This window comes from Manihot esculenta, chromosome 1 (assembly GCF_001659605.2).
Source record: "Manihot esculenta cultivar AM560-2 chromosome 1, M.esculenta_v8, whole genome shotgun sequence".
In the NCBI taxonomy this organism is placed as follows: Eukaryota; Viridiplantae; Streptophyta; class Magnoliopsida; order Malpighiales; family Euphorbiaceae; genus Manihot; species Manihot esculenta.
The window spans coordinates 31576873-31721051 of record NC_035161.2 but is presented as its reverse complement, the minus strand read 5'-3'; the positions used below and the strand labels follow the sequence as shown (position 1 = coordinate 31721051).

At 32.3% G+C, this 144179-nt stretch overlaps 14 protein-coding genes and 1 pseudogene across 21 annotated transcripts; 5 read left to right on the top strand and 10 right to left on the bottom strand.

The window, feature by feature from the left end:
• Window positions 1-3135: 3135 nt before the first annotated feature.
• On the top strand, window positions 3136-3993 carry LOC110617779. Of its 2 annotated transcripts, none has more exons than XM_021760775.2 (3): window positions 3136-3397; window positions 3470-3627; window positions 3811-3993. In XM_021760775.2, exons 1-3 carry the CDS (start codon window positions 3324-3326, stop codon window positions 3891-3893), a joined length of 315 nt encoding a protein of 104 aa, XP_021616467.1. In that variant the 5' UTR covers window positions 3136-3323; the 3' UTR covers window positions 3894-3993. The 2 variants fall into 2 exon arrangements, with proteins under 2 accessions (XP_021616467.1, XP_021616476.1); XM_021760784.2 differs by having other exon boundaries at window positions 3733-3993.
• A 570-nt stretch (window positions 3994-4563) lies between these two features.
• On the bottom strand, window positions 4564-7304 carry LOC110613409 (PHD finger protein MALE MEIOCYTE DEATH 1). The gene is made up of 3 exons (XM_021754512.2): window positions 6894-7304; window positions 6464-6707; window positions 4564-6371 (listed from the first exon to the last, which is right to left on the bottom strand). The coding sequence occupies exons 1-3, from the start codon at window positions 7186-7188 to the stop codon at window positions 4838-4840; spliced, it is 2073 nt and encodes a 690-aa protein (XP_021610204.1). The 5' UTR covers window positions 7189-7304; the 3' UTR covers window positions 4564-4837.
• Window positions 7305-9820: 2516 nt separating this feature from the next.
• LOC110619342 (potassium channel SKOR) lies at window positions 9821-25543 on the bottom strand. Of its 3 annotated transcripts, XM_021762733.2 has the most exons (13): window positions 25045-25543; window positions 22219-22443; window positions 21120-21183; window positions 20319-20658; window positions 14620-14915; window positions 14292-14372; window positions 13425-13523; window positions 12687-12908; window positions 12315-12503; window positions 11560-11635; window positions 11189-11483; window positions 10688-10806; window positions 9821-10275 (listed from the first exon to the last, which is right to left on the bottom strand). In XM_021762733.2, the coding sequence occupies exons 1-13, from the start codon at window positions 25281-25283 to the stop codon at window positions 10034-10036; spliced, it is 2487 nt and encodes an 828-aa protein (XP_021618425.1). In that variant the 5' UTR covers window positions 25284-25543; the 3' UTR covers window positions 9821-10033. The 3 variants fall into 3 exon arrangements, with proteins under 3 accessions (XP_021618425.1, XP_043813568.1, XP_043813573.1); XM_043957633.1 differs by lacking the exon at window positions 12687-12908; XM_043957638.1 differs by lacking the exon at window positions 10688-10806 and having other exon boundaries at window positions 10145-10275.
• Window positions 25544-26591: 1048 nt separating this feature from the next.
• Window positions 26592-34945, top strand: LOC110599948 (annotated as a pseudogene).
• A 3573-nt stretch (window positions 34946-38518) lies between these two features.
• On the bottom strand, window positions 38519-40315 carry LOC110620127 (UDP-glycosyltransferase 73C11). Its single transcript, XM_021763724.2, has one exon. The coding sequence runs from the start codon at window positions 40247-40249 to the stop codon at window positions 38768-38770; it is 1482 nt and encodes a 493-aa protein (XP_021619416.1). The 5' UTR covers window positions 40250-40315; the 3' UTR covers window positions 38519-38767.
• Window positions 40316-41469: 1154 nt separating this feature from the next.
• On the bottom strand, window positions 41470-43452 carry LOC110617200 (UDP-glycosyltransferase 73C3). Its single transcript, XM_021759841.2, has one exon. The coding sequence runs from the start codon at window positions 43372-43374 to the stop codon at window positions 41878-41880; it is 1497 nt and encodes a 498-aa protein (XP_021615533.1). The 5' UTR covers window positions 43375-43452; the 3' UTR covers window positions 41470-41877.
• A 17153-nt stretch (window positions 43453-60605) lies between these two features.
• Window positions 60606-62427, top strand: LOC110613309 (bidirectional sugar transporter SWEET17). Of its 2 annotated transcripts, none has more exons than XM_021754368.2 (6): window positions 60606-60764; window positions 60839-60875; window positions 60974-61184; window positions 61301-61462; window positions 61780-61899; window positions 62018-62427. In XM_021754368.2, the coding sequence occupies exons 1-6, from the start codon at window positions 60707-60709 to the stop codon at window positions 62180-62182; spliced, it is 753 nt and encodes a 250-aa protein (XP_021610060.1). In that variant the 5' UTR covers window positions 60606-60706; the 3' UTR covers window positions 62183-62427. The 2 variants fall into 2 exon arrangements, with proteins under 2 accessions (XP_021610060.1, XP_043813550.1); XM_043957615.1 differs by having other exon boundaries at window positions 60667-60764; window positions 60963-61184.
• A 3-nt stretch (window positions 62428-62430) lies between these two features.
• On the bottom strand, window positions 62431-65662 carry LOC110609892 (probable LRR receptor-like serine/threonine-protein kinase At3g47570). Its single transcript, XM_021749728.2, has 2 exons — window positions 62850-65662; window positions 62431-62774 (listed from the first exon to the last, which is right to left on the bottom strand). Exons 1-2 carry the CDS (start codon window positions 65659-65661, stop codon window positions 62431-62433), a joined length of 3156 nt encoding a protein of 1051 aa, XP_021605420.2. The 5' UTR covers window position 65662.
• A 1729-nt stretch (window positions 65663-67391) lies between these two features.
• On the bottom strand, window positions 67392-79748 carry LOC110622116 (disease resistance protein RUN1). Its single transcript, XM_021766521.2, has 5 exons — window positions 79550-79748; window positions 74263-75408; window positions 73884-74159; window positions 68289-69125; window positions 67392-68182 (listed from the first exon to the last, which is right to left on the bottom strand). Exons 2-5 carry the CDS (start codon window positions 75340-75342, stop codon window positions 67538-67540), a joined length of 2838 nt encoding a protein of 945 aa, XP_021622213.1. The 5' UTR covers window positions 75343-75408; window positions 79550-79748; the 3' UTR covers window positions 67392-67537.
• A 1392-nt stretch (window positions 79749-81140) lies between these two features.
• Window positions 81141-83862, bottom strand: LOC110619292 (centromere protein V). The gene is made up of 2 exons (XM_021762645.2): window positions 83658-83862; window positions 81141-81765 (listed from the first exon to the last, which is right to left on the bottom strand). The coding sequence occupies exon 2, from the start codon at window positions 81696-81698 to the stop codon at window positions 81279-81281; it is 420 nt and encodes a 139-aa protein (XP_021618337.1). The 5' UTR covers window positions 81699-81765; window positions 83658-83862; the 3' UTR covers window positions 81141-81278.
• A 3894-nt stretch (window positions 83863-87756) lies between these two features.
• LOC110599930 (aspartic proteinase PCS1) lies at window positions 87757-89334 on the top strand. Its single transcript, XM_021736560.2, has one exon. The coding sequence runs from the start codon at window positions 87788-87790 to the stop codon at window positions 89102-89104; it is 1317 nt and encodes a 438-aa protein (XP_021592252.1). The 5' UTR covers window positions 87757-87787; the 3' UTR covers window positions 89105-89334.
• Window positions 89335-93530: 4196 nt separating this feature from the next.
• On the bottom strand, window positions 93531-97059 carry LOC110620083 (putative pentatricopeptide repeat-containing protein At1g09680). The gene has a single exon (XM_021763664.2). It carries the CDS (start codon window positions 97007-97009, stop codon window positions 95213-95215), a length of 1797 nt encoding a protein of 598 aa, XP_021619356.1. The 5' UTR covers window positions 97010-97059; the 3' UTR covers window positions 93531-95212.
• Window positions 97060-98527: 1468 nt separating this feature from the next.
• On the top strand, window positions 98528-103745 carry LOC110599917 (eukaryotic translation initiation factor 3 subunit H). Of its 2 annotated transcripts, none has more exons than XM_021736548.2 (12): window positions 98528-98703; window positions 98799-98878; window positions 98959-99075; window positions 99154-99257; window positions 99452-99518; window positions 100286-100419; window positions 100503-100551; window positions 100700-100771; window positions 100858-100959; window positions 101062-101129; window positions 102729-102881; window positions 103445-103745. In XM_021736548.2, the coding sequence occupies exons 1-12, from the start codon at window positions 98685-98687 to the stop codon at window positions 103500-103502; spliced, it is 1023 nt and encodes a 340-aa protein (XP_021592240.1). In that variant the 5' UTR covers window positions 98528-98684; the 3' UTR covers window positions 103503-103745. The 2 variants fall into 2 exon arrangements, with proteins under 2 accessions (XP_021592240.1, XP_021592231.1); XM_021736539.2 differs by having other exon boundaries at window positions 98543-98703; window positions 98796-98878.
• A 1019-nt stretch (window positions 103746-104764) lies between these two features.
• On the bottom strand, window positions 104765-123427 carry LOC110599898 (protein KINESIN LIGHT CHAIN-RELATED 3). 3 transcript variants are annotated; one of them, XM_021736512.2, is made up of 18 exons: window positions 123185-123425; window positions 122893-122985; window positions 122119-122306; window positions 121910-122014; window positions 121018-121118; window positions 119706-119784; window positions 118219-118230; window positions 118012-118077; window positions 116321-116389; window positions 116167-116223; window positions 114606-114683; window positions 113312-113409; window positions 113188-113233; window positions 112898-113025; window positions 111345-111453; window positions 109145-109207; window positions 107733-107804; window positions 104765-105275 (listed from the first exon to the last, which is right to left on the bottom strand). In XM_021736512.2, exons 1-18 carry the CDS (start codon window positions 123297-123299, stop codon window positions 105075-105077), a joined length of 1680 nt encoding a protein of 559 aa, XP_021592204.1. In that variant the 5' UTR covers window positions 123300-123425; the 3' UTR covers window positions 104765-105074. The 3 variants fall into 3 exon arrangements, with proteins under 3 accessions (XP_021592204.1, XP_021592210.1, XP_021592219.1); XM_021736518.2 differs by having other exon boundaries at window positions 122893-122995; window positions 123185-123371; XM_021736527.2 differs by lacking the exon at window positions 111345-111453 and having other exon boundaries at window positions 104879-105275; window positions 123185-123427.
• A 486-nt stretch (window positions 123428-123913) lies between these two features.
• LOC110599891 (glutamine synthetase nodule isozyme) lies at window positions 123914-127339 on the bottom strand. The gene is made up of 12 exons (XM_021736498.2): window positions 127173-127339; window positions 126517-126556; window positions 126310-126413; window positions 126168-126216; window positions 125965-126071; window positions 125792-125879; window positions 125125-125253; window positions 124974-125048; window positions 124831-124884; window positions 124705-124742; window positions 124448-124607; window positions 123914-124343 (listed from the first exon to the last, which is right to left on the bottom strand). Exons 1-12 carry the CDS (start codon window positions 127244-127246, stop codon window positions 124191-124193), a joined length of 1071 nt encoding a protein of 356 aa, XP_021592190.1. The 5' UTR covers window positions 127247-127339; the 3' UTR covers window positions 123914-124190.
• Window positions 127340-144179: the final 16840 nt, after the last annotated feature.

The window sequence follows — 144179 nt, the reverse complement described above, 5'->3', positions numbered from 1 at the left end:
TTCTTTTTCCGCATCAGATCTGTGCTTTTGTTGCTGTTCGAAGGTTTGTCTAGAGATTTAGGCAAATCTTTAGTCAAGTCTGTTACTGCACATAATTAACTTATTTTCTCATTGATTTTGAATCTTTTTTTTATCATTTGTTTTTATGTAAAAGCATGACAAAAAGCGTAAAATTAACAGAAAATTACTTATATAGGTGATAAAAAAGGAGAATATATGCTAAATTTATACACTATTAAGGGTTAATATTGAGTTACAATCAGGTAGATAGCCAGAGTAGCTCCATTGTTGCACATTTCAAATACCAGTTTTTTAAGGAGGTATAGAAAAAAAAAAAAGAAAACTCCAAACTTTTTCCATTAATAATTGTGCCCTAAATTTTTTTAATTAAAGTTACTATAAACTATTTAGTTGTAGTATTCTTTTAAATTTAATACTTTTGCTACATAAGTATCCCAATCAGCAAAAAGTAATTTATTCTACCTCCAAATTAAACATTCTAATCCAAATTTATTGATTTTATTCTTCTTCATTTTATGTTCAAAATCATGCATATTTTTTAGGTTTTGTGTTTGATGAATGATTTACCTATTAAAGAAAAGCCCATGAAATCAATATTATGAACATGAGCTCTACTTTTTTTTAAAAAAAATATATTAAAAAATCCATATAATTTTATTTATTTTTATTTTAAATTTTATATCAAAATACCATCTTTTATATCCACGCTCCAATTTTATCAAATTACAAGTAAAATATAATTATTAATTAATATTTTTTTTTAAAAAAAGTATATTACGATTTTACTTGTTTTCATTTCAGAGCTTAAGTTAAAATAGTATTTCGTTATTTGTTTACGATCTCAACATTTTTTAACAACATTTGAAAATTATCGTTGTTTGCTAATGATACTATACTACGAGAGACTATCTTGATAAAAATTGAATTATAAACTTTGAAATAAAAAATTGATAAGAATATATATATATATATATATATATATATATATATATATATATATATATATATATATATATATATATATATATATATATATATATATATATATATATATATATATATATAAGATATAAGTGTTTATTGTGAGGAGTTAAAAGTGTTTAATTTAGAGGTAATAGTGAATTAGGGTTGAAGTAGTCAATCACCCACGTATTAAGTAGAGAAATTACATTGTGAATTTTAATTTTAAAAAAATAAATAAAAATATTAATCTAATAACTTTGACAATGTCTCATCTCCTTTGCTTTTTCAGAATGATAAAATTAAGGAAAGAAAACATTAATTAAAAGTTTATAGAGTTCACCATAAAATATACCATTTATGAAAAGGGAAAAAAATAGAGAAAGAAACTTATTTGAAGTCTGCATCACCATTTACTATACATATCTGTTGAAAACTTTCATAAAAACAAATATTTGAAAAAAAAAAAATCAACTGATATAATATTGAGGTTTGTAAATATCGTTCTTGATATGGCATCCATGAATTACAACAATAATATCCAAAATCACAATCAAAAGTAATTTTATAATATAAAATAGTTAAAAGGGTAAAGGAATGAGGGAGATAGAAGATAAAGAAAACAAATTGTTAAGTTACCTGAAAATAGAAAGAAAATTAATATATATTCACGTGAATGAATCAAACCTAGTTTTACTTATAGGAATTCTACCATAATTTTAGAATTTTAATAGCATCTAGAAAGTAGAAAGAAAAGAAGAATCTTTGTAATTTAACAAAATGAAACTATAACTATTAGAGCCATACTAGACTAGGCATGCAATTTATAGAGTAGCAATATAAAAGAAAGAAGACATTATATTAAAGGCACGAATAGAAAATTTTATGGCAATATAGATGGCTACCGGTGAATCTCAATCGATTTGAAATAGAGATAATGTACTTTTGTAGACACTATTTCCCTTGAATTAACTTATAAAATGAATTAGATTTAATTTAAATTCAACATGATATTAAAATCATCTACTGATATTAAATTTGACCTAAATTTAATAGGTACAGCGAGGACTTTATTATTATATAGTATATACTAGATGTGTGAGGAGTTTTTTGGGATAACCTTACCTCAATAAATGCAAAAGCTATCTCCTGAATTTTCTAAGGGTTAAATTTTTAATTGGTTTTTTTATTATTCTTTGAAAGTAAAACAAAAGGATGAGAAAGATACAACAGAGAGTATCTTTATAAATGTAAAAGTTACTTTATAAATGATCTAAAAGTTAAATTCTTCTATTTATTAGATATTCATCTTTTAATTATCCTTTGAAAATGAAACAAAGAAATTGAAACAAAAGAGGGGGTGATTAAAATAGAAGGAGATGAACGATGGAGAAAGGTAGAGAAGCTATGAGATTAGATGCCACTTGACAAAGGAATAGGATAAACACTTAGACAATATTTTGTTACCTTATTTCTAAGTTCAGCTTTATAGTATTTATATAGATATAGATATGCAGTTTAAGAAGTTTTTGTTGGATAATTCTCCTTTTGAACTAATTTATGAGTTGAGTTAATATCAAAACTTTCTTTTAAATATTTCACGTTCTAGTTTATTTATGAATGTAGGAAAATATATTAAATTTTATATTCTTTTGAATAAGAGTAGCCCATTTTTTTATAAAATATTAAACAATTCTTTTCGAGTTATATTTAATATAAAATTTAATTTTATATAATAAAAATATTAAATTTATTGAAAAAAATTAGTTACATGAAGTAGTAGATTTACACTTTATTAAGAAAGGTAGCTCCTTTAAAAAAAAATAATAATTCAAGGTAGTTACAAATTCTTAATCATTGGGCTCAGTTATGCACGCATATTCAATTATTATTAATTGGTCCTTTCATGTAGATTATCCTGCATGAAATACGAGATGTACCGTATCATTTTTCATACTATAGACTACTACAAGAACATGGGCCTTTTGAGAATCCTACTACATTGGATCACTGTAATTTTGTATTGGTTCAATATCTGGTGCTGGGCTTTGTGTTATGCAGACAACTGGTTTGTTAATGGGCTTGTAGCCATTGATCTACTAAGCTCTCCTTTTGAGTTTTATTGTGCAAGCTCTGTAAATAAATAAACAAACTTCAAAAACATGCTGGATGTCACAAATCCTTGAATCAAGTGCAAAGACAAACCAAGGCATTTGTTAACATTTTTTCTTTTCTTTTTTTGGTTTTTGCTTATATATTTGCTGAGTTTCAGCCATACAAGTGCAACAAGCGCTTGGTTATCTCTCTGAATCCACTTCCACACTGCGGTCCACTTTCAAACAATGGAGTTTGTGATGTCTGCAAGAGAAGATTGGCTGAGCCTGATACCTATAGCTACTGCTCTATTTCTTGCAAGGTAATTATCACCAGCTACTGCTCCTTCACACTTTCAGATGGTTCTACTTTTCAAAAATCAATTTCATTTCAGGTTACAGCATTTGGAAGGAAGTCAAGCGAGTCTGATCCTCCCTTTCTCTCCATCCAAAGTCCAACCAACACAAGAAGGAACAGAGATTCAAAAACTGAGCTACGAAAGCGCAAAAGGAAGGGAATACCTTGCAGGGCTCCCTTCTTCTGAAGACTTGGGTGAGCTTTATTTGCAAAATATATTTCCTTCTTCCTTGTTTCCAATTCTGATATATATTTTCATAGACCATGTTTCTCATAAGAAATTCCATGTTGTGACTAAAGAAAAGACTTCTAGAGCCCCATTCGACAAGTAGTTAATGTTCTAGGAGTTCTGACGTGTTATGACTCTGGTGTTTGAAGTCTGGTCATGGGAGCAATATAAGGAGCCAATACTGGAGGTGAAAGTTCTGATATGCATGCAGGACATTGATGTTGAATCTTAATGCTTGGACTTGGTTGAAAATGACTGGTTATAACTATGCACTTCTGTAGTTTGAACTAAGAATATGGAACTTTGTAATGTGGATTGTGACTCTTGACTGCCCAATGTTTAAATGCCTATAGCCTATGAAATGAGCAACTTCGTTATTCATGAGAGATGGCCTGAGAATGAACTAACATTGGATCTCCTGCACATTTTTTCCCTGGGTTTATCATAAAATTGAAAATCAGGTCCAGTTCTTGATAGTACAATAAAACACCAGATACCCTAGACAGGTATCAGGGTCTTCACTGCAACTTCAGCCAGTATATGTTGCCAAACTTCAGAAAAGTCTCAAGTTCTTTGTAATGGTAAGTGCAGATGAGGATAGGATTTACTTCAGTAACTCAGGAATAGATGTGATTCTGCTTCACTTGAATAGTTCTGGCACAGAAACCAAACAATGGTTAATCAATTTATATCCAATCCTTACTCCTCTGCTATGCATAACAATTTTCATTGTTACCTTTACTTATAGAATCTGCAGAATTACATTACCATAAAATTTGAGTCCCTTGCATTCTGAATATTGCTCTGCATTTGCAAAATCACACACCATCCACTTAAGACAGACAGAGAGAAGGCATAAAGATACAATAAAGAAAATACAAAATTCGTATTGCGTCCTCCACCAGTATGAAGTCTGTTTCAAATCTCATTTTACATCATTTACTTACAAGAATTGTGTACGAAGTCTCAATTTTACATCATCCACAAAAGAATCGTGTATGTACTATATCACATTTGCAGATGTCAAATAATATTTGACATATACATGAAAAATCACCCAATCCATTGGTTGAGGTTAGTTGACATCAGAGTTTGCAGTTGCAGTAATCACCTTAATCCAGTTAATCTTATATCTTCCTGCACTCAATTATCACCAACAACATTCCAACACTATCCTCACTCTAGGAATTGTGCTACGTATTCAGTAGCTGGAATCATCAACAAATCATCAGAATTCTCAAGTTCCTCTTGAGATTCACCTCTTGAGTGACCCAGAGAATCACAGCATCCTGCACAGATGAAAAGTGGAGGCACAGTCCCAGAGTCCTCAATGCCATTGCAGCGAGTGTGCTGCCACACTTCACAGATATCGCACGCAACCATTCTCTCTCCATCGTCATCTTGAGCCCCACATTCACATCTTACCTTCCAATTGTCAGGCCCACCTTCATACCTCAATTCAGTGTTTAAATCCATGCCATCCCCCCTCATAAAAAGATCTGCCCCTGATTCAACAGCTCCAAACAGCAACTCCCAGTCATCAAGTTCTTCCATGCGTTCTATCTCAGTCACCACAAATTTCTCCAGAATACAGTAACTATCTCTAAGAGCACTTGTAGCTGCTTGCTTGAGTTCAGCCACTGTGGCGTGCAATGGGAGGACGACAATCTCCCCAGGAGGTAATTCTCTGTTAAAATTAGCTTCAAGATCAATCATATTTGGCATCACTTGGCATATGAACCTCAATAGCTGGTCCTCTTCATCATCAAATGGCCACTCCTTCACAAAGTGCTTGCTGTCCAATACTGTCTGACTTGCCAATTCAATCACTTCTGATTCAGGGTAATTCAACAGAACTTTTGTGTACAAATAAGCCATATCACCATACAAATCAGCTCCTGGAATTAGTGGCAGCACTGGAAGGGGCTCAGGAACTACGTCTGCTTCTGGTTCAGTAACTCTGACAGGCCTAACTCCACCATTGAGCTCATCAATTGAGTACTCCAAAATCTTTGTTGTAGGATTCACGGCACGGCGGACAACATGAGTTCCAACAATCACATTGTTCATTGATTTCAATACATAATCAAGCAAACCAGTATCACCAATGTGCATCCGAGCAGCATCTCTCACATCTTGCCGACTCATCCCTCCCTTACTCAACTTATCAGCCTTTTTTTCCTTCAAAGTATTCACAATTACCTCTGCTGCATATTCTAGCCTTCTTGTAGGCCATCTACTATCCAAAGTACCAACCAAAGAACTGAATTTTCTATATCTTATACATTTTTCCTTCATCAGAGGCTTCTTCTGCGACGCCACCCGGGTCAAATACTTGGAAATGGAAGGTGAAGCAGTGGGAGCCATGCTTCGTTTCCTCTGTGCGCAAGGACAGGATTTGACAGTCAGCATAAACCTGAGAAGATCTTTGAATGTCATCAACAGGGTTTCACTCAAATCTCTATAGTAATGAATTATCTGTTTCATCTCTTTGCATTGGTCTGAGTTCTTGAAATCCTGAATGATTTTATCAAGTTCCAAGGAGCTGAGAATTTCAATTGCTCTGTTATAATTGTGCTTTGTAACTCCAAAGCTTCCACGGCAGAACTTATACCCCCATCTGCCATACCATGGATGCCCATATGCAACTCCATACAGTAGGCGAAGATCCATGGACCTCTTCTTTGAAACGTCCTCGACACTGACTTTCCTAGAAAATAAGGAAAAGGAATAAATTAGTGATTCCTTCACGCCGAGTGCAAATCCAGCTTAAAATCAATAAATTCTAAGTATTTACGTTACCGAGCTCGTAAATTTGCACAGAGACGATCCCAGAGATCCATGATTTCTCTACCACAGAGGAATTTGGAACCCCCTTCTATGCCATTGATGCAGAGCAAATGGCCAAAGCCATTGCAATGAATCATGCCATGCAGTATATGAGTATGGAGATCAAGAGCACCCTCTTCCAATCGCTTGCTCCACTCTCCAGCAATAGGTATTATCACATGATACTTCCGTTTAGACACGAGATTATTACCCCAACCTGAATCAAAACACAATCAATTCCCACATTACAAACTACATCAAAACCCCATATACTAAAATAACAAAATGCCATTCTTGGAATTAACAAAATTGATCACAGAATTAACAATTCCAAATCCAAAAACGAAAACACAGATAAAAACAACAAAATCTAACCGGAATATGACATAAAGAAGAGGCTAACCGGTGCATCTGCAGTGATCACAGAAAGGATTTGGGGAAAAATGGACGTTTTCTTCAATGGTATAAAGAGGGACAACAAAGTTATTACTCTCAATGACAAGGAGAGTGCACCAAATGGGCATACCCTCCACATTGTAATCCTCAGGCTCTGCACATTCTTGAAGAAAGAGCCGAATGTTATCGCGGAAGGGACCTGTGGGGTTCATTGGGCAACCAGGGTCTCCAAAACTGTGGAAACTGTAGACCTTTGGTCTTCTCTTCCTCTTCCTACACGTTTCCAGAACTGGGAGTGACATTGTTGAACCCAGTCTAGCTTTCTTTCCCTCGCTATAACAGCTGAAGTATGAAATAACTGAAAGCCATTTGCGAGAAAGCAAATCAAGTGTTTGTTACAGAGCCACTTTCCCTCTCGATTTCAAAAAGTACGCTTGTGGACGATGGTGCCCCTGTGAGGGATAGATATTTACAAGTTTACCTGATTTTCGAGCTTATTAAGGTTGAGCTCGCGCTAGTCTATTTGAGTTATTGTTGGGTTTGTTAGAGATCGGACGGCTACTATGAGAGAGAAATTAGTTAAAGATTGATCTAAACCGTAGGACTGCTCTTGCCGTTAGAAGATTAGTTAGAGACGCGGCAACTTGCAGCCGATAATCTTCTGCTGACGTCAATAAGTTTCTTTGGACCTAAGTTGATGGGTTGGGTCTATAGTGTTGCAGCGTATGGCCCAATACTATAAAACATATATACATAATATTTATAATTTTTAAATAGGAATTAGGGTATGAAGATTCAAAATTACAAATTTAAAATTTTTGATGTAAATATTGCAATTTTTTGAATATTTTAATATTATGTTCGCTTTTAAAATAAAAAAAAATTATTTGAACACTTTAAATATTTAAATTTATCATTGTCATTATAGCACTTAACCCTTTTCCCTAATCTGAAAGTTTTAGTTCAAAACTCTGTAGGACTAATCAAATCCATTGTATTTTATCTTTTCAAAACACAAGTTTGAATAAAAAAATAACTCTATTCAAACTTGTGTCCATTAGAGATTTAAAACAATCAATAGGGATTTTATATTAAGCTGTCCTCTTATAGATGTTCTAAACTACTATACAGAAGCTGTAAAATTGAGTTAATAGTAAAAAAATTCTGTTTTTTTTTTCATTAAAACTTGTTCTTTTAAAATTCTACTATTATTTATATCATTAAAAATTTAATAATAATTTAAAAATTTAGAGTAGAAATGCAATAAAATTAAAAGTATAAAATTTTTGTGATAATTATCTATTTTATTAATAATTTTTATTAGGAGATAAAAAAATAAAATCTGAATTTATAATTTTAAATTATTTACGTACTATCTTAACCATTTAACTAAGTCAGACTAAACAATTAAATACTTAATTTATATATTATTATTTTTTAAATTTATTCTAAATATTAATGTAATTTTAAAAATGCTGAATTAGGATTATACTGGCTAGTTAAAAGAATAATTTTAAAATATTATTTTATTATTTTTAAATTGAATTATATTAAATATTATTTTAAATTATTTTTTAATATTTTATAATTAATGTATTTAATAAAATTATTTTTTTAATGAATGCTAAATAGTAAACATATTAGATAAATTTAAAAAAAATGATTGATAATAATTTTAATCAGATAAATTATTATTATAAAATAATTGATAAAAATAAAAAAAATAAAAAAATATAAATAGTAATTTTTAAATATATTTAATAATAAAAAATAATAATTTAATAGTTTTATAAGTTTTTGACCTACTATAAATAATAGTAGGTACATTTAGTTAAATATTAAAAAATAGAATTAAATTGATAAAAAATAAAAATAAAGTATAACGATTAATTCTAACTTTAAACGAATATAATTACAACAAAATTAAAAGTAGATAACTTTTTTGGCATTAACTCAATAAAATTTAATATTTACTGCTGGAAGATTAAAATAAATAACTTTATTTTTTATTTTTTTCATTAGTGTCTTTTTTTTTCTTTGAAAAAGATAATATAGTTAATTTCTCTCGTGAATAATCATAATTATCAAGTGAGTCCAATATACATTAAATAATTCCACCATTATTAAAGCAATTCACATTTATAATAGGTTCAAGAGTCCATTTCAAAAAAAAAAAAAAAAAAGTTCAAGAGCAACAAATGGGAAATGACCACGTCTTGATTCTTAGAAATTTCCCATCACCTACACGAGGCAAAAGGAGATGCTAATAATTTGTTCAATGGGGTCATTATCAGTTTGTCAGTTTCAGTTCTCGTGCGCTTGACCTTTTGGAAACTCGTTGCTTCATTCTTGGACTTGATAACCACGCAACGCATTATTCTACCATTATCTTTGATCACATTTTCAAGCGATTTTCTTTCATCTGCCATAATCCAAATCAATCTAATTACATGATGAATATGAGACAGGCCATGGTGATGTGTTCCTCTCTTCCCATACTGGGTTGTGTGATGGGAACTCTACTTCATTTGTTCTTTTCTTACGAGTCAACGTCAAGTTCTGCAACTATAATGGTGGAGGATGATGAGGAAAATGATGGAGCAGCAGCTAATAACAGAGGAGCCCAGAAGCATTTCCAACAAATCCAGTGTATCCGTGGAGCTTGATTACGAATTTCTGCTACTAATCATGCATGGTGCTGCTATGTTATTATATAGTTTCTTGTTTCTTGTAGATATTTCAAAGTCTGTAGATGGGTTTTGATCATATTAACTACTGACTAATCCTTACAATAAATTTAGATCAAATTCCTGCTATTTCATAGCTGATAAGGTAGGATAGTTGAAATAAAGTTTTAGTAGGAATCTGTGATATTCACGTAAAATTATCATCACTTATTGAGTTTGGAAGAGAGAGAGAGAGAGAGTGATGGATGAGAGCATACATGATGGTTACTTAGGATTGATCCAAACTAATAATACAAAACTTGCTTCGGACTTCGGAGCATGGCTTTGAAAACTGCTGCATTTACAATGCCTCAGTATTAAACAATGACATAGCTTTGTATATGCAGAGAAGCTGATTTATATGGAATTTGGATACAAAAAACCAAGCCAAAATACCATACAACAACATGAAAATCCTTAATCATCGAGTTTCGCTGACTAAATACAACTTCCCACCATCATCAATCATGTTTGTATCAAGAATTTTACCTGCATCTTCTGTTAGTATACAAGAATCATATGGAAGCTGAAGCTGCTCTGCTGCTGTCTTTATTAGTTCTTCCATGGTCTCTGGAACCCATAACACTATCCCAGGTCTTTTATGTTCTTTGGGACCCCATGGATGGAAAGGGAATATAGTGCACTTCCTTCTGTGTATTTTATCTGTAGTTGGCAGTAGAAATTGTGTTATTGCAAGGTGTCTATGAACCATTAGAAACAAGGTTGTAGAATAATCTTATCCATCTTAGCATGAAAAGTTCTATTCCAGTAACATTTTATAAGAAAAAAAATTGTATTCAGCAAATCACTTATTCCTATTCATGCTTCTAGTCTAGTAACATAGGGATGATAATATAACCACCACTGAACACCCTTCTTCCCCTAAATGAAACAATTTGCATATAGAAAAGCACAATGATTTTTAACTCGATTTCAATTTCTTTATATCTTTCAGCCAAATATATCCCCCAAGCAAACCAAGTAATTTGAGAACTCTTTTAACTTTCTGGTTATAGTATCAGGAAAATTTCAGTTTCCGCCAGTGAGATGAATCCAGTAAGAATCATGGCAATACCTGTAATTTCAGAGTTACAAGAGAATTCTGATAGTTGAGCAGATTTTGCATCTTCCAATAGTTTGATCAAATTCTTGTTTCCAGACATCCGGCCTTCATCAAGAGGAGTTTTCCCCCATCTGAAGAGTTGATACAGCAATGAAACAGTTTGGTTATCAGAATAGTCTAACCATTAATTGGGAAGAGATTTTGATAATTCAAGTGAAATTGTTTAACGATGGTTCTGCTCAAACATCATTTTAGTATATCAATTGTTTTTGCATTAAACTGCAAAGTAAAGACCCAGCTTAAGTCAAATTTGTTTATTCAGCTACTAAAAAAGACCCACTAATAATATTTGAGCCCAATTTCTTGGCTTCATTCACATCCTAAAATAATAAAAACTGGCCTCATTCATTTCTAGTTAGGGTTCATATTTATTGATCTGAAAGAAGAACCAAGTAAATGGGCAAAAATAATACTGCTTTTTCCATATAACAATTAAAATTACTGAAAATCTACCTGTCTTTTGAGAAAACACTGGCTCCAGCTTCTAACAGCAACTTTGCCATAATATAGATTCCTTCTGAGGCTGCTACATGAAGTGGGGTTCGGTGATCATAATCCTTGGAGTTTGGATCAATTCCATTGGATAAAATCCTTTTGAGAAGATCAGAATCCCCCTTTGAAACAATCAAACAAAGGAAACTACCAGCATCATCCACGCTTAAGTCAGCCCCTTCTTTAACAAGTAAAGAAGCAACCTGATCATGTCCATACTTGACGGCTTCTAGTAAGGGCGTATTTCCAAATTTATCTACCCCAACACAGTTTATCATTACAACATGGTCAATACGTTACTGAAACAAAACTGCCAAGGAGAAGAGCATTACCTTTGATGTTAATATCAACTCTTTCTTGAATAAGGAAAAGTGTGATGTCTTCGTAACCTCTTGATGCTGCAAGATGCTGATCAAAACGAATGCTAATTTTAGATAGATTTAAGCAATTATTTCTCTTCCTTTACCTTTTGGAGAATATGAATTTCCTCATCAATGGAGGAACCAGGATGGATGCAAAAGAAGATAAGGCAAATAAAAAATAAGTTATAAGTAAAAGACAGTATTGCAGGGTTTTCTAATGCTAACTTGATCAATGACATCAAGACCAGGTTCAGCCTGTATGTTCTGGGCTTGAAACGGTGGTTATACGGTCACAGCACTATAATTGAAGTCCAGTCCTTAAAAATATATGTTTACTTGGAAAATAGTCCGTTGGGTTGTTAGGCTGCTTATTTTCCAAAATTTTATAGATTTCCACTAATTTAAAACATTACTGTCAAGGAGTCATAAACATGTCCAATAATCCCTGCCAGACATGGTATTATTTTAGGGTAAAGGAAGAGCACTATGGTTCCATCCAATCAAAGAGCGTGAAGACGATATCTGCTGTTTAACTCTTCATCATATCAAGAGCAACGATACATATTAACAGAAGCATGTTAAATGAGTTTCCTAGTTAATTAGATATATTTTCAAAGACAAAGTGACATCACAGGGAAAAGGAAAATGCACAAGCTACGAGATGGACATAGATTAATATGGACGTATAGATGTATAAATGTGTATAATTCACCAGTACATCATACCAAGGGTGATCTCCCATCATAATCTGTTCTGTTGGGATCAGCTCCTGCTCGGACAAAACTCTTTAGCTCATAAAGATCTCCATGATAAGCTGCGCTATTCACCCTCAAAGCAAGTTCAGCTTCTTGCTTTCCAATGTGAAATGCAATGTCTGATTCTAGTTGCTTGTCTCGAAGGCTGCTTTCTTTTCCCTGTCAGATATTTCTAGTTTAGCATATAATTTGTCAAGTATACATCTAAACTTTTTTTTCTTTTTGAAAAAATTGTAGATTGGCCCATGTACAATATTCTGACATGATGGTTGAAGAGAAAAAAAGAATAAAAAGGGAAAATAATTTTCACCAAATAATTGTACATAATTACAGGTTAGATACCTCTAAAATGTTGTTCAAGATTTTACGTCCATCATAAAAGTATATCTCAAGTATATTTGAGAAAGATTGTTTGTCAAGCCGTAGAAGCCGGCTTAATTCACAAACACGAATGGTATACGGCTGAGGAATGTTGCAGAGAATCGATATTTCTCCAAATGAGCTGTTAGGTTGTAGAAGCGAGACAGTCTCTTCTGATCCATCTCCCCCACTTCCAACTACCTCCTGCACCCAGAAGGGGGAAATGGCTACATAAATCCCTATACTGAAGAAACTAATATCTATTCTCGACAGGAACTGCTCAGAAATGAAACAATTTCGTATAACCAGAAACCGTGGAGTTTAACTTGTCACAAATTGTTTCAAGGGATATCTGATGACAAACGCACTATAAGATGTAAAATTGCACAAGTATAAAATTCTCCTCACCAGCATACATTGGAAATACATTCTACCAAAGCACCATCTTGAAAAATGGCAATTAACTGCTGAAAATTTTAATAATTACATCCATAGGAAAATGTGTGCATATGTGTGATAATTCAATGCCAAGCAGAATTCTTGCGAAGATATCATTATTTTAGCTTTTTAACATAATATTATCCACAAGGAGTAACGGGATACAGAAGCAGTGTACCACAAATTTCTGGAGAATATAGACATTCCATCAATTTTATTAGATACATTCCATCAATTTTATTAGATAATGGGGCAACATGAGAATAGCAAATGGAATCGTACCAGCACGCCATGGCAGACGAAATAAAGTTGATCTACAACGTTTCCGTGCTCCATGATGACTTCTCCTGGGAGAAAAAACTCCTCATGGAGCCTAATGACCTGCACCAATAAAAAGAAAATGAATATATGTGTAAAGGGGATTAGGATGCCCCAATGGATACCCAGCCATGCAAGAAAGCATAGAACACAGAACAAACTATCCAGAAAAAGCTAGAAGTTGTACAATTTGATGACAGAGTGGGATTGATTAACAATGGTTTGCATATGAACGAGGTAGGCCTAGGAACGCACCAGTACATAAAAAGTGACTTGTCACAACTTACAAGTAGAAAGCAGTAATAGAGAAAGAGGAAGATTCATAAAGACGTGAATTGACACAAGAGGATAACAGGTGACTTTGGACTTATCAGAGGCTGTCTCATTTGACAGACAAGAATGGTCAATTTTCGCTTAACCCAGGCAACATAACTTTGATTGGGACCTACTTTATGAACCAAGAACCATTCACTATGACTACTCCATCTCTATTTCATGTGATATTCAAAAAAGATATTGTATCACTTCAATTGTCATTTAAAAAAATAATTAAATAAGTTTATTTTTTTTCAAGGCTATCCTTATTTATATTATTAAGTACAAAAAACCCCAATAGTCATTACAAATTTACAATTTGGGTTTATTGTGATGGCATTACCCTAGCTTGTAATGGCATTATGCATTGCCAATGAAACCCACAGTGGATTTAAACCAGATGAAGTAATAGAGCTTCACTTTTTCCATAATTCCTACACATTGGATCTTTAATTTGATGTTACTTATCTATAATCTGTCAAACGTGATGGCACAATGAATGAGCAAGTGACTTACAATCTGATTGATAAATTCTCCAGAGCATCCTTTGAACAGTGGAACATTTTCGATATATGGCATGTATAAAGTTTGGGAAATCTGCAAAAGAGGCAATACATAATGATAAGCCTAAATTTCCTATATGATAAGTCTCACCCACATGTATACAATCAATTAATCCAAAAATATCATATATGTTAAAATCATGATAAGTACTACTTATAGACACGTATTGGTGACTTACTATTAGCTCTGTGTTTATACACATTAGAGCAGATTTTGAATTCTTATACATCATAATTAGAGCAATTTGAAAAACAGAATCACCTTTATGTGGTGTATTTACCTTTGCACGAATAGAGATAGGAATATCCTGAAGAACAGAAGCTTCAGTGTAGCTACTCTCATACTGTAAGCGAAAATGGCCTTTGATCTGGTTACGGATGTCCTTTCCAAGTCTATTTTTGTTCATATAATTGATAAGATCTTTCATTTTATCCCTGAACTTTTCTGTCTTTGATCCTTTTACAATTAGCGCTGTCATATTGCCAATCAGATAAGCACCCAGAACCATATCAAAGGACACGTATACCATTACAAATATCATTTCCCTCAGGTTGACAGCATGTATATCTCCATATCCTGTGGCAGAAAGATAGCACTCATTAGCATTCAAAAGACTCCAACAAATAAAATGTGCAATCAGAAAGATTCTTCGAATGAAAGTAAAACTGCTACAAATTTTTCTTTTTTGAGACAAAAATGTGGTCAATGTTAACTAGTTTAAATGAAGCTTACAAAATCACTATCATTTTCAGAAAAGAAAGCTTCATTGTTATTTGCGTCAACAAAGCCCCTGCTCGATCTATATAAATCTACGGATTCACAAACTAGCCACCAGAGAAACGATTTCAATTTCATTGGTTCTACCTACAAATTCAATGCACCTTCAAGTATCTTCTATATTCAGGCATAGAAGAACTTCTAATGTAAACTAGACTCTCACATTTCAACAGATAACAAATATAGCAGCACAACTCCAACTGGCCTAATAACTTCCTACCTTTTTCCACTGACCCAAAATGATAAACCATTTGATGATTCTGAGCTAAGTTATTATATATCATGTTTGAATCTTTGCTCAATTTATAAATTCCCACTCCTTAGATTTTTAGCAGGTGTGACAACTGTTATAAGTTATAGAAAGTAAATATGATAATATAGGAAGTAGATATTGATAGATAGGTCAGTTGCTTAATCTTAGAGATTGTATAATCATAGGTTTGATTTTCCTTCATGTTTAGATACCGTCTCTCTTGTATAAATAGGTTGTAATCTCTATTGTGAAATATAACAAATATTATATTTCTACATGGTATCAAAGGCATTCTCGTAGAGATTTAATTTTTTCTTTTGTCAAGTTTTAAAATTTTTTAGAGACTTAGGGCTCTGTTCATTTGGATTACCCATAAAGGGTAACATTTGGATCTCACTATCGCCAGAGTTGCCACATTATTTCCTTGTTAGATCTGAGGTTTGTTTGCCGTTCAGGTATTGGGTGGAGGTGTTTTAGGTACTATTCATATTCGGGTACTGTTCATCGGCACTGTTCACGTGGTACTATTCATCGGTACTGTTCACGCCGGGTACTGTTTTCTGATTCTGTGTTTCTTTTGTTGCTATCGTTTTGGGTTGGTTGTCCTCATGGCTAAAGTTAAAACCACCACCGTAACTGATGTGATTCCTATGATGACTAAAATCACGGAACACAAATTGAATGGATCTTCCAATCAGGGAATTTTGATATCTGCTGATGAGTATGCACAATTCATCCAATACTAGGCATCTCTAAAATCCTCTAATTCCTCCTCTATCACTGCAATTGCCGAGTCAGGTAACTCTACTGCATGTCTTGTATCTTCATCCTCCAAATGGGTTATTGATTCTGGTGCTACTGATCATATGTTAGGTAATTCTACCCTTTTGTCTAATCTTGAGTCTCATACATCGCCTTCTTATGTTACTCTTGCTGATGGCACTAAATCTTCTATCATGAGTTCTGGTCATGTCAACTTAACCCCTTATCTTTTTGTATTCTCTGTGTTATATCTCCCTAAGTTCGCATTTAATTTGCTTTCCGTGAGTAAACTCACTCGTGCATTGAATTGTTGTGTCTCATTCTTTCCTGATCATTGTGTTTTTCAGGATCTTTCGACGAAGCAGATTATTGGTAGAGGGAGTGAGTCAGAGGGTCTTTACGTCTTGGATCAGCAACTAGGGGTGAGCAGTATTCGGTTCAAACCGAAAAAACCGACCGAACCGAACCGATTTAAAATTTTAGTTCGGTTTTTTATACATTTCGGTTCGGTTCGGTTTTTAATTTTAGAAATTTTGATTATTTCTGTTCGGTTCGATTTTGATCAGAAAAAAACAGAAAAAACCGAACCGAACCGATTAGTGATAATAATATGTTTTTTCAATAATATAGAGAAATTAAATCATATTAAGATTAAAATATTTTAATTAAATTTTAAAATATTAAAAATAAAGTGTAAAAAATAAAAAAATTATTAAAAATCGAAACCGAACCGAACCGAATCAGACCGGTTCGGTTCGATTTGGTTTCTGACCAAAATCGGTTCGGTTTTCATAAACACTAAAATTTCGGTTTTCGATTTATTCGGTTCGGTTCGGTTTTGAACCGAACCGACCGAATGCTCGCCCCTATCAGCAACTACCTCGATCTCCTCAATCTCTGGTATGCTCCACGCGTTTAATACCTTTTGATGTTCATTGTCGTTTGGGGCATCATTCTCTCTCGGCTTTGAAGAAGTTATATCTACAGTTTCATTCTTTGTCTATTCTAGATTGTGAGTTTTGTCAATTTGCCAAACATCATCGTTTACCTACACTGTCTCGAGTCAATAAACGGGGTTCGTCCCCCTTTGAGTTAGTCCATTCAGAAAGTATTTTGTTACTTTTGTTGATGATTTCTCTCGTACTACTTGGTTATTTTTAATGAAGAGTCGTTCAGAATTATTTTCTATTTTTTGTGCATTTTATGCTGAAATCTAAACCCAATTCAATACTTCCATCCGTATATTGCAAAGTGATAATGCTAAAGAGTATCTCTCTGGGGAATTTCAATTTTATTTGCTACAAAAATGGATTCTTCATCAGTCCTTTTGTATTGCCACTCCTTCACAAAATGGAGTTGATAAAAGAAAAAATCGACATCTTCTTGAAGTAGCCAGAGCTCTCTTATTCCAAATGAAGGTACCTAAATGTTTTGGGCTAATGCTGTATCCACTGCTTGTTTTTTGATCAATCGCATGCCTTCCTCCATCCTTCATGGTGATATCCCTTATAACATTTTGTTTCCCACTAAATCTTTGTTTCCTATTGAGCCACGTATATTTGGTTGTACTTGTTTTGTTCGTAATGTTCGTCCACAGGTTACTAAATTAGATCCCAAATCACTCAAATGTGTCTTCCTTGGCTACTCTCGACGTCAGAAAGGGTATCGTTGTTTTTCTCCTGATCTGAATCGGTATCTTGTGTCTGCGGATGTAACATTCTTTGAGTCTGCTCTGTTTTTTCCGCCATCATCTGTTTATAACACCCAGGAGGAGGAAGATGACCTCTTGTTAGACATTGTTTGCTCTCTGTCTCCTCAGACTACTCCTACACCTTTCGCTCATGTGCCAGGTTGCCCTCCCATCTTTCATGTGTATTCCAGACGCTTAGAGGACTCTGACTCTATTCCGCTACCCGCTTCTTCGTCGACCGATCCTGCTCCCACTGATCCTTCACTGTCTGATTTGGATTTGCCCATTGCTTTTCGCAAAGGTAAACGTACTTGCACTTATCCTATTTCATCTTGTGTCTCTTATGATCAATTATCCTCCTCTTCTTGTTGTTTTGTCACTGCTTTAGATTCTATTTCAATTCCCAAAATTGTTATTGAGGCTTTGTCCCATCCTAGTTGGCGTGCTACAATGGAAGAGGAAATGATGGCCCTTGACACTAACGGTACTTGGGAGTTGATGTCCTTGCCCCCAGGAAAGCGGGCTATTGGGTGCAAATGGGTGTTTGCAGTGAAAGTAAACCTTGATGGATCTATTGCTCACCTCAAGGCCCGTTTAGTGGCCAAAGGTTATGTACAAATTTATGGAGTTGACTATTCTGATACATTCTCCCCAGTTGCCAAGCTCGCATCTGTTCGATTGCTTATTTCCTTGGCGGCTACTCATGATTGGCCTTTGCATCAACTGTATATTAAAAATGCTTTTCTTTATGGTGATTTTCAGGAGGAGGTTTATATTGAGCAACCACCTGGTTTTGTGCTCAGGGGGAGTCATATAAGGTTTGTAGACTTCGAAAATCCCTTTATGGCTTGAAACAGAGTCCTCGGGCATGGTTTGGCGGGTTTAGTGAGGTGGTCCAACAGTTTGGAATGAAGACAAGTAAGTGTGATCACTCAGTGTTTTATAGAAATTCTGATAGTGGAGTAATTCTGCTTGTAGTATATGTGGATGATATCGTTATTACAGGAAGTGACATTGTTGGCATCACATCTCTAAAAGAATTTCTTAAAACACAGTTTTATACAAATGATTTGGGTTACTTGAAATATTTCTTGGGAATCGAAGTTATACGGTGTAAGAAAGGCATCTTCTTATCTCAAAGAAAATATGTTCTTGATTTGTTGGCAGAAACAGAAAAATTGGGTGCTAAGCCTTGTAGTGTCCCAATGACCCCTAACCTTCAACTTACCACAGAAGACAGTGAGCCATTTGCAGATCCTGGAAGGTATAGAAGATTAGTTGGCAAGCTGAATTATTTAACGGTGACTCGTCCTAATATTGCATATTCAGTGAGTGTGGTAAGTCAGTTTATGTCTTCTCCTACTGTTGCCCAGTGGGATGCTCTGGGACAGATTCTTTGTTACCTTAAAGGTGCCCCAGGGCGAGGCCTATTCTATGGTAACCATGGGCACTCAAATATTGAATGTTTTTTTGATGCTGATTGGGTAGGCTCGAAAGTTGATAGGAGGTCAACTATTGGGTATTGTGCTTTTGTGGGAGGTAACTTGGTCTTATGGAAAAGTAAGAAGCAAAATGTGGTCTCCCGTTCTAGTGCTGAATCTGAATATCGAGCCATGACACAAGCCGTTTGTGAAATCTTGTGGGTACGTCAACTGTTGGAAGAAGTTGGGTTCACAATTTCGGTGCCTGCTAAGTTGTGGTATGATAATCAAGTAGCTATCCACATTGTCTCCAATCCAGTATTTCACGAGAGGACTAAACACATCGAGATTGATTGTCATTTTGTTCGTGAAAAGGTCCAACAAAAGATAATATCAACAGGGCATATCCGAACTGGAGAACAATTAGGAGATATTTTCACTAAAACTCTAAATGAGACTCGAGTTGATTATATATGTAACAAGTTGGGCATGATTAACATTTATGATCCAACTTGAGGGGGAGTGTTATAAGTTATAGAAAGTAAATATGATAATATAGGAAGTAAATATTGATAGGTGGGTCAGTTGCTTAATCTTAGGGATTGTATAATCATAGACTTGATTTTTCTTCCTGTTTAGATACCGTCACTCATGTATAAATAGGTTGTAATCTCTATTGTGAAATATAACAAATATTATATTTCTACAACAACAAAGAAGTCTGATGCCTTGACCAGTACTAGAATAGAAATTTTCTTCCAGAAGTAACTGCTGCAGTTCAAATTCAGCCCTTGCTAGACAGTAAAGAAATTCACGCAAACAAGTAAAGTTCTAATTGCAAACTATGTTTATGATATCCTTCTGTTCCTGTAGATCTAGCATGAATTTCTCTGTATCACAATCCTGTTAATTAGTTTTCCAATTAGGCTAGTAAATAATACAATTTTGGACACTTCTAACCATTTTGCAATTTTTTGAAGTCCAACTATGCTCTTGTGAGATTAATAAGGGAAACACATATCAGAAAGAATACTTTTACAGGTTAAGTACCATATAGCAACCAAAAGGTGGCTTACCTACAGTGGCCATAGTAACAACAGCAAAATATAAGGATGTGACATATCGCTTCCAGATATCAATCTCCCTGAAGTGTGAATAACTATAGTCACCCATCTTTAAGCTTCCAATCCATGTATAACCCTCTTCAGAGGATGGCAGAGTGGTAGCCAAATAGTAAAAAGTGCAGGCTGCCGTGTGTGTACAGTAAAGTTCTACAGCAGTAAGTTTTATAATTCTTGTAAAAAGGTAGTTGATTCGTATATCTTTCTCCATCTTTTGAAAAAAATCAGTTACTTTGCGCACCCGACTTAGCCTAATCCATAAAAGGTACCTCACTTCTTCTTTACGTCCGCAAGCCTGTATCGAAACATTTAAAAATTCAGATATTCAAGATGCAAGGATGAGCCTTGGTGCAGTTCTAAAATAATCCATTGTGATCTAGAGCATTGAAACGGTCAAATGTGGGAAGCATGTCCTCTATAACACCTCAAATATTGATGATATATTACGAAAAAAAGACTGAAATTTAAGTTCATTTGCCTTTGATCCTTCCCGAAGGGATTATCAGCAAAAAGGATAATTAATAAGAATATTTGGAACCATATGAACAAATCCTAAACCACAAAACAAAGCACAATTGTGATGTCCGGTCAAGTGACTGATTTAGGTAATAATAAAAAATATTTAGAGATGCTTACTAGAAATAAATAAATTTAGGAAACAAATACCCATGGGCAATGGTAATGAAGCCTCCCTAAACTTTGGAGAGAAAAAATGTAATAATAGTTGTCAAAATTACCAGAAAAATAAATGAATACCTTGTAGATAATGTCCCAAGGCAGGCAACCAAGTAAATCAATGAAAAAGTGTGATTTCAAGTACCTTCAACAAGAGAAGAATATCAGTGGATAGTTGACCTCGTATACAACAATTGTAGACGTAGTCCTAAAGACATCAATTGTGCAATCCATTGACAACTCGAATTTATGCTCTGTTTACGCTTAACTTTCATGAACTTCAGAAAAACACTCCACTAGAAAACAAGAATGGATGGAAACAATAAAAGGATTAAAAAAAAAAACTCTTTCTATCTTTTACTTTTATCAGCCACTTTTCAAAAGTAATTTTATCCAAAATTATTTATTGTTTTAATAAATTAAAGAGTATTATTTTTTTTTTCAATTCTACCCTTATCTCTAGTCTCTACTGAGCACAACACTTTTTGTAATTTCTTAAAACTTATTTTTTCATTTCTTAGCGATAGAATAATAAAGAGAGAATCATTAAGATTTGAATAATTATGTGAGGTAAAGTAATTTAGAAAAATTAAATAATATTTTATTGAAAGTTTAGTGATTTAATTGCTCTTTAATTACCGTGTAAAAACCTTAAACATATAGAATTGTATAGAATGAATATTAGTTGGACGCTTAGACTAGTTTATGCTGCCATACTCAACTCACCACATATAAGGCATGTGGAATCCATATTAATGAATCAGTCCTAAGTTCGTAACTAATAATTTTGGAACGCGTGTACATTTGTATATACACGCATATATATATATATATATATAGATGTTTGGATTACTCCATGTAAAGATGTGTAAAACCGACTATATACATGATCAATTATTAGATGACGTGGAACCCATTTGATTGTAAGAGAGAGGAAGCATGCACTAATGTCCTTGAATAGTTTCTCTGGCCATATAAAAATGTGTACCAATTTAAATGCATTAGACGCAGAGTCCCTTTCTCTCACGCTCGTGGTTCATGACATACAATTAAAAATATACACTGAGTTATGCATGAAACTAAATCAATCATATAAGGTTATAAATTTAACATAAGGACAAAAGAAAATTTTGTAATGCATAAAAGGACAATGGAGCCGTGGAGGAAAAACAAATTTTACCGAAGAGCAATAGGAGTGCGCTTATAGACCATACAATACGTCTGGCTGTCTCTGTAAGCAATGAAGAACTGTAGAATTATATCAAAAAGAAACGCAATCTGTCCAACGATATCCAGTATGGAGAGGTTCTCAGGTAATCCCCTGAAGAAACCAAACTCCAGTGGTGTAAAGAAGGATGAGTAGATAGCCCATATCAATATGAACTTCGTCCATGCCCTATACCATCTGCATCATTTGTGAAGGAGTAACTAGCACCAGCTAATAACAAGGAGGAACTCAAAATTCAAACCAATCTAATAGTAACAAGGCATAACTCGAATCTATGCTTTAGAAACTTGAAAGACGAGATTGTTTCCAACAGGTAATAAACACCCTCACTGTCAATTCAGTAACATATAAAAGCTCGTCATTAGGCTGAGACATATTTTACAAAATGAAGGAAGATTATTTTATTTACTACCAAAGAATTTGGACACGTAAGAAGAGTTGAGGTCTCTCTCAAGCAATTTTTACCATAACTCTTGATTGGTACGTATGCAATTATTTCCTTGATGGCTTAATCCTTAACTCCTCCAAAACAACTGTAATGAATGAGAAGGGATCACATCTATTTCATGACCTAAAACCTCATATATCGTCATACAATTTAAGATTTATAGTTAAGATCGTCTATTTTCATACATGTTTTATTAGGTGTGCCACTTATAAGCAATTAAGGTCAATCCAACTTCAATTAGAAACTGCAAGTAGGAGTTCTTGTCATCCTTCAAACCCTTCCTAAAATAAAAAATAGGAAAAAAAATGTTGACCCTTCCTAAAATAAAAAATAGGAAAAAAAATGTATGCATAAAAGGAAAGAGATTAATGTTGTGTAGCACATCCTGCATCGGTGATATATGAGTTAAGAGTGTTACATATAAATAATTAGCTCAAATTATCAAATAACTTAGATTAGTCAAGGTGAATCAATTTTAATTATGCTATTACATTGAGGCACACAATTCCCGACATGTTGATTCGAGCCAATACAATTTTGGTGGTGGATCTAGAAATAAGGAAAAGAAAGGTGGGCACCGAACTGAGGTGGAATAGCAATCAAATGAAACATGAGCATATGGCTGTGCCTAGTTGCCTAACACCCTCCGAACATTTTCAATGCAAATAATAAGTTAATAACTTCGCAGAAAAAAGGAAAAAAACTCAATCTCCATAAACCACAACTAAATAAATTTAATCATATTTATCTGAAAATATCAAAAATTTTAAAAGGGTGGAAGTTTTAAAATTATGCATATAACTACTAAACTATTAACTTAAATTTTATAATATTTATTCAGCTCTCGCTGTTTCTTTGCCTTGAATTTGTCTAGTTGCATTATAATTATAAAATAACATAAGTGATTGTGTATATATAAGCTCAATATGCATAAATTTCTCTAAATTAGTTGAAAAAAAAGGTCTATTTATACATTCAGTCTTTCGCTTCGAACTATTTTCTTTTTGTTATTTTATAATGAGAATTTAGTTTTTCATTAATGGTCAAGCATGTTATATTTATTTATTAAAAAATAAAAGTATTTTTCTAAAAATAAAATATAATTAATTAAAAATTAAATTATATATTAGACACTTGTAAGATGAGTTTTATCCTATATTTAGATGCTATCTAATTCCAATTAGAAAAATAAGCATGAGAAGCCGAGATAACAATTAGTAAAAAAACAATCCATACTTCAATTAAAAAAATAACGACGAGAAGCAAAAAAAAATCCACACTTTTAAAGTGAAATCAATTTTATTTCCATTTAAATTGAATTGAAGTTCACTATTTCAATCTGATTCCATTTAAGGGGAAATCTGATCTGATTTCCTTTTATCTTTTGTTTTCCATTTTTATTATGTCTGACATTATTGAGTTATTTTTCCTTCTATAAGTAGCTGAATTTGTTAGGTAATTATCTTCTCCCGATTTGTGAGCAGTGCTTTCATATTTTCTAATATAACGTATCCATTAATTTCAAGTTATTATTCATCTATTATGCCAAGTAAATGAGTTTCCGATAATTGTATAGAAAATTTCATTACCATTTAAAAATAGTGTAAAATGAAGCTTAAATAATATTTTAAGAAATTTATCTATTTTGTAATATTATGCATTATTTTCTTAATATTGAATATATATATATAACAGAGCTATTTACATGTTTATGATGCTCTTTTATAAGGATTAAAAAATTAATAAACTGATCTGGACACTATATATTCTTTGGGAAAATTGATTATTTAATTTATATAATATAGAAAAATTAATTAGTTGTTCTTATATTTTAAAAAATAACTAAATAGTTTCTATTATTTTAAAAATTCAACTAAAATAATGGTTTCATTAAGTTTTATTACTATTAAGGTTAATCTCAGAGTAAAGACTGATGGTAATAATATTAAAATTTAATAGAATGAATTTTTTAGTTGAATTTTTAAAATTGCATGAACTGTTTATTATATTTTTGAAATAGAATTAACTAATTAATTTTGCCATTACAAAAGTACTAAATAGTAATTTTCTTTGGCGAGCTCATGCACACACGAGAGTACGGTCAAACAACTGGACAATTGTTAACCGTTAGATTTTTAGAAAGTCCTAGTAGTGACTTTAATACTCAAACCAGTAAAACTTCGCCACTTGTAATCATAAGGCGGGAAACACGGATTCGGTGAACCTCATCAAAATATAAGATTCGTCCACCAAAAATAATTTCTAAAAAAACTAAATATAATAGTTTAATCTCTTCTAATTATAAAAATTTAAAATAGAAGATTAATTACCTGCTTTCAGGATGGATAAAAAGACCTCTGGAGACGTAACGAATACCATTGATAACCGAATCACGACTGAACTTCCGGCGAGCCCCTGCCTCAAGCCCTAACTCATTTTCTATATGATTGAATCCGCTTCCTCGATACGAGTCTATTGCATCACTCACATCCTCAATCTCATACTCGCTCTCCTTCTGTTCATCCTCCTTCTTCCTGTTCCTGATATCCCTCTCTCTATCGCCCCCCATATTATTTCATTAGCTCCAATGCGCAATGCCGGTTACTTATATTATATATAGATAATACATTAAAGTGTTGCAGTAACGAGAGGGTTCCAGGGAATCCGAACCGATCACATCAAAACTGAGAAGAGAAAGAAGGATGCGATGGTAACCATAAGATATGCACTTTACGGGAAAGAGAGAGGAGAGCACATGTTTTGGCATGACTCATTTTTTCCTCACGAGAAAAAATGGGAAAAGAGAGATTTGGGTGCCAGAGATGTTGATGATGATTGATATGGTTATTTGCTTATTGCCTTTGGGCGTCTCGATTTATTAGTTTGCGAGCCACTCTAATGATTTTTTCAAAAAGCAAGTAAATAAATAAATTATGAACTGAACAGGAAAACCTTTTCTATTTGAAATCTAATGATTTCTTTTTCGAAAAAAAAAAGAAAAGGAAAACCTTTTCTATGGCTGTATATGCCTCGATTTAATATCTAATAAGTAAATAAATTTTGAAGCTCTCATAACTATGTAAAGGAATCTGAATGGTTGATCATGTAAATATTTTTTAAAATTAATAATTCCAATATCATTATATGTATATTGATAACTTTATTAAAAAATCTTTCTAAAAATAAAAAATAAACGGTATGAGAACTTAAATTTAAATTTGAGTTCTTTAAATAAGTACTTTACATTCATACAAAGTATTAAATCACAAACATATATATATTTTAATAAAACGGTTAATAATTATTCTAATATTATTGGAGAAAAAGTCGCAACTACTATAAATTCAACTTTAATATAAATTAAATTAAATAATTAATAAATTAAATATTTATGTTTAAATTTAAATATTTTGTATTTAAAATTAATTTTATACTTATAATTTTAATATAAATGTTGATGAAATACTTTAGATATATAAAATTATGATTATATTAAATATATCCAATAAAAATAATACTTCATACCACAAAAATAAAGTTATTGTTATTTTCACATTAATTAATAAAATATTATTAATATAGTTAAAATAATATTTTTTATATTATTTTTTAAAACAACATTTTATCTCATATTACTCTATTACTAAATTATTTTTATAACTAAAAGTTTTACTTTTATAATAAATATGTAATGAGATGAATTAGAAAATAAATAAATAAATTATCATTTCAAAAATGAAAGGAACATATAGTTTGGAGTTGATTAAAAAGTAAAGCAAGTCTATTTCTATGACATGGATGTAGTAAGTATAATGTAATGTGATGAGAAAACAGCGCATTAGGCTTCAAGTAAAACCGGACGGGTCAAGGCCGACCCGTAACAGCCCCATCATTGTGGGAGTAATGCGGACACACGCCTGCATTTCATTTCTCGTCTCTTCTCCGCTCTCGGAGCTCAAAGGCTCAAGCTCAAGCTCTTCTCTGTAGACCCTCTCAAGTCTCAACAGAGATCTCTTCAATCTTCTATCTGCAATATACTCCCTCATGGGGCTAGGGTTATTAGCTTCCAGGGTCCTCAGACCCCGCACTACCCCTAGAAACTTCATTCGCTCCATCGTCACCAAGCCCGAGCTTCAATCCCCTGAAGCGTCCGCCGCCGCTGCCGCTCCTGAACCCACTGCTGATCTTCCTCCTCGAACCCCAGTTGCTGGTGCCCGGGTTTACTTCCCGAATCCTGAGGACGCGATCGAGGTCTTTGTCGATGGCTACCCTGTCAAAATCCCCAAGGGGATGACTGTTTTGCAAGCCTGTGAAATAGCCGGTGTCGACATTCCTCGTTTTTGCTACCATGGCCGACTCTCTATAGCTGGCAATTGTCGTATGTGCCTGGTTGAGGTCGAGAAGTCCCCCAAGCCTGTGGCGTCTTGCGCAATGCCTGCTCTTCCTGGTTAGGGTTCTGTCTTTATGCTTCAATGTCGGCTTTACTGTTAGTTTCTTACTGTATGACGAATTTGGCTGTTATCATAATTCTCCAGATTTATATTTGATGGTTTGATACAATGGCTGATACCGTTATTTGTCTTGATGATTTTGAGTAAGTTTTGTATTATTTTAGGTTTTGTTTGTTGTGCTATTTTTTCTATCAGATTTATCTTCATGCATTTTCGCAGTGATTTAATATCATTCTCTTAATGTCTTATATTTTCGTATATTTTGGAGATACACAAGGGCTCTGATCATGCCAATTCCCGTTGTAATATGTGCTGCATCGGGATTTTGGTTTCCTATGAATTATTTGATGTATTGAATAATTTCTCTTCGGTGTAAACTTTTCTTACTCATAATCAACAGTTTTCTGTTCCTGGTTTGATTTCATTCTTGAAATTGTGAATTTGTCATTATTTAGTTGTTGCAGAGGTTTCTTTTCATGTATTTGTTTTTCTCACTTTGCATTTGTTCTATTTTCTAGCTGATTATATTTTGTTATCATTATAGAAGCTGTTGAATCCCACATCCCACGTTATAAAGGCCATAGGGTTTACATGTCTCAGAGCTTCCAGCTTCCATCGATGTTGGGCCTACTGTAGATGTGTTACGCTATAATGTCACGCTTAGGCACTCCTCCTCTCAAGCGAGCTAGCTTCTAGAGTTAGTTAGGCCTGATCCAAATTTAATATGGATCAGAGCCTCCTATTGATGTTGGGTTGCACATAAATATATCATGTTCCAATGTTGTCCTGGTGTAAAGGAGTCACACATCGTTTTGGGATGGAAGGCCTTAGGCACTCCTCTCCTATTTAGCTTTTGGGGTGAGTTAGTCTCTATTCAAATTTAACATGGTATCAGAGTCTCCCACCCATGTTGGGCCTCCCATGAACACGTCACGCTCTCTAATGTAGTCTTGGACGCGAGGAGAGTGTGTTGAATCCACGTCGATTTTAGATAGACGTAATGTGCCCCTTATAAAGGCTTTAGCTACTCCTCCCTTTGAGTTAGCTTTTGGAGTGAGTTAGACTTAATCCACTAACTTTTCGGGTGAGTTAGACTTAGCCCAAATTTAACAGAAGCGTTTGGATTATTCATGCTTTTTACTTCCAATACTTCAGTGATTTGTTTGAATTCTAGGCTTTGCCTGTTTCTTAGTCATTTGGTTTTGTTTGATTATCACATTTATGTTTTTGGTTTAGGGTTTCCGGATGATTACTATAGCACTATATATATATATATATATATATTTCTGTTTGATTGTTACCGTAACAAAAAGTTGATGGCTCATAATTGTTAATTTCTATCAGGTTGAATTCTATAATATACTATATAGCTAATCAAGTATTTTTGTTTATATTTTATTTTTTAATTAGGCTCAATTTATTAAAGGGTTGATATTTTAGGAATGAAGATTAAGACTGATACACCTGTGGCAAAGAAGGCACGAGAAGGAGTGATGGAGTTTTTGCTCATGAATCACCCTTTGGATTGTCCCATTTGTGATCAAGGTGGAGAGTGTGATCTTCAAGATCAGTCTATGGCATTTGGATCTGATCGTGGCCGATTCACGGAAATGAAACGATCTGTGGTTGATAAGAATCTTGGTCCTTTGGTGAAGACAGTAATGACTCGTTGTATTCAGTGTACAAGGTCTGAATGTAATATATTTCTTATACTTTCTATAGTATCATGAGCTTTTTTTTTTTGGTGAAATTATTGCAGACTTGTGTTTTTTTCCTTTCTTCAAGTTACTACTAAATCTATGTGCTATTGCAACCCCTAAATCTTTTTATGCACCTTTAGAATTGTTTTATTATGCCACCCTTTAGCATGTCCCCTGAAGGCCTGAAAATGGAAGAACTCAATTAAGCAAAAATAAGCCGGATTGGAGGGCCCTTAAAACTGGTGCCTCTTCACAATTATGAGAAGCTGATGGATGTTTCATCCCTGTTTTTATGTACATACTTTACTTATTGACCAATATGCATAATTTATGTGGAGGATTTATTCCTTTCCTTTTGCTTGCATGGGTATGTCTAGTGGATTATTTCTGCTTTTTCTGATGTTCTTTGAATGTGGAAATTTAGAAGAAAACAACCATTATTTGCTCCTTTATTGATAAGGTAACTTGTGGAAATATTTCAATTATTGGCTTTCTTTCCAAGTAGGAGTATTTTGGAGGTTCTTTTTTGTGTGTGTGTGTGTTGTGTTTGAGTTTGCTTTTCCTTTCTGATAAAGCCTTGTTTTGGATTCACAACATAGAATTATTGAAGACTTTTCCTTTTAATTACCTTTTATTCCTTATGTGGTGGTGATTTAGCTTTATGTTGCCGAGTTCATCATCAGTTATATTATTTTTATGTTTTCATCTCTAAATTTATGTAGTTTGCTTATTAAAGAATCTGCAGAAAGCTAGTTCAATTTTCAGATGTTCTTGACTTCCTGCGAATTTAATTTTTTAAACAATATTTTGAACTTTAATTTTCCCCCTTTCTTTTTCGTTCTTTTGCTTCTCTTGCTGTATTTGTTGTTATAAGTCTTGAATAAAATGATACCTGACTTCTCTTAGTGTAGGTTTGATTTGTTGGAAATTATTTATTTTCTGTATTGGGAATTTGATCAGTTTTGTTTCAGACTTGTATCTTCTGACAAACAAATTTACTCGTATTTCTTATTTGTTAATTCATTGGGCATTAGATTTTGAGGCTGATTGCTTTTGCTTGGGTCTCATTGTGTGGTTAAACTGGGTGACACGCTATATTATATTGTACATCAACCAACCTTTGATTGGTATGATGCAATTGCCTGCACCTTTATATTGTAAGCTTGGCAGAGTTTGGCATTGTCTTTGATTTCTTTTGCTCAATTATAATGCTAACAACTTATTTGCATTTCTTGAGAGAATGAAAGTTTGGGTGGTACTTATTCTATGGATTTTTCTATGTGAAAACTCAAGGTTGATAACTGGATATATCTAAAGAAACATGTCAATAGCATTCTTTAGTACAGAGTAATACAAAATATGGACTTTGGATTTGAGTGGTGAGCACACTGAAGAAGCTTCTAAGACAACGTGATTGTTTTTTTTTCTGTCCAACAGGTGCGTCAGGTTTGCAACAGAAATTGCTGGGGTCCAGGATCTTGGAATGTTAGGTCGTGGCAGTGGAGAAGAAATTGGGACTTATGTTGAAAAGCTTTTGTGAAGTGAACTTTCTGGAAATGTGATAGATATCTGTCCTGTTGGAGCCCTTACCTCAAAACCTTTTGCATTTAAAGCCCGTAACTGGGAGTTGAAAGGGACAGAGAGCATCGATGTTACCGATGCAGTTGGATCCAACATTCGGATTGATAGTAGAGGTCCAGAGGTCATGCGCATCCTTCCACGATTAAATGAGGTACATCTGAGTGAGCTTGCACTTCATATCATTTTCGTTATTTCTTAGATAGTATCAGTCAGTAGTTACATTTACCTAATTTGCTTCCCCCTTCCTTTACAAACACGATCTAGGGTGCAAGTCTTATAAAGTATTGTGCCGCATTCCAAAACGTTTTTGTATGCATCCTTGTTTGCTGAAATAGCATTCTACATCTTGATTCAATTAGTATACCCCCCACCCCACTGACCACAATCTGGAACACGCTTTGCATCCTGGTTCGCACTCCCCCCCCCCCCCTCCCCGCCGCCTATTCAATGGTCTAGTAAATATTTTTAGGAGCCTTTTTTGTAGTATTAATATTGTAAATTTATACATCTTGAAAAAGGAATAAAATTTAATTATTGTTAGGTGAAAAATTTTTGTTGGCTAATTAATTAGCTCTATATTCAATAATGTAATAAATATTTTTAGGAGCCTGTTTTTAGAGTATTATATTATAAAATATATTCTCATTAAAAAATATTGTAAAATATGTACATTACAAATATAAATAAGGGAGATTTACTATTTAGTTTCTGGGTATTGCCATTATTAACAAGTCAGTCCCTGCATTTTTAGAAATCTATTAAAACGTCCTTATCTTTTCTCTTCGTCAATGAAATAGTCCTTCCGTCCTCTTTTCTATTAAAAATATATGAAGAATGAGAGAAAAATTTTAAAACCTAATTTTGACCTCAAATAAAATCCCTTATTTAGTTCTTAGGTATTGCGATTATTAACAAGTCAGTCTCTGCATTTTCAGAAATTTATTAAAATATCTTTATCTTTTCTCAGATTTATTAAAACATCCTTATAATTTCTCTCCGTCAGCAAAATAGTCCCTCTTCCTTCTCTTTTTTAGGAGGAAGAGAAGAGATAATTTGGTTTTTTACTATATTTTTAATGGCAGCAACAGACGGAATGTCTATTTTGTTGATAGAGAGAAAATATAAAGACGTTTTAATATATTTTTAAAAATGTAGGGACTGACTTATTAATAATGGTAATATTCAGGCACTAAATAGTAAATCTCTATATAAATAAATAAAAATGACTTATTATATAGGTGTAAGGTTTAGGCAATAAAATATACACTGGTTTTTAATGTCATATTTTTGGATAATTTCTCTTCGTCAACAAAATAGTCCATCTTCCTCCTCCTCCTTTTTAGAAGAAGAGGAGATAATTTGGTCTTTTACTATATTTTTAATGGCAAAAATAGACGGAAGGTCTATTTGGTTGACAGAGAGAAAATATAATGACATTTTAATAGATTTTTGAAAATGTAGGGACTGACTTATTAATAATGGCAATATTCAGAGACTAAATAGTAAATCTTATATAAATAAATAAAAATGACTTATCATATAGGTGTAAGGTTTAGGCAATAAAATATACACTGGTTTTTAATGTCATATTTTTGGATAAAAGATTAAATTTTAGTCTTCTATCAAATTCTTGTGTCTTGTCACTCTTGACCAACAAAAGGCCATTGACAAAATTTTATTGGAAATAAGTCCAATTAAACCCTATACTTTTGTTCAAGGACAAATAAGCCCAAATCAATTTTTTTGGCTGAATAAATCCCTAAACTTTATCTTTAGGGCCAAATAAGTCATGATCTAATATAATATTATTTTTTACTAATAAGTTATTCTTTTTTGTATTTTGAAATATCAAAAATCTAGTATTTTAATTAACATAAAAAATTTTAAAAATATATAGTAGTAGTAGTAGTGAATTTTTAAAATTACAAAAATGAAATTTTATTATTCAAAAATAATATTTTATTAAGTCAGGACTGAATTGGGCTTATTTGGTCCTTGAACAAAAGTACAGGGGCTTAATTAGACTTATTTCTAAATTTTATTGTGTTGTTTAATAAAACTATTATGCATTAGTATACTTAATTTGGATGTATCTTATTTTTGGAGTTGGCAAGATATGCTCAGTTAAATTAATATGACATGGTGGTATCCATTTATCTACTATTGGTTTTGCTCTTCAAAGAGAAGAGAGATGCCGTGGAAATTGTTGTTTTTATGAATTTCAGTTAAACCACTGAATGTGTTGCTTTTGAGGCAGTGAAGTTTTTTGGATGTGGATCTTTTGGTTCCAATAATTAAGTGCATATCCATTAGAAGTACTATTCAATATTTGTTATATTCTGCCTATCTATTAAATATGAAAGAATTTAGTTTTCCTGTTCTGTCAGGATTATAATGGATTAATAAGATGATAAATCAAAATAAATGTATGATGTCATTTTTTTTCCATTAAGCATCTCTACTACTAGTTCATCTGTTCCTCCTTGATTGACCTATTTCAGGACATCAATGAAGAATGGATATCAGATAAGACTAGGTTCTTTTATGATGGTTTGAAGAGGCAGAGGCTAAATGATCCTATGATTCGTGGAGCTGATGGCCGCTTCAAGGCTGTAAGTTGGCGTGATGCCTTAGCTGTTGTTGCAGAGGTTATGCATCAAGTTAAACCAGAGGAAATTGTTGGAGTTGTTGGTAAGCTGTGTGATGCTGAATCCATGATGGTACTGAAAGATTTCTTAAACAAAATGGGTTCAAATAATGTGTGGTGTGAAGGAAATGGTCCAAGCCCTAATGCTGATTTACGATCTGGGTATATCATGAATACTGGCATTAGTGGGCTTGAGAAGGTGGATGTTTTCCTTTTGGTTGGTACTCAGGTAATACATTATAATATTTACTATTTATTTTTAACCAAAAATTGGGTTATAGTTGCCTTCTCTTTTCATATTTTTAGCTCTCAATTAGGAATGGTTTTGCTGTTTGTATGAGGCATGTTTTTGGTGTCTTCTGCTTGAGAAGAAAAAGTGCAATAGAGGAATGGTGGTTGAGTAGTTATTCATTATTTTCTTACAACGCATGGATACATTTGAAGCCGATTACTGATTGCATGATCTGATTATTTCTGATGAATTACCAGCCAAGGGTAGAAGCTGCAATGGTAAATGCCAGAATCCGCAAGACAGTTCGTGCAATCAATGCTAAGGTTGGTTATATTGGCCCTCCCACTGATTTTAACTATGATTCCAAGCATCTTGGCACGGGCCCTGAAACTCTTGTTGAAATAGCTGAGGGCCGCCATCCCTTTTTCTCAACAATCTTAAATGCCAAAAACCCAGCAATCATTGTTGGTGCTGGAATCTTTGAGAGACCAGACAAGGATGCAATTTTTTCTATTGTCGAGGCCATTGCTAAGAAGGGGAACGTTGTGAGATCTGATTGGAATGGGTTGAATGTATTGCTTCTCAATGCTGCCCAAGCTGCTGCCCTTGACCTTGGACTTGTACCAGAATCTAGCAATAGTATAGAGTCTGCCAAGTTTGTGTATTTGATGGGTGCTGATGATGTGAACTTGGACAAACTGTCAAAGGATGCCTTCGTGGTTTATCAGGGGCACCATGGGGATCATGGAGTATATCATGCTAATGTCATTTTACCAGCAGCAGCATTCACAGAAAAGGAAGGAACTTATGAAAACACAGAAGGGTGTGCGCAACAGACTTTGCCTGCAGTTCCAACAGTTGGTGATGCTAGGGATGACTGGAAGATAATACGCGCTCTCTCCGAGGTTGCAGGGGTACGTCTGCCCTATGATACAATTGGGGCCGTCCGATCCCGGATCAGAAATGTGGCACCAAATCTCTTGAGCACGGATGAGAGAGAACCAGCTACATTTGGTCCCTCGTTGAAGCCAGAGTGCACTCAGAGTATAAGTTCGAGTCCATTCAAGGCTGCCATAGATAATTTTTACATGACTGATTCCATTACTAGGGCGTCAAAGATAATGGCACAATGCAGTGCGCTGCTGTTAAAGAAATGAGTGCTGGATTTTGATCTTTTTAATATACTTGCGAGATTGTGTTTTCCTTAAATCTTCATTGAACCATGCAAGGCCCTTTTGGCCGTGTGCCAAACTTCAGGAAGTACAATCCAATAAGGTTATTTTAGGTTCTGTTGTTTTTACTCTAACATTCCTACAACTGTGTGAGCGTAATCCATTTACAATGTGCAAAACTTGGGACCGGCTCATTCGTTCCGATATTTTGCTGAGGTTTAAGAAAATGCTGGATTATGGAGCAGAATCTTCTTCAGTTGAACAAGTTCCGCAATAAGAAGGTTGAAGTTCGTGTAGCTGTGGAGAAATATTTACCCAGGGAGAAGAAATGAAATAAAACAATGTTCCGTGGTTTATCTGTTCTGTAATTATGAATTATTAGGGCACGGGCACTTGTGAAATTTTTCATGTGATGAAAGGAGCACCCTTTTTATTTTTTTTATGTATATATACGTTTCGTGATTAATTTACTTTCAAATGAAGGAGCATATACCATTTCAAAAAAAAAATAAAAAAATTAAGGAGCATATCTATATCTATATTTATATATATATATATATATATAAAGTTGGAGTTTAAAATAAATTATGGAGATATTTACAAGTGACATAATTAAATTTATTTTATATATCTATATTAATGGTACATCTATGTATATTTATATCAAGTGGCTCATTGAATATATTTTACTTTTATTTTTATATTTAATAATATTATTAATTAATATATATATAATAAAAATAATTTATTATCTTTATTATTATGTTTTGTATATAACTTTTAAATTTTCTTTTATAATTAGTATGTGAGTTTTTAATTTTATATAACTTTTTAAGATAATATATTAATTTATAATTAAAAAAATTTTAAATTTAAAATTAACTATATTTTTAAAATAATTAATACATATTTAATTTTCTAATTATAAAGTAAGAAATAATATATTTAAACTTGAAATACGTGTTTTTAATTATATTTTTATTTAGTAAATAATATATTTAAATTTATAATATATTTTTTAATTATATTTTTATTATTAGTAAATAATATATATATAATTTAACTCTAAAATAGATTGATAAGAGATTAACAAATAAAATAATTAATTCTACACATTTGTGATATGTGGCGCAAATATAATTACTCTTTTAATTTTATTTTTATATGAAATAATAATTAATGTATATAATAAATATAATTTATTACTTTTTTTAATAACTATTAATGTATATTTTTTAATTTTATGCTATTTTTAATATAATAAATATAATTTTTATTATATTTATTATAATAAATACAATTTATTATTTTTTAATTACTATAAGTTATGATTTTTTATTTTTGATTACTTTTTAATATAATTCTCACTATTATATACCTTTTATATTTTATTATTTTTTAATATATTATATTATTAATATTATAATAAAAAATTTATTATATTTTTATTATTAAAAAAATGTATATTTTTTATTTTAATAATAAATAAAATATGAAAAATATATTTATAAAAATTAATTTAGCACCGTATAAAAAGATTTTTGAACAATTAAAAAAAATCACTTCCACCATATAGCAATAACTTTATAACAAAAATTTTATACTATCTCACAGTATTATTATTTATTTATTTGATAATTTTATTAAATTATAATTAATTATATATATTCAATATAACGTGAATAATTATATAGAATAAATATATATAATTAATTAAAATTATTATAAAAAATATTAATTGTAATAAAAATATAAAATAATTAAAAAATTAATATAATTAATTTATAAAATATTATCAAATTAAAATTTTATTAATTCAAATCACTATAGAAAATTAATAAATAATTAAAATATAATAAAAATAAAATTATGATTCTAATACATTAAATCAATTGTTATAAATATTAAACAATCAAATTATTATATTTAAATTACTGTAATTTATTATATTAATAATTATAATAATTATAATCTCTACACTCTCTAAAAAATTAACTTTCATTATTCATTTTATATAAAACTCATTAGTACAATATCTATTACATATATTTCTTTATACATCTGAATTGTATTTTAAAATTTTTTTATTATTATTATTTTTTTAACACTTAATGTGAGGTATATGGTCACACAATCCTCTTCCACCAACTCAACCTTCTTGATCAAATTGAAGTTAGAAGATGAGTATTTAGATCAATCAACTAAATTAAAGTTTGACGATCAATTATTTATATATTTTAAAAAAAATTATCTTATTTTTTAAAAATATATTTATATTATAATTATTGTAAAATAATTCATATAATTACAGAGTAATATTCGTCTAATATAATTAATATAATATATATTTTTAAAAATATATTTATATTATAATTATTATAAAATAATTCATATGAGTAGAAAGCAATATTTGCCTAACATAATTAATATAATAAATTTTACTATTTAAAAAATTAATATACGTGACGAGTATTATAATATAGCATATGATTCTCTTCATCACCCTACTACTATCATCATTCCCATCTAACACAGTTGAAATTTAATAAATTATATTTCATTAAAAATATAATTTTTAATAAAATTTATTATTATATATTGGTAATATATGATAATAATAAAATTTTAAATTTTTTGTTACAATTCAATTTGATAGTGGATGAATTTATGCCAGATTACTATTTTGACTTTAGAGAAAATATAATATAAAATTTTAAAATTTTATAAAAAAATATTATTTTATAAAACAATATCATACAATAGTATATATAATTTTTTAATTTTTTTTATAATTATTATTAGTATACCACCTTTTTATTTCTTATAATTTTTTTAATATATTACATTAATCATAATAAAATAAAAAATTTAACATATATATTTTATTTTTACTTTTAATAATAAATAAACTATAAAAAAATTATAGCTAACATTATTAATTGATTAATACTGCATATTTTTTAATATTAAGCGTTTTTCATCATTTATGTGAATAATAATAAATATATGAGAAATTATATAAATTTATAATTTTTTATAAATTTTATTTTTATTTTTATATGAAATAATAATTAATATGTATTTTAAATATAATTTATTATTTTTATCATCACTATTAATATAACTTTTTGATTTTCTACATTTTAATATAATAAGTATAATTTATTATATTGATTGTTACTAATATTTTGATTTCTTACTATTTTTTAATATATTGTATTATTAATATTGTAATATAATTTTATTGTATTTTATTATTAAAAAATTATTATATTTTTTATTTTAATAATAAATAAAATATTAAAAATATATTTATAAAAATTAAATACCTACCATATAAAAACATGTTTAGATAATAAAATAAATCATTATCAATATATATATATATATATATATATAAATTCGTAAGGAAATATTATGTAAAATTTTTTTTATCATAATACAATAGTATTAGTTTATTATTAGTTTATTGTTTTGATAATTTTTTAAATTTTATTTAATATAATTTAATTGACAAATGTTATGTATTTTTGTTTTTATAAAAATATAATTTTTTGAATAGAATATATTATTATATATTAATAATATATAATAGTAAGTATTAAAATTTTTAAAATTTTCTTTATGCAATTAAATTTGCTATGTATTAGTACTTATTAATATTTGAAATTTTTTACTCTAAAATTAAAAATTATATATATTAATTAAAATTTTAATTATTCTCTAAAATTAAAATTTATGTATATTAATTGAATTTCTAATTATCCTCTACAATTATTTTTTTTTTATTTTATAGAAATAATTTTTTTTATATTACTTTGAATTTCAAAAGATAAAGATATTATAATTTATTTCTCATCGTTGAATAATTTTAAATTTAAAATCTGAATATAAAATTAAAAATATTTTGCTACTCTTAATAAGCAGAATACATTAAAATATATATATATATATATATTATTTTATACAATAACTTTATATTATTTTATATAATAATAATATAATATATTTTAATACCTGCTCATAATTTGCGGACAAATTACTAATTTTAGCTTAATCGAAACACTATAGAAACATAGAGCGACGTACACTACCATGCCTTTGCAACAAAAGCTTGGGTATTTAATGAGCGTTTCAATTTTGACACAGGTGCAGAAAATATTTTCAGCATCCAAAAGGGATCTTTTTTTTTTTTTCAACAAACAAAAAGTTCTGATTGTCCAAAAAAAAAAAAGAATAATATATGCGGAACCGCAAATAGCATGGTTATTTAAACCTGTCCTAAGTTCGTTTGCTCAAGGTTTACATGCTGCGTGACATCTTGGATTAGAAGTCTGATGTTGAGAGAAGAAGAACCTCCTTTCTCAGTCGCTTTCTTGGCCATCAGTGCGAGCTCCTTAACTCTTCTTCTTCTTTCCTCGCTTTCCTCTCCTTCTTTCATCAAATCATCCACCGCCCTCTTAACATCTTCCCTTTTCACCAATACACCATTCTGCCCTTCCTCCACTCCCCTCTCAGGAACCTCTACCCCAACTCTCACACCTATCTTCAGTACCTGCACTGCTAACTTCTCATTAGAAAATTGGTCTGCAAAGAGTGGCCATGTGATTAGTGGAACGCCATTACTTATTGCTTCTAGTGTTGAATTCCAACCACAATGTGTTAGGAAACCTCCCACTGCAGGGTGTGACAGTATCATCACTTGCGGTGCCCAACCGCATATCACAAGACCTCTTCCTTTGGTTCTCTCTTCAAATCCCGTCTCTGAAATCCACTTCTCTATTTCTTTTGATCTTTCTCCTCCCCTTACAACCCAAATAAATGGTCGGTTGGATGCCTCCAAGCCCAAGCCCAGCTCTATCAGTTGTGAAGTTGGTATATTTGGAAGGCTTCCAAGACAGGCATAAACTACAGATCCTGTTTGCCAGGAGTCGAGCCACCTTAAACATTCATGTCCTTTGATACATGTCTCATTACCTCGTTCAGCTTTGTCCAAGGTGTCTTTGTTGCACTGCGAAACAGGACCAACACACCAAATTCTATTATATTGCCCTGCTTTCTTGTATTGTTGGAAGAATGGCGCCTCCAACTCTTCGAAAGTGTTTATAATTATACCATAGCTGTCCTTTTCAGCTGCAATCATTCGATTGACGAATTCATCCGATTTCACAAGAGAGGCCATCTGTGCTTTGGTGAATTTAATACTATCAGGCAAGCCTGGAACAGCGAAATATTCTGATTCCGAGGTTATGTTCTCTAGAACCTTGGAAACACGCGTGTTGTGGCAGCACAACATGCAAAAGCAGCTAAAACCAATGAAAGAAATCCTTGGAACTTTCCATTTGCTAGCAACTCTAACAGTCCATGGAAAACACATATCGGAGATTATACAGCTTGGCTGAGGGATTAGCTCTTCAAGCAATTTATCTGCTTGCTTTTCAAGCTCGATAATCGCTGTGAACATTTGTTTGCCCATTTCCAGTGAAGGCAGCATGTCAAAATTCTCACACCCTTCTGGCAAGCCTGCAATTTCGGACGGAAACTGGAGCTCAAAAACCTGGATTTTGAGTCCAGATTTTACAGCACGAGCAAGAACTGTTTTAAATCTAGCAGCATTGAGAGGTGTGGTGACTATACTGATCATCACGCCATGCTGTGCTAATAGTCTTGCGATGTCTATCATGGGAATCATATGGCCTTGGGCCATAAGAGGAAACAACACAAAGTGAAGCTGTTGGGTTTGGGAAGGCATGGCAATGGAAGAATGATAAAAAGAAGAGAGAAAAAAGAAGAGCCAGCTGGGAGAGATGGGTTATTTTGTTTCCTCATCTTCTATTTATATTGTATTAATAGGATACATATTGATTAATTATTTATTATTCCGCCTTTCTATAATTTTTATTTATTTATTTTTTATTATTGTCTCTAAATTATTATTTTATTTTATTTTATTTTTAAGAATTTTTTTAAAAATATTTTTTAATATTTAATAAAATTTAATATATTTAAAATAATATAATTAAAAAATTAAATTTTTTAGTATATATATATAAGTAAAGTGAATAAAAATTAAAATTATATAATAATTATATAATGGAGAAAGTGAATAAAAATTATATAATAGAGCTCCATCTATTCTATGAAATCATGTGAAATGGGTAATGATCATTATGATACAAACGTAATCGTATTTAAAATTGCTGGATAACTAGGCCTTGCTGATGTTTTAGGAGCCCAAGACGAGCCAATTTTTGTTTGGCGTGGTTCACAACTTTAGTGATAGAATATTATGTGGATGCACAGAGAGGTCTACGTGGTCACAGGCAGAAACAGATTATGTGGATGGAATTTGCAGACAATTTCATTCCAGAAATGTTATGGTGAGTCTTATCAAAGTGTTTTATGATTGAAATCTCCATGACCTTCAATCATTCAGTAGAAGAGATTTTAAATCTGTATATGTCCATTCTGCAGAAGCAGCCAAAATGAAATAGCTCAGCAGTGATGCAATCATTCTTGCTCTATCCGTGAGCTCAAAATCTAGAACAACTCTGTTCGAATGCTTATCCTCTTTTCAGCCAGCCTAACTTCAGTTCAAGTTACGTGGAAGCAGAGTATGCATTATTTAAAGATAAAAGTATTTTCTAAATATTAAGAATCTAAGTAATGATCTTGCACTTTCTATATATATCTAAATATTGATCATTATTTAATAAAAGTATAATTTATAAAATTTTATTAATTATATTTATTATATAATATAATTTTAAAACTATTGAGAGTACAACTTTATATAAAAATGAATTAATATAACAAAATACACTATCTCAATTTAAATTTTAAGTTTGAATATGATTGTAACAAAATTTAAAATTTTGAATAATTTTATTACCATTTAAAGTTTTGCATTAAATTGGAATAAATTGGAAAAAAACGAAAGTGTTTAGATTTTTCAAACAGTGCATGCACAAGTTAAGTCTTGGAGGACATAACAGTTTTAATAATTTGACAGAATAAGAATGATCATGTATCAGAACAGTTTTAATAGTTTGACAGAACAAGAATGATCATGTATGAGATTTCACAGGTACACAAACAGGATAGCAGGCTTACTACGGTTCCGGCGACCTTAAATCGATCTGAATCCTAGTGCCGGTAGCAGTTCGGTTTCGGGCTGTTACGGTAACCGATTGTATACAAATGTTTTCACGTGCACACATTGTCACCACTCAAACACAATCCACTCACACACTCGAGTGTTCCCTTCATTCTCACTAGCAGTTGGTACAGTAGTTTCTGCATACGCCGGTGATGAGAATTGCACGGATGAAGAAACTTGTTGAAGCTTCTTGAAGAGAGCACCACATTTTTCTAGGGACTTTAGGAATTTTCTGGATATTTAATTGGAGGAGGCGATGCTTCTTCATTTACGTGCTGCATGATATCTTGGATTAGAAGTTTGATGTTGAGACAAGAAGAACCTCCTTCCTCAGTTGCTTTCTTTGCCATCTCTGCAAGCTCTTTAACTCTTCTTCTTCTCTCTTCCCTTTCCTCTCCTTCTTTCATCAAATCATTCAACGCCTTCTCAACATCTTCCTTTTTCACCAATACACCATTCTGCCCTTCCTCCACTCCCCTCTCAGGAACCTCCACTCCAACTCTGACGCCTATCTTCAGTACCTGCACTGCTAACTTCTCATTACAAAATTGGTCTGCAAAGAGTGGCCATGTGATTACAGGCACGCCACTACTTATTGCTTCTAGTGTTGAATTCCAACCACAATGTGTTAAGAAACCTCCGATTGCAGGGTGTGACAGTATCATCACCTGTGGTGCCCAACCGCACATCACAAGACCTCTTCCTTTGGTTCTCTCTTCAAATCCCGTCTCTGAAATCCACTTCTCTATTTCTTTTGATCTTTCTCCTCCCCTTACAACCCAAATAAATGGTCTGTTGGATGCCTCTAAGCCCAAGCCCAGCTCTGTAAATTGTGAAGTTGGTATATTGGGAAGACTTCCAAGACAGGCATAAACTACAGATCCTGGTTGCCAGGAGTCGAGCCACCTTAAACATTCATGTCCTTTGATACATGTCTCATTACCTCGTTCAGCTTTGTCCAAGGTGTCTTTGTTGCACTGCGAAACGGGACCAACACACCAAATTCTATTATATTGCCCTGCTTTCTTGTATTGTTGGAGGAATGGTGCCTCCAACTCTTCAAAAGTGTTTATAATTAAACCATAGCTGTCCTTTTCAGCTGCAAGAATTCGATTGGCGAGTTCATCCAAATTCACAAGGAAGGGTATCTGTGCTTTAGTAAATTTGATATTATCAGGCAAGCCTGGAACAGTGAAATATTCTGATTCTGAGGTTATGTTCTCTAGAACCTTGGAAACACGCATGTTGTGCCCGCACAACATACAAAAGCAGCTATAACCAATGAAAGAGATCCTTGGAACTTTCCATTTGCTAGCAATTCTAGTAGTCCATGTAACACACATATCGGAGATTATACAGCTTGGCTGAGGGATCAGCTCTTCATGCAATTTATCTGCTTGCTTTTCAAGCTCGATAATAGCTGTGAACATATGTTTGCCCATTTCCAGTGAAGGCAGCATGTCAAAATTCTCACACCCTTCCGGTAAGCCTGCAATTTCGAACGGAAACTGGAGCTCAAAAACCTGGATTTTGAGTCCAGATTTTACAGCACGAGCAAGAACTGTTTTAAATCTAGCAGCATTGAGAGGTGTGGTGACTATACTGATCATCACGCCATGCTGTGCTAATAGTCTTGCGATGTCTATCATGGGAATCATATGGCCTTGGGCCATAAGAGGAAACAACACAAAGTGAAGCTGTTGGGTTTGGGAAGGCATGGCAATGGAAGAATGATAAAGAGAAGAGAGAAAAAAGAAGAGCCAGCTGGGAGAGATGGGTTAGTTTTTTTCCTCATCTTCTATTTATATTGTATTAATAGGATACATGTTGATTAATTATTTATTATTTCGCCTTTCTATAATTTTTATTTATTTATTTTTTATTATTGTCTCAAAATAATTTTATTTTATTTTTAAGAAATTTTTAAAATATTTTTTTAATATTTAATAAAATTTAATATAATTAAAAAATTAGATTTTTTATTATATATATAAAAGTGAAGTGAATAAAAATTAAAATTATATAATGGAGAAAGTGAATAAAAATTATATAATAGTGCTCCATCTATTCTACGAAATCATGTGAAATGGGTAATGAGATGCTGTTATTTTGCCGTTTCGAAAATATATAAGACATGATTTAATCGCTATCATTGAGATGCTAATAAAGCTTTTCACAGCTACAATTACTATTTTCTCCGATTCCGCTTGCATGGATAAAGTTTAGCTTTTGCTTTGATTTATTGATTTTTGTTCTTCTTTGAAAATTCTGGAGACTCTAGTTTTAATTTCCCATCTGAGATTCTTGTATCTAGAGTGATAATAAAATCCTTAATAAATATCATTAGTCATTTAAACTCTTAAATAAATAATATTAATATTATATTTTAATAATTTATTTTATAAATAATTTATATTAATTTATATTTTTATAAATAAATAAAATAATTTTATAAAATTCATAAAATAAATAAAGTGTTATTCAAAAGTTTTAGACAAATTAAAATTAAGATTTATAACAAACAGTAAATTAAAAAATGCTTTATATCAATGAAAATTATAAACGATTTATATTTTTTTATTTTATTATTAATTAAAAACCAAACTTATAGCATTTAACATGTCTTTAAAAAAATATAATTATTATGATATGATATATGTAATAAAAATTAAAAAATAATAAAATATATTAAAATTTTAAATATAATTATTTTATATAGATATGAAATTTAAATAATGTTGTAAATTAATTAAGAAAATATCTTATAATTTTTATTAATTTTGAATTATTTTTAGTAATTATTATATTTTCATAGTTTTATAGTTAAGTTTTATTAAGAAAATATTAATTATTTTCTTATAAAATTAATTTTTATTAAATTTATTTATTCAATAAGAATTTCAGTGGATATTGAACTATTTTTTAAAGATTTAAATGTTTAATTTTTTTTTAATTTATTAATTGAGAATTGATGGTATTAATATTTATAAAATTAAGTGACTATTTTTAAAAAATTTATGAATTTAAATAATTATTATATATTAATTTAAAGGGTCAAATAAATTATTTTATTTGATCGAATCTTAATTACCCTTTTAGTAAAAATTTTATGAGTTGAAAGAGGTGACTTGCCAAAAAAGACAAATTGTACTTGTGATAGCAAAGCTTGGATGAGTGGTTACTAGCATAATCTGGGAATCCAGCCTACTGTGGGACGCTGTGGAAAGAAACTAAAGATATTTTCCAATTTGAAAGTGATTAAAATAAAATATTAAATATATAATTTAATTCAAATAACTTATTTTTTAAAAAATAATTTAACATTAAGGAAATTAATTTATTTTTTCTCTATTAAAAAAATGCCTTCAACTTTAAATAAAAATCTAAATAAACATATATAAATTTAACACTTCCTTTAAATTTAAATTTTTCTAATTAAATTACTTTCAATCAAATAAAATCTAAATATTTTATAAGATTAATAATTTTTTTCATTTTAAATATCGTGAAAATAAGTGGGCCCTCCATTATTCTTTTTTCCTCTTGAAATTCCAACTATTCTTCATACTTTAATTTTAGTCCCTTATCATTTCATGTTACGAAAATTATAGAGTATATTTATCATTTTTTATAATATTACATATATTTAAGACAAAATATTGTGAAGAAGTATTTCTGCATTTTATTTTGTATTTTTTTTATTTTTTTCCTTATTGTCCTTAATTGATTTGCATGTAATATTATAGGGACTTTTTTGATATTGTGCTCAGCCCTCTAAGAAGAACTTCTGACTGTTGTACAGGATATATGTTTTCATTTTTTACTTGAAACAATAAAATCTATTTTTTCTCCCTCTTTCTCTCGATGCTTCCTTACATGATATCAAAGCCACAGCTAGGGTTTCAGTAATAGTTGCGCTTTTTGAATCTCTTATTCTCTTCAGATCTGTGGTGCATACTAGTCGATACTTGAGAAAATGCAAGAAGACGGTGAAGAGAGCAAAGAGAAAAGAGATTTGATGTCCGATAAATCGAAAATGATGGTGCAGACCCTTGGAGATCCGCTCACTTTACAATCATTAAATCATCCAGGTATGGTTTTTGTTTTTGCTTCTCTGATAGGGACCAACTTCAGAACTTGGCATAAGGCTATCAAAATAGCTTTAGGAGCCAATGAGAAGTTAGAGTTTATTGACTGTGCGGTTGTGTAAAAAATAACCTTTTTGGTTATCCACAATTTTATAATTGTAAATAGTGGTAAAATGATCGAATTCACAGGAAATTGATACTCATTTATTTTTCTTATCAAGACCAAGTAAATAAACTAAAAATAAAGTAAAATGGGGTTTTGAGGTTGTTGAGCTAAACTAGAATTAAAAGCAATAAAGTAAAGTAAATAATAAAGTAAAGAGAATTCAATAATGAGAAAAGTATAGTTGAAGAATTGGATCCACTTCAGTTGTTGAGATTGATCATTGACACTTAGATTCTTTTATTTGACTCAATAAATTAGTTATGGAGGTGGAAGACGCTTCTCACCTCCATATCCCTCTTTAAGCACAGATTAATTAGGAAACGTTTTCTAATTAATCACTAATCAACAAATTGTCAAGGAACATCCTTGGAGCTTTTAGCATCATACAACTGTCAATTGCATTAAGAAATAGAGAGACATAATTCTAGCTACCCAAACGTATAGTGATTTTGCTAGATTATGCAATCTCCTTGGTTTTTACACCAAGAGTTACTTGTATTTGAATAATTCAAGCAATTACGGACTTAAACTACTTAAACTAATAAATTATTACTTTGCTATCAAGAATCAATGGGCCTTATTGATCTAAACTACAAAGCAACAGTAGAATTAAGCATGAAATTGCATAAATATTGATAAATAAAAGATAAACAACATGTGTTCAGATCTTACAATCTATAAACAAACTGAAGTTTCACCTAATCTTCAACTAGAAAAAGGGGTTTCAGCCACTCATGACTGAAACTAACATAAAAATAAAAGAAAGAAAACCAGAAAGAAGGAGAGGAAGGAGCCGATCGGCCGGCTGGTGTGGCGCGCGGCTGCAGGTGCAGTCTCCCCAAAAATTGAAGCTCATTTGTTGCTGGTTCGATCCTCTTTTTATAGCTGAATAGGTTGCCCTAAGTTTCTTGATTTGGATGGGGTTCTTTTCCTATTTAGAGTTGGATTTTCTTGAAGGCAATTGAATCTTATTAAGATTTGGCTTCCTAAATAGGTGGGATAGAGTGCTGATGTAACGACCCGAAAATCGGACCGCTACCGGCGCTAGGATCCAGGTCGGCTTAAGACCGCCGGGACCCGTAGCAAGCCTAACTTACATCCTGTATACCTGCTTAATCCCATACATGATCAACAATTACATAAAAATTTAAAACTTTCTCATTTGTTCATTCATTCATTCATTCCTTCACCAAGCTTAACCTGTGCATGCACAAATCATAACATAAAACCTCTCACTGGAGTCCTAATCAAATACTCCAATAGGGTATCATAACATACATTCAGCTTGGTTTACAATAATCATCATTAAACATTTAAGATCATGTACTAGAAAGGGATTAACAACATACTATGGTCAAGCACAACTCTAAACTTCCATAAGCTTCAATACATTACATTTCTATACAATACTTTTACATTACATCATAATCATGTCCACATCTATCCAATACATAAAACATGACTCTACTCCTGCTGACCTCCTGGTCTACCCTATACCTACAAACCTGGGGGTTAAGGGAGAGGGGTGATCTATAAAGCCCAGTGAGTAGAATAAACATTCAATTTAAATTTCATGCTTTCATGAAATGCAACACATCACAAACAAATCACATCAAGGATGGACTTGTCACCAATAGTCCTCTACATAGTCCAATCATGCCAGGGGCGTAGAATGGGCCTCGCTGGTCTTTCTCTTAACATAACATAACATAGCATAACATTCCATAGTGCCAGGGGCGTAGAATGGGCCTCACTGGTCTTCCATACCGTATCATCATCATACCATAACATACGAGGACTAAAGGATCATTCAATATCCATCCACATCATCATCAAGTTATGCAATGCAACATATTCATGAATTCTAATGCAAACAACCTAGTAGATCTCATGGTATACGTGATGCATGTATCATGCTCAAAATCTATTTATTTGCTTTGAAACGTAAAGAGTTATTCCACTCACCTTTGCCTGAAGCTCTAATGACTCTAAAGCAGCTATCTCACTGTTGAGGTCCTCGGTTTCTCGGGTCCGAACCTACACAGGTGGACTCAAATGAGGGACCAAACATCCATGAACATGACTCTAAAATACTCCCTGAAAACCCCCTAAAACACCTTAAAACAATCACATAAATCATGCAAAGGAAGGCTGAACAGGGCACTTTCGGCGGCAGATTCGGCAGCCGAAAGTCCCTCCAGAGTTGAAAGTCATGCACCTTCGGTGGCACTTTCGGCGGCCAAAGGTTCCCTTCAGAGACGAAACTCATGCATATTCGGCGGCACCTTTGGCGGCCAAACTCCCTTCCAGAGCCGAAAGTCCACTTTCGGGGGCAGGGTTCGGCAGCCAAAAGTTGGCCTCCACAGGTAGGTTCGGCGGCCGAAAGTTCCTTCGGCTGCCGAACCTGAGTTCTTCCAAAGGGCAGAACTCAGCCTCTTTCATGCACAAATGCCTCCCAATCTAATCCATCATGCATTTACCTAGTCTACAACAAGCAAACTCAAGCCAACAAGCACATAGGGGTCTCAAACTAACTTAAACCCCAACCAAAACACATCAAACAACCCACATTGCTCATAAGCATAACATAAACCCATAAACTCAACAATGACCTAAACATGCACTTCTACCCCATAGATCTTCATAAAACTTGTTTAAAACATACAAGGAAGGTTGGATCTAAGCTTATCTCTTGAAGATCGAGAGGAAAGACGATTCTAGCTTGGAGATGGGGAGAAATCAACTCTTTGGTCTCCAAACTTCCAAACTTGCTCTTTTGCTCAAATAACTTCAAACCAAGTAAAAACTCATAAGAAAATCATGAAGATTCGAAGGAAGAAGCTCAAAATCGATGAGGGACAGCGGAGAACTCACCTTGGCCGAAAACGGGGAGAAAAGCTCACCCGTTCGGACATGGGGACCCCTTTATAGGTGGCTGGCTAGGCCACTTTCGGGGGCCTAACGTGCCTCCGCATGCATGCCATGTTCGGCGGCCGAACATAAGGTTCGACGGCCGAATCTGGACTTCCCTCACTCATGCCTTCGGGGGCCTAAAGCACTCCCGAAATGAATGCATGTTCGGCAGCCGAACTTAAGGTTCGGCGGCCGAACCTGGGTCTTCCTCCAAGGTTATTTTCATGCAAAACTCACTTCCTTTCTTGCTTAAAACCATAAAATACATTAAAACATCTTATGAAAACATGGTTTTACCCTTCTAGAGATTTCCAACATCCGAGATTCCACCGGACGGTAGGAATTCCGATACCGGAGTCTAGCCGGGTATTACATTTGAGTTGTCTTCACATGTTTGGGGAGGGAAAGACTTCTTCAAAAGTTTGAAATTTGAATTTCCTGCGTCTCTACTTCAATTTTGTTTGGGCAAACGGTCTTGGGCAAACTAGACTTGATCTCATTTGTTCTCCTTTGGGCAGTTTTAAGGTCATTTTTGCCAAATTACCCTTTTACACTATTTTCTGAAAAATAATATCAAAACCACAAAATTAGATAGAAAATGTGTAAATTAACATTAATAACAACATGAAAAATGGGTCTAAATTTGGCTTGATCAGGTTTATAAAAGGCACTATAACTATGCCAGATAGGAACTTCAAACAGTTTGAGCTGTGGAGAAAATGTAATTTTATAGTCACATTTTGGATACTGAACTCGATATCCAAAGACATTGTAGATGGCTTCATCCACATAGTTTCGGCTCATGACCTCTGGCTCAAAATCACTGAAAGGTTCGGGGAATGTAATGGCCCAACGATATATCAATTACATAGGAAAATTGTGCAAGAAAACATCTTTATATCAGTCTATTTCACAAGACTCAAAAGGCTATAGAATGAGTTGGGGTCTATGGAGACCTTGCCTCCCTATACCTATAGTACTTCAAAGGCCATATATGAGATTAATAGTAGAAACAAATTTATGCAATTTCTCATGGGTCTTAATGATGCTTACAGTCCTGTAAGGGATCAAATTCTTGGAATGGACCCTTTGCCTTCTGTGACTAAGGCATATTTCATGGTACTCAAATTTGAGTCACAAAAGGAACTATTAGGAAACATAAGCAACAATATGGATTCTCTAGTCTTAATAAAACACAGGGACAATTTGAAGGGAAACAAAGGAAGGTTGAGTCCAGGAAAGGATATTGCTCTTATTGTGACATGAATTGTAACGACCTGAAATTCGGACCGCTACCGGCGCTAGGATCCAGATCAGCTTAAGGCCGCCGGGACCCGTAGCAAGCCTGACATATAACTTGAAAGCCTGTTTAATCACATACATGATCAACAACATACATAAAAATTTAAACTTTTCTTTTCTTTTACCAAGCTCAACCTGTGCATGCCCATAAACATATACATAAACATAAACATAAACCTCACACTGGAGCTCTAGTCAAATGCTCCAATGGGGGATCTCATCATACACAAGCTTGGTGGAATATAAACATCATAAAACATAGATCATGTTTACAAAAGGGATTACTATACAATCTCGGTCAAGCACAATTTCTAAACCTCAATCTCAAAATCAACATTTACATGACAAAACTATTCATAACTTTACATCATTTTACAATTTATCATGTCCACATTCTAACTATTACATACACATGACTTCAATCATCTTGACTTCTCTGCCTAGCCCGTACCTGCAAACCTGGAGAATTAGGGAGAGGGGTGAGCTACTAGAGCCCAGTGAGCAAAACAGTAATACATTTAAATCACATATTAAAATTTCATACTTTGATGGAATGCAACACAGCACAAACATTTCACATCAAGGATGGACATGACCACCAAAAATTCCTCCAGGGTCGGTATGCCTGGCCCGGCCAGGTCTTACAACATCTGTATGCCTGGCCCGGCCAGGTCTTACAACATCTGGATGCCTGGCCCGACCAGGTCTTACATCATCTGTATGCCCGGCCCGGCCAGGTCTTACAACAGCTCTAGGACTATTGGGGTCGCCTTGGTCCATCCACATCATCATAGTCATCAAATTATGCAATGCGTCATATTCGTGAAACTAGTGCAAGCAACCTACTACATATCATCATGATGCATGAACATGCTTTAGGCATTTGATTTCATAAAATAAAGATTAAGTTTAGTTCTACTCACCTCTTGGCTAGTTCTGACAACGACTGAAGCAGCTGACTCACTGCTGGGGTCCTCGGTTCCTCGGGTCCGAACCTACACAGGTGGACTCAAATGAGGGACCGAACAACTAGAACATGACTCTAAAAACATACCCCAAAAACTCCCTAAAACACCTCAAAACAATCATGCAAAACATGTAAAGGAAGGCTGAACAGGGCACTTTCAGCGGCCGAAAGTCCCCCCAGAGCCGAAAGTCAGGCAGGTTCGGCGGCACCTTCGGCGGCCGAAACTCCCAGACAGAGACGAAACTCATGCATGTTCGGCGGCACTTTCGGCGGCCGAAACTGCCCTCCAGAGACGAAAGTCCTCTTTCGGGGGCAGGCTTCGGCAGCCGAAGGCTGCCTCCACAAGCGGGTTCAGCGGCCGAAAGTTCCTTCGGCGGCCGAACCTGAGTTTCTCCAAAGTGGCAGAAACTCAGCTCCAACATGCACAAACGCCTCCCAAACCTTTCAAATATGCATAAACCTATTCTACAACACTCCCAATCATACACAATCAAGCATACAAGTTCATAGGGGTCTCAAACTAGCCTAAACCCCAACTACAACACATCAAACATACCCACATTGCTCAAGAACACACATTAAACCCATAAACTCAAAACAACCTAAACATGCATTTCTACTTCATGAAACAACTTAAAACTTGTTTAAAACATATAGTGAGCTCAAGATCGGCCCTTACCTCTTGAAGATCGAGAGGAAAACTGTAACGACCCGGAAATCCGACCCGTTACCGGCGCTAGGATCCAGATCGGCTTAAGGCTGCCGGGACCCGTAGCAAGCCTACATACCTCCTGAAAACCTATGGAATCCCATACATAACAACATATACATGATCTGTAAAAAAATTTTCTTTTCTCTTATCCAAGCAAAACCTGTGCATGCACAAAATCACATATGAACCCCACACTGAAGTCCTCATCAAATACTCCAATGGGGTATCATCATCATACATATCAGCTTGGATAATCATGGTCATTAACATCACTACTCATTAAACATTCTGTACATAATGGGGATTCACACACCTCTAGGTCAAGCACTACTATAATCCTCAATACATCATCAAATCATTCATTACATTACATGGTCATAAGTACTCATTACATCATGTTCATGTCCACTACTATCTATTACAACATACATGACTTAACTTCACTCTAGCCGACTTCCTGATCTATCCTGTACCTGCAACTCTGGGGATAAAGGGAGTGGGGTAAGCTACTAGAGCCCAGTGAGCAGAATAATAAAACATCAATTTAAATCATGCTTTCATGTATGCGCCATAACACAAACATTTCACAACAAGGATGAACTTGTCACCATTTAGCCCCTATCTTTCTTACTTATACATACCGGGGGCGTAGAGCCGTAGCAGGCACACCCGGACTTCCATAATCTGTCATAATGCCAGGGGCGTAGAGCCGTAGCAGGCACACCTGGACTCACATAGGCTATCATGACATCCAAGGGCTAATGGATCATTCAACATTCATCCACATCAATGCAACATATTCGTGAATTCTAATGCAAACAACCTAATATATCTCATGGCATTCATGATGCGTGAATCATGCTAAAACATTTCATTAATTTGTTTTAAATCTTAAAGTTTATTCCAAAAACGACCCTAGCTTGGAGATGGGAGAGATTGAGTTTCTTGAACCTCAAAGCTCCAAAACTTGCTTTATACTCGAAAATCTTCAAAACAAAGTAAAAACTTGTGAAAATCGTGAAAGATTTGAAGGAAGAAACTCAAGATCGGTGAGGGACGGCGGAGAGCTCACCTTGGCCCAAAATGGGGAGAAAAGTTCGCCCGTTTTCGGCTAAGGGACCCCTTTATAGGTGGCTGGCCAGGCCACATTCGGGAGCCGAACGTGCCTTCGCATGCATGCCATGTTCGGTGGCCGAACATAAGGTTCGGCGGCCGAACCTGAACTTCTCTCACTTATGCTTTCGGGGGCCTAAAGCACTCCCGAAGTGCATGCATGTTCGGCGGCCGAACTTGAGGTTCGGCGGCCAAACCTGGGTCTTCCTCCAAGATTATTTTTCATGCAAAAACTCATTTCTTACTTGATTAAAACCATAAAATACATTAAAACATTTTATAAAAACACGATTTTACCCTTCTAGAGGTCTCCGACACCCGAAATTCCACCGGACGGTAGGAATTCCGATACCGGAGTCTAGCCGGGTATTACATGAATGGTCATGTCAGAGAGGGTTGCTTCAAACTAATAGGCTATCCTAAGTGGTATAAGCCCAAGAACAAGATTGGAGGACAGTCTTCTAGACAAGATAGAAACACAAGGAATATAGATAAGGTAGTGGCAGCTGTAGAAGGACCTTATTATGAAGGGGACAATCCTTTCGAGATATCTGATGCCACAATGAAGATTGTTGGACTGAGTGCAATGCTCAATTCAAGTCAATAAGAGGTTACAAAGCTGAGCAAGGGAAAGACAATTCTTACAACTAACACGAAAGCTTCAGATTACTGTGGTGGGACTACTTTTGATTCAAGTCTCATGGATTTTACAGGTACTTCTAATCTAAAATTTGTTTGTTGTGTATCAATTTGCAATAATACTGATTGGATATTAGAAACTAGAGCCACAGACCATATGTCTTCTAATAAATCTATGTTAAATCACTGCAAGTACTTGATAAAACTGTTTATACTTAATAAAACTGTTTATGTTAATCTCCCTGGTGGCACTGCCCGTAAGATAACCCATAGAGGATCAATTACTATATCTGATTGCATACAAGTTGACAATGTTCTATTTATACCAAATTTTCATTACAATATTATCTCAGTGAGTAAATTGATCTATACCTCACCTTTAAGTCTGAACTTTTGCTCTAATTGTTGTATAATACAGGACCCTCTGATTAAGAGAGTGGTTGTTGTAGGAAAAGAGGAAGCAGGTCTATACAAACTGAATTAGTTAAGCTTTTTATCTTCTGAAATTGAAAATTGCTTAATCCAAGCTGTTTATTTGTTGCCTGATCTACATTCATCTGTAAATGCCATGCTTTCTAAGACTTGCAATAAGAAAGAATGCCTTTTGTGCATGTTGTTGATGTGATTGATCTCCATGATAGGCTTAGACATGCATCCTTTAGCAAACTTAAGCATATTAAAGGCATGTAATTCACTGGGAATAATAACTTTGAATGCCATATTTATCCTCAAGTCAAACAAACAAGATTACCTTTTCCCCTCGGCCACACCATTGCTAAAAGACCCTTTGATCTTGTTCATATTAACATTTGGGGGCCTTATAGAGAATAATCTATTACTGGAGCTAACTGCATTAGGGCACCTGGACTTTCATGATAGTCCTCAAAGGGAAAATTGTAGAGATTATAACTATGTTCCTTAAAATGATCAAAAATCAATTTGGTGTTAAAATTAAAACCATCAGAACTGACAAGTGAATTTCTTAGCCATGATTGTTCTAATTTATTTAAAGAAAGGGGCATTGTTCATCAGAAAACATGCACCTATACTCCACAATAGAATGGTATTGTGGAAAGGAAATATACATACATTTTAGACACAGCAAAAGCTCTTAAAATACAATCACATCTATCCAAAAGATTTTGGTCAGAATACATCCTTACTGCCACCTACTTGATCAATAGGCTACCTATAGAGAAATTGGGTTAGTTGAGTCCTTATGAAAAACTTTTCAACAAGCCTCCTAATTAATCTCACTTAAAAAAGTTTGGTTGTCTTTGTTTAAGTTAGGTACCAATAAAGACAAGTTTGATAGCAAGTCTATCAAATCTGTCTTTCTTGGATATGCTAATGATCATAAACCTTACAAGCTTTATAATCTTGCTGATCACACTATCTTTATCAGTAGAGATGTGGAATTTCATAAAAATATCTTTCCTTTTCAAAATATTCAAGATGAACATGAAGTTGTCTTACATCTTCCTGCTTCAAACACAAATTACTCTTTTGTGTCACCTTTTGATAGCCAACTCACTCCTATTCAGCCTCATAAAACTCTCAGGAGATCTGCTAGAGTCATTAAACAACCCAGTTGGCTTGCTAATTTTGTCAATACCACTGTAACAACTAACATCCATCACTCACCAATTATCTGTCTTTCTCCTGCACACTCCTGTTTTGTCTCTAATGTCTCTAAAATACCAGAACCTTCCACTTATGCCCAAACATCTAAAAATGCAAATTGGATTGCTACATTGCACCTTGAATTAATGGCTTTAGAGCAAACAATACTTGGATGCTCACAAAGCTATCCAAAGGGGAAAAAAAAGCAATTGGCTGTAAATAGGTGTATAAAGTGAAGTGCAAACCTAATGGTGAAATTGAAAGGTTTAAAGCCTGTTTGGTTGCTTATAAGGATAGGTTTGCATCTGTAGCAAAATTATCTACTGCTAGAATCTTAATTGCCTTAGCCACTAACAAACAGTAGCCTATATTTGAACTTAATATCAACAATGCCTTCTTACATGGACATTTGGATGAGGAAGTTTATATGGTACCTCCTCAGAGATATGACAAGGCCTTGCCAGGGCAAGTATGTCTCTTGAAGAGGTCCCTATATGGGTTTAAACAAGCTTCTAGACAATGGAACATTGAATTTTCAGGATATTTCAAGACACTAGATTTTGCCCAATCATCTTATGACCATTGCCTCTTCATAAAATATATCAGTGACCATTTTCTGGCTTTACTGATTTATGTGGATGACATCATAATCACTGGCACTCCAGTAGATGCTATCTCTTATGTTAAGAAAGCTTTGCATTCACAATTCACCATCAAGTATTTAGGCCTCCTTAAGTACTTTTTGGGGCTTGAGGTAGCCAGATCACCTACTGCTACTGTGCTTAGTTAGAGCAAGTTCATTTCTAACATCTTGAAAGATGTTGGCATACTGGATTGTAAACCTTCAGTTGTTCCTTTACCAAAAGGATTACATTTGTCACCAGACACTCGAAATCTTCTTCCAAAGCCTCTGGTATAAAGGAGTCTCATTGGAAGGCTTCTCTATATTAATTTGACCAAATCGGACATTAGCTATGCTACACAACATCTTAGTCACTTCATGACTATCCCTAAAAAGTCTCATTTGGAAGCAACTTTCCATGTTCCAAGGTATCTCAAGGGTACCATACATCAAGGTTTATACTTTCCTGTTTCTGATAAATTTGATCTTTCTGCCTACTGTGACTCTCACTAGAACTCTTGTTCATTTATCACTAGAACTCTTATTCATTTATCAGAAAGTCTTTAACATGCTTTTGCATATTTTTGGGTAATTCTCTTATTTTTTAAAAGACCAAAAGATAAATCTTAATCAATGAAAATCTTTATATGCAAACAAAGAAAAAAAAAAAAAAACAAATCTTTTATTTTTCACATCTCTCTTTTACTTTGGCTTCAATTTAGAATTTGTTACTTTAGTGCATTAAGATAAATGAGTAAAAAATTATGTTTTGGCGTGTGTGTATATAGAAAAAAAGTTTATAACATTATGTTAGAGAGAATACAATCTTGATATTTATAATACAAAGACATATTTTATAATAAAAATATGTACTTTATGATAAAATAATTCATATGTCGTATTTATTAGATAAAAAAAATAAGGTTAACCACAAATATAATCTAATTCTTAATTGTCTTCTCTTGAATTTGAATTGAACAACATGAAATCGATTTTAAATTATATATCACTCCATGTTTTGAATCTTAAATTGTTTTGAACTAAATATCAAATCCCAATAAAATTGTTCTTTTTAATCAATAAGCCTTCAACGTTTATACAATATAAAGAACAATTCTATTGGTATTTAAATTGAAAACTGTAAATTTTTCTAGTATTATGTTAAAGCGATTAAGGTTAATATAAAATCCAAGGCATGCACTAAAAGGATATACTTCTAAAAAAATGATTTTTTAAAAAAAAATTGGGAAAGTTATGCTTTGACAATGTCCATTAAATATTTTTTTATGAAAGGATGGAAGCTTACATCTATAATACAGTTAAATTTAAAAATGGAATCCTCAACAACTCATATAATTAAACTCAGAAATTTGAACTAAATCTATTTGTCCGTTTCGTCTGTTTGTTATTCCTTTTTACCTAAATGTCAAACCAGCCACTCCTGTAATAGGCCAGAACCTCAACCACATTTCACATTCATTTCAGTCAATAATAAGCGATCGTAATGACAACAGAAAATGTGTAAGGTTGGGATTAAAATTGATTTGAATAATTTTAATTTATTTTTAATAATAATTAATTTAAATTATTTAATAATTTTAATATTTACAAATTTAATCTCATAATAAGTGTATTTAAATAAATTTAAAAGGTCTCAGTTCTACTCTCTTAATTTTCAACCTCTATTTAAAAAAATATTAATTATTATATAAAATTTTTATTTTTTATATAATAACGATATGAAACGCTATAAAATATCTAAAATTTCTATAAATATAAAATTTTTTATTTTAAAATCTCTATAAGAGTGGTGAGTTAATTCAGTTTAAAATATAAAATGTATAATCTTATTAATTTTTTTTATATAAATTTTATTATAATTAATGTGTTCTGAATTCACATAAATGGAATGGTATGTACTTTGGGAGCATGTGGAGGCCCCTTTTCTGATTACTTCCCAATCAGACAATTATTGCATCGAAGATTCATGCATCATTAATTAACTTTTTTAATTAATTTTTAAAGAGCTAATGGGTCTGATCTTCTCATGCCTGGCTGCTGCCTGACTCAGATTTCACTAAGCTTTTCACCAATATTCACTATTTTATTTACGATGAGGCCATTTTATAATATAGTTGATGGGATTTAATAAAATTTATTTTATTAATAAAATCACTTTTTATTAAATTTATCGTTAATTAATTATTAATTAAAAAAATAATTTAAATTATAAAAATTAAAACTATAAAAATTAACTTTTTAAATTTTTTGAGTCATCCGTATGCAAATTAGAGTGTACGATTAGAGGTCCTACACGCAAAAAAACCTCTTTATACATTTTATTAAACAGGGGTACATCAGTAATTATATATTTTTTATAGGACAGGAAGTGTATTTATCCTAATGGAATTTGGTCGTCTATGAAAGGCGGCAGGAGTAGCTGACATGTAATGCATATCCAGGTGGGTTAAATATAAAATTACTAGAGAACTGGGTTGGAGGTAAACCGATAGAGATTAGAAAAGTGAATCAACAATAATTTTCTTTGTCTCTTTCCCTTGTTTTAGGCTAAGGTGAATCGTCTCTGTAGTTAACAAGTTAGACTTGACGTCTTAATTGATATAGACGTGTGTCGTTCTTAGCATTGATTGAATAATTCTATCTTTGGCCACTCATCATCTCTTTTCACAGTGTCACAAGTCCCAAGTCCCACTCATCATCGTCGCTCACTCTAATTGAAAACTTTTTTATTAATACCACTAATTTAATGGTTTTCAAAATAAATTTTAATTGGTTTAAAGTTTGAAGAAGTGAGTTTTTTCTTTTATTTTAGGAGGAAGTTCTTTTTTTCTTAAGTTTATTATGTTTTTTGGAAGGCTCCTTTTTATTCTTTTAGGTTATAGTCACCCCTATACACCATTTTTTATACTATTTTAATATTTTACATAAAAATATTGTAATATTATCAAAAAAAAATATTTTATTTATATTCTTCTCCCTATTTAATATTATATTATTTATTTTACTTTAATTTTATTTATATATTTTATTCAAAAAATTTATATAATTTTATATATTCACTCTAAATATTTATATATTTTATATTTTCATTCAATATTTAAATATTTAATTATTTTATAAATAAACAAATAAAACATATTAATTATAAAAATATATTAATTAAATAATAATTATAAAAAATATTACTTAAACATTAATTATAAACATAAATTATTTATAATTGTGAATATATTAATTTAAATTAAATTTCAATAATTATAAAAATATAAAATAAATTAAAAATATAATAAATTATAAAAGTAAAAAAAATTAAACTTAATTGAAAATATATATAAATTTTGAATTATATTATAATTTAAAAAATAGAAAAAAATATAAATTTTAAATAATATTATAAATTTAAAAAAATAAAAAAGAAAAAATAGCGCTGATACAGTGTCACGCCAGTGGAGTGACACTGTAGCAGAGCGCCAAAATCCCATTGGATTTTGGCGTAGCGTTGGAGGGCCATCTCCAACGCTAAAATGAAAATTGGCGCAGTATTGAAAATGGCCTTAGAAGGTGGTCTCCTTTTTTGACCGTGAATTATTCTCTCCACAGTTGGATGAAGTGTATATGTAATGTGGTTTGATAGTTTTTCGACAGTTGAGTTATTGATGACTATTTTTTTTTTCTTCTTTATATATTTTATTATTTGGTCTTTTCAGATTTTTAGAAGTTATCATCCATGAAATTATATCACTATAATGTTTAGTTAAGGCGACACGACAATTGTTGTGGTGTAATTCAGTGGTTTTTTTAGCTATTCGATGCCTTTCTTGACTATGAGTTTGAAGGTTGTTTCGAACTAAAGGAATATATTCTTCGTTTTTTATGGCAACTTCTTCCCACCAGAGGCTTGATCTGATTATACATGTGAAGATTATTATTTATTTTTTTTTGGAATTTTTTGATAATTCTAGTTTTGGTGTCTGTTTGTCAAGTTTCAATTTATAGTTTGAAAGCTAGTCTTGCAGTTATGGGTTGGAGATCACCTATGGTCGCATTGGACGACAGAAAATATCAAAGAAAAATGATTCTATTTATTAGACTAATTGAATTTTATCAGATCAAGTCTCTGATTTTTTAATTTTAAGGTTTTTTCTTTATTTTGTTGGAATTTGCTTTGTTTTAAGTTGTTCTTAAAATATAAATTTAAATTTTCATTGGTGGTTTTCAATTATTTTTTGGACCTTAGTGTTTTTAACTCAAATATTTTATCTATAGGTTTTGGGCTTTTTTTCATTCTTCAATGAAATCATATTTTTGATTAAAAAAAAAAAGTTTAAGAGAATATCATATTACATGATTTTTTTTTATCTTTTTTTCAAAAAACCTTACAGATATCCAATGTTATTAGTCTTGTGGATAAAAATTAAAAAGTTCGTTTTCTTATGGATTAATAGTATTTAATTTTATAGGAAAAAAGTTAAAGTTTATTTACCTTGAATATATTAACCTAGTCAAATTCCTCATCATGCTCGGATAATTATAAAAGTTATATTAGTAAATTATTTTTACTTCATATTCTAATGAGAAAATAATTTTATCTTATGTTTTAATTATGTATATTATTAATACAGATATATGAAGTGAAATTAGAAATAAATGTTATAGACACATTCATTAATTTGATAATATACATTCATATATAAAACCAAGTAAATTAATCCCCAAGGACCAAAATTGACTAAAAAATATCGTTCACATAACCGACATTAAAAAATTTAAAAAAAAATAAAAAAACACTCGCATTATCTCTGCTCTTCCATCCAAGTATAAAGTAAGCCTCTCTCCCAACTCCACTTTTTCTTTGCCGATTATTGGAAGCCATCATTTTTCTCCATGGCTAGCTCAACATCTTCCTCCATGGATGGCATAATTATCTTTCTTGGGCTATTAGGTAAACTCTCCCATCTCTTTCTCTGAAAAAAGCTTTCAACTTTTTCTCACTCTTTTATGTATGTTTGTTCTCAGGCAACATCACCACAGGGCTTGTCTACCTTGCTCCCATGTAAGTCTCTCTTACTCCCTGCGGTAGTCTCCCATTAATTTGATTCTCTGTGTTTAAATCAAGGAACTGACAGAAGACGGTTTCAAGTTTGGTCTCAGAAAGACCTTCTGGAGAATTGTTATGAATAGATCAACTGAGGAATTTGAAAGCGATCCTTACGTTTGGAAGTTAATTAATGCATACTTCTGGGTCTACTATGGAGTCCTCAAGCCTCATAGCGTACTCGTCGCCACGGTTAACGGCTTTGGTGCTGTTTTGGAGCTCATATTTGTCACCTTGTTCCTGATTTTTGCACCTCCAAGGATGAGGGTGAATTTCCTTTTTGTTCTTTTTATTTTTTTTCTTGAAAAGGAGCAGTTAAGTAGGTATAATTAGTTAAGTTAATTACATTATTAATTATGTGCATGGGTTCATGTTTGTATCAGGTTAAGACAGCTATACTGTTTGGGTTTCTCGATGTGGTGTTTCCAGCAGGAACTGTCCTGATTACCCAGTTGTTTTTAAAAAGGAAAGCACAGATAGATGTTGCTGGATTCTTTTGTGTTTGCTTTAGCATGGCTGCTTATGGTTCACCCCTTTCAGCTATGGTAATTTATTCTCTTTCTCAAAACTTAGACCATTTAGTTTAGTCTAGCTGAGGCCCAACTGTTAAATGACTAATGTCCTGTTTGGTAACAGTAACTGCTATAGCAATTGTTAGCTGTTTTAGCAGTGAAGTAATCTATTTTCTCAACACTGAACACTGTGCTCTGAACATAACCTAATTTAGTAAAGTTAGTTTAAATTCTCTCTCACCCAACAAGAGGTTGTCGTTCCCATCCATCCTCTAAAAAGCCCTTATTATTATACGATATAAATGGGACGACCCACCATAATCAATAGTGGCCAATTCTTGAATGTACAGAAAACAGTGGTGACAACGAAGAGTGTCGAGTACATGCCGTTCCTTCTCTCATTTTTCCTTTTCATAAATGGAGGAGTTTGGACTCTGTATGCTGTGATTACTAGAGACTGGTTTATTGGAGTAAGTTCTCTTCAATATCATCTCTCCATATTAGTTTACTAGTGAAAATGATCAAGATTGCTAGTATATATATGTGACTCTGCTGTTGACAATTTGAAGTTTTAATGGATATCTGCAGCTACCAAATGGTACAGGATTTGTTCTTGGGACAGCCCAGTTGATCCTGTATGCAATATATTATAAGAGACCTCAACAATTAAAGAAATCATCAGATAATTTGGAGGATGGTTGGGAACGACAACCTCTTATTCCAGAAGCCGATCAGGCTACACCGAAAGCTTGAAATCAGACGGTTGATTTGCTAGTAGAAGCTCAATGCTAGATGTCTGTCTCCAGAAATCAGGGATGCCAATGCCCCGGAGGTCATATGCATGCTCACAGCTTACCCATTTAACTAGTTCCTGATTTCATAATGCTATTTTAGTGGGGAATAAAAGTTTCTATTGAACTGTGCTCAAAAGTTCACACTAAATAGAAATCAAGGGAACATTATATTGATGTTAATCAAATTAAAACTTTTTTTTGGCATATTCAAACTCCTTGAAGTTTGATTCTGATAGTGCTGAGCCGAGCAACAACATCCCTGACATTCATACGCTCATGAGGCAGTTCAGCAGAACAAGAAATTCCAATATCAAATATTGAAATTAAGCACTCATTAGAAATACTATTGTTATTCTTTTTGTCATCAAGAAGATTAGGATCCACGATTTGCATCGAGTCTTCATGTAAAGCTCTCTTAACAAAGTCGATAAGATTCAAACCTTCTCCAAAAATGTCATCTGTGGGCTTCTTTCCAGTAAATATCTCTAGCAAAAGTATACCATAACTGTATGTATCACCATATGTAGACACTTCACTTCCCACACCATATTCTGCAATATAAAAATTACAATATAAATTTAGTGATGATAATTTGAAAATCGAAATTAAGATACAGGCATATTTACCTGGAGGAATGTAGCCAATAGTCCCTCTTACTCCGATTGAATTTGTTTGATTCATAGGAGATTGAAAGTTGCTTTCAGAAATGAGCTTTGCTAATCCAAAATCACCAACATGTGCTGTCATTTTATCATCAAGAAGAACATTACTCGGTTTGAGATCACAGTGAACTATCGGTATTTGGCAAAAGTGATGAAGGTATTCCAATGCGCAAGCAACATCAATGGCTATACTTAGTCTCTGGAGAAGATTTAGACATTTTGGCTGTTCATCCAACATCGGAGAAGGATGTAACCATTCCTCCAAGCTCCCATTAACCATATACTCATAAACCAAAGCCTTAAAGTCATTGCCCTGAAAATCAATGCTTGAACACACTGTCAATATTTTGACAAGGTTTCGATGTCTAACGTTTCTCAAGGCTTCACACTCAGCTATGAAACTCCTAGAAGCTCCCTGACGCATAAGATTGAGCACCTTAATAGCAACTACCGTTCCTTGTCCATCGAGAATCCCTTTGTATACAGAACCAAAGCTACCGGTGCCAATCAAATTTGCTGAGGAGAATTCATTAGTAGCTCTTAGGATACTGTGATAAGACACCTCCAATAGCATGTTCCCTGATTCTTCTGATGTACATTTTCCTTTTCTCTTTCTTAACCACCAAAAAGATAAACATGTGAGCACAGTCGTTATCCCTAGAAGCAGAGAAATTATGGAGATTACCATCTTCGTTCTCAGATTTATTCTCTTCTTCGGCTTGTCAAAACTGCATTTGGGCAACTGCAATTCAGCAATGCCGCCACAAAGCCCGCGATTTCCCATAACTAAAGTTGCAGTTGCGTTCTTGAAAATTCCTTCAGTGGGTACCATACCCTCGAAGTTGTTATAGGACAAATTCAGAACTTGCAGCATCTGGACCCTGCCCAAGAACTCCGGAATCTGTCCTGAGAAATTGTTGCGAGATAGATCTAACCCTTGAAGTCCCTTCAATGAACTCAAAGATGAAGGAATATTCCCTTGAAAAAAATTGCTTTCCATGTACAGATTTTCCAAGCGTATACAATTTCCAAGGCTATTAGGAATCTCACCAGACAGCATGTTATTGGAAACATCCAAATAACCCAAATTCCTCAAGTTTTGTACTTGTTGGGGAAGAAAACCGCTTAGACGATTATATGACAAATCAAGAACAATCGATAAGGTGGAAAGATCCATGATTTCTGCGGGTATGGCTCCACTGAAATTGTTGAGAGAAAGATCCAATTCTAGCAAATTTTGGCATTTTGCTAGACTGGAAGGAATGCTGCCATGAAGATTATTTCCTCTCAAACGAAGTGAGAGTAACCTGGTCAGATTTCCAATTGAGGAAGGAATGGAGCCTGAAAAACGGTTGCCAAAAAGATACAACATGTTAAGGTTTTGAAGCCTTGCAATGCTGGAAGGAATGCTGCCTGAGAGTTTGTTGTCGGATGCTTGAAAACTGTTCAAGTTGATGAGATTCTCTATCCCAATTGGAAGGCTTCCAACTATTTGATTTTGATCAAAAGACAAGTGCCAGAGCTTTCTTGAGAAGTTGCTGATTTGTTCAGGCAACTGCCCTCCAAAGTTGTTGACACCTATTTGTATGGCTTCTAGAGTGGTAGTATTGACCAAAGATGAGAGAAAGGTCAAATCATCATCTTTCCCACTCCCAAGATTGTTGGTAAACACAGTTATCCAACGAAGCCTTTGAATCTTTTCTAGGGAAGGCACTCTCCCAGAAAACTGATTTTCATCTAGCTGAAGCACTTCCAAGTTTGAGGCGTTGGATATTGAATTGGGAATGGTTCCAGTGAACTGGTTTCTGGAGATGGAGAAGAAGTACAGATTTGGAAGAGAAATGCCCAAGTCGGGTGGAAGAGTGCCTTGGATCTGGTAATTAGATCCTATATCTAAAACTCTAACTAAAGAAAGATTGAAAATTGAATTTGGGATCAAACCTGAAAATCTATTCTGAGAGAGTGCAAATATTGTGAGGTTCCTCAGTTGACCTAGTGTGGATGGAATATTCCCTGACAGATTATTTTGATAGAGAATGAGTGCATCAAGGGAAGACATATTTCCGAAAGATGGAGGGATAGTTCCTGTAAAATGGTTGTTTGATAGAGAAAGTCTTTGGAGCTTGAGCAAGGAGCTGATCTCCACAGGAAGCACTCCTCCCAGATTGTTGTTGCTGCATTGAATGAGAATAAGGTTGGAGCAAGAAGAAATATTTGGAGGGAATTCACCACCAAGTGAATTATTGGCTAGGTCTAATCTTTCCAGCCTGCGCAAGGAAGCAATCTGTGGAGGGATCTCGCCGATGAAATTGTTGTCGTAGAGACGCAAGTCTCTTAAGAAGCTCAAGTTGCCAATATGTGGCGATATAGAGCCAGAAAGCTTCAAGGAAATTAGCTCCAGTGCCGTTACTCTTTGGTGCCTTCTACCACACGTAACACCATGCCACTGGCAGAAATGGGTGGTATCATTCCAGGAGTTAAAAACTCCTGATGGGTCGTCTTCTATTTTGGCCTTGAATTCAAGCAACGCTACTCGGTCGATCTCACTCGCAGTAACTGTTGTAGAGGTGATCAAGATCATGCACATGAGAAGAGCAACAATGTGGAAGCAAAAGGATGACAAGATTGCCAATGGATTCAAGTGATGAGTACACATCTTAGCTAGTTTGATGGTTGAGCTGATATGAAGGAGAAACAAATTTATAGATTGATGATGCTGGAACAGAGACACACGTACATTGATGATATAACAATATATTATATAAAGAAAGACCATGGATGATGAGTCAATGGCTGGTCTGAAAGCATCTTCTATTCTCCTTTCATATTATTGAAAATGATTTGCTTGTTTGTATTGACTCTTATAAGCATCTATGTTATAATTATATTATACAATATGGTCACATGGCTTAGTATTAAAAATAGAAAAAATAACTATTTAATTTTTTAAATTTAGTAAAACTCATTAATTTAAAAAACTCATTAAAATGTTCATAAGATATTAAAAACTCTACTAATCAGTCCTTTATTAACTTTAGATATTAAATATTTTACTATTTAATCCCTATAATTTGAACAAAATTTATTAGTTGATCTTTTACATTTATAAAAATTAAACTAATTAGTTCCACCAATTCATAGCAGTTTAGACTTTTATCAGCACTTAATGGCTAAAATTAATGTAATAACTAAATGGTAAATTTTATAATAATTCACAAACTTTTTAATATATTTCCAAAACTAATAAATTAAGTAGTAAAATTCTTTATACTACAGGGACTAAATAATAATTTTCCTTTAAAAATAAGAGTTGACCCACCTTTCCCTTTCATATACGCTATAATACAAAAATTAATCACGTAATGCATGTACATCAAATGTGAAATGTTGATTAATTAAGTCAAAATAATTAAAAAAAAAAAAACTAATATTGCTCAACAGATCATTATTATCAGGGTAGTTGCTGCATGCTGCTGAGAAATTTATGGAAACATTTTACTTGGAAATTAAACATTACAGGAAGTTGTCCGCCTATTCACATTGTTTAAAGTTGGATTATTTTTTAAAATAAATTTAATTGAGAGATAGAATTTTATGTTTATATATGTTAATTTTCTAAATTTAGAAGGGAAACAATAATTCCTAATTTTGTAGAATTTAATTATGTTGTAATATACAGTGTAAATTGTTTTGGATTGTTTTCTTTTGCAACCAAACTTCTATTTTTCAAATGAAATATAATTGATTTTTTATCATTAAAATTAAATAATTATTTAAAACTATTTACTTTAATAATTAATTAAAATAAATTATATTTTATTAAATAAATGAATAATACATATTAAGAACTTTTTAAAATAAAATAAGTTTCCTAACTGTATGAAAATATGAACTCGTTTTAAAATTTTTACTTCAGAAGATTGTTCTCAATCATTGATCGGAAACATTTTTTATAAATGTTTTTCTTTATTTTTTAATTAAAAAATAAAAAGTGATTTTTAAAATAAAAAACTATTTTCCACAATTTAGCAAACTATACATTTCTCTTGTAGCTTCATTTTGAGAGAAAAGAGAAAATGCATGGAATTTTTAAAACTGCTTATAAAAATCTTTCATATGAAATTTTGAATTCAAATTTATCAAAAAAAAAAAAGCACCTTTATCAAGTATAATAAAATCTTTTTTATAAAGTAATAAATCCTTTTAATTTTATCAACTGTAATTTATTATATTTTTAGTTAAATTAAAAATTAAAACCGTTGAAAAATGTTAATTATTAATATATGATTGCTAATGTAGTAGAAAATATAATAATAGAAAAGACAAATAAATTTTAATTTTTCTCAAATATAGTGGAATTTTAAAGAATTATTTCAGCCACTTGATTAATTTTGACCAATCAAAATTGATATTTAATTACTTAATATAATAAAATATATAATATTTATCTTTTAAAATCAATAAAATTAAAAAGATTTGCAATAATTAATAAATGAAAAGGTTCGAACTTTAATAACAGCAGTAATTATATTGCAATACAATGCATTGTTAAGACGCTAATCGTATTCCTAGACATCCACTTTTGGGAACAAACATGTGTACTATGACGAGCTTTTTATAAAAATCGAGGACTGAAAAGAAATTTGTCAAATTCAATTGAATTCCTTCAATCTTTTAGGCTGTGGTTCCTCCTCAAAGCTGCATTTTCCCGCAGATTCTGGCCCATCATTTTCGCAATAATCATCGTAGCCTCTCTTAACCAAGGCTCCATCTGATTTATCTAAATTCTCATAATCGCAGCTCTGAAATTGATTAATTGTCTGGTTGAACTCTAACACGTCTTGTTCATATATCAGACGGACCCCAAACTTCTTGACACGAAAGCCAACACCATGGGCTGTGAACTTAACTTCGAGAACATGGCGAGATGTGGTCTGCGATATTTCCTGCCAGTCTATACCCAAGAACTCGTAACGTGACAAATAGAAAAGCCAAAGCTGATCTGAACCAACTTGTTCCATTGCTGTCAGGAAACCTTCGTCAAAGACATGGTGCCAGGTACGTCGGTTGATTTTAAGAAGACACGAGAGGTCGAGATCAAAGTAGGAGTTCCGGTCTGCCCGATCATTGATTTTAAACACAGCACAAAGAGCAAATCCCATCCACTTTCTATCAGCCCAAATCATCTGTGGCAGATCAATTGCTGAAGAGTCTCCCAACCTTTGATGGTTAAACCACTTAGGAATGTTGCTTCCGGGAATAACTATGTCAAACCCAGTTTTTGGGTCAGACATCCCCTGCCGACCACAGGAAAATTAACCTTTGTGATGATTTTATAGACAAAGAAAATTACATAAAATTGGAAGAACTACTTTTGTATGATTAATATGCAACGATACAGACCTGCAGGTATCGTCTTAGCATCATAAACGTAATGTTGTTGCAGCCTTGATTCCTTGCCAACTTGAAGCAATTTGAAAAGTTGAATCGTCGAGATCGCGAACTAGATGCATCTAGATTTTCAGGTAATTTTACTAATGAAGAACAACCATATGCACTTATAAATTGTACATTTGCGGGAAATGCCTGCAAGGACTGAAGATTTGTGCAGTTGTTCAAATATAATCGTTCAAGCTTGGAGAGGTGATTGATGCTTGCAGGGAGACTAATGAAGCTGTTGCCACCCAGAGAAATTTCTCTCAACGAGGATAAGCAACTGAGATTGCTGGGAAGTGTTCCATCCTGTATATTACAATTACTCAGATCTAATACCATGAGAGAGCAGAAACCTGATGAATTTGAATCTTTTTCAGGCAGCAAGGATAACAGGGAACTCGTTTGTCCTTTACATCCATTGAGAGAAAAAACCTTAAGGTTCCTGAAGTGAAACATGGGACAAGATGCTTGTTTTATTGCAGTTCCACTTACATCAAGCTCCTCCAAACATTCGACGAGCCCCAATTCCTCCACCATGTAGTCAAGTTGTGAACAACCAGATATGTTAACAACCTTAAGTGCCTTTAAACCATACATACCTTCTGGAAGACTCACAAGCCTTTTGCAGTCTTTCAGGTTCAATACAACGAGTCTTTCAAGAACTCCAATGGACTGGTCAATCTCAAGCAATTTTGTACAACCTTCAAGAATCAGCTTCTCAAGTCTTGGGGTCCCTCTAAAATCTGGTGTCTTGACAAGATTTTTGGAGTGACTAAGTTTCATGATTTTGAGCATGTTAAATTGCTGTTAACAAAGATGAAGAGAAACAATTAGCCCATATATGATCTACTCTAATTTCCTTTTTTATTCAAAAAGAAAAAAAGTGAAGTAAGCATTAAACATCAATATCTATATCCATATAAATACTATAAAGCTGCACCTTGAAATAAGTTAAACATAATTGAGTGATTATTGAAGATGGCAGTGACATTTTTGCTGCTGCAAGTATCAGAAAATTATGTCCTTTTTTTGTTTATTATCTTTGCTTTACTTGAAATCTTAGCATGGTATAGTGAAGCATGGCCTAAGTGTTGTTTAGGTGAAAATATACTAGCTAAATATGGGAAAGTTACTGCTGTTACAGTATTTTAACATGTGACTAGCAGCTTTTTGCTTTTGTTTAAATATCTGTAATGTTACAACAATGAATTAGATTTTTTCTCTTCACTTCTTTGTCCTAAAACCAACAAATGGTATCAGAGCTCTCTTGTTCTTAAAGAGACAGTGGAATTGAGAGAAAAGAAGTGAGAAAACCCCACCAAAAAACTTGTTTCAAACAGAAAATGGCTTCAAGCAATGCTGGAGCACTTTCACCACCAGTCTTCAATGGTGACAACTATCAACTTTGGGCTGTGAGAATGAAAGCCTTGTTGAAAGGCTTAGATTTATGGGAAGCAGTAGAAACAGGAGCTGATCCTCCTCCATTGAGGACCAATCCCACAGTCACACAAATGAAGCACCATGCTGAAGAAGTGGCAAAGAAATTCAAAGCACTCTCTTATATACACTCAGCTGTGTCTGAGTCAATATTCACACACATTATGGCATGTGAAACAGGAAAAGAAGCTTAAGACAGACTTAAAGAGGAGTTTCAAGGCAGTGAAAAAACAAGACAAATGCAGGTCTTGAACCTAAGAAGAGAGTTTGAAGCTTTGAAGATGAAAGAAACAGAGAATGTGAAGGAATTCTCTAACAAAGTTTTGAGGGTTGTGAACCAGATCAGGGTCTTTGGTGAAGATCTTCCAGACAAGAGAGTTGTAGAGAAGGTTCTTGTAAGTCTTCCTGAGAGGTTTGAAGCCAAAATTTCATCTCTTGAAGACTCAAAGGATCTTACACAAATTTCACTAGCAGAGCTTGTTAATGCACTACAAGCAACAGAACAAAGAAGGAATTTGAGGCAGGAAGACAATACTGAGGCAGCTCTTGTCATGAAAAGCAAAGAGAAAGTTTAGTTCAACTCAAAAGGAAAAAAGTTTAATAAAAAAGAAGGTGACAGCAGCAAGAATGCAGAAAGGAAAGGGAAGTTTCCTCCATGTCCAAATTGCAAACAAACTAATCGTTTGGAGAAATTTTGCTGGTACAAACCTGGTGTTCAATGCAGGTCTTGTAAAAAATTTGGACACATTGAAAAAGTTTGCAAGTCAAAGCCAAGCCAAAAAGAATATCAAGCTCAAACTGTAGAAATTCAAGAGCAAGATGAGGCAAAACTCTTTGTTGCAACTTGTTGTGCAGCTGGAACCAGCAGTGATTCCTAGCTCATTGATAGTGGCTGCACTCATCATATGACATCTGAGATTGCGACATTCCAGAAGCTTGACAAGTCCTATAATGCTAGAGTAAAGATAGGAAGTGGAGAATTTCTAGAAGTCAAGGGCAAAGGTGAAATATCAGTTGAAACTCCAACAGGTACAAAACTAATTTCTGAAGTCTTGTATGTACCTGATATAGACCAGAATTTACTGAGTATTGGTCAGATGCTTGAGAAACAATATTCCTTATTGTTCAAAAATAAGACATGCACAACATGGATCCTGCTGGAAATGAATTGATGCGAGTTAAAATGAAAGATAGAAGCTTTTCCTTAAAGTGGAATGAGTTAAATGCACATGCATTCTCTAGTTCTGTTGATGAGTCTGCACTTTGGCATAGAAGATTTGGACACTTCAACTTTCATGCACTTAAACACATGTATGACAAGTGTTTAGTTCAAAACATGCCTGTTGTGCTTTCCACAAATAAAGTGTGTGATGTGTGTTAATTTGGAAAGCAAACTAGAATTCCTTTTCCTATTAATCAATCATGGAGGGCAGTAGAGAAGTTGCAGCTTATTCACAGTGATGTTTGTGGTCCCATGAGTTCTCCTTCACTCAATGGGAGCAAGTACTTTGTCCTTTTCATTGATGATTTTTCCAGGTTCTGTTGGGTGTATTTCTTGCAACAAAAATCAAAAGTGCTACGGATGTTTCAAAAGTTTAAAGCTGCAGCTGAGAATCAATGCAACTCAAAAATCAAAATACTCAGAACTGATAATGGAACTGAGTATGCTAACGACAATTTTAGTAAGGTTTGTGAAGAGGCAGGAATTCAACATCAATTTACAACTAGTTACACTCCACAGCAGAATGGAGTAAGTGAGAGAAAAAACAGGACTGTTATGGAGATGGCTAGATGCTTAATGTTTGAAAAAAAATTACCAAAAAAATTCTGGGAACGAAGGCTTTAAAAGAACAAACTCCTTTTAAAGCCTGGTTTGGAGTTAAACCTTGCATTGAACATTTAAAAGTCTTTGGGAGCATATGCTATGCTCATATTCCTGCTGTGAAAAGAGATAAGTTGGATCACAAGTCTCAGGTTGGGATTTTTCTGGGCTATGGCAGCAATGTAAAAGGATATAGGGTGTTCAACATGGAGATAAAGAGTGTAATAGTTTGCAGAGATCTGAAAGTAGATGAAGAAGCTTACTGGGATTGGAAAAAGACACAAGTGGAACTTATGAACAATAATCAAATTCAGAGAGTTGATTCTCTCAATCAAGAACCAGCTCATGAACAAGAAGATGCAGATTATGGAAGTGACACAGATTCAGATTTTGCAGTCAGAGGTACCAGGTCTCTAGAAGAAATTTACGAGAGGTCTAATATAGCCTTGTTGGAGCCAACAAGTCTAGAAGAGGCAATGCAATCTCCAAATTGGATGAATGCAATGCAAGAAGAGCTGAAAATGATCAATAAAAATAAAACGTGGAACTTGGTTGACAGACCAAGAAACAAGAAGGTAATTGGTGTAAAGTGGGTTTATAGAACCAAACTCAACTCAGATGGTTCTATAAATAAGCACAAAGCAAGATTAGTTGTGAAAGGCTATTCACAACAGTTTGGAGTGGATTACACAGATACCTTTGCTTCAGTAGCAAGGTATGATACAATAAGACTTTTCATTGCCTTGGCTGCTCAAAAATGTTGGAAGATTTATCAGATTGATGTGAAATCTGCATTTCTAAATGGTCATTTACAAGAGGAGATTTTTGTAGAGCAACCACCTGGTTTCATTAAGAAGGGACAAGAAGATAAAGTTTTCTTCCTCAAGAAAGCTTTATATGGGTTGAAATAGGCCCCTAGAGCCTGGTACAGCAGAATGGATGATCATTTGTTGAAATTGGGTTTTACAAGAAGTCCTAGTGAAGCTACATTGTATGTTAAAGCTGAGAATGAAGATTTGCTAATTGTTTCCTTATATATGGATGACCTTTTGATCACAGGAAGTAGCAATGAGTTGATACAATAATTCAAGAATGAAATGCAGTCTGTATTTGAGATGACTGATCTTGGAGAAATGACCTTCTTCCTAGGATTGGAGGTTCATCAAACAAGTCATGGAACCTTCATTTGTCAAGAAAAATATGCAAATGAAGTACTTAAGAAGTTTGGGATGGAAAATTGCAGTAGTATCAACACTCCTTTGGCCCAAAATGAGAAATTGAGCAAGGAAGATGATTCAGAAAAAATAGATTCTGGAATTTACAGAAGTGTAATTGGATGTCTATTGTATTTAGCAGCTTCCAGACCTGATATTATGTTTGTAATCAGCCTATTATCTAGGTTCATGCATAATCCTAGCCAAAAGCACTTCAAGGCTGCAAAAAGGGTCCTCAGGTATGTGAAGGGAACCAGTAATTTGGGCATTTGGTTCAAGGCTAGTCAAGAAGTGAAGCTTATTGGGTATACAGACAGTGATTGGGGAGGCTCAGTTGATGACATGAAGAGCACCTTAGGATTCCTGTTCTCTATTGGTTCAGGAGCTGTTAGCTAGAGTTCAAGAAAGTAGGAAGTGGTAGCTCAGTTTACAGCAGAAGCAGAATACATTTCTGCTGTTGCTGCTGTGAATCAGGCCATTGGCTTAGAAAGATTATGAAAGATTTGAAGCAGGAACAAAGGGAAGCTACTGTGATCTTCTGTGATAATCAGTCAGCTATAGCAATGGCAAAAAACTCAGTTTTTCATGGTAGAACCAAACATATCAAGATCAAATTTCATTTTATTAGAGAAGCAGAGAAAGAAGAATAAGTGAAGCTCATTCATTGTGATTCTGAAGTTCAAGTTGCTGATCTCTTAATCAAAGGATTGCCTAAAATCAAATTTGAAACATTAAGGAGGAGCCTTGGTGTTTCCAGCAAAAATGTCAAGGAAGAGTGAAGATGGTAGTAACATTTTTGCTACTGCAAGTATCAGAAAATTATGTCATTTTTTGTTTATTATCTTTGCTTTACTTGTAATCTTAGCATGACATGGTGAAGCATAGCCTAAGTGTTGTTTAGGTGAAAGTATACTAGCTAAGTATAGGAAAATTACTGCTGCTACAGTATTTTAACATGTGACTAGCAGTTTTTTGCTTTTGTTTAAATATCTGTAATGTTACAGCAATGAATTAGATTTTTTCTCTTCACTTCTTTGTCCTAAAACCAATAATTATACTAGCAGCCTGAATGGAAAAAGTCTAGTATACCATAACGCCGTCCCAGAGTTGTTCAACCCGGCTGAAGCACATGTTAAGCTTGACAAGTTCTTTCGACTGGAAATTTGAGGGCAAACTTTTGAAAGGATATCCATGCCATTTCAGAAACCGTAACTCACTGGAAAGATATTCCAGGCTATGTGAAAACTCCACATTACGAAATATCAGCAATCTGAGTTTTTTCATCTTCAGGAAAGCTTTAGCATTAAGTTCTGCCCCTTCTGCTTCTGGCAACTCCAGGACTATGCCTTCAACATCTTCTGTTCCCTAAAAATTAGGCAAACCCCTGATTAACATATCATTACCAAGACAACCTAAAGTTAAAACGGAAAGGAAGAATTTAAGATACTTTCTCATTTAGCTTTCTTACCGTATTATTTGACATGACATGGAAGATATCCTTATAAAGCCATAGCCTACTACGTTGTCCTGGCTCCTTTGGGGATTCTTGTCGAACCAGTTTCCGACCCATTTCTTGTAGCAAATCATGCATCCATAATTTTTCTCCCATGATAGTTATGAGAGATTTATCAATGAGAACTCTTATTCCAATCTCAGGGTAGAAACCACAGCTGTCCAGTATTTCTTTAATCCAATCTTGTTTCTTTCCTTTGAAGAAACATGCTATATCCAAGAATATTTGTTTTTCTATTTCCTCTAGTCCATCAAAACTTATTTGAAGTATATCCAAGATTTCTTTTCTGGGATTTTCTCTGATTCTATCTAATGCAGTTCTCCATTCATTTGAAGTCTTCCCAAACAAAAAGGAACCCAAAACTTCAATAGCTAATGGAAGGCCATTAGCATAATCTACAAAACTAGCTGACAAATTCAGATAGTTTTCTGGGGGCTTGCTATCTTTAAAAGCCTTTAAACTAAAAAGTTGAAGAGCTTCAGTTTGATTTAATTCCTTAGCCTTGTATAATTGATCCACACCATGACTGACAAGCAAATGTTCATCTCTGGTAGTTATGATGATTCTACTTCCTGAACCGAACCAATTGCTTTCCCCTGCTAATTCCAGCAACTGATTTAATTGATTCACATCATCAATCACAATCAAGACCCTTCTGAAGCGTAGCCTACTTTTTATCATGTTCATTCCTCTATACATATTCCATATTTTCACTTTCTCTCCAAGGATTTCTGAGAGAAGCTGTTCTTGCAAAGACAGTATGCCGCGTTTCGAGTAAATTTCCCTGACATTGGCAAGAAAAGCCTTGCCCTCAAATTGGCAAGACATCAAATTGTAATAAGTTTTAGCCATAGTTGTCTTTCCTATTCCTCCCATCCCATATATTCCTATAAAAAGAACATCATCAGATCCTATACCCACATATGAGCTTAACTCTTGTAGACGTAAATCCATTCCCACCAAATCATTTTGAGGAGTCGAAGGACATGAAGTGATTTCTTTACCACTCTCAGAATCAACCCTAATTAGCTGCATTTTGCCTTGCTAATTTTCTTGCTGTACACGCAAGAACATCTCTAATTTTGTTGCAGCTGACATATTCTGCACAACAAGTTTGTTTGATTGAATTTATTTGGTGGAAATTTAAATAAAAAAAAAAAAGATAAAAAATATAACAATACCTAAATATGAGTTTGTTAAATTTTGTAAAACTTTTTTTTGCCTAAAAAAAAGTAAGATATTGTAATGTAAGTGAGGGAGAAATATATTTTCTGTAAAAGAGTTCTGAAAAGATAAAAGAAAAAAAAAATCTTATGTATTTTTTTTTTATTAAACTTTGATATTTCTTTTATTATTTTTTTTCTCTTTTATCATAATATTTTAAATCTTTTATTACGTATTAGGTTAAAAGTGAAGTTTCAGCATTTTAATTTTTAATTTTGTCGATGGACATTTAATACAAAATTGAGATACTCTGTTTTAATGTATATATTTTATTTTTAATTTTACTAATAAATAAACTATAAAAAATTATAATTAATGTTATTAATAATTGATGCTATATGTATTACATCTCTTCTTATGTAAATAATAAAAAATATATAGGAGATTATAATTACACAATTATGTCATATAATATAAATTTATAAATTTTTATATATTTTTAATTTTTTTATATAAAATAATAAATAATATATATGTTAAATATAATTTATTATTTTTATCATCACTATTAATATATGACTTTTTTATTTCCCATTTTTTAATATAATAAATATAATTTGTTATATTAATTAGGGAGATTTATAATTTAGTCTATAAGTATTGCCATTATTAACAAGTCAGTCTCTATATTTTTAGAAACCTATTAAAACGTCTTTATGTTTTCTTTCCGTCAACGAAATAGTCATTACGTCCTCTTTTCCGTTAAAATTAGATAAAAGAGGAGAGAAAAAATTTTTAAAATCTAATTTTACTCTCAAATAAAATCCTTTATTTAGTCCCTGGATATTGTTATCATTAACAAGTTAGTCCTTATATTTTTAAAAATCTATTAAAATATTTTTATTTTTTTTCATATATATTAAAACGTTCTTATCGTTTCTTTCTGTTAGTAAAATAGTCTCTATCTTTTCTCACATCTATTAAAACATCCTTATTGTTTCTTTTTATCAACGAAATAGTCCATATCTTAAATAGTCCCTATCTTTTTATCAACGAAATAGTCCATATCTTAAATAGTCCCTATCTTTTCTCACATCTATTAAAACATCCTTATCGTTTCTTTTTGTCAACGAAATAGTCTCTATCTTTTCTTTCCTCCTCCTCCTCCTCCTCCTCCTCAGAAGAGGAAAATAATAGGGGTAATTTAGTCTTTTATTATATTTTTAACGGTAAAAATAGACGAAAGAACTATTTTATTGACAGAAAGAAAACATAAGGACGTTTTAATAGATTTCTAAAAATACAGGGACTGACTTGTTAATAATGGCAATATTCAGGGACTAAATTGTAAATTTCCCTATTAATTATTATTAATCTTTTAATTTTTTATCATTTTTAATATAATATATTATTGATATTATAATAAAAATTTTATTGTATTTTATTATTAAAAAAATTATTATATTTTTTATTTTAATAATAAATATGATTTTAAAAATATATTTATAAAAATTTGATACCTACTATATAAAAATAAATTACTGTAAAATATATATATATATATAAAGTTCATAACAAAATATTATATAAAAATTTTTTATTATCTATAACATCGTTAGTTTATTGATTTAATAATTTTTTAAAATCATTGCTATCTATTTTTTTTCTTTAATATGAATGATTATATAAAATAAATATATATAATTAATTAAAATTATTATAAAAAATTAATTTTGATAAAATATAAAATAATTAAAAAATTAATGCAACTAATTGTGTAAAATATTATTAAAATAAAATTTTATTCGATTTAAATAATTTATAAAAAATAAATAAACATAAATAATTAAAATATAATAAAAAATAAAATAGTGTGTAATACTCTAAATTAAAAATTAAAAATTATAAATATTTAAATTATTAAGTTCAAATTATTATTTTTTATTAGTAATGTAATTCATATATTTATTCTATATAAAACCACTAACAAAATTTCTTCACACGATTCTATATTCTTTATTTTAAATTAGCTTGTATTTTAAAGTTTTTTTTATTGTTTTTTTATATGTAATATGAAATGCATGATTACATAAACTTTGCCAAATAATTTAACTCTTTTGAATAAATAAAAATTAGATAAAAGTTATCGAAATGTTGAGTTTGTTTATTCAAATATTAATTTTTTTTTTATTTAAGTGATTCTTTTCATTTACCGCCACAATCACCGCCTCAATTCATCACTATTAAAATTTAAAATTTAGTAAATTTTATTTTTTAAAAAATATAGTTCTTTAAATAAAATTTATTATTAAATATTAATAATATATAATAGTAGATATTAAAATTTTTAATTTTCTTTAATATAATTTAATTGATGTGTAATTATAATTTAAATTTATAATTTTAAAATCGAAAATTATGTATATTAATTAGATTTCTAATTTTATCAACGATTATTTTTTTTATTTTATGGTAATAAGTTATATATTTAATTACTAATTTTTTTATATTATTTTGAATTATAAGGGATAAAATAAAATATTATGATATATTTTTCATTGAAAATTTATATATAAAAAAATTATTGTATTTTTTATTTTAAAATAAATAAAATATTAAAAATATATTTATAAAAATTGAATAACTATCCTATAAAAATATGTTTAAATAATAAAATAAATCACTGTAAAAATATATAAATATATATAAATTTGTAATAAAATATTATGTAAAAAAATTTTATTATCTCACAATAATATTGGTTTATTGATTTAATAATTTTGTAAAAATTAGATCTAATATAATCTAATTAATAAATGTTATATATTTTTGTTTGTGAATAATTGTATAGAATAAATATATATAATTGATTAAAATTATTATAAAAAAATATTAATTATGATAAAGTATAAAATATTTATAGAAATAATTACAGAAAATATTATCAAATTAAAATTTTATTCTATTTAAATAATTTATAAAAAAATAATTAGATATAAATAATTAAAATATAATAAAAAATAAAATAGTGTTTTAATATAATTAAACCTTATAAAATTTGAACAAATAAATTATTATAATTTATTACATTAATAATTATGATAATTTTAATATTTTCACTCAGTCACAAATATTAACATTCATATGCCCATTGTATATAAAATTAATGGACACAAAACCAACAAGCACAACTTAACTTTCATGCAATTCTTCACACAATTTTATCATTTTTATTTTCAAATGGCTTGTATTTTAATTTTTTTTATTGTTCTTTTAATATCTAGCAAAATTACACAATTTTTACTCAATCCTTTTAGATAGATAAAAATTAAACGATAATTATTTAAATATTAAAATTATTTTATTAAAATGATTCACCTCCTACACCGTCGCTATCATCGCGGCTATTAATATCCTCTACTATTAAAACTTAATAAATTTTATTTTTTAAAAAAAATATAATTCTTTGAATAAAATATAATATTAAATATTAATAATATACGATAATAAATACTAAAATTTTTAATTTATTTGATACAATGAAATTTACTTATATAAATCATACTTTAATACTTGATATATTTAAATTTTTACTCTATAATAAGAAATCATGCTTATTAGTTAGATTTTTAATTATTTTCTGCAATCATTTTTTTTATAATAATAAGTTATATATTTAATTAAAAGTTTTTTATATTATTTTGAATCACAATAGATAAAATAATATATTATTATTTATTCTCCATCCATCAATAATTTTAAGCTCTGAAATCTGTATTTAAAAGATAAATTGTTTTACTACTCTTAATGAGCGGGTGAATTTATAAAAAAAATATATTATTTTATAAAATAATTTTATATTATTCAATATAACAGTCATATAAAATATTTTGTTATAATTAGCAGTAATGAACAAAAAACCAAGAGCAATTATTATCAAGTGAACTTGCAAGAATTGAATCCAATTAGTAATGGAATAGAGAGATGCAGTGAAGTTACAAAAGAGAGCTAAAAAACGAACAGACAATGAAATGAAGAGAAGTAAAAGAAAGTGCAGAAGTTCCAAACTCAGAATTACTTGTGATGTGTATGTATGCAAGTAGCAGCAGCAGAAACAATAGCTCAAGCTGGAAGGGATACTCGTGACGGGATTTCAATTCACAGAAACAGAGACCAAGCTTGGTTAGATCATCTTAGATTCTTCCTTTGAAGTTTTGAAGAAAAAGAGAAGTTCACAGCATTACTACTGATTTTCCAGGCCAGGAATAAAGTAATCTAATAAAAACCTTTTATCGTGGTGCTTCGATTCTTTAATTCTTTTTTTCTGATGGCAGGCTTTAATAAAGTTTTTTAAATGGGAGTTGGGAATTGGGAATTGGGGAGTAGAATATGATACCTTTCAAATTTAGTCAGATTTTTCAAATTTAGTCAGATACATTTACCACCAAATTAAGTATATAATTTTTTTTTTAAATTATGATATGTAATTATTTTTTTTTTAAATTATGATCCTTGTTAATTATCCTTTATTTATAGATGTTCTAGTTAAATATATGAAATTATTAGTTATTATTTTTTGAAATAAAAATCTATATGAATATAATAAGTGATATAATTTCGTTTTAAAAATTAATTTAAATATTTAGTTATTACAACAAAACTGATTGGGTTGATTTATCATTTAAAAATTTAAAAGTCCAATTATAATCATGAAAAAAAAGGCAAGGTTTAGAACTTTTACCTCCAACAAGTCTAAAAAAATATGTATTTTGTTAAATAAATTGTAAATTAAGTGAACGAGTAATGTTAATGTCACAATGGTCCATTTGTTTTGTTGAAAATAACGAAAATTGTTCATTTTTCTACTACACACAATCAAACTCAAAATTCAATTATATTATGTCCAAAACTATAAAAAAGGAAAAAAAAAATAAAAATAAAAATTACATGGCAGCAATTCTGAAGTACCTTTGAAAATGAAGCAAAACCTGTTTGCTGGTATACCAATATTTCCGAAATTTTTCGAACATAATAGCTGTCTGCAACATGGTTTGAGTGTTCCTGGATGCACACATCTGAATGCAACCAAAAACCCATCTGAATTTGATCATGGAAAAAACAAGTTCTATTTTTTAGGGTGACGGGACACTGCAAGAAACTCGATTTTGAGAATCTAGTATTGAAATTGGTGCTGCTGGCCATTGCAACTAATCGGCAGCGGACATAAAAAAAAGTTTACTTTATTAAAAATGGAATACTATAGGGAAATCGATCCTGCGAATTCGGAATCGAGACAGATGCCGCAAACCATGTCAAGCAAGGACAAGAATATTTAGTACTTGACAATATATAGTCACTTAGGAAGCCAGACAAGGCCACTGAAGAAAGTAACCAATAAAAAAATTCCCTATCGAAAATAACATATTGGCGACCAGAAAATTAGTATACATATATATGTTATGTTTGTGATCTTAAAAGGAATATTTTTATTACCCAATACTAAATCTTATTGTGTAATATTGGTATTGTAAATTTGTACTGGATATATTTCATAAATATTTGAGATTTAATTTATTGAATATCTATAATAAATTAATAATTTATTAAACACCTAAACTTTTTAAAATTTACCCATTGTAAATACATTTTGCACATTAGCACCAAGAGTATTACTACCAAATAAATAGTACAGAGCTGTGATTATAAATTTCGCCCATGTATTGTCTTGTTATTCTATGCTCACAATAACAACCTGCGAGTTTCACGCAAGCATATAATATCTACCAGTGACTAAAACATGCACTTAATCAAACAGCCACATCTATCTTTGAACATGAAGCAATATCAGTTTCGTTGTATGAGCCCTCCCAATTTTGGCCATCATAATGCTTGATTTCAACATGGGTGAGCGTTCCTGGATCCACACATCTGTATGTAACTGCAACTCCATCTGGATTTGAACGAGGAGTGTAGAATGAAGTGATGCCACAGACCTTGCAGAATGTATGCTTAGCTGAATGTGTACCAAAAGTATATGTTGTGAGGTATTGTTTGGAATCTCCAAGAAGCTCAAACCTTTTAGAAGGGACAATGAAGTGGACGTTTCCCCTCATGGAGCAATCAGAACAGTTGCACTTCCAAACTACAACACTGCTTGGTGCTTGAGCTCGCCATCTCACTCTTCCACAATGACATCCACCGTTATGCACTACCCTGACTGGATCCATCCCAAAAAGAAAAACTCCCAACTCTTCAGAGATGTAAATGAAAATTATATGCTCTCCCGTGTTTATCCTGGTGAAAGAATCAAGAAAAAAAAAATGTTAATACTCTCATAAGCTCCATTGGCTTTTACATGCCAAGCTTTATCGTGGTTTTAGATTTTATTTCAAGCAACAAAATGACTGCTCCAATGATTCAGATTAAAGTAGAAGTAATGGTAATTTTAACTTGGTGGAACAGGAAGGAAATACTTGTTGAACAATATCAGGAAAAGTTAATGGAGTGCCTCGTGCCTTCATTACAAGAGATCCAAACAATTACCCTAAATCAACATCCAAAGAACAACCTCTAGGGAATAACTAAAGAAACTATATACATGTGAATTAGCAGAAAATGTTTTACATATCTTTACAATTTCAGTGGTAAGAGTGCAAACAAAACCAGTTGTCCTAAGAAGTGATGCAAAATTTCAGATGTGCCTAAATATGCCAAACTGTTCTTCAGATAAAAAGGGTAGTAGTAAATCCCATCAACAGCCTTCTGTAGACAGATCTCATAGGACTCGGCTTCAAAGACGAGCTATCCTTTGATATAGTACTCCTATATACTGCAACAGGAAACTATAGCAAAAAAGCAGATACTGTACCAAACTCCTAGATCACTAAAAGCTCCTCAATATCTTAAATTACATCTCCATTGTTCCTATTTTTTGAGGCAATAATGATGATAGTAAAGAAAATGATGCTGCCAAGTTCATTGTCAGAGTGAATAGTTCAGCAAATAATATCCTAGTTTATCATCATCCACTTTCTTTTTTCTCTTCTAAATGGGGAGCAACATGAAGAGATTGATTAAAGCTCATCAGTTTTCTAATACCCAAACATCCAACCTCCCAAAAGGAGCAAAATTTGTTCCATTTGGATAAACCATATTAAGATGTTTCATATGTTCCACACCCGGAAGTACCATGGAGTCTTCCCTATTCTTTAACTAAAGCTGCAACACACTTGGTCAACATGAACAACTAATGTGCAAAACTCAATTTCATAGTTGTGTATTGATTACTTAATTAGTCAACACTCAACAGTCCACTTATTAGTTATTATGCACCTTGGTCTTTCTAAAATCACTTGTTTCTTCAAACAAAACTTCCCTAATCCCAGACACAATCTTCATGCTAAATTAGAAAATATGACACTCAATGGATCCAAGAAAAAATGGGACATGATCAGATGGGCAAAGCATGTGATCCCAAAATATGCAAATAGGAGAAACAGGAAAAATGAACTCTTTCACACACACATACACTCAGAATCAGGCAGAAGAATTTGAGATTGGACCATAAACTATGTCAAAATCAAAACCATGGTTAAATGGGTTAGATGTCATTTATGATGATTATGACACAGATATCTGAAAGCAATTTGGCTTGAAGCTAATTTGAGTTGTTCTACAAGTTCTTGTTTATGCACCAAGTACAAAAAAAAAAACACTTTAACAGCTTGTATTGACTTCAATCAGGCTAAATCATAAAAAAGAGTCTTAACTCTATTGTGGCTTGCTCAAATGGAGGTTGAGCATAGCCTGGTCTCAGTTAAAGGATATTAATCAAGAGCTGCCAAATGCAAATGATAAAAGTCAACAATATACTGAATTCTGTGCTTCACGAAGTGTAGGACATGTGAGTTACTCTAGCATTAAGCTATTAGAACCAGCCAATTTACATAATCTATCCTGTTTCTTGGTTTGGCTTAGCACCCTTAGCAAAAACTGCAAACATGATAAATTGTAAAAGAGGATGGAAAAACATAATCAAGAAAATTTAGATCAAGCAAGAGAATGAAGATAACAAGTCCAAACACATTTGAGAATACTCATGAATTTTAAGCAAGATTCTAGATAGAAGATTATACATGGAAAATGAGATCAAGATCAACCGAAAGAAGAAGAATATGGAAACATACCTGACGACTTCTCTCGCGTATGAAAAGGTGAGCTCCGCTCGCTAATTTGGACTGAGCTCTAAGCACCGAGTCACCGTTTGAGTTTGAAGTAGAAGGATCGAAAAAAGGACGAAAGAAAAACCATTATTATATTGCGTTGAGTTTTTTTTTTTTTTTTTTTCAAGAAATTACTATTTTATTAGTTTAACAAAAAATGAAAATGAAGACGCTCTTGTTTGTTGTTTCCAATCGGATCGCGCAAACGGTAGAGAGATGAGCCCTTATGCGAGGAGCCTGATATTTACGTGAGGATGAGCCCATCTTTTTTTGGGCTGAAACTGAACAACCAACATAAAACCTTGCATGAAACTCAATGGCCCAACAACTTTCCTATGAAAACATCACACAGAGGAAGACAATTTATGCGTTCTTGGAGTCCATCTTCAAACATTAAAAAGCCTTTCAGTCTTAGTTGCAAGACGATTTCACGTATCAATATATTATTGTGTTGCATATACGGATTCGTAAACCTTCACCTATAATGTAACAGTTTGATTATTTTTTCACAGTAAATAAAAAATACTATTAAAATTATAATTTTATTAAATATAAAATAATTTTTTTATTAAACTGATATCAAACTATTATTTTAATATTATTAAAGTAACAATTTCATAATTATTACAGTAATATTATTATTTAAACTCTAAAATCTAGCAGTAACCTGATTGTTATCCTATTTTTTCTTTATATATATATATATATATATAAATTAATAACCATTTCTTTTCTCTAATTATGGCAGAAAATTTGCGCCTAAAAGAAAAGCTATTGATCATGTTAAAGGGGTCAAATGTATACATAAGCTCATATATATGATCACAAGAAAAGTTAGCAGCAGCATTTAATTTCTTTTCCCCCCTTCTCATGATGAATATGAGAGTGATACTAAAACCAAATTATTATTTTTTTTTTCAATAATCAATACTTTTTTTTTGTTTACATTAAATAAAAAGTTTCAAAAAAAAAAAGCACCGAACAATCGGGTATTACTTTATCTATATAATCTCTCCCTAAAATTAAAAATCACACATCAATCACTATTATATTTTAATGTTGAAACAACGGTACTCGTAAAATTATTATTTTAATACTATTAAAACAATAATTTAATAGCGATTTAAAACTATAATAAAGAAAATTCACTTTTTATACTATATATAATAATATACCTTAAGCAAAAGTTAATTTTATATTTAATAAAATTATCATTTTAATCACGTTTTTTATTTGTTGCGAATAAATAATTAAATTATTATCTTATACTTAACAGTAAAGTAAAGATAAATGTAGTGGATTTCAAACCGTTGCTATTAAATTATAATTACAGTTAAAATATATAAAAAAATAATTTATAATCACTATTTTAAATTTATTTTTATAATAGTGGGTAAATAAATTTATCAATAATAATAAAATTTTAGAATAAATATGACCTTGTAACGAGTAAATTAACATAATCACTCATTTTCACACTTTTATCATCAATGATAAAAATTTTTTAAAAAAAAAGCATTTTTTTTTTCATTTTCGTAAGTATTTCAGCCGTTGTTATCTTAATTGTGAGCGATTAGCGGTGTGCATATGTTTTGCATGTGCACGTATTGGCCTAGAACGGAAATTGTGTGTTCTCTTCTTAATAATGACAAACCATGATGTCTCACACAGTGTCCCATCATAAAAGAGGAACACAAGTAAGATATATTATGCATGTAAGCAAGGCTAGATCTCTAGGCTACGATATTTTATATAATGAAAGAAAGCAACAACTGAAAGTGTTTGATATCTTTAGTACATGATATAAAGTTTGTCCGAGTATTTAATATCTATAAAACAGCCACTGAGAGTTAGTTGATCAGACATCTCGTGATCTTTTTCATCACTAATCCTTTGAATCAAATATAATCCGTGAGCAATTCACAATTTCACTCATCACTTTCTTATCACATATCGTGTCAGCTTTTTCTACTTTGTCTTTGATCAATCCTGAGTTCTTCATTTTTTTTTTCTTTTTCTCTTTTACTATAGGTTTCACCTTTTCATGCAGGTGAATGATTATAGTCCTAATTTTGGACATATCACTTACGTCATTCTATCGTGAAATCTTGAAATATGTCTAATGAAATTTAACCTTAATTTTTTTTTTCCTTTAGTGGCAAGAATGAAGATGCTGCTAAATTAATTTGATTATTAAGGAGGAAACACTCTAAATAAGAATTTTGTTCCAAGGAAAAAGTGTTCAAACTTCGAACTTTAGAACTTTCTATTTGGAAATCCCTTAAACCATACCAATTCAAACTGTTTATAACTTTTTTTAAAAAAGAAAATAGGTAGCGGCTTTAAAGAGCTTTACGAGCACCAAACCGTTAGGAATCAGAACGAGCTGAAGACATGGCCACACCAAGTCCAGAACCAAGCCGGATTGGACCAGTAGACAGGCTAATCCATACAATTTCTGTCGTACAATTTTGCTATTATATAGCTTTATGTTCATTACCGATAGAGGAACAGGTCGTGGTTTGTTTGTTTCTTTCTTGGTGGGACAACAGACGAGACATTTATCTAACAAAAGAAGCAAACTCATTGGTGGTCATTTTTAGGATCCAACAGAAAGAACATTATCTGTTCTTCATGCACTTGCAATGGCTTGGAATATCGTAGGATAAGCATAGCCTGATATATTATGAATTTTAGATTAATTTCATACGAGAATGACAAAGCCAATGCATGTACTCTAACTCTCAATTTAACTTCTAGAAAGTTAATTATTTACAATTTAAAGACTTTTTTATGCAATGGAAATGGAAGAAGTAAAAAATTTGGAACTGCAATGTTTTTTCTGAAGTGGAAGTATTATGGAGGCCAGCTGGTTTGAGTGTTGAGTACGAAGCAACAAGGGACACCAACCTCTGTACTCAATAGTGATATTCGGAGAGTCTTTATTACTACTCCAGAAGACATCAATCCACTCGTTAATGCCTGCCCCATTTGCACGCATCAACTATTTAATGTTTTTCTTTTCTTTTTAATCCGCACGATAAATATTAATTTCTTTTTCAATTTTTTATTTAATTGTATTTAACTCAAACATACGACTTGCATGTGTGGTGTCTGACTCCAACATAATCGAGTGATTGGATTTTTTAAATAATATTTGTATTAAATATTGACACTTTCTTAAATATTTTATTTAACGTTAGAAAAAAAATATTAATTTCGGTGTTTTATGAAATCTAACACATGAAAAGGCCAAATTTTTTATATGGAAATGATAAAAAAAAATATTATGGGAGCGATTAATTAATATAAAGAATATAATCTTTATGATATCGTGTCATGCATCTTGCACGTAAATTTTAAATGCAGAAGTTTTTTTTTATTGTGATATTTAATTTCATAATTTCATTAACTAATTTTTTAAATTTTACAGCTTTTAGTTTCCTGTTTTATTATAAAATAGTCATAATATTGCGCTTTTAATCTGTTTAAACAATTTGTTTTAAAATTATAAAGAGGGTATTGATATTTATATAAATGATTAAATTGCTTATATATAAAATAAATCATTTAATATTATATTCTAACTATTTATATTTTATTTGTGATCAATAATTTTAAAAATCAATTTAATTTAATTTTTGATTTCTTATTTAAAATAAAATTAAAAATAATTAAATTTAATGTGAAAAAATTATTTAAAAAAATCATATAATTTTATAATTTTTTTGAATTATTTTCTTATAAATATATTGAATTTGATCCAACCTATTCCAGTCATGTAATGAGGTAAGAAGAAAAGGAGGGTATTATTTTTTCATGGCAAAAGCGAAAATGAATGATTGAAAATTCGCCCATACATATTGCAATAACACTAGCAGAAACGATTTTACATCAGAATCTAACTCCTGCAATTAAACTACCCTCCTTCTCCATCCCCATCATAATAATATCTAACCATTCAATTAAGAAAACGCGTCTACCTTTTTTCTTTTTTTCTTTTTTTTTTTTTCCTCTTTTGGCGTTTATCATCTCAAAATGTCGTATAAATACAACTCTCACCTTCGCACTGCCCATCACTCACCAGCAACGCCATGGCTCTCTTCCTCCTTTTCCTTCTCTTCTTTTCTTTTTTTTCCCTCTCTGCTCAAGATGCCCAACACAACTCCACCTCTCTTTCCTTCTCTTTCCCTCTCACTTCTCTCCCTCCTTCTCCAAACACCTCCCCTTCGTTTTACTCTTCTTTTGTCTCGCAAATCAAGCAGAACCCACCAATCAAAACCTCACCCTATAACTACAGATCCACCTTCAAGTACTCCATGGCCTTGATCGTCTCTCTTCCAATTGGGACTCCTCCTCAGACCCAGCAAATGGTTTTGGACACTGGTAGCCAGCTCTCCTGGATTCAGTGCCATAACAAGACTCCTAAGAAGCCTCCTCCTACGGCGGCGTTTGATCCTTCTCTCTCCTCCTCCTTCTCCGTTTTACCATGCACTCACCCTCTTTGCAAGCCGAGAATTCCCGATTTTACCCTCCCTACTTCTTGCGACCAGAACCGTTTATGCCACTATTCTTACTTCTACGCTGATGGTACCTTTGCTGAGGGCAGTCTCGTCAGAGAAAAATTCACATTTTCTAGTTCCCAAAGCACCCCTCCTCTCATCCTGGGTTGCTCTCAGGACTCCAGCGATGACAAGGGTATTTTGGGAATGAATCTTGGACGGCGCTCATTTGCTTCCCAAGCCAAAATATCAAAATTCTCATATTGCGTGCCAACACGCCAAACTCGGACCGGGTTGCCATCAACAGGGTCATTTTACTTGGGAGAAAATCCAAATTCAGGCGGGTTTCAATACATTAGCCTTTTGACTTTTACTCCAAGTCAAACAAGCTCACCAAATTTGGACCCTCTAGCATACACCGTTCCAATGCAAGGAATAAGGATCGGCAACAAGAGATTAAACATCTCAGCATCAGTTTTCCGGCCTGATTCTAGTGGATCGGGTCAAACAATGATCGATTCAGGCTCCGAGTTCACATACTTAGTGGACGAGGCTTATCATAAAGTAAGAGAAGAGATACTGAGACTGGCGGGATCAAAGTTAAAGAAGAATTACGTGTATGGAGGAGTATCAGACATGTGCTTCGACGGGAATCCAATGGAGATCGGACGGCTAATAGGAAGTATGGTGTTGGAATTCGAGAAGGGAGTAGAAATTGTGATCGATAAAGAGAAGGTGCTAGCTGATGTGGGAGGAGGAGTCCACTGCGTAGGGATTGGCCGGTCAGAGATGTTAGGTACAGCGAGTAACATAATAGGGAACTTTCATCAGCAGAATCTATGGGTGGAGTTTGATCTGGCTAATCGGAGAGTGGGGTTGGGTAAGGCCGACTGCAGCAGATCGGTGTAAGGAGGAGTGGACGAGTGGTGGAGCCTAATTAAATCGGATATTTAATGTAGGAAGAAAATATCAGTGATGTGTGTGTGGTATTAGTAGTAGAGATGTAATATAAAACTAACTGAGAGATAAGAGAGCAGCATGGTTGGCACTTGGCAATAGAGTGTAACTAAGTTTACGGGAAGGCAGTTGGTGTTATGTAATGAAAATAACACTAGCCTAATTAAATTTATTTTTTTATATATTAGAATATATAATTGTGGATGCCATTTTATGGTTTAAATTATGTTTAATTTTCTTATTTAAATTCTTTAAAAAATAGAATTTGGATATATTGTTTTAGTAGTTGCAACTTAGATTATGATTTCATGATACATTTCCTCAATTTTTAAATATTATGATCAAAATATTAAATGTTACCTAAATTCACAGAGGTGTTATTGGCATCATGCAAATTAGGGTTTGGTTTTTAAATATATAAGTTGATGAAAAAGTAGGTTAGTTATAAAGGAAGGAAGAGAGAGGGAAGACAAGGGTAGTGAGGTGGTGGGAACCAGAGTAATGGAGAAGTTTGAGATGTCGCGTCTGCATGGGAAGTAGAAGACAGCTTGTTTCTAACTCTTTCGCCGACTAAATCCTAAGATTCATGTTCTCCACATTCACGATCCCATGTCTCATCATTTTATTTTTCCCTTTGTTTACTGCACGTGTCCATGCCGCTTATAATTATAATATTTTTCTTCTAAGTATAGTTTATGCGGTCTTAATTTCACTTGTTTTTTTTTTTTTTTTAATCTTGATCTTGATTTCGTTCCTCTTTTCCGTAGAGGTGAGCATTCGGTCGGTTCGGTTGATTTTTTCGGTTTGAACCGAATACTGCTCATCCTTACCCTTCTGGTTGCCCACTGCTACGTGCGTTTTAGTTTGCTTCATCCACCTAAATTAGCTTATAATAATATCTAAGTTAAGAAAACAAAAATACATACACTGTTTATTTCAAAAAATATACAAATAATTTAATATAAATAAAGGAAATTTGAGAATTCTTTTAACATCAAATTTAAAATTTAATGCATAGTTAATCTTAAATTATTTGAAAAAAATAATATATCTAAAATTTTATCTTAATTTATACATCCTTGAAATTTTATTCTTAATTTATTGTATGTTTAAATTTAGATATAATATAGAAAATAATTATATTATTAGAGATAAAATATGAAAACTAATATTATATATATATATATATATGAAAAATTTACTATTTAATTAATATGTATTAACATTATTAATAAATCAGTTTTCATATTTTAAAAATTTATTAAAATATTTTTATTTTTTTTCATAATTAATAAAATAATCTTTTCGAACTCTATTCCATTAAATAGATTAGAGATAAAACAGAAAAATTTTAAAATTTATTTTTACTTCAAATAAAATTTTTTTATTTAATCCCTGAATATTATCATTATTAACAAGTTAGTATTTATATTTTCATAAGTCTATTAAAATATTTTTATCTTTTCTTAAATTTATTAAAATATAATTATTATTTTTTTCTGCTGATAAAATAGCTCATCCTCCTTTTCCTTAAAAAAACAAAGAAAAAAATAATGATGATAAAAAAGAAAAAGATGGTAAAAAAAAATAATAATAAAAAAGTAGAAGAAAATGATAACGAAAAATAAGAAGAATCGCTTCCTTCTTCTGTTTTTTTAAAAAGAAGAAAAAAAATTGAAAATTAATGAAGAAAAAGAGAAAGAGAAATAATTGAAGAAGGGTTAAAATTGAAAATTAATGAAGCAAAAGAGAAAGAGAAATAATTGAAGAAGGGTTGGAAAAGAGAGTAATTTGATATTTTATTATATTTTTAAAAGTAAAATTAAACGGAATGAGTATTTTGTTAAAAAAAAGATAAAAATATTTTAATAAATTTTTAAAAATAAAAAATTAATTTATTAATAATAGTAATATTCAGATATTAAATAATAAATTTTTTTATATATATACATAGATAAAGACCCTGTTTATTATTATTATTATTATTATTATTATTATTATTATTTACCATGTTAAATATTATTTAAAGCTTATAACAACGGAACAGGCATCGAATTCAACACTTTGAAATTGAGCGAAATGTTTTTGAGTGGATTAAGTACTTTAAACATACTTCGAATAAAAGGAAGGAAGAGATGTAGAAAGTGAAAGAAGAGGAACAACTGGCAAAAGAGAGAAATATATTACATGTGAAATCAAATCAGTTAGAGCAACCTAACCACACAAAGAAACGAGTAGCAGCCATTAATTTTAGTTTTTTTATCATTAGAAAATCTCAAACTTTCTGCAGAAGATGACCAATAACCAAATCCACAATCCAGTTCTGGGAGGGAACGAGGAATTTGAGTGCCAAAGCTAAACCAAACCAAACCGTTTTGTTTGAAATACCAATTAGAATACGACAAAACTATCTCTTTTGTTTGCTTGCTGGCTGTCCATTGTAGACTGCCATTGCTAGCTATCTTGCATTTATATTACACTCATTGGTCCCCTACAGTTTTTCCTTTTCTTCTATGCGAGTGTGGAACGCAGCTAAGCCCATTCCACCCTCTCTTTAGATTTTGTACCCATTCCTTTTTGGTCCTTGATTAGTTGTCTGAAAATGATGTCTAAATTTATGACTTGGGATTTTTAATTGCCTTTGCCTGTATTTTACATTTTAAATTTAAATGGCTTTCTAAATGAGTGCAACATTTCATCTATTAAGATTTATTAAGTACAAATACAATATTATATTGAAAAGAATGCTACGCAAAATCATTTTATATACTTAAGTTATAATTATAAATAAATATTAATAGTTTGAAAACTCAAGCATCTATCTATCACTAATACTGTAATATAAAATAATAATTTATTTATTTTTTTATAACGGATAAAAAATATGGTTAAAATTATAATTTTATTAAATTTAAAATAAATTATTTATTAAAATATATTATTATATATAATAAAACTCGAATTTTTTATAATAATTTTAAAATATTGCAAAACTAAGCTTTTAATAATGTTAAAGTGTCAATTTCACAATAACTACTACTAAGATATTGTTATCTAACCCTTAAAATGCAGTACTGCCAGAGTCAATGATTTCCAATTTTCCATAAGATTGAGGCATCAATTTGTACATAAGCCAACTGGAATACTTGGTAATACCTAAACAAAGAAACTCTAGGAGGACTTTTATTCTATCTAAGATAACAGCTATGGTCCAATCCTACACACTCTTTTTGAAAGTGAAAGAAAAAAGAAACTCGTTTTCAAAATGAAGCTTGATTGGTTGACTTGCTGGGCCCCTTATTTCTAACATATTTTTTTTAAAAAAAAATCCCCCCAAAAAGCTAAAAATTAGTAAATATACACTTGAACCCTAATTACAAAATTGATTGGATAAGCAAATTAAATCTAAGAAAATCTGAACATAACGTAGGAATAGAATGATGAGTTTGGCAAAATAATAATAATAATAACAAATAATTATGCGTATCTTATATGATGAGTGCCAATACATTTTGCTATAAAGAATGCATGCATGTATGTGGATTTAGGCTGTGTTATTTAATGACATCAATGTATTCTTCTATGCATAATTGTTCATAGATTTGAGAATCACATAACAATGATGCAGACTAAAGTAAAATAGAGATTCACAATTCCCTATGGTCCAGCTTTGCTGGCTTGCTCAAGGAATAAGGCTGAAGCCAAGGCAAACAAAGAAGATAGATTCCAGATAGATCAAAGAACAGATTAATGAGATATAATTCTTCTTATTTTTTATTCTCACCTCGAATCTTCACACGTACCAATAGATGCATGTACCACAGCAAAACCCAGAATTAGGTCCATACTGCTAAATGAACAACTACACTACATCCCTGGTCTCCTATTTATGCAAAGCTAACTCTCCCCCATTATTTGTCCTTCAATTCCTAGCACAAGTATTAATGGATTTTGGAATCATACACTGCAAAAGCAAAGCAGGCATATATATATGTTCACTTTGTATGATGTACAGAATTGGATGACTCTACATATAAACAGTAGAGATGCTACTCCATCATACTAGATTCGTATAAGTTGTACTCATCAAACTGCAAAAGAGATGAGGGAGGACTACCCCCATTTAGCAGCTCTTGAAAATTTAATAGATATGCACATGTAACTGATAAAAAAAAAACCTATTTATTTTATCTTGTTGGACCCCTCATTATTTGATATAACTAATTTGAAATATTATAATCATTTTGTTGTCGTCATATAACCTTGAGAAAAGATAAATTTTAATAAATTAAGAATTGTTTTTTTCACAATATAAAATATAAGTATTCTATATTTATTTGTATCTAATATTAGGGGAGAAGGCATTGCTATTTGTGAGATTAAAATCCAACTTCATTCCTAAATCTCATTTTTTTTCCCTTCTAACCAAACCTCATGGGTATACTACAAACAAATCATTTCTAAAAAAAAAAATAAAAGAAAAAGATTCATCTTTTTTCCCCTTAAAGGGATCCTTAAGCTTTTAATCTCGACTTGAACATTTTATAAATTAGATAGGTGTTACAAGTTTTGTTTGTCTCAATAGTTATTGAACCCCCTTTTTGTTACTGTTTAAGGCACATTTACTCTTGTGTATACCTTTAGATTTCTTTTCTACAACTACGACATTTTTCCAAATAAAAAAACCTTCATAATTATTCTTCATTTTTAAGGAAAATTACTATCAGATTCTTGAATTTTTTAAAAATTCACTAGCTTGTCCCTATATCAAAATTACTTAAATACAACATCCTTATGTTTCATAAAATCCAACTCTTTAATCTTTCTGCCAAAGAAGCCAACTTATTTTTATACTGTTTAGTCTTTGTAATTTTAACAATATATATCATTTAGTCTCTGTAATTTTAAATATTCAAACCATTTAATCTCTCTAACTAAGATTAAAAAATTGACTAACAGTTTTTTTGACAGAATGACTCAAGATTTGATATTATAAAATATAGAAAAGCTTCAATTAAGTGATTTTGAAATAGAGATCAACTAGTAAATTTTTCAAAAACTAAGGGACATTGTAATAATTTTCCCTCACTTTTATTGCATGGATTACAACACTGAATATAAGTACATATTTTATCAATTATCTTACATTTGAAGATACAGTAAAATTATTAGTTGGTAAAACCTAAATATTATGTTTTTATCATATGAATTAGTTTTGGAATACTTGAGAAATTTTCTGGTTGCTCTTTGTCAGTATTGCATAGTTTATCAGTGGACCAAAGAGAAGAGGAAATCAAAGTTGAAGCATTAGGTTTTACCCTTTTTTTCTAACGGATGGCATTTAGGGAAAAAACCAAATATGCATAAATTGAATGAAGTCAAAGCAAAGGAGGATAGGGAGAAGAATCAAAACGGAGTCATTAGAAAATAGTAAACCTTCATTAAAAGCAATACTAATATAATGTGTATAAAAGAAAACAATTTTTTTGGTTACTCAGAAAATATACAGAAAAACATTTATTTCATTTATCCAGATAGTTAATTTTGCAGGCTTCTCTGCAGATCTTTTCTCCTTTTTTTTTCCTTTTTCCCAATCCCTTAAATGCAAGATAACAAAGTCATTTACCAACATATCTATTCATAGACTAACAATCTTATCTAGATTTTTGTGAAGTTCAAATGCAATAAGTTATGCATGTCTAAATGTTCAGTAATCTCCTATGTTACAATCTTTGCTGTAGATGGAACACCGAATGTGCTAGATGACAGTTTCAGCAACCTGAGATATGGTAACAAATGACTACTTAAATTGGAATTTTCAGCATACAGAATCCACTAACCTGAAAGTCTGCCTGAATCCTTGGGAGGGATGCAACTGAAGTCAATACAGCAGTTTGCCAAAAGGAAGAATTTCCTTTGCTCCCAAATCCCAATCAACTTCAAGGTCAATGGTCAGTAATGAGAAGGTAAAAAAAGAGTCAACTCATTTTTCAGAATGTGTTCTCCACATTGCCTGTGTAACCAAATCTAAAAGCTCAGTACTCGTGAGATATGCAGTAATCATCTCTTCTGACGTTCTTTGGAAGCTCTACTCAACTCATTAAGTAGTGATTTATAAGAGGCGTAGTCTGCCACAAGACCCTTTTCACTCTGTATTTTATGAAAGTCTTCTAGGTTACGATTCTTGCAATGACCTTCTAATAAAATGTCATAAGTTATGTGGTCTGGAACTACTCCCAAATTGAGCATAGCATCTAAAAGCATATTAGCATTTTTCATTTGACCTTGCTTGCAATAGCCATTCATAAGCACATTATAAGTTATAACTCCCGGTACATGGCCATCACTCTGCATCTCTTTGAGCAACTTGAACCCTGTCTTCACATCACCCTTCTTACAGAATCCATCCATTATCATAGTATACGTTGCATCATCTGGTCTTAAACCTGACTTTAGCATTTCCCTTAATGTTCTTTCTGCATCAATTACCTTTCCTTCTTTGCATAATCCTGAAATAAGAGCCGTAAAGGCTACATTGTCAAGCTCAATTCCTTCTTCAAACATTTTCTTCCTAATCTCTAAAGCTGATTCTAAATCTCCCTCCTTACAATAACCATCTATTAGCGTGGTGTAGGTGACCTTGTCAGGCGTTATCCCTCTCTTATTTATCTCATCCACAAGCTTTTTTACTTCCCTGAAATCTCCAATCTTGCAGAGGCCATTAAGGAGTGTATTGTACAAAACTAAATCAGGTTTCAGCCCTTTTTTTAACATTTGCTGATATGTTTCCATTGCCAAGTCAATCCTACCACTCTTGCATTGTCCATTAATTAATGTGGTAAAAGTAACATTGTTAGGCACCAATCCTCTCTCACACATTTCATCAAACAGACGATTGGCGTCATCCAATCTCTGATTATTACACAAACCATTAATCAAAACACTATAAGTAAAAACATCAGGAAATATCCTACTCTCCTCCATAACAATCTTCAACCTAAAACCTTCCTCTAAATTCCCTGATTTACAGTATCCATTGATCAGAGTATTAAAACTAACAACTGTAGGCCGCAGACCCCTCTTTCCAATTTCATCAAAAATAAAACTGGCATCCTTAATTTTATCCTCTTTACATAATCTACTAATTAAAAGATTAAAACTATATACATTAGGTGGATATCCAGAATCCAAAATCTCCAAATAGAACCCCCAAGCCATCATAGGCAAGCTCGTTTTAATAACTCTATCAAGCAAAAACTTGCAACCATCAAATGGGATTTGAAAATTATGCTTCCTAACCAGTCTAAAACACTGAATAGCATCTGGTATAAATCCCAAATCTGTATATGCATTCATTAAAGCATCAAACACAGAATTTGACAAGTGGGCACCTTTAGTTTCGAGAATTGAACCAAAAACTGAAGGAGCTGAGCCCTTCCCTTTGCGAGAGACAATGAAATGAAGCAGAGATTGGGCTTGCGTGTGCATTTGGTGGGCAGCAAGGAAATGAACCATGGTGCAATATGACTGAATTGTGTGGCGAAAGGTGGGGCATGAAGAGAGGAAGTTGAAGAAAGAAAAAAGAAGCTGCGGAGAGAGAGAATGGGGATTGTGTTTGATGAGGCAGATAACATGATGCGCTTTGAAAGAAGGGAGGAATTTCTTGAGCGAGATGTGTAGGGGCTTTGTATCGCAGTTTTTTATTGCGTTGGACACAGATGAGAGAATCGGATCTTCATGGAAAGGCGCTGGTGGTGGCGGTGGCGGAGAGTACCAGGTGGAGAAGAGGAGGAAGGTTTTATAAGAACAAGAAAGTAAGCTCTGGGTTTTGTGGAGTTTGTGGGCAGTCACAGCCATTTGTTTTCTTCTTCTTGGGATGTTTTTGTTAAATAGCTTCGCAGTTTGACGCCATAGAACTAATTATTGGGTTGGCCAAATCGAAAAAACGCAAATAAATGGCTGTGTAGGGTAGCTTCGTTGCAAATCTTATTTAATAAAATATTACGTTATTATAATTATTAATATGTCGATTGGTTGTCGAGAACATAATTTATCGTTAGATATACTTTATATTAAAATTTTAAAATTAAATAAAAAATAATATTTTAAAATTAAATTTAATTCTATATTTTTATAATAAATGAAGTTTTTTTTAATTATATAAAGAGTGTTGCATTAAAAAGTTTAATTTGACTTAATATAAAATATAATTTAAAAAAAATTAATGATAGTTCAAAATCTGAAAAAGTTCAAACTATTCAATAAAATTCAATCGAAACACAGCATCAATAGCTCAAAATTAATGATAGTCCAAAATCAAGTCTACAAAATGAAAAAGTCCAAATTATCTGATAAAATTCAATCCAAACGCAGCACCAATCGCATGAATTATAAAAAAAAAAAATAACACACTAAAAAAGGTTATAAGAAGATAAAGCGTCACCAATAGCTTAACAAGGTAGAGAAGATTATACCCACAAGATCTATTATATAACTAAAAGAATTCAACTTGATTAACTAGCAAAAAAGAGAAAATAACACCTAAAATTACACAAAAATAAGTAAATAGAAAGGCAAAACTAATGCAAAGAAGATAAAAGAATCGAATTCACCTTTACCTCAAATCGAAAGGGTCATCACTGTTATTTATTAGATAGAAAAATTGATCATGACTATCGCAATCTCATCTAATTATAAAATAGTTTTAATGGAGCAAATAATGCTCCAACATTGAATAATAATCGACCTCATCTTCAAACTCTCGACCACCATTTGTTATCACATAATCCACCATGAAAACAAAACCACCATCACAACAAAAGAAAAGCAGAAAATTACAAAAAGAAAATTGACAAAAAATAAAATTTCAGGCCATCAAAAGCACTACAAATATCATAATAATTGCTTCAATCATTTTATATAATAGTTATTTATGCTTTTTTATAATCAAAAGTTGATAGAAAAATTTAAATAATTATTATTGTATCACTAATAGATTTTAATAGGAATATCTCAATTCAAATAAAAAAGCACCAAATTAATAGAAAAAACCTCAAAATAAAGCTTTTAGAATTAAGAGTCACTATTTCTTTAAAAATTCCCAAATTTTAATAAAATCCACAGAAATTTTGCATATAGTAACTAATGAAAAGTTTTTTCTAATATAGCTAATTTCAAATATAACTTAATTTAGCAGGCATTATTACAGTATTACAAAAATATAATTAGTTGGGCCTGAAAACGATTGTTTTGGGTATTATTTTGGGCTACCATGGAGCCCAAAGAAAGGGGAACGAATTATTTACCTCATGACCCGATTAATCAACCCAACCTGAATATATACATATGCACTCTGCTGCAACGGGTTCAGGGTCGGTTGACTCGGTTCGTTATATATAGGAGAATGATCCGGTCGTTTGTCTTGCAAATAGACCTGACTCGATAACTGGTTTGCTTTGGTTTAGAGGCAGAGAGATTTGCCCTAACCTAAGTTCTCGTCATCGAAACTGCATCCTTGGGAAACCTACGAGTCATGGCTAACAACAGCAACAGTGCGTAGAGATATACGTTTTATGTATTATAATGGTTGGAATTTTTTCTGTTTATAAGGTGATTATGAGTAACAATTTGTGATTTTTTGCAGCAGCAACGGCAAGATCATTCCTTCAAGTAGCATCGACAGAGGAGGTGGCTCCTCCACTTCGAGTTGTTCAGATCGAGGGACTGGTAATTCTTTGTCTGGCTTTTGTTATTGCTCTCAAAACCCTAAAAGATTATGTGGTAACTTGCTTTTAAATGATGAACAGGTTATTTTGAAGATAATCAAACACTGCAAGGAGTTTTCTCCTGCTTTGGTTACTGGCCAGCTTCTTGGGTTAGATGTTGGTAGCATTCTGGAAGTTACCAATTGTTTCCCTTTCCCGGTAGATGAATCATATCTTCTTCTTGCTCGTTGGTTTATGATAATTTATTTTATTTTAATTTATTTTTCAATTGCGCAGATTCGGGAGGAGGATGAAGAGATTGAAGCTGATGGTGCCAATTACCAGCTTGAAATGATGAGATGCTTGAGGGAGGTTAATGTTGATAATAATACAGTTGGATGGTGAGTTTGATTTGTTAAATCCATGTTTGCCTCTGCAATATCCCTATCATTAGTTATTAAGTGCCTTACTCATTAGTAACTCAGGTTGGTAGCATTTGACAATAGCACAGTTGTAACTGCATAATGAATGTATGTCTATAAGGGAAAATCTTGGTCCAATTTGCAACCCTTTGGTTCCTTTTCCTCGATTTCAGGTACCAATCAACATTGTTAGGTTCTTTCCAGACTGTGGAATTGATTGAGACTTTTATGAACTACCAGGTATTGGATTTAATAATTTTTTCTTCAACAATGCCATGCGTGCAATTTTAAAGTGGTTTCTGCATCTTTAATAAACTTATTTTTGTTTAATATTTTTGGCTGGGAAGTGTGAATGTATATGAATGAAATCATTTCTCTGTGAATTTAAACTAATAAAACCAGATCGAACTGTAAACTTATTCGAGTTTTTCTGTAATTTAATATGATTGCAGAGCAAAGATGTTTTACATGTTAAGAGAATCGAGGCTATCAAAGTTTTTGTAAGAAATATGTTTTTAGAACCTTTTTGAACTCTGTTGTAGGTTTTCCAAGTCGATTTGGAATAACTTGGTTATTTTGTGCAACATCTTTTCATATTTTTTGATGAGGCTTTAAAATGGCATTTCAAGCATGGGATTCCAGCTTGTATGTCAAGTTAGCAGGATAATGTAGGTTTACTACCCATTAGTTGTTTGAGTAACCGTGCCTTTGGAAATTGCTAAGAGGAAGTATCAATTCAGCTTTAGTTGCTAGTGTAGTTGAAGGTGCTTTTATCGGACATTTGATCAAAGTTATATATTGATACTTGATAAACATGGATAACATTTAAGTTGAGTTCAACTTTTTGGGAAGCCAAGTTTTATTCTGACTGTCTTTAAGTTCATTAGTGATTGATTTTGCTGTTTACTATCTTCATTTGCGTTGAGTTTTGTTGTTTATATCTTTCCTTCCATAGTTATTTGATTAACTTGATGTTTTCTTTAACAATTATGTGTTGGTGATTGCAGGAAAACATTAGGCGATGTGTATGTATCATTTATGACCCCTCAAGATCCAATCAGGGTGTCTTAGCTCTGAAGGCCCTGAAACTTTCTGATGCTTTTATGGAGCTGTACCGCAGTAACAATTTTACTGGGGAGAAGTAAGGATCTTCCTATTGCTAGTGTGTTGCAATTGTGAACTATTTAAGGCAATCTCATTCTGACTTCTCTTTTGTGCCAACAGGTTGAGAGAGAAAAATTTGTCATGGGTTGATATTTTTGAAGAAATTCCTGTAAGCTTCTGAATCTGTTCTTATTCTTTCTTTTGGCCTAGAATAATTTATTGCTTTGTTTACTTCATTAACTAACATTTTAATGAACTGAAAAGATGTTGCAATTTACATTTTTGATAAATATGCTTTTTTTTTTTTAATAACACAGATAAAAGTTTCAAATTCTGCACTTATCAGTGCCTTTATGACAGAGTTAGAAGCTGATTCACCCATCACCCAGGTAGGATTTTGACTGTTCGTGAGATGCATTTTAGTATATGTACTTCTCTCTTGATTTTAACCTTCTTCTGTGGTTTTCTTGTTTAGTGTGATTATGATCGTTTGCAATTATCAACCAATCCATTTATGGAGAGAAATGTTGAATTTTTGATTGAGTGTATGGATGAATTATCAATGGAACAGCAGAAGGTTTGTCTTCCTTTTTTTAAAAAAATATATATGTATATATATATATATATTCCAGGCTTGAATGGCTTATCTTTATAATTTGAAATATGCCTCCTTTTGCAGTTCCAATTTTACTATAGGAATCTTTCACGCCAGCAAGCTCAGCAGCAAGCGTGGCTTCAAAAGAGGAGGTAAAGCATGCTTCGTATGAACTTTTTGGCTCTTATGTTGTTCTCCTTTTAAATTATGCAAGTCATATAACACTTTATTTGGGAGCAAAACAAGAGTAATAATAAAACTGAAGGCAATGATACTACAAAGTATATTTGATGAAATTAAAAGCTACATGGACTAAAAATGATGAGCCTGATGGTAAAAAAGGATTCATTATTGCATTGGAAACAGATGATGAAAGGGTGGGCATAGAGTGAAAGCCAAATAGAAAGAAAGGTTATTTGGATGACCCTAACTAGCTTGGAATTGAGGCTTAGTTGGATTCTAGCTGTTCTTGATATGTAATTTAGTCTAATCTCAATTGATACCTCATCATTGCTCAGAGGAAGTATCAGGCTGATCCCAGCTTCTGCTGTTTTCGTTTCTAGGATTGATTTTTAGTAAATTTAGAAGCTATAGTTAGATATTCAATAGACAAACGAGGCTGACCTTAGGTGACTAAATCTCATAGCTAGTTGTAGGATTTATTATGAGAGTAGTTCCAGGCTTCACACTTAGAATTCTGCATGCACACAGCCAAGTTTTCCTGTATTGTGGAGAGGATGGGTCTCATTTTCTATAATTCGGGTTCCTTGTTGAGCTGAGAAGGGCAATTTACTTAATTAACACTATTGTCAGCATCATTTTGGTTGGACAAGTATCTCTTGGCTTGGTGTGGCTGAAACTTCTAATGGTACTGGTTTGGGAATTGGTTTTCATTCTCTCCTTTTGGATTGATATTAATTTGTGGTTAGGCCTTTCCTGATCTGCTTAAGAAAAGGCAATGTGATGTAGGAGCATATGAAGGCCTATTTGGTTCTGGATTTTATTTAGTTCTCTTTTCAGTTATGGATTATATTGATTTTCTTTTCCTTTTATTTAGGTTTCTTTGAATAGGTTTTTATCCTACATAGTATAAATAGGATGCTGATAAACATTCAGCAGCTTTTCCTCCAGAATTTTATCAAGAGGTTTTATGTAACCTAATTTTATATCTTTGTTACAACCTCAATCAACCCTATTTTAGTGTGATTGTTGAGATCTAGTTGTCTTAAACTCTTCCGCAGCGTCACAATAGCCTTTGGATCTGCTTTCCTTGGCTTGATAATTGTATGACAAGAAGGATGAGATGGAGGAGTATTAATGATGTTGAGGGATTCATTTGCATACTTCCAGCATGAAATAATCTCCTACTTCTAGGATGGCAATCTGTTGTCAATACTAATTAAATTTCTAGAGATTCTTCTCAAAAGAACCTCACTAGGAGCTTCTCTCTCTCTCTCTCTCTCTTTCTCAATAGTTTTGAGTTATAAGGATGGTCAAAACTTTTCTTCAGTGGCAAGAAAAACAGTTGAGACCTTATGAGGGTTGAGGGGCATAATTAGATATCCGTGGAGGGGAAACTGCTTCTTCAGCTAGCTCATAACGTAGCTATTTTTTAACTGTTTTACAATTTGAAAATTCTTATACTGAGTTTATTCTTTTCCACTGTTGCCACTTGGTGCCAATTTTTATTATTATTTGGTTCGTAATTTGAATATTTATTAGCTCTATATTGGATTATATAATGAACATAGGTCAGAGAACATGGCACGTAAAGCTGCAGGAGAAGAGCCTTTGCCTGAGGAGGATCCTTCAAACCCCATTTTTAAGCCAATCCCTGAGCCATCGCGGTTGGATAGCTTCCTCATTACCAATCAAATTTCAAACTTTTGCAACCAAATCAACGGGTATGTTGTGGATCTCAGATTAGAGGCTGGCTGCATTGCAATTGTATTTTCTCATTACATGTGTTTTCTTTTACGAGCTAGATGATTTTGTCAAACATTGGGTTATTGTACCTGCTCTTCTTGACACTGCTATGGAAACTTGTTAGGCTTGTACACAGTTTACTGTGAATAAACAATCTAATTTCTAATTGTTGGGCAAAATGTAACTTATTCTAGTGTATATGCTTGTGTTTGAGTGCTGCTTTTTCCCTAGCCAATGTTTAGATGTGAGTTAGACTGAATAAGGCATCAAAATATGGTCCGTCTTATGCGACTTTTCTTCTTTTTCTTTAGGAAAAAAAAGTGAGTTGATAGAATTTTTATTTTTATTTTATTTTTTTTGAAATTTTTTTGACCACATTGAAAACCACAAATAAATGAAATGTATTTCGTGTACTCATTGCCGGTAATAATAGTTGCTCATATCTCTGATTGGAAGAAGGTAGATGCATAGGGTGGAAATTTGTGTTATCTTTATCTTATCTTTCATTGCCTCATTATAACCTTAAACCATAACTTTGCAGGGTTTCTGGGCAGAGCTTTAGCCGATTGTATTTGATGAAGGCTTTGCAAGAAAGTTGATGTCGTTTTAGCTGGAAATGTGTTCATTTTTTGGAAGGGGACGCCTTCCCTGTTTGAAAATGACAAATTTTGGAGCGGGAGAGCTATGCTTGGATTGGTGTTTGACATTTTTGAAAGTGACTGTAGAATGTTAGCCTAGTATTATTATTATTATTTTTTTTGCTTTTAATAGTATTTAAAACTACATCTATATTATTATGCTATGCTGAAGTTTATATAAAAATGCAAATTCGGATGTGGTCAGACACCCTGAGGGATTGAAGGTGTACAATTCTATGGTCTGCGAATGGATGATCCTAGACAAGCAAACGAAAAGGCAAATGCTGCTCAACTATTTGCTAGTGCCAAAATGTGCGATTTGTTTTATTTGGTTTTTGTTTTGGATGCAAGCCTCTTTTTTCTATTATTAAGTAGCTTACCCCTTGTGAGAATGAATAATAAGCAACTGCTGATTTCTAAAGGAAAATATAGTTAACATTTTAACCAAATTAAACCTAGTTTAGTAAATTATAATTATTTTTATTAGGAGATATATGCGGTGATATGTTATTTTAAGATTTATGTTATTATATTCTTTTGAGGATTCAATCGGTTAAGGAAAATTTCTTTGATTAAATAAATTATAATTTTAAATATCAATATTATGCGGATTATATTGTCAGGTTCATGAATTGAATAAATTATATCCAATAATATTACGTTATATTAGTCAGTATCAGGTGCGTTATATCCAATTGGGTAATCAAATGGAGCTCCGCCCAATTGTTAAAATTGCTGTAGTTATAGTAATGGTTTCTTTTTGTCTGATCCGCGTACATTTTTCTTTCATAAAAATAATAAAAACTATAGGAATTGTCTAATTGCTGGTTTGCTGTTATATATGGAGCACCTAGACAAATAACCTGGATGGACTTCTTACCTGGGTTACTGTGAATCAGAATTTCAGGACGTCACATTCTATATTGCAGAACAAACTGAACTTAAACCGATTTTCTGCTGATAGCATGTTTTTTCCAGTTCCATCAAATATATTTTGCGTCTATCATGTCAAACTCTCGTCTTGGTAATAAATTGTAAACAGTTCTTTCATGAACCGTTGAGTTCGAGATCAATTCCAATTGAATTAGCAGTTAGCCCTCTAGACATCTTTACCAATTATATCTATTAGGCGCGTAGTAGTTGTGCCTACCCTCAACAGCAGAAAGCCTGGTATGATTAATGGTCCTGTTTATAGCCAGGTTAAGGTACCAAAGTGAAAAAAAGAAAAGAAAAAGAAGACCCTGTTTATTCTGCATGGTCTTACTCTCATTCGAGTTGATACGAGTGCAGGTTGACCTGCATACTGCTACAAGCTAGAACTTCTGATGCCACGTCCTGGACAACCTTATTACCAGTGAGATGTAAACTCATCAAGAAATGTAATCCAAAATCTAGAAATTGACAGCAGCAAAGGGACAAAAAATCCAGGTTAAAAATAAAATACAGAAATCATTGCTCATAAGTGTATGCCTAGCACCATCACTTTTAAAGCTGTCGCTGGATTCTAGCCTGAACCATCACTCTGGATCCTGCTTAGAATTTATGTTTCCTCAAATGAGAAATTTCACCTTCAACACGCTTGATTTCATCATTCAGCTCTTGCAATGTAGCTTTTCCCGAGACTTTTCTCTCTTTGAACTCTCCATCTCTAATCAAGCTTGAAAGACGCTTCAAGCATGATAGATATTCAACCTTTACTCCAGGAGAATCAGATATTAACTTGTCAGATTCAAACTGCAAAACCAAAAAAAAAAGAGGAAATGTTGACCTACATTATTTACCATGTTTCACATTCGTATATAAAGAATAAACATTATAATGAGATAAGTAATTCTTTTCTGCCGAAGACTGGTCAAAAGGGACTACACATCCTCACAAAATGCTTAAAATTACCATTTCTGCCTTCAGTAATTTAAGCATTGTTTCAAAAAGAAAGTAAGAAACAGCTAATTCAGGCAAATAGTACCCAAAAAAGAAAAGAAAAGGTAGTATCAGTTCATTTTTCAAGATCTTCAGATTTTTGTATAAGATTAGGATTTTAGATTAAAAAAGTTTTGTCAGATATATGACACGAATATGTTCAAGACATTCTATAGGTTTTCTTTCGGGGTTATAATTGTCTGTTTGTACTGTTATTTCATACAATTTTTATACATATCCAGGATAATTTAAGAATATACTTCTTGTTGTTAGTAAAAAATGACCTTTAAATGCAAAACTGAAGTTAGATATTCGATTAATGAGCTACGTCGCAAGGTCTTTCCCCAGCATGCGAGAAGTAAAACCTGAAATGACTTGAAGTAAAAGCAAGCCAAGCTTTCCTAGGATCTTGTCATGCGGCTTTCTAAGAAGATAGCACATGAAATACTTGATAGCTCCACTCCCTCTCTTGCTTATGTTTAATTGTTATTAATCAGGAAAAGACCTCCTCCTTATATGATCATATAAAACTTGAGATTCCAAATAAAATAAGATTAATGGTAGTGAGAGACAATGAGAAAGAGATATTGCATAAAGAGAAAAACGATTGATTAAAAAATTTAGTTTACATCTGCATGACTATAACAAAAAATGTACATATATTTAAACACATACAAGAAAATTAATAAATTAGCAAAATAAAATATAAAGCAGATCACTAAATATTAAAATTCCACTAATATATATTAAAATCAAAATAGCAGAACTATTAATCATATAGAAAATTTATTCAAAAGTGCAAAGCAGGGGTGTATTTAGTATTAGAATTGTGCGATTTGCATCGTTAGCCAAACAATACAAAAGAAGAAGAATAAGTTAATGAAAGAAGAACGGGCAAATGGCCCAAGATAGTACTTGTTAGTTTGGCCCAAGTTAATGAAAGAAGAACAAGTTATCTTTAGTATAACATTTTAACTTCCTAGTTTGATACTTTAAGTTCGGCCACAAGAAGTCATTAGGTTAACTTTGATTTCATATTTAGTACATGATTTGTAATTAAAATTTATACACATATATAATATCTTTTAATAAAAATTAATAGGAAGTATATATATAATATTTTCAATAGATTTTTCAAAAGTTGTAGTGAATCTTACCATTTGATTTGATTCTCGATTAAAAACATTAGGATTTCCATTATCAATTCAATTCTTGATTTGACAACAATGGATGTATGCCCAAGATAATCACTTCATGTGATAAATGGATGTTTCCTTGGGCTTCCTAGAAGCCACATTTTGAAATTTGCCTAGCAAGAAGGGGTAAAAATTAGGTCCACTTTCTGGTATCATGCAACTTCTGTAATATGGGAATATTCACTTTTGATTTTTCTTTTTCCAAACGAAAAAAAAAAACCTCTTTTTGTACCAGCAGCGATACCATTTGGCACCAACTTCTCCTTTTCTTCTCCTTACATCTCTACTTGCGACACTTGCTACAGAACTTGAGATGCACTAAGAAATGTCCAGTTGAATGCTACCTAAGGGCGACCACGACTGATACAATGTCATAATCAGTGGCATAACTGATTCAAGTAAAAGAAATTGTTGTAACTGAAATGACGGAGTTTTAGATTTATTTGGCCATTAATCCCTTTTTTCCATATTTTGATGCTCACTAAACCTCAATCCACTCTAGCTAGGCCTACTTCATGGATTTTTTTTCTCCATCTTGTTTTATTTAGGGCCAACCTACAATGAGCTAGTCATACTAAATCATTTCGATGTCAATTACTACCACATTTGACAATTAACTAAACTAGAATTCACCATTGGTAACAGAGAGAGATCAAGAGATAGCAAAACAGCAATGATAAACTAAAATTAGGAGAATTCTTTGGAAGAAAACATAAATGGCAGGCATGTGAAAATATAAAGATGAAGCAATTCATTGAAATAATTTTTGTGGGACACAGAACTGGATTAGTATTTGATTGTTCAGGATACAAGTATGTAAACACACGGACAAGTTTAGGAACAGGCCAGGGGAGATTTATTAATACATGAATAAATACTGTCCTTGACTATGCTTAAGTATACTATTTGAAATAATTAAACTGTACACGCCCATGCACAACAGGAAAGAATAAAAAGGAGGAGCAAGATGAAAGCAACCAAGCAGGACTAAAAGTTCTTCACAAGCATGCAACAGCTCACTATAAAATCAATAATTTCACCAAAAAGTTCAACAGGCCATGCACCATAAATATACCTCTTTGTAAGCAGAAACGCATTGGAAAAATGCATTCTCAGTTTCCAGTGTAGGTGGATCAAGACACTCTTCCTGTTTTGCAATACAAGCACACAGTGTTATAGAACTGTGAGAAAATAATTAAAAGGAAACTCAGAGAAAAGGAATTAGAAGAAGCAAAATGCTTCAATTATGAATTGGAAGAATTAGAAATTTTATCATTGCTTTAAAAAGACAATGGTCCAAAAGTCAGCTCCGAGAGTTAGTTTGAGGCAATTATGCATCTAATTTTGGGGCAACTGGATGTAAACCTGCAGCACTAAGAAATTACACTTGCTAATCGTGACAACAGAAAGCTTTTCACAATGAAGACAGGGGACATATAGATATGGGAAATATTGGCTGTGGTACTTGCCTTTTGTGTGTTGGAAATGGAAGCCTACTGCCTACCAGAAGCCGACATACATCATCACTAAGATATAAATATGTTTGCCAGTTTAAATTATTCAATCGTTCTGAAGATGCATGGCAAAATATTCCATGTCTCTGAACAGAGCAAATGCAGGTTTAATGGAAATTTTAGAATATTTCGTGTGAAGTCAGACTCTTTTGCCAATGTCAGTCTTTGAATGTCGCCGGAAGAAAGAATGATGGACTATTTTAGAATAAGAGAGCAGAAAAAAGGAAGAGGCAACACATAGATACAGGATTTGCTTTCATCTCTTGGATAATTAGCTTTAAATTCAATATAGCCAACTAAAGTACAAAAGCTAGAGGCATTGAAGGGAATAGAAGAGAATTAAAGCCTTGACAAGTAGGAGGCAACAATAACTAGGTTAAAGGAACAAAAACGACAAGTTCTTCTCCAGAATAAACATGAAAGATTATAATATTTTGAAATTGATAGAAACAAGCAGAGAAAGTGGCAGAATTCTGGTACAGTGGAGGATACATCAACAAATAAACATAAATCGGATAATTTAAGGATATCTGAAGGTATTGGAAATATCTGGTAACTAAGAAATAAATATATCCAGTATAGGTGCAAGCGTTGAAAAGAGAGCTGACACATAGACCGAAGGTATACAAGAGCGGCACCTAAATATAAAAGAAAGACATGCCCTCCTAAAACAGAACTTGTGGAAAAGTGAAACAGAAGACCCGTAAGAACATAGAACTGTTAGTAGCCATCTTGGCTCTCCTCACCTTAGAAAAATCCTAATCAGAAGTTCTCAAACAAATGTTGTCTATTTCTATGAACAATTTTACATTCAGCACATCCTCGCTAAATGAAATCATTTGATATGAACAAACATCTTTAAATTTTCCCCAAAAGAGGCAAAAACACATAATATCTAACAATGCAATACATTCTTTGTACTGTGAAAGTAAAGAACAAACTCTATATCATTAATTGCTTCTTTAAAACTAACCATTGATTCCAGCAGCTCTTGTTTTGTGATCTCCAAAAGCCCAAGAGAATCAAGTGATCGCAACTGTAAAAACGAAATTTTCATCACGTTCACATAGGAAATTATTTAGCCATCATATTCCATTTCAAATATAGATCAAAACATCATAAGCATCCAAAATTATAAACTCATTATTAATTATGCTTTATATTTTTAGCTGCATGCACCAACAGATCAGGGCATGTTTTAGTTTCAAAAACTGCAGCAGAAGTAATAGACAGTTAGTAATTAATCTATCTTGGCTTTATGTTATGCAATAGAAAGCAAAGAATCAAAATCAGATTCCTGAAAATCGATAAACATTACAACCATGTGATTCAGTAATTAATGGACACAAGCTCTGTTATATGTGAATCTAGTGATGTAGGACCGTAGGAGGTATAAACAACTAAATAGTCGTCGTAGACGGGAACAAGAGAACAAAGCAGCGGCGAAGCCAGGATTTCAACTTAAAGGTGCAAACTTTGATACTCCCTCTCTATTATAAATATAAATTTACTTTAATTTTTCGTCCATTGTAAGTGATTTTATTTTTCGAAAATATAGTTTATCTATTAATTTACTATTACACTCATATTTAATATGCATTAAAAAAATAAACTTCATTTATTCAAAAAATAACTTAGTTTTGAGTTGTTTAATTCTAATATAATAATGTAAGTGGACAATAAATTATAAAAGACCAACCAATATTTATTACTTCCAAGTACATTAACTATATTTTTTTTAGCAAATATAAAAATAGAATTAAATCTATTTTTGTGGTACAAAAATAATTTTTATAAAAACAAAAAACTTATAATATAAGAAATTAATGAAATTAAAAAATATATGTATATCCTCTATAAATTTCTATAGATTACTTAACATAATAATTTAATTGTTAATATTATCAAAAACATATTCCTTAATATATGTTATCAAACAATAACAAACTATTAATATTTAATTTTATTATATAACCAATTATTCACCATTTTTATAATAAAAAAACAATTTCTCAATCAATAAAATTATAACAAATGCCAAAGTTATGAGTTTATAGATTAAGAGATAAAATATGTTTACTTATCCTTTTACTATCTTTTAGTACTATCACTAGTATTGGTACATTTAAAAATTTTTAATTTAATTCATATTAATATCATTTTTTAAAGAAAAAAATATAATTTTTTTCAATTTTTTTTGGAAAGGAGGAGTGCAAATATTAATTTTAAATTATAAAATCTAGAAAAACAAAGAAAACTTTTAAAATAAAAAAAAATAAGGTGGCTTTGCCACTGGAACATAGGAGAGAACATGATAAGGGAAACAAAGTTCAATAAGACTGAAGCAAAAGACAACAGGAATAAATAATTTATTTATAATATATTTAATCTGCAACTGTAACAAAGTGTTCCTATTTTTACATGAAAAACAAACTGAAATATCGGTTTAAACTACAATTAAAACTTTCAGAATGTATTTGCAAAATTACAGGGACATCACACTAGATAATGAATTTACTAGATACTGGTCGCAATTTAATGAAATAGAATCAGTTATCCTGGAGGCACAACTGGTTTTCAGATTGCTACACTAGAAAGCAGCCATCTGCTACACCAGAAAGCAGCCAGCTGCCTTCTCCTCTTTCTTCTTTGTGTGTGCATGTGGGGCAGAGATCAAGGTGGGAAGTAAGAAGTAATAAGATTTTGACCATGATGATGGTAAATAAATTAAGGCAGCAAGCTAGGAATCCTTCTGAATATCCATATGGCTGATGGCTCACAGAGTCACAGCCACATGCTTCCTTAGATATGTCCAAAAATCGAGTCCTGATGAGAATAACATGGATATATTTTCTCTAAGATCATAAATGCCCCTACCTTCATGCATGCCAAACTCAACTGTAATCTCTTATGGCCCAAGTTTTAACTTTCCACAATTCATCAAGAAGATAAGAACTCTAAATACAAGGGTTACGACAAATGATGGGGCAAGTGTAACATATAAACATATAACCCTTCTGTAGCATTAAATTAGAAAGGCAAAAATCAAAATTAATTAAAAAAAGGAGCACAACAAATTATTATCCCCCTCAACCAACCCAAAAAAAAAAAATCAAATCTTCTGAGATAGGACTCATTTTAGTTGAAAATTTTCATAAACAACAGGAACTGACCAGTATTATCAATGCTGCACACCCCTCCCTTCTAGTTTCTTCAGGTGCCCTACTCTTTTGCCTGCTGCCTTTTTGGTTTCTCAATTTGTTTAAAACTCGCCTTGCTATCCTATCATACAAAGAATATACACAATAGGAAGATGAACTCTAATAGAAAACTTTAATAAAGCCATCTAAATGAATCCTACCTTGAATTTGTCCTTTAAAAGATTCAGATACAAATTTAAACTCAAATATTGATGGGATTAATGACATCAAGCAATGAATTAGTAAAGTACATTGCAACATAAACTACACAAGTTAATAGGACTTTCTATTTTCAATCACTAATGGTAAGAGAGAAGACATTCAAAAGTAGCATAACCATGTTGGCAAAAGTCATAAAGCAGTTTCTAAAGCAAAAGCCAGCTCCTAATATTCCAGGAATCCCAAATTTAGATGGAAAAAACAAGAAAAGGGTGAAAGCAAAAGGAAACAAATAATCTCAAGGACACCATCTTTGCTTGTGTTACTGCAGACCTGCTCCAATGTTTAGCAATTCTATACATAGAAGAGACCCATCTTTTAGGCCATTAACAGTTTAACACCTTAGTCATTTAAAAGCATCCCCTTCCAATGGCCCATCAATTAATCATCTCTCACACATAGGCATCATTCAAGACATCTACAGATAAAAGATGAAAAAACATCTTTATTAGAAAAGGAAATGAAAAGAAAGAGATCCCAGACTCTATACGGCATTGCTACTGATGGAACTACATTATAGTTGTTATGTTTGATAACAGAAAATTTTAATTGAAAAAAGAGAGGAAATGCTGAGGGTATGGTGGTGCAACTTTAGTGCACAGATAGCATCCAAAATGATGGCAACAAGGTAATCTAAGAGCATATAATTACAAGAAGATCGCAAAAAAAGAACTTAAGCACGTTTTGGTAACATCGCTGATGCAAGTCCATAAAACCCAAGACAGCAATCTCTTTCAAGTCTTACTGTCCTGTCCAACCAGACAACTGCATACACCATGATTAACAGTAAGCTACTCTAGACAAGCAGAACTTCACTTCTCCAGCTATCTATAATCCCATAACTGTTCAAGGCATCACGATATCAATCTTAAAAATTGTAAAGACAATAAAACACAGATTGCTGCAACATTGGACAATAAATGAGAACATGATAAACAAATTCTCCATCTGGTTTTCATAATTAACAGCAACAAACAATAAGAAATACTCTTTTTATCACATTCAAATAGTAAAATGATTGCCCATGGTCAATCACCAGCACAATAGCATTCTTCAACTGATCACAACAATGTGCTCCTTAAACATTTCACACAAAATGATCCTAACACAGATATTCTTGCAGACACACTTTCTCTCTGTGAAAGCAAACTTTCTTCATTGTGTTTTCTCTATACTGAACATGTAAAGTAACATGTGTACTTAATTAACAGTATTTGCTAATGCACCTGAACCAAAGACAAACGTGAAATAGAGAATCATCAAAGTACGCATGTAAAAGTACTGATAGTATGATACCAAAGACAAACCTAGTTGAATCGTACAAGAGATCTCTTGCCCTATCAAGCTCCTCAATTGCTTCAGAAATGTGAATCTTTCTCAGTTGATTTGCATCCAGCATTGCCACCCTAGCAATGTGAAGCATGTTAGCACCAATCTGCCCATGGAGAAAAGAAAATAAGTTTCTTTGAAGCAGTGATTTTTTTACAAGAATGATCTGAAGGGCCAACTGACAGCATGTCCTTGTATCAGCATTGTCAAAGATGATTTCAACTTCTTCTGTAAATAATTTGAGTTGAAATGCATCAAAACATCAAACCTGAATGTGATCTTCACAAAGGATAGTTTTCCGTGACTCAAGACACCTTTAAAAAAAGAGAGAGAGAAAATATTAGGCAATCCAGGGTAATAATTTATCTGATTCTATGATTATCAGTTTTTACCTTTCCAGAAGCTGTTTTGCTTCCTTTAAGCTCCCAGCTGATTGAAGAGTCAAAGCCAGCCTTTCTGCTGCAATTACAGTGTCCATAGAATTCCATCCCTGATTTACAAGAGAGCTATTAAGGTAAAGAACTTACAAAAGCAATAGTCAATATATAATTGTAAAGGACAAGGTTTTTGTTGGTCAGATGGGCCAATATCCTGCTCAAATCCCTTTGAAACATGGCATTTGAGCTGCTCCACTATAAGAAATTGAGTTGTGCCTCTGCTATTATCTTAAGCTTTTAGCATACTGGTAAGCGCTCAATCCTATAATTTGTACCATAGCCAAGGTCATGGATTCAAATCCTAACAGGTGCTGAGGAGGAGACTGTTGGCCAAGTGGGCCAGCATCCCACTCACTCAGATCCCATCGAACCATGGCGCTTGGGCTACTATATTATAAGGAACTAGAGTTGAGCCTAATAGCTTATACTTTAAGTATGGTGGTAAGCGCTCAATCCTACAGTTGTAAAACCCTATTTGCTAATAATTACATGGTGACAATTTTTGTCAAAAGGATGGGCATTTCATTTTAAAAATTTAAATTCACTGTAAAATTCAAGGACTGCATAAATGCATAAGTTAATACTAATTTTCCTATATAATACATCTAGAAGTCAACGGCAATTCTACACTTTATTTCTCTTTTGACAATTAACACAAAAATGATACGGTGACCCCGAGTATGAAAAGTGTATACAAGGACTACACACTCAAAGGAAATGAATGCATGGAATATAAAGAAGAGAATAGCAATATTTTCATGCCTTGATCACTGTCACAGAATATTTTTCCAAAAAAAGTATATATTTTTTGCATTTTCCATTACTTGGTGCGCCTACGGAAATTGTTTAGAACGAAAAATGTTTTCCTGTTTCATTTTCAAGGAACTCCAAACTTTCACAATCTAACAAAATGAGAAACCTATCAAGGAACTAGGCACATATAACATCTAGCAACTACCATCAATCATCCCTAGCTCTCATCAGCCAGTGCCAATCCAAAGACACTACACTATTTTACGAGTAATTTTATCTCATATTCAATGGCAAAAAGAAAATATGAACCTCTTACGGATCCAAACATTTTCAAGCATATATATTGGGAGAAAAAATCAACATTCTCTGGGACAGAAAAAAAAAAGAATCAAACTGATTTTCATTATTGAATGGAAAAACAAAAGGTAAGTTATTTTCTATGAAATAGAAAGCCAAAACTGAAATATAAAATCAAGGAAAGAAAAATAAGTCAAACCTGTGATAGTTCTATAATATGCAGGATCTTTCTCTGCACATTCTCAGCTTCTGCAAGACGATTGGATTTTAAATAGATCTGATAAGACCAAGAATATACTCAGATTAGCTCGGACAACACATATAAAACGCATGCCAGTTGTTGTATGGGATGACAAAAGCACACAACCCATTCAGAAGGATGGGGAAATATGAACTTCCTAAACTTCTATTATCGTGTAGTTTTTGTGATGTCCTTCTTCTTTCATTTATTATCCCTTTTAATCCTACAATACAAGTATAAAAATTATCATGATGAACTTCTCAATTTTACAATTTTTTAAATCAAAATATTTTCCTTTGTTGTTTAATTATTAAATTGCCGATTACTTTGTGTCAGAAATTATTATTTTGTTTTTCTAATGCAATCAAACAATGCATAGATTATGTACACCAAGAAGTCTTTTAGACTTCAGACTTTGTTCAAAAAAGCTTTTTTTTCTACATTATGACAAGGAAAAAATAAATATTTATGTTAAGATATTTTCATAAATAATAAAATAATCTTCATTTATGTAATATTTAAATGCTTTACCACAAAATGCTAATAGACTCTGCCATTGCCACCCCTAAAAAATTCCAAAATTTTGTCTCCACAATAGACAATACCAATAACATTAACAAGAAACAAAATTTCTTTTGTCTTCATTATATTCCTACAATCTCCCTTTCCTCACTTATCCAAAGTGTATAAAGGTGAAAAAGAATGGATGTTGGAATAAATCCAGCATCATATATTAGTCAATATCAATAACATTTTTTCAATATATTTAGTCCAATATCCTTTGCAAAATTTTTCTTAATTTACTACTGAAAGTATAAAATTAAATTTCCCTCTTGTATTCTCAACTCTCCCCCCCCCCCCACCGCCCTCCATTTTCTTTATTCTTCCCATTTTTATCTTTGTATACACTGATTTTGTGTACTGTAAGTTATACATTCATAACATTAAGTGTTTTGACATAAAACAAAGAAGGAATCACCATATCAATATTTATGAAGGTAAGACAACTATTGTAACCCCAAAAATAGAAGTGTGAAAATTACAAGGTCCCCTTTTTGTAGGGTATATAATTACTTAGTTAGCAAGATTAGAAGTTTCAGCAACCAGGCAGATGGAAGACAAGGCATAAATAAAATAGTTGTCTTCTGTATAAGCAACACTGATGCAGGACCTTCCACTAGGGTTTTAGATTGCCTAGTTCAAGAAGAAATTTAGGAAAAGTTAATTTATAGTAGTGTTTTATTTATTAGGAACTTTGAGTTGGTAATCCTAATACTATAAATACCTATGTCATCTAAGTATCTTAATGGAGCTTATTATTATTGATATTGACAATTGAGAATTAGTCAAATTTGAAAGTTTATTCTTTTCCCCTTAGAGTGCTTTTGTTTTCAAGGTTCTACATCAGATACATATATACATATAGCATGAACTTTCCAACATATCTATAATTGATATATAATCGACATGCAGGTTCATTGTACTATAGGTGTAAAATTGAACAATGTTGGCATACAACCTGAGCAAGATGTCGCAATCTCCTTATACACATAATTGATTCCCCTTGCCCAGCTTCCTATATAAAGAAGCAAAAAATGGTAGAGATACCAGATACAATAAATCAAAACCAGGAACCCACAAGCAACACTAGTTTTAGAAACATAGGCAAGCACCTCTAATATCCGAATAGAATCCTGAATAACGGCTTCGGCATCCTTTTCTTTGCCTTGCAGATGTAGCACCTTGGTTGTAATTTCATAGCAATTTATAAGTCAACTGAATACAGATGCCAAAGAGAGAAAGAAAGGGGAGGGTTCAAAAGAAAACCTATATTCCACATGAAATATCAAAATTATATTTTCTTCTAAGTATTTGAATAGAAATCTATGTTCAGCATGTAATTATCAATTTTAATCTTTATATCCTCAATAATGTTGTTCATTCGCAGCAGTGATCAGGACCGCAACCATGCTGCAGTTGCAGACATAAACACTACAGAGAAGAAAAATAGCCAATACAATCATGATTTCTTTCTTCTTACAGAAAAAAAAAATTGCACCCTGTACTAATCCAGGATCATCATGCCAACGATGATGTTTTGAAAATTTCTTATGTTTGCTGCTTTAATTTGAAGCATGTTTTGGAAAAACAAATACCACTAGCCTCTTGAAAACTAGATGTTTCAGCATTATTTATTTTTAATAACCTTTAAATTACTCAATTTTACCATTCATACAAGTAGAACCAAATATTTAATAAGAAAGGTATAGCTTACAATAGGCAGAATACACAATATCCAATCTATAGCTTGATACAACATCATACTGTCACATATAATACAATATTCTAGAGGCATAATAATACAGATTAATTCTCAAAGGAAAATCACTGCCTATTTCAATTTTTCAAACCACCAATAGAATCCTGCTAGAAGTGGAGCAGTAATAAGCTCTTCCTAGAATTTTAGTTCAATTTCCAATTTTATGTCAAACTCTTCCTACATTGAATTTTTTTAGTGTGGCACAGTAACAATAACCACTAGTCGCATGCTATCTTAGGTGGGAAAGTAGCAATATTTGAACTGAAATTACTTCGATAACTATAACAGAATGATTAAAATATCATCAGAACTATTTAACAGTTTTTTTTTTTAGTCTGTACATCCAATGAGTCAAACTATTAAGAAGATATTGAATTTCAGCTATCATATTAAACAACAAATTGTGTAAAACATCACAAACAGTCCCATGCCCTTAAATGAGAAGACCGATATCTATCGATGATCAATCAGTTTGTTGCTCCATCTCACTGTGGATTTTTACAGTTACTTGTATGTGCAATAAATACATCATTTTGAATCTCATGCAAAGCTTTCTGAGCAATCTTCCATATCGTGGTTCCTGACTCAGCTGCTACACTATCACACTCTGAAGCCAAGTTCTCTTCAAATAGTAGGAAATGAGGAAGTAACACAATATTACAAACAGATATATTTAGCCAGTGATAACAAAGCTGTAGTTAGGGTTTATTTCTGAAATTACTGTAGGATTTTAATTTATTCTCATGATATTTTATTTTATTTTCAGTATTTTCCTATTTCATATAGTCCCAAGTGACCGCACAAAGCAACTTTTCCCATAGCTCGAGTTATGTTTTTGTTATAAATTCAAATAGAAATACAGTCATTTGGAAAGTCTATTTTACTTTTTTTTTATGCGTCTCTACCACCCAGCATAATATTTTAACTTTTTTTTTTATGCGTCTCTACCACCCTGCATAATAAATTAGCAAAACAACAAATAAATTTTGATACAAAACATAGCAAGCAATTATGTTACAAAAAGTAAAATAGCAGAAACTTTACTGTTCCAAGATGATATAATGTATCTGCATAATCTACATGGCCATGTCCCAGAACTCGTCCCTTTATCTGAAAAATTACAAGGTGATATTGGGTGCCATAAGTTAAAGTTCAAGATAAGAATGCCAGCTACAGAGTTAAGTTGAAAACAAGAAAAATGTGACCACATAATTGTTATCTAGAAAGAATACCAAAAGCACTTGTTCATACCTTTAAAGCGTGCTGCCCAAAGAAAAATCAGCAGGAAAGAAAAACACATATCAGCCAACTTGTCAGTAAAATAATATATATATAAACAATACAGTATTTGGTATGTATATAGGATCAATTCGGTTCGAATTTTCAGTTTTCCAACTTTAATAATCAAACCAAACCGAAAAACAAAAATTTCTAAATTTATTAACCAAAACTGAATCAATTTACAGAAAAATTGAATTAAATCGGTTCATTTTGATTTTCCTATTAAAAGTGAATTGTGCTCACCCCAACAACCTAGTAGGGTCGTGGAATATAAGAATGGCATACAAAAGGAAAAATGAGATGACTTCAAAAAAGTGAAGAAAAATTATGCAGTGCCCACCACAACCATTCTGCATATCAATTGTAGAATGAGACACTACTTTTTTTTCCCTTGGTCTCTAGAAATATAAGCTGGCAATAGGCGTTGTTTAAGGCTTGAAACTAACACCCTTTCTAATAAAACTACAAACTTTAACCAACAAGTCACTGGACCTCTCAATCTTGCTAGACATGACCCTAATGCATAATAAGAAGGAGATATAACAACACCAATGTTATTAAGAAGAAAGGTGACACTTAAGGCGATAGGATTTCCTATAGCTGCAGGCAAAAAGCGAGAGGCGAGAGGTGAGAGACAAGACAAGGACATTTTTTGAAACGAGGAGCCATAGCCAGAATTTTTTATATATTTTTATGTATATATACACACACATACTCTAACACAAAAATATCATCCTTCAACTAGTTTTACAAGTTAAAAAATACTCAAAAGAATGAAAAGCATATTATTTGCACTACTATAAGAGAATACAATGACGCCTATCTAATCTAACTAAAAATATTAATTGCAAACAAATTAGACAAAGCAACACCAACTATAATTTCTAATTATAAAACTAAAAGCAACAAAACACCACCTATCTAAAAAAGTAATGAGCAAAAAGAAAAGCAACAAAACAGCACCTATCAAGAAAAATAACAAAACAGCACCTATCAAGAAAAATCAACAAAAAAATAATAAAAAAAAATTACAAATATTTGAAAAAAATTTTGCAGCAGTGCTCTTGCCATTTTGGGAAAGGAAAGAAGAGAATAAAAGAGGAGAAGGAGAGGAGAGAAGATAACAAGGAGGAAAAGAGAAAGCATACAAAAAGGGAAAATGGAGAAACTGCTGCTGCTGGAGGTGCACCAGCATTACAGGGAGAGAAAAGAAGAAAAGAAGAAAAGAAAGAGAAAATGAGAGAGAAATACATCTTTTGGAAGTTGGAACTCAAGAGAGCAAGAGAATATCTTGGAGAGATTCTTGGTTACTGGTCTTAGAATATAAGCTTAAAACTCATTAAAAAAATTCCACTACCAAGAGGCGGCGCCTAGTGCCTGGTGTCTACCTTCACTGAGGCGAGTGCCTCAGCCAGAGCCTCACTGGCACCTTAAAAACACCGAAAAAACACCATTACCTCATAGGACTTGCGGGATTCATCTAGTTTGCGCTGCACAAGATAGAACTGTCCAAGGTTGTGAAAGGCAGCCCCCACACTGTGAAACAATGATTGCTTGCATGAGTAGAAGTGATGAAAAATTGAAAATGATAAATAAGAATATTGTTGATCTTTAGAACAAGCCAATAGCAACTGAACTAAGCAAAGATATTGTAGAATCATAAAGAAGATCCTTGAACCAATGCAAGTGGAAGGAGACAAAATGATCTAATATTAAGGTTCAATTTATTTCAGAGAAAATGTTTTCCGTATTTTTCAATGTCTGGGACACAAAAGTTAGAAAAAAAAAGGGTAATCTTAATCATAATTTAGAAATCCTTATAATGAGAATAGGAAATCAATTTTCTTGAAAATATGTTAGTTTCTCTTTAACCATTAAAATTTTTATTGTGGACCTGTAGCTTAAGCCTAGAATCTTATTGGAATTTCTAAAAGTTTTTTTTTCTAATGTAAAGTCAGGCTTTTGCTAGTTATTTGGATTTTTCCAGTCTAGAATTACACATAGAACGAGGACAGGTCGTGGCGCTTTATGAGTTTCTATGAATTGTGATTGTTTCCATATTCTATGTTGCCTAAACTTAGGTATCAGTATTACAGGTGCAATACACAGGTCAAACTCTGCCATTTTCCAGGACCTTTCATTGATTTTCGCATAGCTAAGGTCAGAGAAGTTCTAATATAAACCTCCCAATCTTGAAATGCCCTTGGAACAATGATCGTGCACCTTACTATGACCTCTAGTAGTTTTTGAACTATAGTTCAGATGGTAAATCTCCACCAAATCTTGCAAAAGGAGAAACCTACCACTCAATGGTAATAAAAGAAAAAAAAAATCAAAGTCAGCTCTCAAGCCTCATAATATTCCAGGAGATCATTGCGAACACTATCACCTCTTTTGCACAGCAATGATCTCTGCCAAAACCTACTTCAACATTCACCTCCCACCATCAAATATGCTACCTCTCTGGGGAAAAAGGAAAAAAAAAAACTCCATGATATTTATCCCAAAGATTCTGGTTGACAATTGCAAGTTTCAACCCCAGTCTCTCATCCTAATTTGAGAAGAAAAACACCCAATTAAATCAATTAAATGGTATTCAACAGTATATTCCTTATCAAAATGCAACTAATAGTTCGTTAACAAGCTAAATTTATATGCAAAAATTTTTTGAAAAAAAAAAACTTTAATTCATCAAAAACCTAGATTCTAAGGTTTGATGATACTGATATGAACTTTCTTTGCCCCAGTTGACAAGTAATAACACTATACCGTATATCCTCTGGACCAAATGATTCCTCCAGTATTTTGACAGCCTCCATATACAAAGGTTCTGCTTTATCAAATGATTTTTTGACTCTATACAGCTCTGCCTGGAACAATAGCCAAATGTAAAGTTACTTCTCATTACACACATTAGATCTTCAGTATCTACTAAGACACCTCTCCAATTCACAAATTGCTTGAATACATAAAAGATACTCAGCATTCTCTACAACACGCAGTTGATGACAGATAATCAGAAAATGCACATAAATTAACAATTCCTTTTCAACCTCAGGCAAAAAAATATCATGATGGGCAAATAACGAAATCACACGAGAAAATCAATCTTATGTGCATTCAAAAAATGATTTGGGTGGCAAAGCATAAGTCAAGAGTTCAACCTTGGTTGGAATTGGTTTACTTCAGCACTAGTATGAGACTTTCCACTTTCCAGAAATAATTAAATGAACAGATAAGCTTAAACACCCTCTCCCTGCCTTCAATTTTGACCAATCCCAGAGATATTCCGAGTGTGAAAGTTTTGTATCTCCTATCCTCCAGAATTAGCAAATGTTTAATAAGAAAAGAATTAAAATAAATAAAAACGGCCTTCTCCTATACCAGAAAATAAATCTAACACTACAATTTATTAAAAGAGATTCTGATTAAATTATACTTTGATGTGAAAACCTAGTATTAAAATGCAATTCTAAGCAGTTTAGACCCCGTATTTCTTCATAATATTAGATGTATAAGTTTGAATTGCTGGAGTAGAATACAATGGCACTTGTAAACTAAAACACATTTATGTAACCAAAAGATTATTCTATTTTCTAGATACCTCAATTTTTAAATTAGAATCAGAAAGGACAAGCATGTATTTGAATAGCAGACCCACCAAATTGTTACATGCAGAAGCAACATGAGGATCCCTATCCCCAAAACCTTTTTTAGCTTCTTCTAGGGCAGAAAGAAAGAACTTTTCAGCTTCGTCCAATTTTCCCTATCAAAAAGATCCTGAGTGTATTTACAAATTGTTATAGGAGAGAGAGAGAGTAGAAGGAAAAAAAAAAAGAAACAGCATGTGAATAAAAAAAAAATGCTTGCCTGCAGGAAGTATTCCCTCCCATTATCAGTAAATATTCTCCACTTAGAAGTATGTATATTTGATATTACAGAGCCATCCTCAATTTTACGTAATCCAGTTATATTAGCACCTTCCAGTTCAGTTTCAGTACTACTTCCATTTGATGCATCTGCTAAGACAGGGTTGGCATATATCCCATGGATAATTGCTGGACAATATTGGCATCATTGCCAAAACAGATGTCAGAAAATTATCATTGCTAAAGCCCCAAAGAAAGTTGGAGCAATTATCAAGTGAGAGTGCATAACAGCAATGAAACTAACAATTGTATAGAAGATATGCACACAATCCCTTGTGAAGACTATTCACTTGCTCAGATGTAACTTAAGGAAAAACAAAAATACATCCAAAAGTCACATGATAAGGCCCTAGAATTTAGAGCTGCTGGACAGAAAAATAAAAAGAATGATGCTGCTTTGTTGTTCCAGAGTACAAGAAGCCCCCATTTCTCCATTAAAAAGGAAAATCATGAATAACATCTGAAAAGTTATTGCTGCTGCAATATTAGCGTTGATGGATGAAAAGTTATCTAATAGAAGAGACTGAACAATTTTTTCCATACTATCAGCACAAGGCCTAGATTCCATCCAGTAATTGTAGTATCGGATCAAATCAACTCTACTAAAAGTAGAGAAACTATAACAGTGAAGTTCAAAAACACAGAGAAAACATTATCATAGTAATTTCATATTTCAAAATAGAAAAACCAAGAACCCAGCGCAGCAGAAACATACCAGCTTGTCCAGCTATGATAGTCCACAGGTAAGTATATTTATGATTCGCCCCCGAACCATAATATCCGTATTTATAGGAACATTTTCTACTACCTGTAATAAACTAACAACCGATGATGATTGCAAGAACTACTGAAGATAGAAAACAATGATAATCCCATAAATTCAACAGATAAGGAGCCTACAATACAAAATCAATTACTTATCTAACACAACTAAACTGAAAGCAACGGTAATTGCAAACATAGGGAGAAAAAGTGCAGAAAGTTGGACAAAGACAAAAGTTACATACTGGAAAGCGAAGTGGGCAACATGTTGGCAGGTATCCCATAATACGAAGAATCGATGCTTTGCTTGGAAAATCGGATCCTCCTTAGGAGATTTGCTGCGACTTGTCGGAGATACATTTCTTCCGGTGCTATCCTACCAGTGCTAGTTGAGGGAGAGAAGAGGAGGAAGCAGTTGTTCAAGAGGGGTTTTTGTGGGTTTAAGAAACCCTTGGCTCCGGTCAAAATGCGCTCCCGGACCGCGGTGAACCTTTTTTAATCATTTAATTTTATGCCAAAATTGTTTTTTATTTAAATACTGTGACGTAATTTTTTATAAAAGATTGAAAATTTTGATTGTTTTAATAATTTTAGTTTTTACAATATTTTAATTAATATTAAAGACATACTTCAAACTAGTTTAATTCCAATTATAATTATATTAAATTAGTTTTAATTTAACTAGACATAAATTTTAATAAAAAAATAATTTACATTTATTAAATTTGAGTTTATTAGATTTTTATTTAATTAGGAAAACACCTTTTAATTAAATAAAATTTTATTAAAAATCTGAAGGAATGAGCTAAATATGGCAACAACTAACCCACTGAGAAAAAGTTGAAATTTCAGGGAGACAATGGCTCCTGCCAATCTCCCCTTAAATCCATCATTGATTACTAGGGCAGATAAAAGATGACTTCAACTCGAGCCAATTGTCCAAGCAGTACTTAACAGCAAAAAACAGAAAAATATGCCCAATAACAAGTATTATATTATTGATATTAAAGCCTTTTAAATTATTCAATACATAACAGAGAATGACTGCATAATGCATAGTAAACAATAAACCCAACATTGCTACACCTCCCATACAAGGGCGAACTGGCGAAACAGCAGGGAAATAAAGTAACACAAAGCTTTCTTATGCCACCAAGTTAAACCACAAGGAAAAAAAAAGTTCCTAACTGAAACAGAGTTCTTCCTACACTCAGGCTAGAAATAACAATGTTTCAAATTTTGGGTGGTTGCTTATGGTTTCCACAGGATTGTGGTTTCTGCAATCATGGAAGTCACAACATATGGATCCATATTTGATGCAGGCCTCCTGTCCTCAAAATATCCTTTTCCTTGCTTCTCTGTGTCTCGGCCAACACGAATGGATGCTCCGCGGTTAGCAACACCCTACACAAAATGGGGTAAATGTAAGCCTTCTCTGTTAAAGATGTGTCTTAAAAGTAGAATGTGATCCAGCAACAACAAAGCCAGAATTTTTTTATGATTTATACCCATAAGAAAGTGTTTATGTCAGCTGTTTCATGTCGTCCAGTTAGCCTGCGTTCATTGCCTTCACCATATGCAGCAATGTGTTCTCTGTGCCTTAGCCCCAATTTCTCAATTGCTTTCTTGATCACCTCATACCCTCCATCTTCCCTCATTGACTTGGTGCTGCATGTGCAACGAATTCAAACCCAATAATGAAACATCAACGGCAAAAGAGAGAGAAACATATCAAGAAAAATTTCTTGAACAGTTCAAAATATACCTATAATTTGTGTGAGCTCCAGCACCATTCCAATCGCCCTGTGCAACAAATACCAATTTCGATGAGAAATGTTACTATGCAAATTCAAATTCACTGTAACAGCAAAAAAGAGAGAAAATTTTCAACCTGAATTGGCTTAGGATCAAAAGACAGGACAACTCCAGCAATCTCTGTAATCCTCTGTTGAAACAAAGATAAGAACTCAAGTCAATATAAAACTTGGAATAACACTGATATTTTTTTTCCTATAATCATGCAGGTTATATTACCTCCAAAATGTAGCGAGCAATCCACAATTCATCTCCAGCAGATATACCAACAGCAGGTCCTACTTGAAACTCCCACTGCATACGCAAGGAAAGTAGCTCAGAATTAGAAAATAAGTTGAAAACAAGCAACAAGGAAGTTTTATATCGTTACCTGGCCTGGCATGACTTCTCCATTAATACCACTAATGTTAACGCCAGCATATAGACAGGCCTTGTAGTGTGAATCAACAATGTCTCGGCCAAAGGATTTGTCAGCTCCAACACCACAGTAATATGGACCCTGTTATGGGTAATAAATGATATTAACCATCAGGTAATCCAAATAAATGGCTTATAACCACCTAGACAGAAGCAGACAAAACTACAGGCAGTCACATGTAGTGGGGTGGCGCACCAACCACCGACTGAAAATCAAGAATGGAAAGAAAAGAAAAGAAATTTAATTCTCAACTTCTCTTGTTTGAACATTAAATAAAGGAGAAAAAATAGGAAAAAGGAGGAGGGATTACATTTTTCAACTCCTTACAGTTAACTCAGAACATTTCCCTCTAAATCGGTAGTAAGTAGAGAAAAATGGGAAAAAACAGAGTGTGATATGTACTAATACTTAAATGTCTTCATTTTCAGACTTAGCTTGTGAGGTATCATAATCATTTCTCATCCTCTTCTCAAGGAGAGAAATTGTTTTTCCCTCACTTTCTAATAATATATAAAAACAATATAAAATGAATCGAAATTATATTCTTTTCTTTTCTCTTCATTTTTCCTCTTTAATTTTTCTCGTTTTCCATCCAAACAAAGGGCAGGAGTTTAATTACCTGAGGACCAGGGAAACCACCAATAGGCCACCCAATAGGCCATTTAACATCTTTCTGCAACAAGGTGTATTCTTGCTCAATGCCATACCTGTTTTCTCAGGTCAAGTTAGAAGTTGACCACATAATTCTAAGATGGCAAAAAAATCAACAAAAGCACAAGTACAGTAACATACCAGGGCTCTTCAGCAACAACATCTGAATGGCTGAAGATCTTAGCAGCAGCATGTCTTTTGTTTGTTGGAATTGGGACACCAGCAGGGGTGTAAGCATCACACATCACCTAATCCAATGAGTGAATTTTAAATTGAATCTTTAGGATTGAGGGGGAAAGATCACAATTTTAGTAATACTATTATATTACTAAGTAAAAACTCACTAGTATGTTGTTTCCCCTTCTAAATGGATCCCTGAAAATAGCCTGGGGACTGTTCATTGCATTAAAGCCCAATCAGTATTAGGAAAAGGTTTAAGGATCAACCGGGACAAAAAACAGAGTACAAATAAGAACACAGCCTTACTATAGGATGACTTCGCTATCTTCTCCAGGAGCCTGCCCTGTGCTGGAACCGTCGTAGTTCCACTTGGGGAGTTTTGAAGGATCGCTAACTGGACCAGAAAGAGTCTTCACACAAGCAAAATAGAAATAAATACACAAATAAACAGAACAACCTCAATAACAATACAAAAGCAAAGCTTTTCTCTCCAAAAAAATTGTTGATCTTTACCCTTGCTTTGCTCCTCATGTCCATGCCCGATCCGCCGATCCTGTCAAAGTAAAGAAAGGTGTAATTTAAAGAAAAACATAGACCAATTGGATTCGGTGCAAAGCAGAGTTAAGCGCAAAAATCCGTTGGAAACACAAACAAGAATACACCAGTGGCTAATAAAACCTCGTAGAAAAATAGCACCAATATTTCTAAACACATTTCCAATCGTAGATTATGAAAACTTAATAAACATCCAATTTATCCACCATAGACATGGGAAGAAGAACGGGAAATGCTTCCCAGCAAAAATAAAAATTAAAAATTAAAAAAAAAAAGATTAAGAATAAATATTTAGCCTCGATGAATAGAAACAAGATTATTTCCTCGAGGACCCCACTCAAAAAGTGCACAAAGAAAAAACCTGAGATTTTATAGAACAAAAAAAACTGCAAAAAGCCAAGGGTGCATCTGAAGCTGTTTAATCCCAAAAACCAAATATCCAAAGACATCTTTTAGAGCTTGAAAATAAACAAAAATCCCAGAAAGAAAATGATAGAATGGGCCAGAAGCGAAACAAACAAAGGAAGAACATACCCATGAACACAAACACAGAGTTACGCGGACATGAATACGTGCAAGGGTACATGTTATGCAAGAAAAGTCTAAGGACGAACCATATGTACTCGGCGATGATCTTTTCAGTGGTGTCTGATAGGTTGAGGTTGATGAGATCTGAAAGGAGCGACATGTGCACAGAGGAACAATTGACCTGTCTTCTTCTTCTTCTTCGATATCTAGCTTTGGAGAAACAGGTCTAAAGAGACGTGAGAAGAGGGACGCTTAGCTATGCTTTTATAGAGAGATCTATAGCATACTTTCAGAATACTATAAAATCGTGCTCCTTGTGCACAATATGTCCTTTTTCTTTTGGAAAAAAGTTATTTTGATTATTTCTTAATTTATAGAAACAAAAAATTTTCGCATAATTAAATATTACTATTATAAGATATTTCTAAATAGTAATTTTAATACCCACCTTATAAAAAAATATTAATTAAATCATAATAAATTTTACCATTAAATTTAAAATAATAAATTTTTATTAGAATGGTGACTATGCACTTTACTATAAAATTTTCAATACTAAAACTTTATTCTGCAATAATTTTGTAACTTATATTTAATATTTTATTAATATTTAGTTATTGAAAAAAATAAATTGCTATTTATTATTAAAATAATTAACAGTTATTTTAATAATTAGTGTTTAAGTTAAATTAAAATATTAAATTTTATTATTTATTATTTGTGGTATTAAAAAGTTAGTTTCTCTAAAGTTTAGCGGTGGATAATCATTAATTATTTCTTGTCACTTATATTTTTTATTTTTTGTAAAATTACATATTTATTCATATTATTTATTGTTATTATATATTTTATACTTAATTTAATATTTATTTTAAACCGTAATCAGTTAATATTTAATGGTTAATAGCTGAACATTACTGTATTTTCTTACCATAAAAAAAAATTAATTTTATTTTTATATAATTCAAATAATTTATTATAATTAACACAATATACTAAATATAAATATATTAATAAATTACCTTAAAAAGTGCTCAAAAAGGGAATAAAACTTTATTATGGGAGTTATAAATTCTTTTAAATTTTTCTCAAATATTTTATTTTCAGTGAAAAAAAAAAAGTTATTTGAGCCGCAGTTTCAGCGAGGTTTATGATTCTGGTTCATTGATATGCCCGCACAGTGGAATCTCATCGGAGGGTCCGCATACCATGTACCGAGTAACAGGCCTTACCGGTTGCATCACTTTCTCTGATTACTTTACTGCCAACCAGTCGATCCAGTCCCTCCAATGACTCCACCTACTATAGTCAACTTGTCGAATAATTGAGCTCTTTTTGTAATTATAATTAATAAAAAAAAGTTTTTAAAATATATATATATATATTTTGTGAATTTAAATAAAATAAAAAAATCTTTATTAATATATACATAGTATAATTATAAAGTAAATAAATATTTTATAATTTCATTTATTTTTATTTTCATAAATATATATAATAATAAATAGTTTATAATTATTTTTATTATATAATTACTGAAAATATATCTTAAATAAAATATGCGGTGAAGTATATTAAACTAGCATCTTTTAAATTGAACTTATAAGTCAAAAAAATTTTCATGAACAAATGAATCAATTCATTTTTATATAAAAAATATTTTAAATTTTTATACAATATTTAATAGTTAAAATTAATAAATATATTAATTAATAAATTTTTATTTTTTTAAAATAAAAATTTTTAAAATATTATAAACATTTTAAAGTATTTTTTGAACGAAAAATTATCTAATGATTTTTTTTATATTATATAGATTAAATAATAATTTATTATTGATAGATATATAAGTTTAAAATTAATTATGTGATTTTGTTGTAATGAGAAAAAAAAAGAGAGGAAAGGTGGATTTGGTTAACAATTGAATGGAATTAAATTAAATAAATTAAAAATTAATATTTTATTATTTTTAAAAATTAAACTGAATTAAATTTAAATATAAATTAAATTAAATCAAAACTAATTTAATTTAATTTGATTTATTTTTTAAATAGATGTTTTATTTTTTATATACTTTTTATATTGGTATAAAATTAATTAAAATATTTTAATTTTAATTATATTATAATATTTTTATATTATAAAAATAATATAATATTTTAATTTTAATTATAGTATAATATTTTTATATTATAAAAATAATATAATATTATTCATTAACCAGTTTAGTTTATTTATCATTTTTTTAGATTAAAATTAAATTAAATTAAAATTAAAATTTTTAAAAATTAAAATTAAATAAAAAATAAAAAATTAAATTAAAATTTTAAATTTATTATATTCAACTGAATAAAATAAAAATGTGGACGGGGCATAGAAACGAATAAGTTTTTTTTTAACTATATATTATTTTATATAAATAATTTCCTTTTTTATATTAAAATGTAAATAGTTTCACAACATTATATATATATATATTGTTATAATAATTTTTTTATAATGTCAAACAGATAAAAATAAATATTTTATTATTTAAAATGTTATGTTATTTTTTCTATTTTCTTCATGAATATTAAAAAAAAAACCTTTATTATCACTTCTATTTTCTTGTTTTATTTCAAACAAAAGTTGTTTCTAATTTATATAAATTAAAAAATATATTAAATAAAGTAATAAATTTTATATTATAGTTTTTTAATATAGATTTCACGTAGACTATTTAAGTATTAAATTAATTTTGAAATTAATATGTTTTATTTATTTTATGAGAATTAGTTAAGGATACATTAAAAATTATTTGCCCAGAAATGCAAGTGGATTAATAATTTGGAAACTGATGCGAAAGGAAGTGGGAGCGTACTCTGTACTCATGACCTACTACCTGATTAGACAGTGACAATGTAACCGCGTCCAATTGTACGGTGAAGGACGTATGGCTTTGTCTGTTTCACGAATTAGACTGCCGCATTTCGCATAAACCGAGAAGTTCTCCAGTGGAGTCTTGTGGTTGGACCAAACTGCCACCTCGAAGTTCACAATTACCTCATTTTTGCGACTGTTTGGGGATAATATTTATTTGCTAATTAAAATCGTATCAACTTTTTTTTTTTAAATTATGGTCCTAATTTTAAATTATTTTAAAATTATGATTTATTTTTATTTTAAAATTATAATAATATGTAAATTAATTATTATAATTTTATTTAATTTTTTTAAAAAAATTTCAAAATATTTATTAATATTTAATAAAATTTAAATATATTTAAAATGAATATAATAAAAAAAATTATATTTTTAACTAAAATGAGTAGGGGTGAGCATTCGGTCGGTTCGGTTTAAAATCGAACCGAACCGAATAAACCGAAATTTGAGTGTTTATAAAAACCGAACCGAATCGATTTTGGTCAGAAACCGAATCGAACCGAACCGGTCTGATTCGGTTCGGTTCGGTTTGATCGGTTTCGATTTTTAATAATTTTTTTATTTTTTACACTTTATTTTTAATATTTTAAATTTAATTAAAATATTTTAATTTTAATATGATTTAATTTCTATATATTATTGAAAAAATATATTATTATTACTAATCGGTTCGGTTCGGTTTTTTTGGTTTTTTTCTGATTAAAACCGAACCGAACTGAAAAAACCAAAATTTTTGAAATTGAAAATCGAACCGAACCGAAATATATAAAAAACCGAATTAAATTTTCAAATCGATTCGGTTCGATTAATTTTTTCAATTTGAACCGAATACTGCTCACCCCTAAAAATGAGTGTAAGTAAATACATTTATTAAATACTAATAAATATTCTATCTATTCCATGAATATAGACTACTTTATTTCTTCACCAGTCTTTATTTATACATCATTATCATTTTTAAGATGACTTATTCATTATTTTTCTAATATATATCTATTTAGTAATATATTGAAGATGTAGAATACATCACAATTACAATGTATCTTCACTCATGTTATTTTATTAAAAATAAAATAAAATTATAACACAAAATTATTTGTTAATATAAAATATATTATTCAATTAATAAATAAGCTATTTTCAAAACAATAATTTATAATAAAAACATTTACGTGCTAAAAAATATTAAAATATTTTTGAGTTTTGATTAATTTTTCACACTTTAGTCTATTAATTTAATTTTAAAATATAAATTTAATTAAATTTTTATATTTTTATTCAAGAATCAAATAACGCCAATTTAAAATTTATTTATTAATTGGTCTTTAATAAAAATATAATTATTTAATTAGTCATAAATTTTAAATTAAATTTATTTAATTCTTGAATGAAAATATAAATACTTAATCCCTCTAATTTCTAGTATATTTTAGTATAATCTATTAGCCAAAGTTTAAATAAATAATATTATTATATTAAAAATTTTATCTATTTATTTTTAAAAATAAATTGAAATATCCTATTTCTATAAGAGTGTTTTAATTTATTTTTAATGCAGTTATTGTTTGAAGAATTTTAAATAATTTTTTTAATATTAATTAACTAAAGCTTGTAAAGTTCATTCGCTCGCATTGCAAGTTGCGCTTTGATGTCAGATCTCAATTACACACGTGGCTAAATCATAGTGGTTTATCGTAAGTGCAAAACATAATATCTCCGCTGTAAAATTTTGACTTGTCTTTAATAGCGCGTTCTCTCTCTGTGTTTTCAGTTGCACCATTAATCCATTTTCCTTGATTTTCACCATGCATGTTTCTTCCCGCCTGGCCTCGGTAACTAAAGCAAAGTAACAAAACCGATAAAGTAACTAATTATTTCTAATAGGAATTTAAAATTTTTAATTTTTAAAATGAAAATATAAATATTGCGAAATTACCATAGACATCAATGATGTGGAACTTTGATTCTCATTGATTAGGTAGTGATGTCCACTTAATTTTCAATTTCAATTTATATTTTTATCAAATAAATATTATATTTAATTTATTTTCTCTTATTTTTTGAATTATTTTGTACCACTTATGGGATTTTCTTTTTCGTATAACTACTTGTTTTTATATATGTCTTACTTATTAATAGACTATTTGTTAGTTAAATAATACAACATGCATATTGATTTTTTTTTTTTTTTTATAAAAACTTCATACAGATAATAGGTAATAAATGTTGGTTGATGGAGCCTGATGCTGTGTCGCTTTCATCCGTTAACATTTAGCATGTAAAAAATACATTATAATACATTTTATTAAATTGTAATTTTATTAAATTTTAGAAATTATAATATAAATTATCCATATAATTAACACTGAAATTACATTATGAAAAAAAAAAAAGAAATGTTTCCCTTTATTTAGAAATTTATTTATAGTTTTATTTTTTGTTTTTGGTAAACTTTTAGGTAGATAAAAATGAAGCTACCACCAATTGTTTTGACCCACCAAACCCCCACACCTACCGTCCTGCGACTCTCTTGGAATTAGAGGAAGAAGCCACGTCAACCAAATAAAGTTGTCAATGGTAATAATTAAATTACTACAGATCATGTTTTAAAAGAATATTGACCACAATCCAGTATCATCAAGAGTTTGGATCCAATTTTACACTTGTTTTTTTCTAAAAAAAAGTAGTTTATAAAAAAATTTAAATAAATTAACATATAATTATGCATAATTTCATTTTTTTTAAAATTTGTTTAAGTTGAGAAAATTAAATTATACTTTTTTATTTGGGCTGATATATATAATTGCTGACCATATGGCAAAACGAGAGGCTAAATTTCAAACTTGAGATTCGTAGTTAAAAAAAAGTCAAAATTGATAATTAAAAATTTAGAAATTAGGTCATGCTGCCCCTTCACATGCGCCATATTTCATTTACTTATTATTTTATCGACGTTGATATTGATTTAAAAAATACATAAATAAATAAATAAGAAAGGTGAGGCTTCCCAAGCTAATAAGGTGGTAGGTGATGTAAACTCACTAATTCTTTGATTAAAAAAAAAAAAAAGCTCCGTACTTTACTTCACTGAATATTCTACCCTATCACAACTTAATGTGTCATTGATCACTCCACTCACAGCAGGATCCTTCATAAAATCCTCCTTTTTTTTTTTAATAGTTAATATATTTTTCATTAATTCAAATGCTTTATTTTTTCTTGGGTGTTTATAAATTAATCTTTGAATAATTATTCAAGGCCACAAAAAGATGAAGACAAAGTCATTAGAAAAGCTTGAAAGGGCAATTTGATATTTAGTTAATGTGATGCTTATATTGAACTGACAATGTGATTTAAAAAATATATAATCAACGTCTAATCCTGGCATCCCACCTCTTGATTAGGAGACTAATGCCATAGATACTTTGATTTGTTCCGGCTTCCGAAACCATTGTTCTCCAATTATAAATTATTAATTTTTTTTTAAACCATTATTGAGTTGTTGTGTTCAAGAAAATTGAGAGGATTCTTTGGTTAAGCTGGCCCTTGTGCTTCAAGTGTGGCCTTTATCACTCGTTTATTTATAATTTCTAAGGCACACAAATGGGTCAAGAACACCATTCCAATTCTTATTGGCTTTTTCATTGGAAGGATCACCCATTTGATGTGATATAATTTTCAAAAAATATAATTTAAAATATACATATATATATTTTGATCATAATTTAAGAAAAAAAAAACCAAAAACCCATTCTTATAATATATAGCAATCTTCATATATTAGTAAATCAGAATTCGATTCGGACAGTAGAAAGATTTATAATTTATTTAATGTTGGCAACAAACATTCAAACTTTGAGGTTTAGATATGAACGATGGAATTTCCTAGTGTTGTAATAGAACAAAGCAAACTAACAATGACAAAAGTTGGGGTATCATCAAACGGATTCATTTCATGGTGGTTGGCCATTTGCTGTCCAACTTGCTCTCGTACTATTCTCTAGGCCTATAAATGGTGGCATTTGTTGTCAACTTGGCTATAAATTATACAGTATCACAATTCTACATGATATAATAAGTCAATAAAAATTAAATAAATATAATTTAAAAATAAATAAATTCTAAAAAAATTAAATATTTTTATATTATATAAATGTGTTGTATGATATAACGATTTTTTGATGCAGAAAAGGAAAAAAATTACCCGTATTGGGAAGTGATAGTTGCAAGGTTTTTGCTTTGTCCTGAAGAATATATTCTATTCTATTGCAACGCATTTCTCCACATCTTTTATCCAAAACCAATGCTGAAGAGAGTTTCCTCTTGAAGCAATCGCCTTGGAGCAAAAGTTGTGAAGAATTCTTCATGGGTTTGATGCTCTCCTACTCTGCATAGACTTTAAAGTTTATAAACCAATGGTTGGAAGAAAAAATGCATCTTTATCCTTTGGATCTGTATGACACTTTTGGGACATTGAGCATGGAGAATGTTAGGATCCTTACAATATAATGAAGCATTATTGGAGGCAATTGGCTGCAATTCCCTAATCACTATCCACCATCGAATGTTGGCAACAACCATGTCATACATACTTATCTTGCATATATAATTCATAAATTATAAAATACATAGGGATGATATGAGATTTAAAAAAGAATAGAGTTTCTGTGTGTATGAAAAAATTTAATTTTGATAGGTCATACTTTTTTATTTTATTTCTTTTTTTTTTTGTTTTTTAATGATGAATAACCGTCACTCTGCTATAGTGACACCTATCGCTGTCACACAAAACCCTACATACGGTATATCTGTCTACCCATCATCGTCAAGCTATCATTTAATTTCCTTCTGACTCTCATATTAATAGAGTCGCAGCATAGCTGAACTTAGATGAACTGGATTTCCCTCTGATGAGCCTGACTGCTTCAACTGCGAGTTGGGTGGAGCGTTGATAAACTAACTTATAGTGAATTCTGATTAGATTTTGAACTTACATTATCTTTCTAATACTCGACCTCGTACAGTTATTACGTACGTATATTTTTTCAAAAATTTAATTATTTCCCTTATAAGAAAAAATTAAATATATAATAATGATAATAATAATAATTCCCCGTTTACTATATGTTTTATAAGTAGAGAATATAAACAAAATATTGTTAAAAGGGATAATTATAAACAATTTGATATAAATATTTAAAATAATTAATAGTTTATTTAATAAAATAAAAAATTTAATTTTTAAAATCTATTAATATTGTAATTGAGTAATTTAAAATGGAAATGAAGTTGTAAGTTTTTTAAAATTCAAAAAGCTGCTAGCAATTATTCAAATCGAATTTATTAAAAAATAATCGATTAAAAGAATAATTTTGTAAAATGGACCACAAGAATAAATGCCAAGCCGCATTAAAATCTGAAAGATGAAACCCAAACTTGAAAAATGCTGGGCCCAATAAGAAGTGTCCGATCAGAAAGCCTCATCAAACTCTCAAGGTTTGTTTTCGGGTAGTTGCTGCAACTGTTTGTTATAAATATATTAACTAAATATTATTAATAATGTATTTAATTAAAAAACAAAATTGTTTTAAATTAAATTTAATACATTTTAATATTAACACTTATAAAATGTTATAAAACTCTTAAAAATGATTTTTTTTATAAAACTTACTGTTCAAAGTAATATTAAAAATACACATTTAAATATTATATCAAACAAACATATTTAATTCGATCTATTGCAGGAAAAGAAGTTTTAGATCACTAATTAACAATAAATTAGAAAATACTCCGAAAATGAAAACTATCAAATAAGAGAAAATACAGATCTAATCAAGTTAAAAAAATGAAAAGATTTAATAAGAAAATAGAAAAAATTCATTGATTTGGCAATAATTTTAACTGTAATATTTAATATTTTGCCTTGATAAATGTCAAATTTTTTACATTTAGAGTAAGGCCGACACCTAAATAAAAATGTTGATCCAAGATCCATCAGGTCTCACTCAAGCGGACTGATCTCAGACTGTAAATCCTAGTTCGATAATGTAAAGCGGATTGGACAGGTCAAATACATGGATCCATCCGAAAAAAATCTAGCCCAATGATATGATAAGAGGGAGGAAAGCAAGTCAAGTTATCTCGCTACTCTATACACATGTGTATCGAAAAATTAAATGATCATCTAACGTAAAGAAGAGTATTAACATATTTAAATAAATATTATAAATTTTATTTTTTATTAAATTAATTTGTAATATAAAAAATATTTATCGGAGTTTATTTCTATTTAATAAACACTAAAAATTGGCTAGAATCTCAAGAAAAATCTGGCCATAGTGACCTACTGACCTTACAGAAAGATTTAAAGTGAAAGTTAGTGATTTTTGCTGGTAGCGATTGCTGTTTCAATGATTACTGACTATTGCTGTTTCAAAGCATAAAAAATATGCATTTGCAATGTCCAAAAATAAGGATTAATGATGACTTGCTTTATTCAAAACGGTACACCATCGGATTTTTTTTATATAATTTTTATTTTTTGCATCAAAGAAATTTAAAATGAGGGATTTATTTTTCACTTCATATACTGCAGATGATTTTGCATTTTTAGAGGGGTAAACCAAACATTAGATGCTGTTCACAATTCAAACTCAAACCACAACCACACGTTTCCTTTTGCAGTTGTCTCATTCATTACCAGATTTCTGATAAAGACTAGCCGAAATTTTCCCATTTTATTTTCCTTTAATTGTGTAATTTCCTTGGATTTAATATTTTGAATGATTGTATACTTATTTTAATAAAAAAAAAAAACCAACAAGGTCCACTGCTTATAGACAAATGAAGAGGCATGCACCTTATCAACACTAGATAAATACAAGCAGGAAAAGTTGTTATGGAAGAAAAAAGAAAAAGGCAACAGTTAGTGGATATCAAGTAATGCCCTAGCCGGCAAGCTCTCTCTTATTTGTGGACAGGACAGGACACGACACGGCAGTAAATGACACGAGTGTTATTCGCTTTTCATTAATAGTTTAGTTTTTAACTTTTTTTTATTTTAAATAAAAATAAAAATTTTATTTTTTAATAAATCAATTTAATGAGAATATTTTTTATATATATTAAAAGTTTAGTTTGAGATCAAGAAGAAAAAAAGCAAATCCACTATTTAAATCTTGTAATAGATCTTTGCATCAGCCAATCGCTTATAGCCACAGACAGGTTAGGTCAAATCCCTTTGTTTTCGGGGTTTCCTGCTCATGCATGTGATACCTAATTTTAGGTTATATTAGTGGGGCTCCTTTATTTATCTTTTTTTTTTAATATAAAAATTTTTTAAATAGTAAAAAAATATATTGGGATTTAACACATCTTATATTATCAACGTAAACATGTCTACATCATATACTATTATTTTTTAGAAGTCGGAAAGTGAAAAAAAAACAAAAAAAAAAAAACCTTCTTACGAAGGTATATACTCACGTTCTGTCGTGGACAAATTATGTTATGTACTCATAATTTTACATGTTTTTTTTGAGTGGTTGCCTAGAATTTTGGAATTTAGAATATAATTTACTGGTGGAGGTACTGATGGAATCAGTATTCGATTTAAATCGAAAAGTTTAATTAAATTAAATTAATTTAAAATTTTAGTTTAATTTTTTATTTAATTTGATTCGATTTAATTTTTAATTTCGGTTATTTTGATTCGATTTGATTTTAATTAAAAAAATTAAATCGAATCGATTAATAATAATAATATATTATTTTTAATAATATAGAAAAATTAAATTATATTAAAATTAAAATATTTTAATTAAATTTTAAAATATTAAAAATAAAGTGTAAAACATAATAAATTTATAAAAATCAAAACCAATCAAATCAAACTGAATTGAACTAAATTAGACTGATTCGATTTGATTCAGTTTGTGATCAAAATCGATTTGATTTGATTTTTATTAATATTAAAATTTCAGTTTTTGATTCGATTCAATTTAAAACCAAACCGACCAATCTCACTCCTAAAATTGAATTGTGTCGATTCCAACCTGTTGAATGCTTCGACCGAAGCCAAGCAAAAATTATTGTTTTTTTGTATGGTTTGAAAATAGCTGCTTTATTTCATGATGTTTGATTATGATTTGAGCATATAAATTAGGATACTATTGTCAACAGTAAGGGTGAGTATTCGGTCGATTCAGTTTAAAATCAAATCGATCTGAATATATCAAAAAATAAAATTTTGGTATTTATGAAAATCGAACCGAATCAATTTTGATTAAAAATTAAATTGAATCAAACTGATATAATTTGATTCGATTTGATTAGTTTGAATTTTTAATAAATTTTTTATTTTTTACATCTTATTTTTATTTTTAGTATTTTAAAATTTAATTAAAATATTTTAATTTTGATTATAATCTAATATTTCTATATTACTAAAAATAATATACTATTATCATTAATCGGGTCAGTTCAGTTTTTTTTTATTTTTTTCTGATTACAATCGAATTATTTTTTTAAATTAAAAACGAACCGAACTGAAATGAATAAAAAATCAAACTGAATTTTTGAATTCATTTAGGAATACTGCATAGTGAGTTCGGAATAGAGGTGGTTCTCCTAGGGTGAGGGCCACATTTACTTTTCTTTCTACTGCCATTAGAGTCCCCTCTATCCTTTTGACTAGAGTTTGGTCCCTGACCAGCTGTTCCTTGAGTATTTCATCTGCTAGAAAATTCAGTAGGGTGATAAGTTCACCTTATTGCCGTTGTCTACTAAAACCTTTCGAACCTGAAGTTGTGGATGACGACTTTTATGACCAAAGCATCATCATGAGACATCTGCACCCTCTTGGCATCCTCGAGAGAAAAATAGATGGTCATTGGGGAATGTTCCACAATCTATATTATTTTGGCGCTACTTCCCTCCATATTCCTACTTCTCTTATTCCCTCTTCTGCTCATACGGCCTCCAGTCCCTCATACAATTATGTTGATTGCCTCACTAGAGCCGTCATTTATTAGTCTCCTTGTTTATCTCCGGGGCTCAACCCCTGTTGCATTCTACTGTGGTCTCTAGCCTTCCGATTTTTTCATGAAGTTTCTAAGGTATCCTCTCTTAATGAGTCTCTTTATCTCATTTATTAGCTGGTAGCAATCATTGGTATCGTGACCATGAGTTCGGTGGTACTGGCAGTACTTATATGGGTCCCTCTTGTTTACTTCTGCCTTCATCAGCTTGGGCCACTGTATGAAGTCCATGTCTTGGACCTCCACGAGCACTTCAGCTTTGGACGCATTCAGGGGAGTGATTATCTCGGGAATCTAGGGTTAATAGGGTCTCTACTCCTTCTCTCCCACCGGTGTCTGTTCAACGCTTCAGGCCCCTAGTCCTGCCTCCTTTCCTGCTTGTCTAGCCGCTTATCCTCTCCAGTTTTTCCTCTGTCTCTTGCTTCTTTGGCAAATCTGCTAGTGGTCAAAGCATCGTCTTACCTTATTTTTTTTGCTCTCTTCATTAGCTCTACCAAGGTGGTAGGCGGTTTTCTGCACAGCGATCCAAAAAACTTTGGGGAGGTGGTATCCTTCTGCATGGCTTCTACTGCTCTAGCTTTGTCGAGCTCAGAAATTTGTAGAGCCTCCAAGTTGAACTTAGCCACATATTCCCTCAAAGATTCATTTCTTCTCTGCCAAACTATTTCTAGGTAGCTCATTTTCCTTTCGCTGGGATCCTGACAATGAACCTGCTGCTAAACACGCTGACTAGGTCCATTGTAACAGCCCGCTTACCGGACCATCACCGGCACTAGGATCCAGATCGGCTTAAGGCCGCCGGGACCCGTAGTAAGCCTACTGTCAACTCTGTGTACCTGATAAATCCCATACATGATCACACTTAAACTTAAAACTGTTACTTACTCTTCTCTCTCTTTTTTTTTTTTTTTTTTTTGTTTTCTTTCTTTCTTTGCTTGAAACTTTTCTCATCAACTAAGCCTGGACTATGCATGCTCTGTCTGTATGCACTCGAAGAGTGATACCTGCTATGGTACCATACAGTAACTACAGAGATAGAAAGACTACCATGCACCAAGCCTAGCGCATCATAACAACATTATCTCAAACATACAATGATCATGTGCAAAGGGATAAACATACACTAGGGCCAAGCACAATTCTATAACTCAATACATAACTGGTTATTACATCCTTTCTATACATTACATAAACACTGTACTGTACATCATTATCATGTCCACTATTCTATACTAGTACATATGCGTTTACCCTTGCTTTCTCTTTCTCTTTCTCTTCTCTGAGGCCCTGAAAAATGGGGTTAGGGAGAGGGATGAGCTGCTAAAGCCCAGTGAGCGGAATCTATAAAAAATCACATTTAAAACATGCTATCATATGATGCATCACTGCACAAACATTTCACATCTCGGATTGGACATGATCCCAAAACTCCCTCTGTCAGTGCCCGGCTCCCAAAGGAGCTCACACAGGTCTTTCACTAACTACTCATGGTGCCCGACCCTATAAGGGCTCTCACAGGACTCATCCAAGGTAAATGCCCGGCCCCAAAGGAGCTCACACAGGACATACAATAATGACAGACTTATGGGCTATTGAGATCGCCTCGGTCCAATCCACATATACAAGTAATAATGCAATGCATCAACTTGATGAATACTAATGCAAAGCATCCTACATAAACATGGCATTCATGATGCATGAATCATGCTAAAACAGTTCTTAACTTTTAAAATAAAGTTCTGTTCCACTCACCTCTGTCAACTGCTGGGCAGTCTCTGTAACTCTAACTCTGTGGGCCTCCTTGGTCTCTCGGGTCCGTACCTACACAGGTGGACTCAAATGAGGACCAAACTGACTTAAACAGAATTCTTAATATCTCCCCAAAACCCCTCTAAAACATCATAGGCATGCATGGAACAATGGGCAAAAGAAGGCTGGACAGAGCACCTTCGGCGGCACTTTCGGCGGCCGAAACCCCTCTCCAGAGACGAAACTCATGCATGTTCGGCGGCACCTTCGGCGGCCGAAAGCCTCGTCCAGAGACGAAACTCATGCACTTTCGGCGGCCGAACGCCCTCTTTCGGCGGCCGAAAGTCCCTTTCTCACCCAAAAGCCTAGCTTTCGGGGGCAAGGTTTGGCAGCCGAAACTGCCCCCACAAGGGGTTCGGCGGCCGAACCTTGCTTCGGCGGCCGAACCTGGATTCTCCAGAAAGGCAGAATCCGAGCACAACTCATGCTCTCAGCCTCCAAAATCCTATCAAACACCCATAACATGCATACCAACACTTCTCAACTAACACACAACATATCTCATGCATATAGGGGCCTAAAAACTAGCTCAAACCCCAAAAACAACAACAAAACTCATACGAACTCATATGATTAACATATGCTCAAACTCATGCTTATACCCCAAAACATGCCATAAACCTCTCCAAAACTTCTAAAACTTGCTTTAAACATAAGGGGAGGTGAGGATCCATGCTTACCTCTTGAAGAACTAGAGGATTGATGATCCAAGCTTGGAGATGGGGGAAAACTCACTCAAAATCTCCAAGTACTCAACTTTGCTTCCTTTTGCTCAAAACTCTAAAACATAGCTCAAATCAAGTTAAAACATGCAAGATTTGAGAAAAACATGAGAAATCACACCAAGGAGAGCTTGAACCTACCTTTGACCCAAAAACAGAGTGTTTCACACTCAAGTCTCGGGAAAAAGGGCTTTTGTAGTGGCCAACCGACTCTTCCTTCGGCGGCCTAACGTGCATGCGAAATCATGCAACTTTCGGCGGCCGAACTTCACCTTCGGCGGCCGAACCTGGCTTTTGTCCCCTTGGCCTTTTCATTTCAAAACTCAATGTTCTTAACTCAAAACATGCAAACATGATAAAAACACTTAAAAACATCTTAAAAACCTTTCTTATACCCTTAGGGCAAGCTCCGACATCCTCGAATCCCGACTTCCAACGGAAAATCCGCCGGAACGTAGGAATTCCGATACCGGGGTCTAGCCGGGTATTACATTCTCCCCCCCTTAAGAACATTCGTCCCCGAATGTTCCTCTCTAACGCAAAACAGAAGAAAAACATAACATAAAGCACATAAAGAACAAAAGAAGCTAACACTAACCTCAAAAGAGATGGGGGTACTGTTGGAGCATAGACTCCCGTGTCTCCCAGGTGCACTCTTCTATGTTATGGTGGTTCCAGAGGACTTTCACCATCGGGATCTCCTTGTTCCTTAGCTTTCTGATCTGGGTGTCAATGATCCGCACTGGTTGTTCTACATACGTGAGATCACCTAGGATCTCCACATCTGGTTCGCTGAGAACCTTATTCGGATCTGACACAAACTTCCTTAGCATCGAAACATGGAAGACTGGATGGATTCTTTCCATAGACATAGGCAAATCAAGCTTATACGACACATTTCCGACCTTCTGCAAAATCTCAAAAGGTCCAATGTACCGCGGAGCCAACTTACCTTTCCTCCCAAAACGAACCACCCCTTTCATTGGAGACACCTTCAACAAGACCAGATCCCCCTCCTCAAACTCTATGTGCTTTCTGCGAACGTCTGCATAGCTCTTCTGCCGACTAACAGCAGTCTTGAGCCTCTCTCTGATAATGGGCACCACCCTGTTCGTGATCTCTACTAACTCAGGCCCTGCTAGGGACCTTTCTCCAACCTCTTCCCAACAAACTGGTGACCTGCACTTCCTCCCATACAGAGCTTCATATGGGGCCATCCCTATGCTAGCATGATGACTATTGTTGTAGGCAAACTCCACTAAGGGTAGATGCTGCCTCCAAGATCCGCCAAAATCTAGCACACACATTCGAAGCATATCTTCTATGGTTTGGATGGTCCTCTCTGACTGTCCGTCAGTCTGTGGATGGAAAGCAGTGCTAAAGTCTAATCTTGTGCCCATAGCCTCTTGCAGACTTCGCCAAAACCTGGAGGTAAACTGGGGTCCTCTGTCAGACACTATAGAAATAGGCGCCCCATGCAACCTCACAACTTCCTCAAGATACACCTGCGCTAGCTTGTCCACAGAGTAGCCACTCCTGACAGGAATGAAGTGAGCAGATTTAGTCAGTCTATCCACAATCACCCATATGGAGTCTAGTCTGTTGGACGTCGCCGGTAACCCCACTACAAAATCCATCGCTATGTTCTCCCATTTCCATTCTGGAATCGGCAGTGGGTTAAGCATTCCAGCCGGCTTCTGGTGCTCTAGCTTCACCCTTTGACATATCTCGCAGGCTGACACAAACTGTGCCACTTCTCTCTTCATTGCTGGCCACCAATAAACTTTCTTCAGATCTTGATACATCTTGGTGGCTCCAGGGTGAATGCTATATCTCGCATTATGAGCTTCTCTCATAATGTCTCCTTTCAAACTGATGTCGTCTGGTACACATAGTCTATGCCCGTAGCGGAGAATCCCTTGGTCGTCGAATCTGAACTCTTCGCTCTTGCCTGACTGAACAGTCCTGGCAATCTTGACCAACACTGGATCCTCATGTTGTTTCTGAGCCACCTGCTCCAGAAACACGGGTGTAACTCTCATCTGTGCAATCAAAGCACCTGTACCAGTTACCTCTAACTGTAGCCCTTCCTCAACTAACCTGTAGAAGTCCTTCACCACCGGCCTCCTCTCTGCTGTAATGTGAGATAAACTACCTAGTGATTTCCGGCTTAAGGCATCGGCTACAACATTTGCCTTTCCCGGATGATACTGGATTCTGCAATCATAATCACTAAGCAATTCCACCCACCGTCTCTGCCTCAAATTTAACTCTCTCTGACTCAGGATGTGCTGTAGGCTCTTATGATCTGTAAAGATCTCACATTTCACCCCATAGAGGTAATGCCTCCACATCTTGAGTGCAAAGATAACAGCTGCCATCTCAAGATCGTGTGTTGGATAGTTCAGCTCGTGCTTCTTCAGCTGTCTAGAAGCATAAGCTATTACTCTGTCATTCTGCATTAACACACAACCTAATCCCACTCGGGACGCATCACAGAACACTGTGAAGTCTTCATCACTAGTAGGCAGAGCTAACACCGGGGCTGAAGTTAATCTTCTCTTTAACTCTTCGAAACTCTCTTCACATTGGTCAGACCATG

Coding starts and splice junctions, on each gene's coding strand:
- LOC110617779 (XM_021760775.2), top strand. CDS start 3,324: ATGGAGTTTGTGATGTCTGCAAGAGAAGATTGGCTGAGCCTGATACCT. Junction 3,398..3,469: donor ACTGCTCTATTTCTTGCAAG/GTAATTATCACC, acceptor ATTTCATTTCAG/GTTACAGCATTTGGAAGGAA. Junction 3,628..3,810: donor CCCTTCTTCTGAAGACTTGG/GTGAGCTTTATT, acceptor TGGTGTTTGAAG/TCTGGTCATGGGAGCAATAT.
- LOC110613409 (XM_021754512.2), bottom strand. CDS start 7,188: ATGTCACTCCCAGTTCTGGAAACGTGTAGGAAGAGGAAGAGAAGACCA. Junction 6,708..6,893: donor TGATCACTGCAGATGCACCG/GTTAGCCTCTTC, acceptor GTTTTGATTCAG/GTTGGGGTAATAATCTCGTG. Junction 6,372..6,463: donor TGTGCAAATTTACGAGCTCG/GTAACGTAAATA, acceptor CTTATTTTCTAG/GAAAGTCAGTGTCGAGGACG.
- LOC110619342 (XM_021762733.2), bottom strand. CDS start 25,283: ATGGGGGGCGATAGAGAGAGGGATATCAGGAACAGGAAGAAGGAGGAT. Junction 21,184..22,218: donor CGCACTCCTATTGCTCTTCG/GTAAAATTTGTT, acceptor CTCTTGTTGAAG/GTACTTGAAATCACACTTTT. Junction 20,659..21,119: donor CTTGGGACATTATCTACAAG/GTATTCATTTAT, acceptor GTTTCGATACAG/GCTTGCGGACGTAAAGAAGA.
- LOC110620127 (XM_021763724.2), bottom strand. CDS start 40,249: ATGCCTTCCCAAACCCAACAGCTTCACTTTGTGTTGTTTCCTCTTATG.
- LOC110617200 (XM_021759841.2), bottom strand. CDS start 43,374: ATGCCTTCCCAAACCCAACAGCTTCACTTTGTGTTGTTTCCTCTTATG.
- LOC110613309 (XM_021754368.2), top strand. CDS start 60,707: ATGGCTAGCTCAACATCTTCCTCCATGGATGGCATAATTATCTTTCTT. Junction 60,765..60,838: donor TATCTTTCTTGGGCTATTAG/GTAAACTCTCCC, acceptor GTTTGTTCTCAG/GCAACATCACCACAGGGCTT. Junction 61,463..61,779: donor GTTCACCCCTTTCAGCTATG/GTAATTTATTCT, acceptor TTGAATGTACAG/AAAACAGTGGTGACAACGAA.
- LOC110609892 (XM_021749728.2), bottom strand. CDS start 65,661: ATGGTCTTTCTTTATATAATATATTGTTATATCATCAATGTACGTGTG. Junction 62,775..62,849: donor TATTGGCTACATTCCTCCAG/GTAAATATGCCT, acceptor TTTATATTGCAG/AATATGGTGTGGGAAGTGAA.
- LOC110622116 (XM_021766521.2), bottom strand. CDS start 75,342: ATGCAGCTAATTAGGGTTGATTCTGAGAGTGGTAAAGAAATCACTTCA. Junction 74,160..74,262: donor ATGTCATGTCAAATAATACG/GTAAGAAAGCTA, acceptor CCTAATTTTTAG/GGAACAGAAGATGTTGAAGG. Junction 68,183..68,288: donor TGCTAAGACGATACCTGCAG/GTCTGTATCGTT, acceptor TGTGGTCGGCAG/GGGATGTCTGACCCAAAAAC.
- LOC110619292 (XM_021762645.2), bottom strand. CDS start 81,698: ATGGATCCAGTCAGGGTAGTGCATAACGGTGGATGTCATTGTGGAAGA.
- LOC110599930 (XM_021736560.2), top strand. CDS start 87,788: ATGGCTCTCTTCCTCCTTTTCCTTCTCTTCTTTTCTTTTTTTTCCCTC.
- LOC110620083 (XM_021763664.2), bottom strand. CDS start 97,009: ATGGCTGTGACTGCCCACAAACTCCACAAAACCCAGAGCTTACTTTCT.
- LOC110599917 (XM_021736539.2), top strand. Junction 99,076..99,153: donor CCAATTGTTTCCCTTTCCCG/GTAGATGAATCA, acceptor TCAATTGCGCAG/ATTCGGGAGGAGGATGAAGA. Junction 99,519..100,285: donor AGACTTTTATGAACTACCAG/GTATTGGATTTA, acceptor TGGTGATTGCAG/GAAAACATTAGGCGATGTGT.
- LOC110599898 (XM_021736512.2), bottom strand. CDS start 123,299: ATGTATCTCCGACAAGTCGCAGCAAATCTCCTAAGGAGGATCCGATTT. Junction 122,986..123,184: donor GTTGCCCACTTCGCTTTCCA/GTATGTAACTTT, acceptor AGTTTATTACAG/GTAGTAGAAAATGTTCCTAT. Junction 111,454..112,897: donor CTCTTGTACGATTCAACTAG/GTTTGTCTTTGG, acceptor TTTGTATGATAG/GATAGCAAGGCGAGTTTTAA.
- LOC110599891 (XM_021736498.2), bottom strand. CDS start 127,246: ATGTCGCTCCTTTCAGATCTCATCAACCTCAACCTATCAGACACCACT. Junction 126,072..126,167: donor GAAGGGGAAACAACATACTA/GTGAGTTTTTAC, acceptor TCATTGGATTAG/GTGATGTGTGATGCTTACAC. Junction 124,743..124,830: donor TTGATCCTAAGCCAATTCAG/GTTGAAAATTTT, acceptor TTTGTTGCACAG/GGCGATTGGAATGGTGCTGG.